A 144179-nucleotide genomic window follows, 5' to 3' on the forward strand; every position below is an offset into this window, starting at 1 on the left:
ATGGATGAAATTTGAGCACATTATGCTAAGTGAAACAAGTCAGAGGAGGACATGTACTTTATGATATCATTTATATGTTTTATCTGGAAAAGATGAACCTGTAAAAAACAGACAGTAAAATGGTGGTTATCAGAGGATAGGGGTAAGAGTGATAGTCAGAAAGGTACAAACTTGTAACAAGTAGAAAATAAGCCTTACAGATCTAATACACAGTGTAATGGATATAGACCATAATATGTACTAAATTATGTAATGTGATATATAAATACGTCAACATGCTATATACACTGTAAACTTACACAATTCTATGCATCAAATCTATTCAGGAAAAAAAAATTAACTTGAAAGATCACAGACGTAACTTTAAGAACTAAGACCATAACACATCTAGAAGAGAAACAAATCTTATTGATCCCAGATTTAAATTTTTGATTGGATCCTTGAAATGTAGATGAAAACTTTCAGAAATGTAAGAAATGGTTTAAAAAGGAAGGTCATTGGAATATATTAGGTAAGCAAAAAGTTACTGAATTTTGTTGAATGAAATATTTATAAAGGGAAATAAAGCGAAGAGTCAGTGATTAAGTACAATGTACATTTTAATTTGGCCTCCACATCATATCAGCAGAATAATCCACTCCTAGAAAGATACAGTTTTTCAGCTTGACTGAAACTTCTTGTGGTAAATCAAAAGCACAGAAAGAGAAGCTTCAGAAAATTTCAGGCTATAACATTTGACCTTTTAATGGATGATCCAATACCCCAGTTCCACCCTAAAGGAAAAAAACAAACCGCTAATGAGGTGAAGTTTCAAATGCTTACTCCAGAATCTGACTTTAAAGAATTTCCCGTAGCCTCCCTATACTGAGATCCTAATTTGGGGAAATGTAGCCTGCACCTTAAACAAGTAATTAAATCTAGGAAGACTGATAATTATTCTTTACATTAAAGGAGTCAAGAATGGGATGCAAATTTGTGAACGCTTCCATAATTTTAAGTAAGAGAATGGATTTGGAGTTAGGTCTGGTTTTAAATTTCAACATTGCCAGTAGCAGTGACTTTTTGGAAGTTGCATAATCTTTCAAGTTTTTGTTTCCTTTTTTTAAAAAAAATTTTTTAATGTTTATTTTGAGAGAGAGAGAGAGAGAGAGAGAGAGAGAGAGAGAGAGAGAAACCGTGAGTGGGGGGAGGGGCAGAGAGTGAGGGAGAAAGAATCCAAAGCAGGCTCCAGGCTGTCAGCACAGAGCCCAACACAGGCTCTAACTCAGATCATGACCTGAGCAAAGACGGAGTCTTAACCGACTGAGCCACCCAGGCACCCCTCAAGTTTCTGTTTCCTTAACTGTATCAATATCAGTCTAAAACTGTTGTGAGGATTAAGAAGATAAACAGTGAAATGTCTGATACATAGTAATATCCTAATAAATATGGAGTAGTGTTACAATAATGAGTAGTAAGCAGTTAGTTTCCTGTTTCAAGGACTAGGACATTTAGTGGAATGCCAGGATTCAGAGGCTACTACATTTCATTTACATGATCACCATTTATTTATAGCGACTTAATTCAGTAAGGTTAGCAGTCCAAAGAAAATTCCTCAAAAGACTGAAGACTCCACTGGGGGCTCCTGACTGGCTTAGTTGCTCAGTCGGTACAGCATGTGACTCTTGATCTTGGAGTCATGAGTGCAAGCCCCACCTTGGGCCTAGGGCTTACTTAAAAAATAATAATAATGAGGACTCCTTTAAAATTTATTTATTTATTTTTCAAGAGGGTCGGTGGAGAGGGGCAGAGAGAAGAATCCCAAGCAGGCCCCACACTGCCAGTGCAGAGCCCAATGTGGGGCTCAATCTCATGAACCATGAGACGATGACCTGAGCTAAGATCGAGAGTCAGACGCTTAACTGAGCCACCCAGGCGCCCCAAATGAAGACTCCTTTAAAGGTGACATGTCAGCCTTTGCCTGAGTTGACTAAAGGGTAACAGAATATGCCAACCCAAAATATGCCTTTTTGACATAAATATTATTTTGAGCTGATTATTTTGAGAAACAGCAGAGACAAGAGCTCTGAAAACAGAAGCTACCCTTTTATAATGGAAATTTAAATTTATGAAGGTAATCTTCCTTTCTCAGAAAGAATATGACTAAATCACAAAAAAATTTTGTCAATGTGAAAAGACACCAATTTAAAGGTTAATATGCATAACAAACCTTGCTTTTGTTTACTATACTTTTCCTGGTTACTTACCCAGACCTGGTCTCCTCCACACTCTTCTTTTGTCTTTATCTGAAATGATATTTAAGCCTGAATACGAAGCCACCTCTGATAGGGGCGCCTGGGTGGCTCAGCCGGTTAAGCATCTGACTTTGGCTCAGGTCATGATCTCGCGGGTTCATGAGTTAGAGCCCTCTTGGGCCCTGTGCTGACAGCTCAGAGCCTGGAGCCTGCTTCAGATTCTCTCTCCCATCTCTCTCTGTCCCTCCCGCTCTCACGCTCTCTCTCGCTCTCTCTCTCTCTCTCTCTCTCCAATATAATAAACATAAAAAAAATTAAGCCTCTGAGAGTTAATTCATCTTTCTGAAGCTCCCAACTATACATGAAATATACATGTTAATATTTTTCTTATTAATCTGTCTTGTGTTACAGTGGCCTCAAGCCAAGAACTAAGAGGGGTTGAAGGAAAATATTTTTTCTTCCCTTACACAAACCTTTGCTGAAAGTGCTGACTTTGGCTGACTCTTTGTCCTATGCTCCTGATTTATTGCACTTAATTATTTTTTATTTTAATTTTTTTAATGTTTATTTTTGAGGGAGAAAGGGAGAGAGGGACAGAGAGGATCCTAAGCAGGCTCTGAGCTGTCAGCACAGACCCTGATGCGGGGCTTGAACTCACCGACTGTGAGATCAGGACCTGAGCCGAAGTCAGACGCTTAACTGACTGAGCCACCCCAGGCCCCCTTAAATTTTTTTATAGAGAGAGAGCGTGAGCAGGGGAGAGGGGCAGAGGGAGAGAGAGAAAATCTTAAGCAGGCTCCATACTCAGCATAGGGGATTCAGGGCTCAATCCCACTACCCTGGGATTGAGCAAAATCAACAATCAGATGCATAGGGGCACCTGGGTGGCTCAGTTTGTTAAGTGTCTGACTTTGGCTCAGGTTATGATCTCACAGTTCGTGAGTTCCAGCCCCACATAAGGCTCTTTGCTGTCAGGGCAGAGTCTGCTTCAGAGCCTCTGTTCCCCCCCTCTCTGCCCCTCCCCTGCTCTCTTGCATGCTCTGTCTGAAATAAACTTGAAAAAAAAAGTCTTTAAAAAAAAAAAAAAAGAGGTAGACAGTCAATCGATTGAGCCACCCAGGCACCCCTGTCCTTGTAAAATACAATGTTATAGCTTTAGTCCAAATATGACCCTTCCTATAAAGTCTAGGTTCCTGGGTCTCCTGCTATATTTTATTCTTGACAAATGAGTAATCCAATAGTCTTCTAGGACAGCATGCCACAATTTCCAGTTTTATCTGGTATTCATTATTATATTATTCTATGCATTCTAAAGTTTTGTTTGTTCCATGCTTTTCACTCTGGGTCATTCTGATTCCAGGTTAATCTCAGCCCTCATGGTAGGGTCAGCATTATATCTGGAGATAACAGAAAAATGTCTGCTTTTATAGGCTTAAGTAGCTTTCTTAATCTCCTTAATCAGTCTTTCTTAAAGTTCTTGGCTTGTTAAAACAAAAAGTTTTCCCTAGTCTATTAGTACTAATCTGTTACAATTTATTTTGTTATGTATATCACATTTTATATGCATTATTTTTAAACTTTATAACAAGGTATAAATTATGACATTTTAGTGTAGAAAACAGGCTGTGTAGTATTAATTTGCTCTAAGATTAGTGGGTACTTTTAAAAAAGACCAATAGGCCTGATTTTGCAAATTTCTGCAGGCTTGAGACAGATATGACTTAAAAAGTCCAGGGTCAGAATTTGAACACAGATCTAGCCTAGACCTATATGTCCCCTTCCAGATACATTTGTGAGCACAGCCTCTGGAGTCAAACTGCTTGGTTTCAAATCTCAGCTCCAAAAATTAATAGGTGCGTACTTCATCGGATAATATAAAGTGAAAAAGAGACCCTGCAAGGAAAGATATGAGACAGAAAAGGACAATGCTGCTTACTCTAGTTTTGTTGGAAGTGTTCTTTCATCAACTCTGGGAGGATACAGGATGATGCCCAAGGAAAATCAGAGGCAGGAATAAAGGAATAGGAATTTTAGTTCCCTCTATCTACATAACTTTTATTTTTTTAATGTTTATTTATTTATTTATTTATTTATTTTAAGAGAGAGAGAGAGAGGGAGAACAAGTTGGAGAGGGGCAGAGAGAGAGGGACAGACAGATACCAAGCAGGCTCTGCGCTGTCACTGCAAAGCCTGACACGGTGTTCAATCTCACAAAATGTGAGATCATGACCTGAGCCAAAACCAAGAATCAGATGGTTAACCAACTGAGCCACCCAGGCACCCCCATAATTTTTTTTAAGTTTATTTATTTATTTTGAGAAAGAGAGCAGGAGAGGGACAGACAGAGGGAGAGAAAGAATCCCAAACAGACTCTATTTTCTCAGCGTGGAGCTGACATGGGGTTCAATCTCACAAACTGTGAAATTTTGACCTGACCTGAAAACAAGAGTCAGATGCTTAACTGAGTGAGCTACCCAGGCACGCTGCACTTTTATGCTATAGGAGAAAATGGATTCAATAACCCAACTTACTTATTTCACTTATTTAAAGGACAGGGAAACAATAACTATTAAAGGAATTAAAAAATTCCTCTAAATAGATATTCAAATTCATTTAAAGTGCCAAGAAAATCAAGATGAGTAAGACATGCTTCCTGTTCTTTTTTTTATTTTTTTATTTTTTTTATTTTTTATTTTTTCAATGTTTATTTATTTTTTGGGACAGAGAGAGACAGAGCATGAACGGGGGTGGGGCAGAGAGAGAGGAAGACACAGAATCAGAAACAGGCTCCAGGCTCCGAGCCATCAGCCCAGAGCCCGACGCGGGGCTCGAACTCACAGACCGCGAGATCGTGACCTGGCTGAAGTCGGACGCTTAACCGACTGCGCCACCCAGGCGCCCCATGCTTCCTGTTCTTAAAAGCCTCACAATCTAGCTTAATTGCTATAATGAGGGGAGGTCAAGAAAACACTGTGTGTAATGATTAATTCTGTTTAAAGGGCTATGGTGTCTGAGAAAACTTTCACAGAAATGGCAGACATTAGCTGATTTGGACAAAAATTTCATATTAAGTTTGGCTTGGTATAAAGATAAAGTGATCCCTTCTCAGCTCTTTCTAACTTAGTCTTCCAAAAGGATAAGAGTATCAGATATAATGAATCTACCGTTGGGATCCAGTAGTTGACTACAGTTTAGAGTTGACTGGTTTTTCGTTCATTGCCTCTTGGGTTAAAATCCATCTTTATCAAGTGTTGGTCCATTAAGCATCTGACATCTGCTCAGGTCATGATCTCACAGCTTGTGGGTTCGAGCCCCGTGTCAGACTCTGTGCTGACAGCTCGGGGCCTGGAGCCTGCATTAGATTCTGTGTCTCCCCCTCTCTCTGCCCCTCCCTTGCTTATGCTCTCTCTCCTTCAAAAATAAATAAACATTAAAAAAAAATGGGGCGTCTGGGTGGCTCAGTCGGTTAAGCATCTGACTTTGGCTCAAGTCATGATCTCAGAGCTCATGGGTTCGAGCCCCATGTCTGGCTCTGTGCTGACAGCTTATAGCCTGGGGCCTGCTTCAGATTCTGTGTCTCCCTCTCTCTCTGCCCCTCCCCAACTTGTGCTCTCTCTCCCCTTCAAAAATAAACAAACATTAAAAACAAAGAGTTGGTCCAATTCTAAGAGTTAATCCTAGAGTTCACAATTCTAAATATGAATCAATGTCACTTCTCCATCTCTCCATTTCCCCACTTTGTAAGAAGTACCTTAATGAGATGAATATACATAACAGAAAGATTGTTTGGTCTAAATATCAAAGTTTATTGAAATAAAATATAATCTATAATAAAAAATACTAAGGGTGTTATCACTGGTTACAATTTTAAGTATATTAACAAAAGGTCCAACATTTTAATCCAAGAATGACACTATCCTTGTGGTACAACAACAAACATGAAATTAAATGTTGAATAATACTGAATAATTCTATCAGAAATATTTTACACTTTCCCATCTATGTTCAATATGCCTTTTTAAAGGAATAGCCTCCAAAAGTGAAACTTTTGGAATATGTTTAAGACATAGTTTTTAGAATTAAATAGTTTTAACATAATTAGCATTTAAAACAATAACTTTCTTTCATAGAAATTCAGTTCAATTCTAAGCTGGGTAGATGCTTTTAGGTATCATTTGAAAAATGTATTTCAATGCTGTTTTGTATCAATTTCTAGGAGTGCTATTATTCTCAAACTGGAATTAAACCTGGTCATGAAGCAAAATGGATGAATTGTTTCAGAAGTAGAAAGGGCATTAAGATAGTAAAGAAAAGGATAAAATAGGTGCTCATACACAATCTATATATTCAAACTCTTTGAGAACTCTATTTCAGTTGGCCAATCTTGGCCTAGCACAAAGAGATCTGTATGTCATAGCAACTTCCTGACCCAAATAGTCAGACAGTGAAGTGGAGGAAGAAAACTTGTTTCTTCTTGCGACATTTCAAAATCACTCGCTCTGCAGTCATTATACCATTTCACTTCCTATTCCCCAAAATGTGTGCCACATCCAATTATTCTGCACAATTCAAGGAAAAAGACTCACATGCACTAACTTTAGGAAATGACTTTCAGGTACCTCTGAAGTTTCACAAGTGAAGATTATCCAATTATCCCTTTTGCTGACTGCTGTGGAGCAATCATACATCATTCTTCTATGATATTGTCCTACTTGTGATGTGTGGATCTGTGAAAACAATAGTTGTCATTTTATTGAGGAAAATCGCCTTTTAACAAAAACCTTTGGAAGTTTTTCAAATCCTCATCTTTAAAAATCTGTAGAACTATGATATCCACTGTACTCTGGAAAATAATGATTATATCATACAACTAAGATGTGAAAAGGAGTAAAAACTGACAAAATTGAGACACATCAGACAGATCTTCAAAGATTAAATGCCAATCTTAGTCTATAAACATATTCTACTAGTCAGAATCACTCTATAGGATATTTTACTTATAATGCCCATTTGGACAGGTCACTGATATGGGAATTAGGATGGGAATTTGTGTTTTCTGACTTCCTATTTAAAGTTGTAACTACCAGACCCAAAGAAGCCAGCATCACCATCAGAAGAATTCTGCTTTGTATATCCTCTTAGTAGGAGGCATCTCTGCCTCTCTGTAGTGTAGTTAAGATGGATATAAAATTTTTAAAATTCATGACAAATTATTAAGTTATTTGAAAAAATTCTTAAATTCTTAAAGTTAAAATATTAGGTAAAGAACAGGCACTGCAGAATAACAATAGAACTCTTTTTGTCTTTTAAATCTACTGTGATTTAAAGTTTAGGTTTTGTATTTCTGCTATGGTATTTCAATACCTTATATGGGATAGTACCATGTTCTAAAAAAGACTGTTATAGGGAGAGAAGTCTAAATCTCAGGACAAAAGGACAAACCCGAACTTGAAGCAACAGTTGGAAGACTTTTACCCAGTTTTTAAAAATTTAATGTTTTTAGATCAGAAAAGTGAAACTAGAAATTAGAATACTTTATGTAAAAATACATATGCATATCACAATGTATTAAACTCTAATTTCTAACAGCAGAGACCCTGGGATTAAGTAAGAGACATGCATGAATTAAAAAATTAAGATAAATCTTCAAAAGAAGTTAAAATTATCAGGGTCCTGCAATCTGTCCCTCAGACTCCATTATCTCTCTTTCGTAAATTTTTTTGGCTAACAAGCCTTCGATTTTAAACTTTGTTTTAAAGTGTCACCTGAGAAAAGTAACGTTGATTCTTCATAAGATTTTCTCAGTAGCTATAATATCAGTAAAATAAAATAAAATAAAATAAAACAAAAAGCCATTATATTCCTAGAGAACCTAGGAACTCTCATCCATGCGCAAAAGTTTTACATGTATGTATTAGTGACCTGATACCAATGTGCTTTGTTACATGGAGAAAAAGGCAATCTAAATACTTAGATATATGAAAGATACTGGAAAAAATAGACTTTTAATGCTTTTTATACTCCCCAAATTCTCTTGATTTTGATCATATAGTCCAAAAGCAACTGCAAAATACATTTTAGGAAGAGATAATGCCATACTCAAAGACAAGGTAATTTTACAAATTTAACAGCATTAAAAAAACTGACTTTAAGAAATATTGTGATTGGGGAAAAGATCTGCACACTCAAGAACAAAAACTATATATATGATTATTTAAGTAATACTCTGAGCTTATACTTTGTCCTTTACTCAGGAGTGTTAACGCTCTGAAAAAATGAACATCCTTTACATATTTAGAGTAAACTGAGGCATAGAAAGTTTGTCCATGGAAAGATAAAAGCCAGATTTTTAGACATAAAACAGTTAAGAATGCCTATTTCTAGTTCCTTAAAATACAAATTACATACTATCTTTAATGCCTCCATGTATTTTATCAAACATTAGTAAGTTTACAATTACAGTTTAAGTTGTATGCCCAAATATTGTACGACAGGCAAAGCCTGTAGGTTTTCTATCGTATTTTAAAATAACTGGAATATTTAATAGGAAATTAAGTGAAATGTAATCATTTTGCTTTAAAGCAATTTTTTTTTAAATAAATGAAGTTTGAGGACAGTTCTGGAAATTTTTGCCTTGAATGTATTTCTCCAGCAGGACTTTATAAATATCAGCTTCATATGCCAACATTAATATGAGGACTATAATTCTTTCCTTAGATATCTATTTGCCTTCTAGTCCTCTTTTCTATCAAGATCTCTCTTAATGACCTGAGCTGGTGATTCAGTAAAAACAAAGTGTTAAGGTTTTGTGCCAGTACAAAATGGTTAATGTTGGATTCAGTCAATTAATCTCTAATACTAACTTGCTTAATTAAGCTAAGATCAAGAAGTATGAGGAAGAATTTGAAACATAATATGGGATAAGTAGTCAAATACTAGAAATATGAGAGACTAAAACAAAATATATTATACAACTTAATCCTGAACTCTAGTCTATGCCTCACTCAACTGTTAAGCCAACAGATACCCTGAAACATGGAAGAAGTTACTTCACCTAAGCACACTGGACCAGCATATTATAAGAAACAGCCAATGCCAATTTTAGCTGCCCAAATGGCTTAGGTTATTTATGTGTGTGTGTATTCTTAAATGGTAAAATTTGAGGGAAGGTTCCCAGATTCCTTTGACAATAGAAGTCATGGATCCTTGCTTCAAACACACACACTCACATGCGCGTGCGCGCGCGCGCACACACACACACACACACACACACACACATTCTCTCTCACTCTTTCTCTCACACGTACTTCTAAGTGTTGATAACCTATTGTAAATCACAGCATTGTTGATTCACTGGGGTTACACATGAGGACACTTTTCATATTGCTAACAAAGACTGGTCACTAAACTTATGAAATAGCCTTTGAAAGTACAAGAAAGTGCAGTGACCATATCCATTCATTCATGTCTCTTTTGCTAGCTGTAATAGTGATTGGTTGATACAAATGTGTCCCTAATCTAGCCTACAAATATTAAAAACAAAAATGTTTAAGTTCTAACTTCTGCTAGCAGTTCATGTAACAGTTTTCAAGTACTACAAAATATTGCGAAGGAAAGCCTGTAATACACCACTATCAAATTCCAATATCCCCAAACCAGCAATGAAATGTCTGAATATGTAATTTGTTGCCTTGAGCAAAATTTAAGAATATAAAGACACAATAGCTCTAACCTTCAAGGTTGGGAAACCAGTATCTCCCAAGAAGTTTGTTTTAATAGAATTGAACATTTAGTTTTTTCCTCACAGTAATCAAAGCAAACATTTTATCAGTATTACTCTTGGTATATCAAACTGAATTCCAGGAATGTAAGAAAGTCTGAGTTGGAAATATTATGTAGAAAAAAGGTTGAATTAACAAACACATTACATTTTTTAGTTATTTTTTATAAGTATACATTGACATCTACTTATCTGATAGCAGCACTGCTGGTTTTGAGTTGTTTTTTTTTTGTTTTTTTGTTTTTTTTCCTTCCAGAGGGAATGCAGAATGGCAGTATTATCTTTGGAACAAATTAAGAAGATAGTAACAAATAACAGAAGAATAACTTTTACACATATATTTTTCAAGGGTAATAAATAGATAAGTATATAATTATGGAAAAATACGCCTCAAATATGCTTTTTAAAATTTCTCAGGATTTACTGTTTTGTTTTTCTTATTAAAATATAATGCACTGTCACTACTATCTCTTCTAGGAAAAACAAACCCTAAGGTTTCATTTTCCTCCTCCAACCAATAGAGTGGTATCAAGAGTAAACTTGAACTAAGGTCAACTTGCTTGAGCCAACAGAGAATTCTGTAGTAATTTGATTATTTCACAATGTACACATATTCTAGGTTATTAACAAGAGACTCACCAGATATTTTGTATCAAAGTGTTATACCCCAAACAGGTTCTCTGATGATTTATCATGCTAGTATAGGAAATCTGAAGGAGTAACAAATGGTATAACATAACCAGACATGCAATACAGAAGGACATGACATAAAAGATACAGCTTGACCCTGGATTTTTCCCTTAGAATAATTCCTTCCATAAATAAGACTTTACTTTTTATTTTTACATACAGACTCATCCTATAAATAGTCTTGGATCACGGAGAATGTTAAAGACATAGCTTAAGAACTCTACACCACATTTTTTTTTTTGTAGTCTACTGTCACCCCAGACCACAAAAAACATTCTCCAAGTGGATGCTCAGGTTAGATAAAGATGCTCCTAAACAAATTTACTGAGGCTTAGAATGTAAATCACATAACTACCTGCAGCAGCAATAGTCTTTTCAAAAATGACTAAATCAAACTTTTAAATATAAAGCATATATAAAAAGGACTATTAAGGATAGTAGAAATACAGGAAAATATGTGTTGCCTCATAATAAAGTTCAATAAATATTCTTTCTGAATCCTATAAACACTACAAGATGTTATAGGTCTATTTGGTTCCCATAAGTTAAAAAAGTCTGATTGCTTTTACATAAATTCCTCCCAATTCTTATCTATTTTCAAACAGATTTTTATTAATGCGTTTCACTAGACTCAGAGATTATATCTCTAACTTCCTTTCAGAAATGTGCTTTTTTGTTGGCTTTACTAAGTATACGTAATTTTCTAGCAAATAAACATGATTTAAATTTTAAGGTTCAAGGTAATTCTAGAAAAAGGTAGACATCTGAACTATCTGCTTTTCTATATTCCTGTATTTACAAGGACTAGCATCCACTGTGGTTTCCTTCTTATCAGTTATCGCACTTTCAATAAATAGTAACTGTAGTACAAGTTACGTATATTAAAGATTTCAAAATTCCTCAAAATTTCACAACACTACAAAGTCATTAATATCTGATTTTACAGAATATGAGTATTAGTGTTATGTAATTTTTTTTGCTATTGGAAAAGAAATACAACTTATTTTTTCTATCTAAATTAAACCCAAGCTCCATTATCAGTTCTCAAGATAGTATCTAAAATGTACATTCCTAAAGAAAGGTAAAGCTGTTCAAGGGCTGAACTAGTCCAATACAGGATTAAAGGTTATTTATTTGTTATTTTTTGTCTTGGTTTGTTTCTTGTGTTTTGTGTGTGTGTGAGATTGTGTGTGTCTGTGTGTGTGTGTGTGTTTTCCTTTTATATCCCTATATTAACCCCCTGGTTTCTCTTGGATTAGATAATAATTTAACATTGTAAAAATTAATTTCAGAAACTATTGTGCTAATATTTAGATTTCAGGAAGGAATCAGACAAAATCAGTTACCTCCATTCATTGTTAGAACAAAAGATAAAATAGCTTACTAACTGATATGAGTTATGAATGTCACTATGACACAAAATTTGCTGTGATTTGCTTATTTGGCTACAAGTGCAGTATTTTTCATGTATGATACCACACAGCATTTCCAACTTGTAACGCGAAACTCCAGCTCACGAAGAGTGTACTGTGTGACTTGAAAAAGTCTGATTGTAACTAAGTAACAACCTTTCCCCTGAAAAACATGAACAAAATCCATTGGGAAATCAGGCACAGACGGTATTTATCGGTTTTTCTTCCTTTCCTCCTGTGGTTTTGTTTCTCAAGACATACAGACGCATCCAACAGAACCCACCACTGTTACAAAATGACACAGCTATTTTTGTCCTTTTCTTTTTCTTTATCTTTTTCTCGAGGTTCCTTTCGTTTACGTTCACTATTCCCAGATTGTCTTCCACTTGATGGAGAGGCTTGTGCTGGCTGGCTTTGCTTTAAGAAAAATAAACAGGAAGAAATTACCTCAACTTTCTAAGGTGCTTAATCATAGTTATCTAGAAAGAAAAACCATAAGAGTGAAAGGAATCATTAATAAAAAAAAGTTATTTGGTCACAGACTTGTTATATGGTATCTGAGTAACTGCCTCTATCATTTTAGATAGATCTAATTAATGTATTAATTATTGTAAGTAAAAGAAATTTCAAACAATAAATAATGTGGAGGATTATATTCCCTGAAGCCTCAAATTCAAGAAATATTTGTTAAAGTTTATGTTAAAGAAATTGACAACTTTTGGTAAACTAAGTTCCCTAAGACCTCATCAAATACTATAATAAACAGATTTTCAAGGAGAAAAAAAAAATCCTGAGAACTTTGAGTGTGAAATAAGTGTATTCTGTGAAATAAGAAAATGTTTTTAGTGAAGAGCTAGTAAAAATATACCAGGTTTTAAATTTTAACCTTGGAGTAATCAATATTTGAACTAGAAATATAAATACTTAGTTTAAGGGAGACCTCTATGTTTAAAATTTCATCAGACCTTAAAGAGCATCTTATCTTCTTTGTATCCTAAGTCAGAGGAACAGTTCTGGCATGGTACAGTTAAACATAACAAAAGGAGAATTTCTTTCATTTTCTCATTTTTCATACATCTCAATTAAATGAGATTTAACACAAAGGAACCCACTTATAGTCACATTTGCAGTGCTTAAAACGTTTAACTGGGAAAAGTGAAAAGTGGAAATGTGCTAATCTTTGTTGAATACTTAGTACATGTCATACATTGGCTTAAGTACTAACCTTATTTGTCCTTAAACAGAAATCTAAGAGTTAAGCATTATCTTTTATTTTCAAGATAGGGAAAATGAGGCTGAGAGAGGTAGGGGACTTTGATCCCCCGTAAGGGGATACAGAAGCAGGAAATGCAATCCATGTCTATCTGGCTCTGAAGTGTACCCTGTTACCAGTAGTACTTCATACTGCCCTGGAATTTTTACAGAAGACTTTGTTCCAATTGGTTCATATTCTTTGGAGCTATTAACAACTTAAATTTGATTCAATTGCAGCAAAAATAATAAAATGCCTAGGAATAAACTTAACCAAAGAGATGAAAGACCTATACTCCTAAAACTATAAAACACTGATGAAAGACATTGAAGATGACACAAAGAAACAAAGACATTCCATGCTCACCAATTGGAAGAATAAATATTGTTAAAATGTCTATACTACCCAAAGCAATCTACAGATTTAATGAATTCCTATCACATACCAACACCATTTTTCACAGAACTAGAACAATCCTAAAATTTGTATGGAACCACAAAAGACATCAAATAGCCAAAGCAATCTTGAAAAAGAAAAACAAAACTGGAAGCTTCACAATTCTAGACTTCAAATTATATTACAAAGCTGTAACAATCAAAACAGTATGATACTGGCACAAAAACAGACACATACCTCAATGGAACAGAACAGAAAATCCAGGAAGAAACCCACAGTTAATATGGTCAACTAATCTTTGACAAAGGAAGAAAGAATATATAACAGGAAAAAGTCTCTTCAACAAATGGTGTTGGGAAAATTGGACAGCTACATGTAAAAGAATGAAACTGGACCACTTTCTTACACCATACATAAAATAAACTCAAAACGGATTAAGGACCTTAATGTGAAACCTGAAACCATAAAAATACTAGAAGAGAGCACAGAAGTAATTTGTCTGCCATAACAACATCTTTCTAGATATGTCTCCTGAGGCAAGGAAAACAAAAGCAAAAATAAACTATTGGAACTACATCAAAATAGAAAGCTTCTGCAAAGCAAAGGAAGCAATCAAACTAAAAGACCACCTACTGAACGGGAAAAGACATTTATAAGTGATTTATCTGATAAAGGGTTAGTATCCAAAATATATAAAGAACTTACAAAACTCAACACCAAAAAATCCAAATGATCCTATTAAAAACCGGGCAGAAGACATGAACAGAGATCTCTCTGAAGAGGACAAACAGATGGTCAACAGACACATGAAAAGATGATGACAATGACTCATCAGGTAATGCAAATCAAAACCACAATGAGGTATCACCTCACACCTGTCAGAAAGGCTAAATTAAAAAAACATAAGAAACAACAAGTGTTTTCAAGGATTTGGAGAAAAAGAAACCCTTGTGCACTGTTGGTGGGAATGAAAATTGGTGCAGCCACCGTGAAAAACAGTATGGAGGTACCTCAAAAAATTAAAAATAGAAGTAACCTATCTATGATCCAGTAATACACTACGGGGTATTGACCCAATGAGTACAAAACACTAATTCAAATGTATACATGCATGCCTATGTTTACTGCAGCATTATTTAAAATAGCCAAATTATGGAAGCAACCTAAGGGTCTATCAGTAGATGAATGGACAAAGAAAATGTGCCATAGGAGCGCATGGGTGGCTCAGTGGGCTAAGCATCTGACTTCGGCTCAGGTCATGATCTCATGGCTCATGAGTTCGAGCCCCATGTTGGGCTCTGAACTAGCAGCTCAGAACCTGGAGCCCGCTTCCAATTCTGTGTCTCCCTCTCTCTCTGCCCCTCCCCCACTCACACACTGTCTTTCTCAAAAATAAACATTTTAAAAATGTGGTAGATAAATACAATGGAATATTACCCATTAAAAAAATGGGAGTACCTGGGTGGCTCAGTTGATTGAGTGTCCAACTTCAGCCCAGGTCATGAACTCACGGTTCACGAGTTTGAGCCCCGCATCAGGCACTGTACTGACAGCTCAGAGCCTGGAGTCTGCTTCAGATTCTGTGCCTCCCTATCTCTCTCTGCCCCTCCCCAGCTCATGCTCTATCTCTCAAAAATAAATAAAAACATTTTAAAAATGAAATCTTGGGGGGGCGCCTGGTTGGCGCAGTTGGTTGAGCGTCCGACTTCAGCCAGGTCACGATCTCGCGGTCCGGGAGTTTGAGCCCCGCATCAGGCTCTGGGCTGATGGCTCGGAGCCTGGAGCCTGTTTCCGATTCTGTGTCTCCCTCTCTCTCTGCCCCTCCCCCGTTCATGCTCTGTCTCTCTCTGTCCCAAAAATAAATAAAAAACATTGAAAAAAAATTTAAATTTAAAAATGAAATCTTGGGTTGCCTGGGTGGCTCAGTCGGTTAAGTGTCCAACTTTGCCTTAGGTCATGATCTTGCAGTTCATGAATTCAAGCCCCAAAATGGGCTCTGTGCTGACAGCTCAGAGCCTGGAGCCTGCTTTGGATTCTTTGTTTCTCCCTCTCTGTCCCTTCCCTGCTCATGCTCTCTCTCAAAAATAAACATTTTTTAAAAATTAAAAAAAAAAATGAAATCTTACCATTTGCAATAACATGGATGGAGGTAGAGAGTACAATACTAAGTGAAGTAAGTCAGAGAAAGACAAATACCATATGTTTCACTCATACATGGAATTTAAGAAACAAAACAAATGAACAAAGAAAAACAAAGACAAAACAAAATACTCTTAACTATAGAGAACAGAGATGCTTCCCAGAGGAGAGGGGGATGGGGGAAATAGGTGAAGGGGATTAAAAGAACACTTAGCTTGATGAGCACTGAGTAATGCATAGAATTGTTAAATCACCAAATTGTACACCTAGAACTAATAGAACACTATGTTAACTCTACTGGAATTAAATTTTTTAACTGAAAAATCTTGCCCTCAGAATCTCAGGAAAAATAATTTTACTAAATAAAAAGTATATTAAGATAAACACAAACTTAGGACAATGCCATAAAATCCACAGGTGCTAACATGCTAATGTAATTGAAGAATCAATACCTAATTTAAAATACTTATCTTGGCATGAATCCTAGCTTTTACCTGGGCCTGTGGAGAAGCAGAAGCAGCAGCTGCTGCTGCTTGTTCCTGTTCCTGGTAATATTGAGAAGCCCGTCTATCCTCCTCTTCTTGGAGTTTCTTTGCTAGTTCCAAATCACTGATTCCTTCGGGTATTTGTTCCCAGTTGATCTCTTGGCTCTGCTGTTCTTGTTGTAGAGATAATGCCATAAGATAGTCCTAAGAAATTAAATTATAAACCTCTTTAGCCATGAGATTTCACTCAAGAACTGATAAGTGTAAATGCAGAAGTTGTACCTACAAAACTATGAGAATGGCTTTTAAAAAACATACCAGAGCTTAAATATAAAAATTAAAGCTATCTAAGTGTTTGAGAGCTACAATTTCAGGGATGCTGCCATTGTTCTAAATATTCTTGGAATTCATTTAAAATTATTTCTAGAAGCAGTATATAAAGCATTCAAGAAAGCTTTAAAAACAACTCCCCTAGGGGTGCCTGGGTGGCTCAGTGGGTTAAGCATCCAACTCTTGATTTTGGCCAACTCTTGATCTCGGGTCTTGAGTTCAAGCCCTGCACTGGGCTCTGCAATGGGCATGAAACCTACCTAAATGAAAGCAAAACAAACAAAAAAAAACAAAAAAAAAACAATTCCCTAAAAACCAAAACCAAAAAAAAAAAAAACAAACCCTCACCAAACTCCCCCTATGGGTGCCTGGGCTCTGTCTAGAGCATGCACCTCTTGATTTTGGGGTTGTGAGTTCAAGCCCCATGTTGGGCATAGAGCCTACAAACAAAAATAAAATAAACCTTGCCCGGTTTATGAAAGAAACACATCTGCAGAAAATTGAAACAAAATAAAAAAGCATAAATAAGTTAAAATTGCCATATCATTATGCAAAGATAACTTTTATTAACAATTGATATATATCCACCTAGCTTTTTCTACATTAACACACAAACTCAAACACATCTTCCAACCCCATTTAATGTCAAAAAACTTTTTTTTTTAAATAAGAATTTCCCCAAATCATTTATTAAATGGTCTTCCAAAACATGATTTTTAAAGGCAACAGTTTTCCAACATACAGGCATATTCAATTACTTAAACACCTTTTCCTCCCATCTCCCACACACCCAAATTATTTCCTCTGAGAAAAAGTGATGCATCTTCGGCTGAAAGTTGTATAATCTGGGGCGCCTGGGTGGCTTAGTTGGTCAAGCACCCAACCAGCTCAAGTCATGATCTCACGGTTTTTGAGTTCAAGCCCCATCTTCGACTCTGCTGATAGTTCAGAGCCTGGAGCCTGCTTCGGATTCTGTGTTTCCCTCTCTCTTTCTCTGCCCCTCCCCGCTTGAGCACGTGCACATACACACACTCTCTTTCCTTCAGAAATAATAAATGAGTAAACTTAAAAATACTTAACACCCACATTCATTAAGAATTAGTACTGAATGAAACTTGACTACGCTGTTTATCTCTCCCAGTCTATCCTCAAAATAAGAGAATATTAACCACCCACAGAAGATATCTAAAAGGTGGTTATCTGTGAAGACCTTGGACTATCTAGCATGAATATCTTACTAATATGAAGAATTTGTCCTTCAAATTTTTCTCACTTCTTCAAACTGCTCTTTGCCAAGTCCCTAGGTCTTAAATCCACTCTTTCCTTGCTATTTCTACAGACAGTATCACGTATCTTTTTTCTCACATCTTACATCTTTACTACTGTAGCAATCTATTGCCTTACCTTCATTCCCTCTGCTCTGATATTTTTTATATATAGTGTTAGAAAAATCTTGCACATTTCTCAAGTAATATATATATTTTAAATAGCCCCATAAAGCTTCTGAAGGAAAATGCGTACGTTGATTATTATAGCTGTTTGGATAGTTAACTTCCAAAAGTCCAAGAAAGATTAGCATCTTTGAATCAAGTATTCTTCTGTGCAACTGCCATTATAGAGGATGACATATAATAGTTAATTGGTCAAATATCGGCCTCTGTTAGACTATAGAATTGTGAGGATTGTACTATATGATTTATCTGTGAGTCCCCAGGAGCTTGTTAATAGTACCAGGAATACAAGAGCTCAGTGAATATTGGCAAAAAGAACAGTCTATCTTATCTACTTAAATTGTTATCAGCATCTGATGTTATCAGCATTAGACTCATGTGCCAACTGTTCAACATGACCAATTTTCTGCCTCAGTCAGGGAAGAAGTCATATCACTGTTATACTTCCAATAGTAAACACTCCTATGGCTCCAAGCCTGCCAACCTATAGCAGGCAAAGATCTCATCTGTCTCACTTCTTAATGAGAATTCTACTCACTTGAGCAGCACTTGTTGTAAATGTCTGCTTACCTTGGACTCTAAGACTTCATACGTTTTACTTTTTACCCACTGCATGCTATCTTCAAGACTCTTTTTTCTACTTTTTCTGACTACCCAAATATATCTTAAATCTGTACTCATCTCATCTCTAACGCCAGTGCTCAGCCATCATCACCTCTCGCTTGAATTGCTAGTCTCCACTTATACCTGTGTAATTCCTATGCATTCTTCACATAGCAGCCTTTAAAAAAGGTAGATCATCTTACTTCCATGTTTAACACTTGCCGTATCTTCCCTACAATTAAAATAAAATTCAAACTCTGTACCATGACCTTCACAATTCAATATACACTGGCCTTCTGAACCAAAGTGTAGAGTCAATGTACAACACGTAAAATGATCATTTACCGATTTAGAAAATGTCAGGAAAATTTCACAAGCATATAAATGAATAAATCTTTAGTTCAAAAGTTTTGGATAACTGAATTCACATTTGAAAGGAGAATTTTAATTTTTTTTAAGTTTATTTATTTACTTTTGAGAGAGAGAGACAGCACGAGTGGGGGAGGGGCAGAGAGAGGAGAGAGAGAATCCCCAGCAGGCTCTGCGCTATCAGCGCAGAGCCTTATGCAGGGCTCGAACTCATGAAGCTGGGAGATCATGACCTGAGCCAAAACCAAGAGTCGGAATGCTTAAATGACTGAGCTACCGAGGTGCCCCAAAAGGAATGAGCATTTTAAATGATATGAAAAGAAAGCAAATCTACCTGATCTATCTGATCCTGTTGTCCTCTGTATACGGTTTCAGGATCTGAAGGAGGCCGCAGATGAAATTCTGAGTCACAGAAATTTCCATCACCATCCACATTGTGTAGGCTTTCCCAAACAACTTTTTCTTCTGTAAGAAACCCCTGGTCTGTTACCAGCAAATACAGTAGACCCTTAATAAGAAAGAAAAAAGACTGTTAAATGGATCAAAACTGGTTAATATTTATGGGAAATTTCATCATCTGTATGTTTATAGCATATTAATGATTCCTAGTAGTTAGATATAATTAATGGCAGACAAAGTAGATATCTTATTTGTTCACTGAATTAAGTCAACCTGGGTTTGAATATAGTTCATAATTGGTATACTATAGTATAATGACATTTGGGAAGCTGCTGGCAAACTCAACTACCACATGACTTATAAATAGCCTTTGGGGGTATATAATCTCATTTTATATAACAGAAATAGAATCTACAAGTTCCTTAAAAACATATCAGGTAACAAATGTTACAAAGTCACAACAAAATGATATCACATTGCCTGCTTATTAAAAAAATTAAGCTTATGACTAACCTAATTCATACTAATTTTTTCTTTTTCTGCACCATTAGCTGTTCTTCTTTTGTATACCAACAGTACTTGGTACTTATTTCTATTATAGCACTGAATCACACTGTGCGACGATTGTGTTTCCCTGCGTCATTCCCAGACTACATTTTTAAATGTCTGTATCTCTGGGCCTAGAGTGGGGTGATCATAAAGTTGAAACCTAAATTTACTGAATTAATTAATGAATTCATTTGTATTTATAGTCACTACCACAGAATTTAGTACCGACTTCTAATTTTTCATATGGATTAGCTCTAAGTCCAATCATATGTAAAGTGTCCCTAGTATTCCATGTAAGGCTTAGAAGCCATTTTTCCTTCATATATGCCAAGGATATGGCTTTCATTTTACTTGCTCAGGGTTCCCACTGGTTAATACAGTACTTATTACTGCACAAGATTCATGCTTTTCATGTTATTTCATCACAATTAATCTTAGTAATTAAGAAACTCCTTTAAAGAGTTTGGTGGTAGGGTTAGAGAAATCATTGAATAGATCCACAACTATACGGTCAACTCATCTTCCACAAAGCAGGAAAGAATATCCAATGGAAAAAAGACAGTCTCTTCAACAAATGGTGTTGGGAAAACTGAATAGCAACATGCAAAAGAACGAAACTGGCCTCTCTCTTACACCACACACAAAAATAAATTCAAGATGGATGAAAGACAAATGTGAGACAAGAAACCATCAAAATCCTAGAGAACACAGGCAGTAACTTCTTTGACATCAGGCTGTAGAACTTCTTACTAGATATGTCTCCTAAGGCAAGGGGAAAAAAAAGGAAAAACAAGTAACTGGGACTTCATCAAGATAAAAATCTTCTATAAAGTGAAGGAAACAACAAAACTAAAAGGCAACCTTCAGAATGGGAGAAGATATTTGCAAATGACGTATCAGGTAAAGGGTTAGTATCCCAAATATATATAGAACTTATACAACTCAACACCCCCCCCCCAATAATCTGGTTAAAAAATGAGAAGACATGAATAGACATTTCTCCAAAGACATCCAGATGGCTAACAGACACATGAGAGAAGATGCTCAACATCACTCATCAGGGAAATACAAATCAAAACCACAATAAGGTATCACCTCACACCTGTCAGAATGGCTAAAATTAACACAGGAAACAACAGGTGTTGGTGAGGATGTAGAGAAAGAGGAACCCTCTTACACTGTCCATGGGAATGCAAACTGGTGTAGCCACTCTGGAAAAAAGTATGGAGGTTCCTCAAAAATTTAAAAACAGAACTATCCTACAATCCAGCAATTGTACCTCTAGGTATTTATTCAAAGGATACAAATATATACATATATATATACATATATATATGTGGAATATTACTGAGCCATAAAAAAGAATGAGATCTTTTCATTTGCAATGACAAGAAATCACTGAATAAAGTCTGAAATTTTATTTATTTAAAAAAATTTAACGTTTATTCATTTTTTTAAAATTTTTTTTTAACATTTATTTATTTTTGAGACAGAGAGAGACAGAGCATGAACAGGGGAGGGGCAGAGAGAGAGGGAGACACAGAATCTGAAACAGGCTCCAGGCTCTGAGCGGTCAGCACAGAGCCCGAGGCAGGGCTCGAACTCACAGACCGTGAGATCATGACCTGAGCTGAGGTCAGATGCTTAACCAACCGAGCCACCCAGGCGCCCCATAACGTTTATTCATTCTTGAGAGACAGAGCATGAGTGGGGATGGGGCAGAGAGAGAGAGGAAGACACAGAGTTCAAAGCAGGCTCCAGGCTCTGAGCTGTCAGCACAGAGCCTGATGTGGGGCTCAAACTACAAACCGTGAGATCATGACCTGAGCCGAAGTTGGACGCTCGATTGAGCCACCCAGGTGCCCCATAAACTCTGAAGTTTTTTAAAAAAACTAAATAATTAGTGTTGAACATTTACTATGTGTCCAGCTCTGTGCAGCACAGCTGTTTCTAAAATATGAAATCCATCCTGTTGTCTACTACTAGTTACATCCAAGAGTTAGCTCTACATAGCTCTGATTAATTTATATCGTCATTGAAATTACTCAATCAACATGAAAGTATTCATAAAGAAAAACATTTTGGCATAAATAGTTTAAAGACTTCACTTTAAGGAAAAATTAAGTCCAGGCTCTTTTTTTTTTTTAAATCAAGTAGGTTCCAATTAATCAAATATTTGAAGACCACCATATGCTCAGTATTATGCTAAGTGCTTGAGGATTCATATCATGGAAAGTAATGATCTCTCCTTACTTTGTATTGGGTACCCTTTTTTGTGATTCCATAGAATGCTGCATTTACCACTATCATAGCACTTTACACATTGAACTGTAGTAGTGTGTCTATTTACTTCTCTGTCTTAATGTATTTCAAGCTCCTTGAGGACCAGAGGCATGTTTTATTCATCCATGCATCCTCATTACTTAACATATTTTTAATGCCCAGTCAGGGTCTACTTTGTCCTAAAATAATTTGATAAAATAATTTAAGAGAAAACCTCAAAGTTCTTTCTAGCCAATATTCCACTGTTGAATAAATCTGACCCTTCTATACCTATACTTGTCACCGTACACTTTAACATATCATTATATTATACAATATTGAGATTTTACAATTTGTTTTATGTACATCATATATTAGAATGGCTACTAACTAGGAAAAGAAACCACAGTCTTACTCTCCAAGGACACTTTAAGATAGGTAAATTCTGGGGGTGCCTGGGTGGCTCAGGTGATTAAGCATCCAACTCTTGATTTTGGCTCAGGTCATGATCTCATGGTACATGAGCCCTGCACTGGGCTCTGTGCTGACAGCACGGAGCCCGCTTGGGATTGGCTCTCTCCCCCTATCTCTGCCCCTCCTGCACTCATGCTCACTCGCTCGCTCTCTCTCTCTCTCTCTCTCTCTCTCAAAATAAATAAGTAATCTTAAAAAAAGTTGGTTAAGTGTCTGACTTCAGCTCAGGTCATATTCTCACAGTTCTTGAGTTCGAGCCCCACATCGGGTTCTCTACTGTCAGCACAAAGCCTGCTTCAGATCCTCTATCCTCCTCTCTCTGCCCCTCCCACACTCTCTCTGTCTCTCTCAAAAATAAACATTAACAACAACAAAAAAGATGAGTAAATTCTGGGAGGGTTTGTTGAAAGCCATTACCACCCATAGCATATGAATATTTGTAAGCTTAACTAAAATGGTGTCTCTTTCTTGAAATAGATGTCCTGTCTTCTCATGGACCATCAGCCTCAATTTCTTCCTCTTTTAGATCTTGACATGTATCAAAAAAGTCTGTTACTAGTCCCCTGTCAACAATGCTGGTTATTACTCAACAGTTCCTTTATATAATTGCACTGTAGAATAGCAAAGTATGTATTAATTAGTACTGAATAGTTTAGGCCCATTTGTTCCTGAGAGTCTACAATTAAATCACCATCAAGAGTATTTCTTGCTTATATATCCTAGCACTTTTCTTCATTATCTAGTCAAAGCATTCTTTTCTAAACCTTGACTCTTTCTCCCAATCTTACTCACTAGTCTCTAAACACTAATTTTTAAAAAAACAACAAATACAGGGGCACCTGGGTGACTCAGTCAGTTAAGCATCTGACTCTTGTTTCGGCTCAGGTCATGATCTCACAGTTCATGAGTTCGAGCCCCACATCTGGCTCTGTGCTGACAGTGCAGAGTTTCCTTGGGATTCTCTCTCTCCTTGCTTTCTGCTCTTTCCCTGCTTGTGTTCTCTCTCTCTTTCTAAAAAAAATAAACAAACATTTAAAGGGCTCATGTCTATCATGGGAATACTGCTCAATATCATCATCATTATTAAAAGAAAGAAAATAATGCATACAAGATGCATATATTAAATTCTTAAATTAGGTATTAATGTATACAATGTATAAGTCTTTTGTTATATGAAAATAATAAATAAATGACATTAGATAATTTTCATAATTTTTTTACCAACTAGGCAATTGGAGTCTGGAAAACAGTATGGAGGTTCCTCAAAAAGTTAAAAATAGAACTTCCCTACAATCCAGCAATTACAGTACTAGGTACTTATCCAAGGGAAACAGGTGTGCTGTTTCAAAGGGGCACATGCACCCCAATGTTTATAGCAGCTCTATCGACAATAGCCAAAGTATGGAAAGAGCCCAAATGTCCACTGACAGATGAATGGAAAATGAAGATGTGGTATATATATATATATACAATGGAGTTATTACTCAACAACCAAAAAAAATGAAATCTTGCCATTTGCAATAATGTGGATGGAACTAGAGTGTAATATGCTAAGTGAAATTAGTCAGAGAAAGACAAATATCATATGACTTCACTCGTATGTGGAATTTAAGATATCAAACAGATGAACAAAAGGGAAAGGAAGCAAAAATAATAGAAAAACAGGGAGGGGAACAAAACATAAGAGAGTCATAAATCTAGAGAACAAATTGAGGGTTGCTGGAGGGGTTGTGGGTGAGGGAATGGGCTAAATGGGCAAGGGGCATTAAGGAAGACACTTGTTGGGATGAGCACTGGGTGTTATATGTAGGGGATGAATCACTGGATTCTACTACTAAAATAATTTTTGCACCGTATGCTAACTAACTGGGATGTAAACTTGAAAAAAAAAATTAAAACAAACAAAGAAAACTAGGCAATTGGATCACCAAAGACAGAATGAAAAACTATTTTATCTCAAATACCCTGATAGGGGTGCCTGGGTGGCTCAGTCGGTTAAGCGTCTGACTTTGGCTCAGGGTCATAATCTCACAGTTTGTGGGTTCAGGCCCCAAGTCAGGCTCTGGGCTCTGTGCTGACAGCTCAGAGCCTGAAGCCTGTTTTAGAGTTTGTGTTTCCCTCTCTCTCTCTCTGCCCCTCCCGTTTGTTCTCTCTCTCTCTCTCTCTCAAAAATAAACATTTAAAATAGCCTGATAAATTAGTTCTATACAGACTATGATTTATTTGTATTAACAACATACATGACAATGTCATCATAATTTGTAAATTGATAAAATAGAAGAAAACTTGTCAAATGTATAAACAAATTATGTAATTCCAGCCTTTAAATATGGTGGAAAGCACTGCCAAATATATTTTAATTTTTTTTAATGTTTTTATTTATTTTTGAGACAGAGAGAGAGACAGAGCATGAGCAGGGGAGGGGCAGAGAGAGAGGGAGACACAGAATATGAAGCAGGCTCCAGGCTCTGAGCTGTCAGCACAGAGCCCGACGGGGGCAGACTGTGAGATTATGACCTGAGCTGAAGTCGGACACTTAACCAACAAGCCACCCAGGCGCCCCAACACTGCCTAATATTTTTGGTTGACAAGCTTGGATTCAAATTACTTAATGTCTTTGGGCTCTTCTTTTCTTTATTATGAAGTGATACAGAGTAGGTTTAACCAGAAAATTTCTAAGATATTTTATAAATTGAAAGATGAACTTTACTTCTACTTAACAAGCATCTCTCTTATCTACAAATAGCTTTCTTATCCATCCAGAGAGGCAGAGCTGTTGAGTGTGGGCTTGAAAGTCAGACTGGAGGTGCTTACACTCTGAATGGTCTCGGGCAAGTTACTTAGTGCCTTTAAGCTTATTCATTCAGTTGTAAAGTGGGAGTAATAACATCCACTCCTCAGAAGCTGTGAAAATTAAATGAGATAATACATTAAAGTGTAGCACAATGCAAGGCACATAATGCTAGTTGAATATAAGATTCAATTCATGAATACCACCTAAATCTATCTCAAAATTTCTGTAGCTATCACCTTTTCCTGTCTCCCATTTAGGAGAAAATCTCTCTGCCTACACTGTAAAATCTATCACCTATCTTAGTCTGTTTCTACATTCCTCACCCCCATCCCCCTTAAAAAATTTTTTTAATGTGACAATTTTTGATGTATCAGCCACCTTAAAAAAAAAAAACTAGGGGCGCCTGGGTGGCTCAGTCAGTTAAGCGTCCGACTGCGGCTCAGGTCATGATCTCGTGGTCCGTGAGTTCGAGCCCCACGTTGGGCTCTGTGCTGACTGCTCAGAGCCTGGAGCCTGTTTCAGATTCTGTGTCTCCCTCTCTCTCTGACCCTCCCCCGTTCATGCTCTGTCTCTCTCTGTCTCAAAAATAAATAAACGTTAAAAAAAAATTAAAAAAAAAACAAACTAAATTTTGGGGCATGTGGTTGGCTCAGTTGGTTAAGCGTCCAACTTTGGCTCAGGTCATGATCTTGCAGTTCATGAGTTCTGTCCCACATCAGGCTCTGTGCTGACAGCTCAGAGCTTGGAGCCTACTTCAGATTCTGCGTCTCCCTCTCTCTGCTCCTTCCCCTGCTCATGCTCACACTCAGTTTCTCTCTCTCTCTCTCAAAAATAAACATTAAAAAAATTTTTTTTTAAATTTTTTTTTAACATTTATTTATTTTTGAGACAGAGAGAGACAGAGCATGAACGGGGGAGGGGCAGAGAGAGAGGGAGACACAGAATCTGAAACAGGCTCCAGGCTCTGAGCCATCAGCCCAGAGCCTGACGCGGGGCTTGAACTCACAGCCCACGAGATCGTGACCTGAGCTGAAGTCGGACTCTTAACCAACTAAGCCACCTAGGCGCCCCTAAAAATTTTTTTAAATAACTAAATTTAAAAAATTCTAAATTAATTGAATTTTTACTTCAACATAGCCTTCTATGGAAAAAGACAAACCCCAGTATAGTCTTAGTCAAAAAGAACAGAGAATAGATTTATTTAATATGGCCTTAGCACTTATTTAGAACTGTATCTCCTCCTAAACCACTTTTTGCTTCTTATCCCTAAATGTAAAGTAAAAATGCAAACAAAAGCCAACCCCAAAAATCCTGGTTTTGATATACTCCACAGAGATATCAGTAATTAAAACCAAGAGGTACAATAAACAGTTATGAGGGGCGCCTGGGTGGCTCAGTCGGTTGGGCGTCTGACTTCGGCTCAGGTCATGATCTCACGGTCCATGAGTTCGAGCCCCGCGTTGGGCTCTGTGCTGACAGCTCAGAGCCTGGAGCCTGCTTCCAACTCTGTGTCTCCCTCTCTCTCTGACCCTCCCCCGTTCATGCTCTGTCTGTCTCTGTCTCAAAAATAAATAAACATTAAAAAATAAATAAATAAATAAATACATAAATAAATAAACAGTTATGAATATAAAAGACATGGATATGAAGGCTGACATGGATAAGGGATGATTAAGAGGACGTCACGAAAAAAAAAAAAAAAGAGGGTGTCATGATGGGGAAAGAACTACACAGATGTCATTATATAAACCAAAGATCTAGAAGCCAAGTGATCTATAAACAGCCAAGGAATTAGTAGTTTACCTTACTCAAGAGCAAGCAGAATGGAGAAGGATCATAAGAATAAAATGGAATAATTAAATCTTACGTATATAATTATATATATAAGAATCTAAAAGTCATGATTATATAGACAATATGAAAAGCAAAACAGACCTACAAAGGTCTGTTTCTACTAAAGAGGTAGTTTATTTACAACTCATTTTTATACTTTCAAATTTCTTGCCTGGATAAAAAAGTCATCTTACTACCTGGAACCACAGGAATGGCACTGAAAGCATCTGCTCTCTCACTAGGGTGGGTCTCTTCCTGCTGCTTTTAGATCCTAATCTAGTTATGCTGATGAAAAGCAAAGATCTTCATAGGATCACATACTCAAAATACGGATTTGCCAAGATGATCTGCCCAGTTTAGTTGTACAAGATTAAGTGGTAGTACATGGAGCAAAGTAACATAAGAGATAGCAGAAATTGGGGGGGTATATGTTACTTGTTCCTGATGGACAGATGAGGGATGAAGAGTTTAATGAAGGAATCACGGAGAGTGTTATTACAACAAATAACTAACAAGAGCTGTACTTGATTACTTTGCTAGCAATAGGAATAAACAGCAAAGGTACTTGTCCAGGATTTAGTAATGGTAAATCACAAAACTAGGAATGATAAGAGGACTTTCCAGTAACAGGAAGTCAATTAATATCTATGGTTAGGGAAAATGTCATGAGAAGCTATGCAATAAAAACCACAGATCATGTTATGTTAGATAGTTGGGAAGTATAAGGTCGATTGGTAGACAGTATTCAGGAAAAAAAAAAAACAATATCAATTTGACTAACCCATCTATTGTGACTGTGCAATGGCAGAAGGCCTAATAAATAGTCTATGAATATGGAATCATAAAGTTAGTAAAGAGAATACTTTGTCGAGGTACAGGTTTTAGAAATATCTATAGTCTTCAATGCTTTACATAGAGTCATCAAAAAGTTTAACCTAACAGAGAATTTGTCCCTGCCTCTATTCAGTGCCTAAAAAGAGGAGTCAGAACAAGGATGAATACTAGAGACATTAAAATACTAGAGACATATACCTTCCCTGTGGTCAAATAAAAGTCCTAGCTCATATGTCTCTAGAGTTTGAAAGACTTTAAATGAAAAAAGATTTTTACACATCAATTAGAGTTTAGTAAATTCCTAAAGAAATAGTACAATCAATAAAACAATTGTAGATGACAACCTTTCCTAGGTAATCCTTTGCCCTATGGACTTCCTCCTTGTAGAGCTTGGTCCGGGGATGATACGACATGGGTATCAGAAAGCATAAAGATCCTTTCTGCAAATCACAGTAAAAAAATAAGCCCCACAAATAACAGAGTTACAGACATGTATGACATTACCAATTTATTATTGGCATTTATATAGTTTAATACTCCAGAATTTATTATTATAGGCTCCTAGTTATAGACACCATTTATCTGTAGTAGAAAGTATTCTATCCCTATGTTAAATTTATTTTTTGTTGAAAGTATATCTGGAATTCTGTGGGATCAACTGTATTTATATTATAGGTATTCCAAAGAGTTCACAGGGGTAGGAAGATGAGAAATGATCATTAAATATGAATGCATAAAATGGCCCTAAAATCTGAGCGTCTTCAAAAGTGAAATGTCATGAAGACCTAATGTAGTATTAAAAGCAGCCATATCTTATTTGAAAAAGCAGCTTTATAATTTTTCCTTGCTTATATCCTTATTAGATCAGACTCCCTGGGGCTCAAATTTATAAAGAACTACAGAAATTCTAACAACCCAGGAATTAGTGGTAGAGAATAATAGTTTCAATGCTGAACACGTTTAATAGAACAAGGTCACAATCTTATATCCTATTTCCTTCTCAAGCTAATGGATGCCATGATGGAGGAATGCCTTTCCTAAACTTTATATTAAGTATTCTATTTTAGGGCTTTTAGCTCTACACCAACAGCCAAAGAAATGTTATAGATTTTGTTGTAAATCAGTTGATCAGCCATTGGGTCAATGAGGAGGGAAAATGTCTCAGACTCTTACGAAGAATGTATTCATTAGGTACTCTGCCAGACGTAAAGCAGTGTCTTATTTATAGACACTCATGATTGGAAAGATAGTTTAATGGGAATACAGGAAATAGGACTGAGAGGAGTATAATGAGACATAAATAAATATGTTCACAGGCCCGTAAGATTCCTAGAAAACACAAAATTGGCATGATATTAAAATAGACTTACTTCACCAAATGTATGTTCCTTGATTAGACCCTGGTTTGAACAAACCATCTATAAAGCCATTTGAAAGATAAATGGGAGACTTGAATACGGCTTGGGTATTAGATAATACTAAAAATAATAGTTAATTTTGTTAGATGCAGTAATGGTACTGTGATTTGAAAGAAAAAATGTCCTTGTTTAGACATGTATATTGAAATATAAGCAAAAATACAAAAATAGATGAAAACAGTAAATGTCAAACTTGTTGAAACTGATCAGTATAATAGGCACACATTAAATTAGTCTCATTTTTCTCTAAGTTTGCAGTTTTTCATAATAAAAAGCAAAAAAACCAGTGTTACGGTTTCAGTTTGGTGGTCACTATAGTAAAAAAGGGAAAGTAAGTATTTCCCTTAGTGACTGGCCACCAAGATTGTTGTTCCAATTTATTTCTTCTGTAAAAACAGGATTACCTTAGTAGAGAATGATGTTCCTCAATTCCTTTGCTTGTCTATTCTTTATTGTACCCACTTAAAGTCCCAAATGTAGAATAGTAAACTAGCTACCTTTGCTTTGCCTATACTCTGATGAATACGTCTACAGAAAAATCATCCAGGAGGCATATTCACGTAATAATTACCATCCTCAATTTCTCCGGTTAGAATTTCCCCCCAGGTGCTATAAAGACTATTTCAAACTACCTCCTTCAAATCTGGAACCAAAATTACCTTCTCAGTCTTAGTAAAGGATCTTGCCTTCCAAACAACACAGAAACTAGAAGCATTCAAACAGTAGCTTTCTCTAGTTCCTGCCACCAAATCTATAAATTTACCCGTAGCTGTACTCATAATCTATTCCTTCCCTCCTTTACAATGAACAGATCTCTTTTTCAATCACAGGTTAATCCCCTTCACCTGTGAAAACTTCTATCCTATCTCACCTTCTTAGGGGCCTTCTAACATCAATTATCTCCTCTCCTGAATCTTCAAGCTTTCTCACTCTATTGAGTCCAAACATGACCAAGTCTCTCACATGAAAAAAACAAAAACAGGGGCGCCTGGGTGCCTTAGTCGATGAAGTGTCCGACATCGTTTCAGGTGAAGATCTCATGGTTTATGAGTTCGAGCCCTGCATTGGGCTCTGTTCTGACAGCTCAGAGCCTAGAGCCTGCTTTGGATTCTGTGTCTCCCTCTTGCTCTTTGCCCCTCCCCTGCTTGCACTCTGTCTCTCTCTCTCAAAAATAAACATTAAAAAGATTTTTTAAAAACACAAAAAACAAAACAAAAAAACCCTCTGGATTCCATATGCCACTACAGCTATGAGCCATTATGTCTATGCTCCCACACAGTTTCAAATAGTTTCCTATAATCTGTTTCTAGTTCCTGACATTCCAATCACTTAGCCAATTCAAATTGAGTTTTTCCTGCTGCCATTCTGTAAAAGATATCAATGAAATCCATCACCAATGGACAGGTTCCCCCCAGTGTTCTCATGTTTCTCATCCTCTCAACAGCATTTAACAAGTGAGATCTCTGTTCTTCTTGAAATACTCTCTCCCCATTGGCTTACATGATACCATACTCTTCAGATTTTCCTTTTCTTTTTTTCTTTCTCAGTCTCCGTTGCTAGTTCATATTCCTTTAGTTGATCCTTAAATGTTGGCACTCCTTAAATCTCTGTCCTAAGCCTTCTCTTTTCTTCTCTTCTATATTTACCTTGTGAATCTCATCCTTTCCCCAAATTACCATTTATACCCCAAAATTATTCCAGTCTTGAACCATTTACCCAACATTTCCACTTGGAGGAATGCCTTGGAAGCAGCTCTAACAGTTCCAAGGCTGATTTCATGATGTTTCTCTTCTCCTCATCCAGTGTTCTCTGGAACACCACCATTTATCCAGTTCTTCACGCTCAGAATCCAGAAAACATTCTTATTTTTTATATCCTAATCACCAAATCTGGTTGATTATATCTCCTAAATGTCTATGGAATCTTTCTACTCTCCATTTCTTTACCATCCTAGTCCAAGTCAGTATAACATCTTACTTGGCCCTGCACAATAGACTCCTAACTGAATCCACATCCACACTTGCCTCGAAGTCCAAAGCACCTTGATGTTGTACAAGGGAGGGGGGCGGGCAGGAAGATAACACATCATCTTTGAAACACTGTTTAGCCACAAAATAAGGTTCCCTGAGAAAAATGTGGAAGCAGAGAAACAGAATGTACACGTTCTATGAGTTATCATTATCTCACAGAAATGTATACTTAGTCCAGAAATAGACACATGGTAGAAAGTCTTGAGGGGAGGCATCCCTCCCCCAACCACATAGGAACAGTGGGAATACCTAGCTTGACTAGTAAAGGACTTCTGGTCAGGGACATGGCCTTGATAGAAAAGAGAAAAACATCTACAGTTCCGTCTGGAGAGGCTGCATAACCACCACCAATAACAGCCAGAGATCTTATTTTCCCATTGAACTATCTCACTCCTGCTAAGCCAAAAAAAAAAAAAAAAGAAAAGAAAACACAAAGAACCACTAGACCATCAGGAGACCAAGATGTGTTTCTCTTCTTAACTCAGGACTCTATACAAGATCTGGTACTTACCTATCTCTTTACCCTTATACCATGCCTCTTATTTTCTATGCTTCATACAGGCCTTCTTAAAATTCCTTAAAGAGTTCTTTCCTTTCTCAGGGCCTTTGCACACAGGTTTTATATGCTTAGTTAATCTTTTTTTTTTTTTTTTTTTTTTTTTTTTTTTTTTTTTTTTTTGCTAACTGGTTAAACTAAAAGATTCATTTTTCAGTTTAAATGTTACCTTCTCAAGGAAGTTTTTCTTGACATCCCAACTCGGTTCTAAGTCCTGATAAAGGCACCCACAGCATGTTTATGTACCCTTTACATAGTATACCTCAATGGAAATAATAACTATTTGTACAATTATTTAACATATGTTTCTTGACAAACTAGGAGGTGCTTAAATGGTAGGATCCAAAGCTGCCCTGCTCAGGCTGTAGTCCTAGTACCGGCTGAGCACCCAGACATAATCATGTTTAATAAATATTTGACATAATCAGGCTTGATAGATATTTGTAAATGAATGAAGTGTGGACTTGAAGACATCAGATAAAGCAAGACAACTAAGCACTATATACTACCTAGCAAAAATTCTGATTCTGAGGTTTTGGGGCCTTAAATTTCTGAAAAGCATGGATGATTCTGGGCTTGTACCTAGCACACATACGCCTCAAATGTGGGAGCAATACAAATGAATGCCTGCTATAACTAATAAAACAGGAAGCTAGGGCTTTAGAGTATTTTTTTAATTAAAAATTTTAATTCCAGTATAGTTAACACACAGTGTTACATTAATTTCAGGTATACAATATAGTGATTCAACAGTTCCATTTATTACTCACTGCTTAGAGCATTCTTATATAAGCAAACAGAACATTATTTTACACCACTTTGTGCAATTCATTGATTAAAGTGTTGAAGGAAATATGAAGACTTGATTTCTGACTTCAAATCAGCTTACTTTCATTTAGAGAAAGAGGGCACATTTGCAGGAAAAGAAAACTGCACATTTAAATCACCTGGGGAGCATTTAAAAAATACAGATGCTTAGGCCCTACCTCCAGACAGTCTGACTTAATTGAATTGGTGATGGGCTCTTGGGCATTGGTTATTTTTTAAAAAGCTTCCAGGGGCGCCTGGATGGCGCAGTCGGTTAAGCGTCCGACTTCAGCCAGGTCATGATCTCGCGGTCTGTGAGTTCGAGCCCCGCGTCAGGCTCTGGGCTGATGGCTCGGAGCCTGGAGCCTGTTTCCGATTCTGTGTCTCCCTCTCTCTCTGCCCCTCCCCCGTTCATACTCTGTCTCTCTCTGTCCCAAAAATAAATAAACGTTGAAAAAAAAAAAAAATTAAAAAAAAAAAAAAAAAAAAGTTTCCAGGTAGTTCTAGCATACAATCTGGTTGAGAACCACTGGTTTAAGGAGTAAATTTGAAATGCTGCTTTTTTTTAATTTAAAAAATTTTATTTTAATGTTTATTTATTTTTGAGAGAGAGCACAAGTGGGGTTGGGGCCGAGAGATGAAGACATAGAATCTTTTTTTTTTTTTTTTTAATGTTTATTTTTGAGAGACAGAGACAGAGCATGAGCGGGAGAGCAGCATAGAGAGGAGACACAGAATTGAAGCAGGCTCCAGGTTGTGAGCTGTCAGCACAGAGCCTGAAGTGGGACTCAAATTCACAAACCATGAGATCATGACCTGAGCTGAAGTCATACACTTAACCAACTGAGCCACCCAGAGGCCCTGGGAGACACAGAATCTTAAGCAGGCTCCAGGCTTCGAGCTGTCAGCCAGAGGGCTGGCTGACACAGGGCTCAAACCCATGAACCGTGAGATCATGACTTGGGCTGAAGCTGGACACTTAACCGACTGAGCTACCCAGGCGCCCCTGAAATGTTTCTTTTATAAACATCTTTTTTAATGTTTGAGATAGAGAGATAGAGAGATAGAGATAGATCGAGCAGGGGAGGGGCAGAGAGAGAGGGAGACACAGAATCCAAACTAGGCCCCAGGCTCTGATGCACAGGGCCCAATGCAGGGCTTGAACTCATGGACCGTGAGATCATGAACTGAGCTGAAGTCAGTTAAGTGTCCCACTCTTGATTTTGGCTCAGGTCATACATGATCTCATGGTTTGTGAGATCAAGCCCCACATAGGGCTCCATGCTGACAGTGCTTGAGATTCTCTCTCTCCCTCTCTCTCTGCCCCCTCCCCTGATCTCTCTCTCTCTCAAAATAAATTAAAAATAAACTTAAAGGAAAAGGATAGGTGAAATACGGATAGGCTAAAAGGAATGAGATCTCTTCAAATAGGAATTAAGAAGAAATGATAGCAAAAGTGCAGAAATGGGAAAGTATAAAGTGTGTACGAAGATAGAGGAATTAAAAAAAATTTTTTTAATGTTTATTCGTCTTTGAAAGAGAAAGACAGGGTGTGAATGGGGGAGGGGCAAAGAGAGAGGGAGACACAGAATCTGAAGCAGGCTCCAAGCTGTCAGCACAGAGCCCAACATGGGCCTCAAACTCACAGACCTCGAGATCATGACCCAAGCTGAAGTCAGATGCTTAACCAAATGAGCCACCCAGGCACCCCAAAGATACAGGATTATTAATGAGCAGACACACTATATGGCTGAAGCTAAGTGTTGGCAAAAGAGGATAGTAGAAAATACCTTGCATTTTTATCCTCTAGGCACTGAATGCTACTGAACATTTTTGGTATATTACAGACATGATCAGGGCAGTATCCTACCACAGAAGCCTCCCTATAAGTTGATAAACTCCTCATTGGTAGCAGCTGTAAAAATGGAAGAGATGGATGAAGAGATAACAAAAAGGATAAACCAGTAAGATTTTTGGCAGAGCCATAAATGGCATAAGAAGAATTTAAAGTCACACTGATAACTCTAATAATAGTAAACACCATCATAAAGACAAATCCTATTCTTCTAACCTCCTTTAACCCTCAAATATACACATCCATCATTATCAGCAATCCTAGTTCTATTTCTAAGGTTTATGTTTATTTTTTTTCCTAGGAAATAATACTTTTTTAATGCAGTAATCTGTGAAAAAGGGATTGAGACTTAAAACAAAAGCTGATTTGAAGTAACACTTAGATTGTGAATCCATTGCATCCTAAAGGAGTATTTAATAATTACCTTCATAATCTGATGAATAAAAGAATATTATGCTGAATTTGTTTTTATTTTGAAGTAGATCATAAGACATCTCTAAATCCAGCTTCTTTAATTTAGAATAACAATTAAATAGCTATTTCTATATCATACCTTGTATTTGGTCATGGTGCTAAAATGATTATTCCGAAAGAACACACAAAGTTCTCCTTCCTGAACCGTTGAAGTTAGTTCACATAATCCATGGTATGTCAGTTGAGTGGCTGTGTTATTTAGAAACTGCTCAGCTACAAAGCCTATGGAACCAATGCATAGTATTAGATGGAAGAATAATTTCAAAATTAATAAGTTTTTTCTATTTACATTGTGTTCCAAGTATGAAGAATGGCCAATCAAAGTAAGATTTTCCCTAGTATAACATGATTGACTCCAAATTGAAGATTCTTCTTTCTAATTTTGGTATGGAAGATGTGTCTATAGACATTCTCCATCGTAAAGAAACAGTTATGTGAAATTCTTTTTAACAATAAGTGTATTTACTAATACTTCACCTACTTCCAAAAAGGATTTCAGGCACTATTAATAAAAGATAGAGACACAATAAAACTAAAAATCATTCAAACAAATAAGAAGGCAAGAATTATCAACTTAAAAAGTAGGTAGGAATGAAAGATGTATATCAGTAGCTACTTTCCCAATGGAAAGGTGTTGAGAAATTAAAAGTAGCCTTAACAAATTGAGTTGGTTTTAAGATGCTAACAAAGATCCCAGATAATTCTCAGTTCACAAACTGTTCAGTTTTTGTCTTAAAAAACTAAAAGTAGGTGTGAGACCAAACAGAAAACACTGAGATAACTGATGCCAGTTTTATCCTAATAGCCTCCAAACTTACACCACTCATTATGTAGCTATATCAAGTTCAAAGACAGACATGATCATTATTGTTTTCAAAACACAATGAAATATAAAGTTTCTGGGGTTTAGCTGATCTTCATTATTTGTGCACTTTCATATTTGCAAACTCACCTACTAACTAAAATTTATTTATAAATACAAAATCAGTACTTGCTATGCTTTCAGGGTCAATCTTGGATATGTGCAAAGTGGCAAAAAATTTGAGTCACTCAAGGCACACATTCTCCACTGAGATCAAAAAAGGCAGCATTCTGCTTCTTATTTCAGCTTTCTTACCAAAACAGACTCCTCACCATCTAGTAGGTGTGCTTTCTTGGGGTGATTTTTACTGTGTGAAATGGCCCCCAAGCATACTGCTGAACGTGCTGGGTAGTGTTCCTAAGCGCACAAAGGCTGTGACGTATCTTACAGAGAAAACACATATTTTTGCAGATTCATTCAGGCATGAGGTATAGTGCTGTTGGCCATGAATGTAATGTTAATGAATCAACAATATGTATTAAATAAGGTGTCTCTAAACAGAAACACAAGTAAAACAAGGTATGTATTTATTGATTAGTTGATGAAAATCATGTGACCAGAGGCTCACAGGAACCTAATCTTCTGTTTCCCCTAGGAGCAGTGGTTCAGTATTCACTAATTCAATGTTCATAGACACTTTATAGAACATAACTACCAGGACTAATGAGAATCTGTATAAATATTTTAAAAGGGTTCTTTCCTTCTTTCTCTTTCTTCATCCTTTTGCTCCCTTCTTTCAATAAGGAATGTCTCAGAAGCAATGAGGGTACGGGTGCGGTGGAAGAGAATGCCCTAAACAGTTTTGTAAGTGGGCAGGGAGGTACAGATATAGGAAGGAAAGATGAAGTTATGTTAAGAAACTGACACGTCAACAAGAAATTGAAAATAAACTTGGGTAGGGCCAGAGGCAGCTGGATAACATAGGTTTATTCCACTCCCTCTCCATCCCTCACCCTTATTGCCCAGCTATAGCATTTCAAGCTGCAAAGTGAGTGTAAAAAGCTACCATTATATCAAACTATTCCAAGGAATTGGTTAAGGTCGGAGGGGAAGTGCAAAAAGTTATACAGGAGGCCCCGGCCAAAGGAAATTTATAGCCCATTAGTAACTTCTTGGGTTTATACATTTAGAAGAGCTCCCCTCTTCCATTATTATCATTACTTTGCCCAGTACTAAGTTATTGGGTAGAATGCATTAGTTATATACTAAAGCACTTGCTATATAATAGTTTTAGTTTTAAGCACTATACCTATGCTGAGAAGTACCACTGTTCTATATAATACATATTATTATATATGTATATATATATAATATACATATATACATATGCATATATGTATACATATATGCATATACATATATATATATATATAATATGTGTAATGCTTCCTTCAGAAAGATATTTATGAATGCTCCTCCCACAACTCCCACAACGTCCTCTCTACAAATCCCTTTCAAAAGGATACAAAAATTCAGTGGAGATTACTGAACTCACAACATTATTTATGTGTGTGAAATTAAATAATGCAACATTAGAAAGGTCTTTCTCAGCTACTTTATTCTACAGAATAGGACATCAGCTCAGAAAGAATACATGACTTGCTCAAGGACATAAAACTAGTTATAGCAATAGTCTATAGTCTATAGTCATAGACTAGAACCCAGGAGCATTATTGGTATTAAGTTTAAAAATTTAGTGCTGATTACCATAAATACAGATTGCATTCTATTTCTCCCAAGCCATAAAGCATATCCTGATTTAGACTTATAGAGAACAATGTTTCCTAATTCCTTTACCAACTCTTAAAATGACCCCTGTGATTTTCATGGAATATTCGAAAGCCTAATCTAGTTTCAAATCTTCATAACTAATTAAACAAATTTTGGTAAACAATTCTAAGTGTTACACAGCACTTTACTTATCTGTATTGCTTTTAAAATGAAAGTTTATTTGCAACATTTAGCTTAAATTTCAATTTTAATGTTCTTGATACTATTATTAATGATACCAAAGGTAAAAATTAATATAATGGTAATAAGAAAAATATATTACTAAAAGTAAATTTAAGTTAAAAATTGTTTTCTTGACACTAGTTTTGAAAATACTTCTTCATTCCAGAAACTCGATACTAAATTTACCAAATTACTTTCCTCTATTACTGAAGAGTTTAGAGAACATAAAAGTACTAAGTATCTTAAAGGAACTGAAATTAGAGAGACACTAAAATTAGGCAAAAAGGAACAAAAAGAGGATATAGGAGAAAAGGAAACTTGGCTTATTTTTAAATATTGACTAGCTTTGGCACTAAGATTTGTGCTCAAATTTAAACTCAATCAGAACTTTGTCACAGTGATAGCTTTAAACAATGACTGCCTTTTTGGTTCATCTACTGTTGATTTTCAAAAATCAAATACATTACATCAATATTTTTTCTCAAGAGGATGGGGCAAAACAATCCCTTTTACTATGACAAATGCCCAGATTTCCGTTGAAAATATAAGGGCTCATGTGATTTGATGCCAGGGATGTAGTAGGGAGCCCAGAACATTCTATTGTGCCATAAAATAAGGAAGTACTCAAGAAATGAAGAGACATTATTTAAAAATATGGGGGGCTCTGGGGGGCTCAGTCGGTTAAGTGTCTGACTTCGGCTCAGGTCATGATCTCACCTTCTTGACTTCAAGCTCCACATTGGGCTCTGTGCTGACAGCTCAGAGCCTGGAGCTGGCTTCAGATTCTGTATCTCCCCGTCTCTCTGTCCCTCTCCCACTTGCACTCTGTCTCTCTCAAAAATAAACATTAAAAAAAAAAAAGGAAAAAAAAAAGAACATGGGATCCAGGTTGAGAGGACTCCATTGGATATATTTGAGATAATTTTAAGCATCAAAAAGAGTAATGATAATAATGGATTAGAACACAATAAAAAAGAATCCATGAGTCTACATTGATAAAAAAAATTTTTAATGGGGTAAGAGAAAACATTTATTTTTATAGAAGAATGCCAACTAATAAATGTAGAAGGAATAATAGAAATACCATAACCACTACAGTAATAGTTTATTCAGACAAGAATCAATGAATGCCAATTTTACTGGGTGAAAGATTACTAGGGAACAGGATAATAAAAGTTTCAAAGCACAACATCAGAGACTACTTATTAATTACAAAAGATAAAGGACATCTTTACAACAAAAAGGTCTAGCAGATACCACCTTAATCATACTTCAACATCACCAATAACGGAAGGAGCAGACACCTTGTGCCACCTGATTTGATGCACTGGGAAAGACACAGTATCACCTATATAGTATTCCCACCAAAAATATATAACTACGGGGCGCCTGGGTGGCTCAGTCGGTTGAATGTCCGACTTTGGCTCAGGTCATATCTCGCGGTGTGTGAGCTCAAGCCCCGCATCGGGCTCTGTGCTGACAGCTCGGAGCCTGAAGCCTGCTTCAGATTCTGTGTCTCCCTCTCTCTCTGCCTCTCCCCAGCTCATGCTCTGTCTCTATCTCAAAAATAAAACATTAAAAAAAATTTTTTTTAATATATAACTATTCTACTCATAAGTAGACAATCAAATAAATCCATAATGAGGACGATTCTACAGAAAATTGGCCTGGACTATTAACAAAAGTCAGTATCAGAGAAGACCAAAAGGAAAAAAAGAAAAAAGATTAGGGATCTGTTCTAGATTACAGGAAACTAAGTTGATTTGATAAACGATTCTTGATTAGAGCCCACAATGAAAAAACTTAAGAGCTATACAGGGCATTATTGGGACAACAGGAAAATTAAGAATATGAACAGTATATTAGATAAAAGTACTGTATCGATCAAAAAAAAAGTATTGAATCGATGCTAAATTTCCTGTGGTAATTTATTGTGACTACATAGAATTCTTTGTTTTTAGGAGACAAATGTTGAAGGACTAATGGGCAAAGTGCTGTGATATTTGTAATTAACACCCACATGGTTTAGGAAATTGTGTGTATGTATGTATGTGAACAGAGAAAAAAAGCAAACCTTCAATATGTTAATAATTGGTGAATTTGGGCAAAGTGCATACATATAATCATTGTACTATTCCAACTTTTTTATGGGTTTGAGAGTTTTCAAAATAAAGATAAACAGGAAAAAATCAGTATTTACTCAGAAATAACGTGAATTCAAACTATAATCTTTAGTGTTTACGGCACATGATAAAGACTTGATAAGTATTTGAATAAATAAATATCATGGAATTATTTAAGCATTGTTTTAAACTTAGGAATAATTGTCAAAGGAAAAATTATACCTGAGAAAGCATCCGGAATTAAGTGATGAGCTCTGGTGAAGTCTAGCAGCTGCTACTGTGCTATTTTTTTCCTTATTGATTTTTGCTGCCATGCCACACCTATCATTATACCAAGGATAATATATAATGGCAAAAAAGTACTGCCATCCAGAAGAGGTAACAAATAATATATACTCTATGTACATGTGAAAGTTCTGTACTTTTGCTTACAAGGTACTGTCATCAAAAGAAAAAAATGTTACCTGAAAGAAGGTGAAAGAATATCTAATTCTATTTAACTAACATTGCTTTTTCATCAAAAAAGAATGAGAGTAAAAATATTTCTGGTGCCTGGGTGGCTCAGTCGGTTAAGCGCCCAACTTCGGCCCAGGTCATGATCTCACGGTTCGTGGGTTCGAGCCCTGCATCGGGCTCTGTGCTGACAGCTCAGAGCCTGGAGCTGGCTTATGATTCTGTATCTCCCTCTCTCTCTGCCCCTCCCCTGCTCACGCTGTCTGTCCCTGTCTCTCAAAAATAAATAAATATTAAAAAAAATATATATATATATTTCTTTCTTGTATTCTGTACCTTATGGTGATGAAATATTTGAATTAAAAAATAAGGAGATCACCTGAGATTAAAGCTTAATACCTTTTAATAAAGAAGGATTAGACATAAACTACCTCTTAGATATTTTATTGATTCAGAAGGAAAGTTACAGGTGTGGGTCAAACAGAAAAAGCAGACTCCTTCAGCTGAACACTATACCTAAGAAAATATGAAGAAGAAAACAATGGAGGAAAGCGAATTGCTACATTAAAAGTAAAAATATCCATTGTGGTCTTTTCTTTCCTATACTATTTCCTACTGCCTATACAAGTAACCACTCGAACTGAGTAATTACTGCAGACTACACATTTGTAGTTTCTTATAAACAAAAAACTAGTTTAGCTTTTTAATTGTACTGAATTCCAAGTATAATTATTCCTTGATATAAAAATCTGATATGCAGAATTCTACCATTACAAAATTCATATATCAAGGAATCCATCAATTCTGGTACATATTACCCAAAAATTCTATAGCACTAAAGAGGATGATTCCTTCCTTGATTTTATCAAGGAGTTCTTCTCAAGTTATAACTATATAAATTAGTTATAATGGGGCACATGGGTGGCTCAGTCGGTTAAGCATCCAACTTTGGCTCAGGTCATGATCTGGTGGTTCGTGAGTCCGAGCCCCACATCAGGCTCTGTGCTGACAGCTCAGAGTCTGAAGCCTGCTTCAGACTCTGGGTCTCCCTCTCTCTCTGCCCCTCCCCTGCTCACACTTTGTCTCTCTCAGGAAATGAACACACATAAAAAAAAATTTTTTTAAATAGTTATAGTTTTTTGTAATCCTGGGGAATCAATGTTAGAGAAATAGGAACATTAGTTATAACAGCAGGTCGAGAAAAAGAAGAAGTGATAAAGGGACTAGATTTGTGTTGTTGGGGGTGCTAATGTTCACTTTGTTAATTAGTGTACTGCCTAAGTCCTACCCTAGTGACATTATAGCCTGCCTTGGGAAAATTGCTGTCAACAAGCATTCCCTACAGCTTCATACCCTCTAAGCCTATTCACCAAAATATCACTTCTCTAGCTATCAATCCATCTGTTAACACTTTCTGAATCCTATTGTTCCCTAAGGTACTACAGAATAGCATATTGTAAGTTACTGAGATAGCTGGAATCTATCTACACATGGCAATTTTCTTTATAGTCTATTTAATATTTTTAGGAATATATAGTAATGAGAGTTTGGATCAAGAATGGAAAGTTCTAGGGGCACCTGGGTGGTTCAGTTGGTTAAGTGTCCGACTTCGGCTCAGGTCATGTTCTCACAGTTTGTGGGTTCGAGCCCCGTGTCAGGCTCTGTGCTGACTCTCAGAGCCTGGAGTCTGTTTTGGATTCTGTGTCTCCCTCTGCCCCTCCCCTGCTCATTCTCAGTCTCTCTCTGTCTCTCAAAAATAAATAAACGTTAAAAAAAATTTTTTTGTTAAAGAATGGAAAGTTCTAGTGAGTAGAATTTTATTAATTGGAAGTTTTTTTTTTTTTTTAACGGCTTTGGTTGCTCCCCTCGCCCCTATAATTAAACTTTGTTTCATTGGGTTGCAGTGAAAGAGTTGTCATACAAATCAGTGACTGATATTCCTGTATACTTACGTGTTTATTCCATGTAAAAATCCAACATAAGTCTCCACTAAAATACTCTGTATTTTCTAGCTACTTACTTCTTGAATAAATGTGTTAAACTTACGGATCTATTGAGTAATATAATTAGTTGGGTTCTGATTAATCAATATAGTATGTAATTCATGTACCTATTTTCTTTTACATGTTCTATCTCTTATAGTCACTTAATTTTTAACGTGGTGATTATAATAAACTTTTAATATACCCCATGTAAAAGAACTGTGTCTGAGAGACACAGTTTCTCCTATTTCTCGTGATTTCTCTTTCTTTTGCTTACCCTTTAAACAGAGGAGAATAGCAGCCTGAGTATTTGTGCATATTATGAGAAAGTGAAGTAGGTGGTAGGAAAGGTATATCCAAATACTATGGCTCCTTACAGCATTCTGGTTTCAAATACGCTCTTCCCTTCACTGATCAGAACACAGCTAAAAAAACATGAAACTATTTCTATACTGACAAATTTAGCAATTTTAATTAGTTAGGGACTAGGAAAACTGATGATCAGAGTATACTTTGATTTAAAATCGTGTTTTAATATAGTATATACTAAAATGAACACTTAAGCATATAATACTCATTTCAGTCAACTAGGGGATGAATTAAAAATTCACTCAGTACTCCCAAATAATAATCCTAACCCTTTTTTCAAAAAAGAGTAATTATCAATAACTCCTGGGTAATTGACCTTATTAAAGCTAACAAGTGATTCCAAAGATTTTTAGTAGAATCCAGGCCTGATTCTAGAAGTCAAGTGAAAAGTGTTCTAGAAAAACCTTTCACTGGTATCTTTATGAATAATTACTTCTTTGAATTCCCACAGGTAGCATCACTTGTATTTTTTAGAAGTCTTATTTATGACACTTAAAAGATATTAAATTATAAGACAAGTTACTTTGCCAAGAATATGTCAGGTAATAGCAGCACTCACCCACCTTCACTAACCAGCTCACTATTGTCTGACTGCTTACAAGAGATGATCTTCTCCACTAGCTGGTTGTAGCTGCAGTTACCAACAGCTTTTACAATGTCATCAATCTAGAAAACAAATGACTGTCTCACTAATCACAATAAGATTAAAAACAACAAGAAACCCATATCATTCTTTAGGGTTTTATTCTAATATTATATTAAGTATAAAAGTAATACTTATTAAAAAGAAAATCAACACCCAACAGTTTATAATTTTGTTTACATCTCACTATAACATATTATGAAAAGTATTGCTTAGCTATATTTCAATTATGCAAAAAATAATGAAATGGGATTATTACATGCAACTTTATTTAAGTTGTAAAGATGCATTTAAGTGATTAAAACAAAAAGCAAACTATTTCAGGAGGAAAAATAAGAAAATTTCAGGTTTTTTTCCTAAAAAATTAATATTTTGCATTTAAAACAAGGCAAATCTCAAGATATTAATTTATGGGATTCACAAAATTTTCCCATTTTATTTATTATTTAGTTCATAGCAAAGTATAGTGGAGATATGAGTAGATATAACTATGTCATTTTCCTGAAGAAAAGTTAATATTATATTAATCAGGGACAGCATTTGCCTCATGAGTCTTACTTATTAAACTCTTTGTCTTTGGCAGTCTAGTAGAAAAGTAAATGTAAAGTTTAAGCTATAGGAGAATAAAACTGGGCATCTCTACTCTCCTTCCATTATACTTTGCTTTGACTACTGAAGAAAATTAGGTTTCTGGTGGCTAAACAACTTGTTTCGATTGCCATCCCATCTGTAAAATATACTTACTTATAAACAATTTACATGTACTACTGTATTGATATATATATATATATATATATATATACATAATAAAACAAATATAAATATGTTGACATAAAATAAGAGGGCCAATGTTTTCTTTCTATATCCAAATGATCCTTCTTAAATACTTACTCTTTGAACACCACAAGTCTTCACATATAAGTGTACAAGTAATGCTCTGGACAATGGTTCTCAAACTGGGGAGCTGGTTAAAAAGATCTAAAAGAATTCCAGACTCAAGTTGCTTCTCTTCTCAGTTGTCTAAGTTTTCATTCAATTTCTGCATAGCAAAGTTTAGGAACAACTGCTCTAGGCTATGATTTCTTTGTTCCTGCAAAATTCTAGGGTGGAAAAAGCCTCTGAACCATTGTGGGATAACTGTTGAGAAGAGCAGTTAATTGAAAAAAGTCAAAGCAGGAAATTGTGAAAAATTGTTATATATACATATCTTAGACATTTTATGTTAAAATACGCAAAGTATTCACTTGTTAATCTTTTAATGCAGAGCCAAATAAAGCCTTTTCTTTGAAAGCAGATCTTTTGGTTATGATTCTATGTAAACAACACAAAAGAGTGAGACATTCAGTTTTGATTTAAAGTGAAAACTTAGACCCTTAAGAAGCAATTTGAGGGCACAATTCCTTTAGATTTTCATTATTTTTCTTAACACTTTTACTGTTTACAGCAATTTTTTTTAGTGACTCAACTTCATTTAGTCTTTCCAAAGAATCTGAATTTCTGATCCTAAAGAATCTACAAAAATACATCTATAATAAATACAAAATCAATATACAAAAATCAATTATATTGCTATAGACCAGCAATAAACAATACAAAGATTTCAAGTTTTCATAGGCAGAATCTCTACATTTTTTTTTTTTTAATGTTTATATACTTTTGAGAGAGAGAAAGAAAGAGAGCACGCATGAGGGCCAGGGGCAGAGAGGAGACAAAGAATCCGAAAGTGGTCAGCACAGAGCCTGACATGGGGCTGGAACTCACGAACTGCAAGATCATGACCTGAGCCAAAGTAGGACGCTTTATTGACTGAGCCACCGAAGCGCCCCTCTATGTTAGTATTTTATTTGCTTTTTTTTTTTTAATTGGATCAAAAGTCATGTGCTCTACTGAATGAGCCAGCCATACACCCCCTTCTGTTTGTCATCTTAAAATTCTTTTTGAAGAAAGTTTATCTGAAGAATTTTAGCTTTGTTAATCTTCTTTATTACATATTTACTTTGTATTTTAATATTTTCCGCTCTTAGAGTGGATATATAGCTTATAAATACCTTAAAAAATATTTACTTGTAGGAGCTCTTTATACATTCTGCATGTTAGCCCTTTATTTATTTTATAAGTTATAATCATCTTCTACTCAATGGCTTGCTTTTACATTTTCTTTAGGATTTCTTTAAATAATCACAAGTTCTCAATTTTAATGTAGTCATGTTTACCAATGTTCTTCATGATTAATGTATTTGTTTTAGAAATCTTTTTGTATTAAGGTCAGAAACATACTCTCAAATTTGCAGTTTTAGCTTTGACAGTTAAACATCAATGCATATGGAACAGAATTTTATTCCCTGAGTTGGGAGAAACAATTTCATTCTTTTCTAATTGGCTATCTAATTAGAATCTGAATTGGCTACCTAACTGGCTAATTAGGCTATCTAATCTAATGGCTATCTAATTGCCTTAGCACCTTTTATTGTAAGGGCTGCCTTTCCCCTGTTGCTCTACAGTGCTTATTTATCTATATATGTATAGTTTTTTGGCTTCTCTATTCTCTGTCATTGGTCCAATTCTTAATTACAATATTTAAAATATTTCCTATCTGGGAGACCAAGTCCTCCCTGCATGTTCTGCTTCAAGAATATCACATTTTCTATTCCTGGCCCTTTGCATTTCCATATAAATTGTAGACTCCACTTGTCTCCTTCCACAACTACTCCCATAAATCTGATGGGATTTTGTTCGGGGTTATACTGAAACTAAACTACTTTAGACAAAAAGGACATCTGTATAAATTGCCTTAAAATCTAAAATCCAAGAATAAAAACCTACATTCACATAGGTCTCTAATTTCTCTCAAATTTAAAAGTGTCCATACAGAGGTCTTGCACATCTTTTTGTAAGATTTATTCTTAGGAACTTATGCTATTTAAATGACGTATTTTTAAAATTTCATTTTCTGTTTGTTACTTTATGTATTTGTTTTTAAAGACTTTATTTTTAAGTAATTTCCACACCCAACATGGGGCTTGAACTCACAACCCCAAGATCAAAAGTCACGTGCTCTCCCAACTGAGCCAGGCAGGCACCAACTTCTGTTTGTCATCTTAAAATTATTTTTGAAGAATATTTATTTGAAGAATTTTAGCTTTGTTAATCTTCTTCATTATATATTTACCCTCTATTTTAATACTTTCTGCTCTTAAAGTGGATATACAGCTTATTAAGTTAATAAGCTTTTGGGGCGTCTGGGTGGCTCAGTCGGTTGACTGGCCTGCTTGGGCTCAGGTCATGATCTCACAGTCCGTGAGTTCGAGCCCCGCGTCGGGCTCTGTGCTGACCGCTCAGAGCCTGGAGCCTGTTTCAGATTCTGTGTCTCCCTCTCTCTGACCCTCCCCCGTTCATGCTCTCTCTCTGTCTCAAAAATAAATAAAGGTTAAAAAAAAAAAAAAAGAATATTTCTGATGAGGGACACCTGGGTGGCTCGGTCGGTTGAGCGTCCAACTTCGGCTCAGGTCATGATCTCGCGGTCGGTGAGTTCGAGCCCCGCGTCGGGCTCTGTGCTGACAGCTCAGAGCCTGGAGCCTGTTTCAGATTCTGTGTCTCCCTCTCTCTGCCCCTCCCCCGTTCATGCTCTGTCTCTCTCTGTCTCAAAAATAAATAAACGTCAAAAAAAATAATAATAAAAGAAAATAAGCTTTTAATCTTTTCTTATTCATTAATATATTAATTTAGGGCTTTAAAAATATGGATTTAGCTATTATACAGTTTAAAACATACTCTAAGTTCCATTATGATTCTTTGAACCCAAACAATTTCTATTGTTTTTCTACTGATTTCTAGCTTAACTGCACTGTGATTAGAGGATATTTTATACTCTATATGATTTCAATCCTTAAAAATTTGTGGAAACTTGCTTTATAGCCCTGTAGTAGGTCAGTTTTTGTAAATTTCATGAATGTATAAAAGTAATGTATAATCAGGTTCAAGAAAAAAACAGGAGAAAATATCATGGACAAGAGGAGACTAGGAAGATATGATGATTAAATGCAATGTAATATCCTATATAATGGAACATCAACAACACAAATTAGGAGAAAAATGGGTGAAGTGTGTGAGACCTGAAACCATAAAAATCCTAGGGGAGAACAAAGGCAGTAACCTCTTGAACATCAGCCGTAGCCATAGCCACTTCTTTCTAGATAGGTCTCCTGAGGCAAGGGAAGGGTAAGCAAAACCAAACTCTTCCTTCCACAGTGAAGGAAACACTCAACAAAACTAAAAGGCAACCTACAGAATGGGAGAAGATATTTGTAAATAACATATCTGATAAAGGGTTCGTATCCAAAATATATAAAGAAGTTATAAAACTCAATACCCCAAAAATGCAAATAAAAAATGGGCAGAAGACATGAAGAGACATTCTTCCAAAGACATACATATGGCCAACAGACACATGAAAACATGCTCACCATCACTCGTTATCAGGGAAATGCAAATCAAAACTACAATGAGTTATCACCTCACGCCTGTCCCAATAGCTAAACTCAACTACACAAGAAACAACAGGTGTTGGCAAGGATGTGGAGAGAGGGGAACCCTCTTGTACTATTTGCATTCCTGATGCAGCCACTCTGGAAAACAGTATGGGGGTTCCTCAAAAAGTTAAAAATAGAGAACTACCCTACAAGCCACCAACTGCACTACTAGGTGTTTATCCAAAGAATACAAAAATGTTAATTCAAAGGGATACATGCACCCTGATGTTTATAGCAGCATTATCTACACAATAGCCAAAATAGGGAAACAGCCCAAGTGTCCATCAATTGATGAACAGATAAAGAAGATGTGGTAAATATATACAATAGAATATTACTCAGCCATAAAAAAAGAAATCTTGCCATTTGCAATGACATGGATAGAGCTACACAGTATAATGCTAAGTGAAATAAGCCAGTTAGGGAAAGACAAATACCATATTATTTCACGCATATGTGGAATTTAAGAAACAAATCAAATGAGCATAGGGGGAAACAAAAAAGAAGTGAGAGCCAAACTAAGAAACAGACTCCTAATTATAGAAAACACACTGATGGTAACCAGAGGGGATGTTGGTGGGGGGACAGGTTAACTAGTTGATGGGGATTAAGGAATGCATGCATTGTGAGGAGCACTGGGTGATACATGGACATGATAAATCGTTATACTGCACACCAGAAACTAATATTACACTGTATGCTAACCGGAATTTAAATAAAAATTTTAAAAAACAATAAAATAAATTGGTGAAGTGTAAATGAAGACTATAATATAGTTAATAGTAATGTACCAAAATTAAGTTTTGACACATGTACCAAGGTCACATAAGATTAGGAAAAATGGGTGAAAATCATTTTTGCAAATTTCCTATATATCTGACATTATTCAAAAATAAAAAAGTTATTAATTCTTTTTAAAAATATGCATTAATTAGGTTTTCTTTTCTGCTTCTATCAATTACAGAGAAAGATATATTAACATTTTCCAGTATGGTGATCTATTGCTATTTACAATTCTGTTAAATTTTGCTTTATGTACTTTGAGATTATATGATTAGGTGCATACAATTTTTTCTTTTTTTCTTTTTTTTGGTCAAAAACTGACCTTTATCCTTTTCTGACAGTTCCCATGGGTCCAAGGAATGAACAATCAATTAGGTATTTACTTTCTAGGTGTCTCCAGATACATATAAATCTAATTTCCCCCCCCCTCTTTTTACTTACAATCTGTTTTTTATGTCTCTTGTAAATAACAAACTACACAGAATCACTTTTAACTAGAGGATTTAGTCCTATTTATACTTACTTAATCTATTTATATATTTGAATTTATTAAATCTATTCTCTCTGTTCCATCAGTTCAACATTCCTTTACCTTTTCTTTCCTCCTTCTTTTTAGATTAAATTTTCTCTCTTCTACTAATCTAGAAGTTACCCACTATGTTTTCTATTCTTTTCATAGTTATGCTAAAAGAGCATTATCGAATAGCACATTCTGTAATAATGGAAATATTCCAAATCTGTGTTGCTCAATAAGATATCCACTAGCCACAGGTTACTACTGAGCGGCTGAAATGTAACTAGTGCAACTCAGAAAATAAATTTTTAATTAAATTTAAATAGTCACACTTGGCTACTACATTGGACAAAAAAGTTACAGAAACTGTAACATCTAATCCTACAAAGCCAAAGTTAATATTCTCTTCTTGAACAATTAATTCTAGGCCCTTAGAATACTTTACCTAACTTCCTCCCAACTTATGTTACTATGTTTACATATGCTAATGCTGTTTTTTAAAATCCCAAAAGATAATGTTATATTTGATACAGCCCACATTTATATTTATCCACATGTTTATCATTTTATTTTCTCTTCATTCACTTTTCCCTCTATCTGAGATCACTTTCCCTCTTTATAAAATCCGTGTTTAGACTTTCTACTAATGATGGTCTATTGCCAAGAAGCTTTTTTTTTTTTTTTTTAAATGATTTTAAAAAAAATTTAAGTAATCTGTACACCCAGTGTGGGACTTGAACTTACAACCCTGAGACCAGAAGTCACATGCTCTACTGACTGAGCCAGCCAGGGGCCCCCAACAAGCTCTTAATTTAATTAATCTACAAAATGATTCTTCAAACATAATTTTTCTGGGAACAGGATTACGGATTAGCATTTGTCTTCTTTCAGCACACTCAGTATATCATTTCCACTATCATCTGGCTTCCAAATGTTGCTCTTCAAGAGTTAGTTATCAATTAATAATGGAGACATACCCTCTCAGTAGGTGACTCTGGTGCCTACCATCCAGAGAACTGCTAATATTTATTTGTGAGATAATTATTTGCATAATGCATAATCAGAATACAAAGAACCAACCAATTCTGAGAGAGATTTCATACAGACCTAGAGGTTTCAAACTGTTGCCTTGTTCTTTTTTCTTTCTCAGTAGCAGAATCACTCTGTCACAATTAAGTAAAACAGATAAAAATCACAGTCCTCAGGCCCTTCCAAGAGTTTGAAAACCACTGTTTATACCAGAAAAGTCTGATGAACAATTTCAGTCCTACATTTGAGTATATGCTTTTCTTTAAGCATATGAATTCAACAGTCTACCAGGCAATATATAGCTACAAATATAGTCAGAGAGATGATCTGAGTACAATTTTTAAGAATTCAGGCTTAAGTTTCTCAGGCTGTCAGCTCATTTTCCTCAAGAACCTAGGCAATCTGGCACTATCATCTGCCAGGATCCAGTATGGCTCACCTTGAAAATGTAAAATGTTGCACAAGGTTAGACTTTCCAGTGATGTTCTCAGAGACAGAATGCCATAAAGATACAGACACCCTGTTTATAATAAGGCATACTTTCCTTGCCTAGACTACCAGTTGCTTTTACCAATGGACAGAGATGAAGAAACTTGCTACTGTGATCTCTCCATCATTGTGGTTAGTGTGTGCAGATATGTATGCATGCTTCATACTATCAACCAATATTTACTAAGAACCTACTATGTGCCAAGCACTGTTCTATCCAATGGGATATAAGATCCCAGCCCTCATAAAACATTCTAGTAGGAGATGAGAGTCAATCAAGTAAAGAAATAAATAGGGGCGTCTGTGTGGCTCAGTTGGTTAAGCATCTGACCCTTGATCTCAGTTCATGTTTTGATCTCACAGTGGTAAGTTCAAGCCCTGCAATGGGCTGGCTCCACATTGGGCGTGAAGCCTACTTAAAAAAAGAAGAAAGAAAAATAAATAAATAAAATTCCAGATAATATTAAGTGGTAAAGAAAATCAAATCAAAGAGGCTCATGGGAGAGTAAATGACAGGAAAAGAAGGGTGACTAATTTCAATAAGTTGTCAGAAAGGGCCTCTTTTTTAGTACTTACTTTTAATTAAAAATTTTTTTTAAGTTTTATTTATTCATTTTGAGAGAATGAGAGAGAGCATGAACAGGGTGGAGGAAGAGAGAGGGAGAGAGAGAATCCCAAGCAGGCTCCATGCTCTCAGTGTGGAGCCCATTGTGGGACCTGAACTCATGAACTGTGAGATCATGACCTGCGCCAAAATCAAGAGTTGATGCTTAACAGACTGAGGCGCCCCCCAGGAAAGGCCTCTTTAACAAGGTGATACTTCACCTAAGATCTGACTAATGAAGTACCAGAAACATGAAGATCTGGGAGAACAATGTGTTAGAGTAGTAGAACAATGTTCCACAGTAGGCAATCAGCTAGCACACAAACCTGAAATAGAAATGAGCTTGATATGTCTGAAGAACAGAAAGGCAGTTAGTGTTACTGAAAGACTAGTAAAAAAAATAAACAAAAATTTAAAAAATGGGAGTATTATATGAGGGAAGGTTGGACAGATAGGCAGAACCTAGGTCATGCAGCATATCATAAAAACTCTAGTAAGGATTTTATATTTTATTTCAGTTACACTGAAGGCCTTTAGGAAAGGAGGGGGACACAGAAATCAAGGGGAGGGTTATTTTACAAAGATCACTCTGAGTACCAAGACAATTCAATGGGGGAAAGAATAATCTTTTACAAAGAGTACAACAAATAGTACTAGGACAACTGAATAGCCACATGCAAAAGAATAAAATTGGATTCTTCCTACAGCTATATATAAAAATTACTCTGGGGCGCCTGGGTGGCTCAGTCGGTTAAGCGTCTGACTTCAGCTCAGGTCACGATCTCGCGGTCCGCGAGTTCGAGCCCCGCGTCGGGCTCTGGGCTGATGGCTCGGAGCCTGGAGCCTGCTTCCAATTCTGTGTCTCCCTCTCTCTCTGCCCCTCCCCCGTTCATGCTCTGTGTCTCTCTGTCTCAAAAATAAATACACGTTAAAAAAAAAAATTAAAAAAAAAATTACTCAAAATTGATCATATTCCTAAATATAAGCACTGAAACTATAAAACTCTTAGAAGAAGTTACAGGAGTAAATCTTTGTGACTTTGGGTTAGGCAAAACCTTCTTAGGACACCGAAAGCATAAGCAACAAAACAAAAAAAATAAATTGGCCTTTATCAAAATTAAAAACTTTTGTGCTTCAAGAACACCATCAAGAAAGTAAAAAGACAGAAGCACCTAGATGGCTCTTGATTTCGGCTCAGGTCATGATCTCATGGTTGGTAGGTTTGAACCCCATATTGGGCTCTGCACTGACAGCATGGACCCTCCTTGGAATTCTCTCTCTGCTCCTCCCTTGCTCTATCTCTCCCTAAATAAATAAATAAATAAACAAACTACAGAATGGGAGAAAATACACAAACCATGTATCTAATAAGAGACTTATACCTAAAATACATAAAGAACTCTTGCAGCTCAGTAACAAAAAGACAAATAGCCCAATTAAAAATGGGCGGGGGGGGGGCACCTGGGTGGCTCAGTTGGTTAACTGCCCAACTCTTGATTTTGGCTTAGGTCACGATATCATGGTTTGTGAGTTCAAGCCCCACATCAGGCTCTACGTTGAATGTGCAGAGCCTGCTTGGGATTCTCTGTCTCCCTTCTTCTCTCTCTCCCAAAATAAGTAAATAACGTAACATAACATAACATAACATAACATAACATAACATAACATAACATAACATAACATAAATAAAAATAGGCAAGGGATCTGCAGCTATTTCTCCTAAGAAGATATACAAATGGCCAGTAAGCACATGAAAAGATACTCAACATCATTAGCCATTAAAATACAAACAAATCCACAATGAGATATAACTTTACACCTATCAGTATGACTATAATCCAAAAGACAGAAAATAAGAACTGCTAGTGAGAATATAGACTCAACTTTGTAGTTGACTCCTAACTCCTTGAAGTTATAGTCAGTAGTCTTGGGACAATTTGGCTAATTTCAGGTAAAATCACAAAAATATAATAATTAGAACATATAAATCTGATTAATTTTTCAAATCAATAAATTTTTACTACATTTGTGTTTATATATTTAACATTTTTCTACTTACCTGTGGGTCCACTAACCACCCATGGTACAAAGGAATATCAAGAAGATCAAATACTATGCATTCTGGTGTATATTCAAACACTCGAACACCAGTGAATTTTACATTTACATCCAAGCCTGTCTGTAGTTTGTGCAAGATTGCCATAGCATCACTCATATTCTGAAAATAGAAAGGAGAAGGTAAAGATGAGAAAAATCAAACCACAATGACAATGACAACAACAATAGCAAAGATATCTAAATGCAGGCACATTTACTTCTAATTTTCCATTTTATCCAATTTATTCATCCCTTCAACCAATTTTTATTATTAAGTACCTATGATGTACCAGGCACTAACCTAAGTTCTAAAGAGATAACAGCGAATAAAACAAAGTTCCTGATTTCATATAACTAATATTCTACTTTGAGAGACAGACATACATATATAATGTCAAGTATTTAATAAAAATTGAGCAGGGAAAGGACACACAGACTGACAGGGATGAAGGGCCTATTTTAGACCAGGAAGACTAAAGACAAAGTTGCTAGTCAAAGGTCTCCCACTTTTGGGTATACATCCAAACCCCAGCCATCTACCCCTTTTGTTTTCTTTTCCAAAAGAGAAAAAGCATATTCTTCAAATATGATGTCAGTGTGATCTATTTTTTTAAGTGATAAGAGCAGAAAAAGGATACATAAGGAGTGGATACTTCATTAAAAAAGTAGGGAAGGGAGTAATAAATAGTGTGTCTCTTTCCTCTCCAACGAAGAAATACTTGCACCCCCCAGGTTCATTATAGCATTATTTACAATAGTCAAGAGGTAGAAACAGTCCAAATGTCCACTGGCAGATAAATGGATGGAGACATTGTGGTATACACATACAATAGAATATTATTCAGCCTTAAAAATAAAAAAAGAAGGAAATCCTATCACATGCTACAATATGGATGAAACTTGAGGACATTATGCAGACTGAAAAAAGCCATCACAAAAGGACAAATACTATGTGATTCCACTTATAGGAAATATCTATAGTAGTCAAAATTCTGGAAACAGAAAGTAGAATGGTGGTTGTCAGGGGACGGACAAATGGAGAGCTGGGGAGTTGTTCAATGGGTTTAGAGTTTCATAGTTTTACAGGATGAAATGTTCTAGAGATCTGATATCAATGTGAATATAGTTAACACTGCTAAATTATACACTTAAAAATGTTAAGGGATTAAATTTTATATTTTTTTAATCACAATTAAAAATGAGCTATCAAGCCATGAAAAGACATAGAGGAAATTTAAATGTACATTACTAAGTGAAAGAGACCAATCTAAAATGGCTACATACATGAATCCAAATGATATTGTGAGAAAGGCAAAACAATGGAGACAGTAGGAAAGATCAGTGATTGCCAGGGGTTAGGAAGAGGGAGAGATGTATAGGCAGAGCACAGAAGATTTTTAGGGCAATAAAAACTACTCTATATGATACTATAATGGTGGACACATGTCATATTATACATTTGTCAAAACACACAGAATGTTTAACCAGAATGAACCCTAATGTGAACTATGGACTTTGTGTGATATTTTGAGTCAGTATAGGTTCATCAATTATAACAATGCATCAATGAATGGATGTTGATAGTGGGGGAAGGTTGTGTACGTGTAGAGGGGGGAGGGAAGGAGGGACAAGAGGTATATGGCAACTGTGTTCTTTCCACTCAATTTTGCTGCAAACTACTTTAAAAAGGCAGGGGAGCTCTTTAAAAATGACACTTAAATATGGGTGCCTGGGTGGCTCAGGTTGAGCATCCAACTTTGGCTCAGGTCATGATCTCACTGTTTGTGGACTTGAGCACCACGTGGGGCTCTGTACTGACAGCTCGTAGCCTGAAGCCTGCTTTGGATTCTGTGTCTCCCTCTCTCTCTCTCTGCTCCTCTCCCGCTCATGCTCTGTCCCCCTCTCTCTCAAAAATGAGTGAGTCTTGGGAAGCTCTGGGGGGGGGGGGGGGGGAAGCATTCCAGACAAAATAAGACACTAGTGCAAAAAGTGATGCAAGGAATGAGTTCGATATTTGTGTCCATGGAATAGCAAGGAGTCTTGAATGGCTAGAACAAAAATAATTAAGTAGAAAGTCGTGAGAGATGAAGTCAGAGAAAGACATAAAAAGACAGATTACAAATATTGCTGACCAAATTAAGAAGTCATTCTGTCCACATCTGTTTTTTCTGTAAATATAATCATATTATCTATATTGAATATTTTAAAACATGTTTTTCTAAACAATTTTAATACATTAAATATAATTGTACTTACAGAGGATATATTTGATGCAACAAAAAACTTCTCCAACATATACAATTTACTATAATTTTACTGAACCCCTACTGTTAATCAGACACTGTGCTATATATGGAAGATAGAAAATAGAACACTATGGCCTACTGGGGGCCTTAAAGTAGAAAAGGTGAACTTGAAATAAAACCTTTTATAGGGGTGCCTGGGTGGCTCAGTTGGTTCAACATCTGACTTCGGCTCTGGTCATGGTCTCACAGTTTGTGGATTCAGCCCCCCCGCAGGGTTCTGTTGTCAGCAAAGGGCCCACCTCAGATCCTCTGTCCCCCTCTCCCTCATCCCCCTCACTTTCTCTCTTTCAAAAATAAACAAACATTAAAAAGAATCCTTTTATGTTAAAACTAGGGACTCTCTCTGAAATCCGAAAAAGATAAATTAGGTCATAAGAACAGAATTCTGTTTTACCAAATAACATAAAATTCCATTCAAAGAGACTGTACGGAATGAATACAAAAATTACTCAAATGTTTCAAACTTATCAATGAAGAATTTATAACAGAATAACACTGTTATATAGTCTGGCTTTTTCACCTTTTCCTAATAACTATGTTCTTCCAAAACAATATATTTTTTCAACTTTCCCCAAAGTTGAAACCTTGAAAATAATCAGCTCACATTTTCTCCCTTCAGTGTTGTAAAACTTTCATCATAGCAATGATGAATCTAAAAAAATAGTAATAACAGTGAGCAATTATAGGATTATAGTTCTACTACTACTGATTTTTCATCTATATTTGTTAAATTCTTGATTGCCAGTCACCCAATTTCCTTTAGTTACTGGGCTCATGCCTACACTTTTATACACCTTCTATATTTCTTTATAAATTATGTAGTATTAAAATAACTAAATAGACACCATTTGATAATCTCCATAAAGATTAGTAACACTGATAAAAAATGAACATTCGTAAACACAGAACTAAAAAGGGTAAGTATTTTGCCATTTTGTTCCTAAATCCGAATTATGGTAATAATATAAATCCTTGGGATGGTTGCTTACATCACAAGGAAGGATTACTATTGGTTTCTTTAAGCCAGTGGTTAAAGTGTTGTTCTGATTTTTGTTTTGTTTTTTTTAGAATTTTTCACAAAGGTACTTCTGACATGGTGAAATATTTTAAATTTAACACGTATTTTAAAAATATACTTGCAGTCATTTAAAAACCTGTCATACACACATACACACACACACACACACACACACACACACACACACACACACAGAGTGCTTTCTTGTGTTGTCAGTGTATCTATCATTAAGCAAAACTGGAAAAAGTATGCTTTTTATTTATGTTACTACTTGTGATAAAGAAGTTTTAATTAGGAAGATTTCAGCCTTACATTGGTGTCTCTCAAATATAGGCTTAAACATTTTTGCTCACATAAAATTATACAAAAAAGAAGATTATTCAATCACACCTGTGGAACATTAAACAGGAGCTCAGACTCAGCCTTGTCAGCTTCGTACATGCTGTTCTCAAAACTAATGGTAATATAATCATAATATAAATAGTTTAAGAGTTTATCTTAAATGCAGGGTATTTTTCATCTAATATGTAGTTCTCACAAGAAATGTATGTGGTTGTTAGATATTGTTTCAGCTTTGAAACAAAACTTTAATTCCAATCATTTTCCAAGAATCTAGATCACCTTAATGGAAGTGTCTCCTGAGACTGCAAGATGGACTTGAAAAAACAAAATGCTGATACCACTGGCAAACACACGTTAATCAAAATTTTCTCAAGACTATGCAAGAGAAAAAAAAAAAAATTTTTAAATAAAACTGGGGCGCCTGGGTGGCGCAGTCGGCTAAGCGTCCGACTTCAGCCAGGTCACGATCTCGCGGTCCATGGGTTCGAGCCCCGCGTCAGGCTCTGAGCTGATGGCTCAGAGCCTGGAGCCTGTTTCCGATTCTGTGTCTCCCTCTCTCTCTGCCCCTCCCCCGTTCATGCTCTGTCTCTCTCTGTCCCAAAAATAAATAAATGTTGAAAAAAAAAAATTAAAAAAAAAAAAAAGACTATGCAAGAGAAGCAAAATGAATTTTGAGGATGATATATAACTACAATTGTAATTCCTAATTTCAAGTTTTGAATTAATCAAAATAGCTTCACTGACTTAATAAGAAATTCTATACATTTGATAAATAATATAAATTGAACCTTATCACTTTATACTTATAAAATGTCATTTACCGCTTTTATATATTGGAGGTTAGCATGAAATTTCATTTGAAAAGAGGTTTCTACCACGAAAACTGCTTGGAAACCATTTCTTTAAACTACAAACTCCAAAAGAATTTAAATGACTTAGCATACCAATTTGGCTTTAGCTATAGATTTCCTACCTTACAGGGTGAAGTAATGCAATATGTAGGCTCTTCAATTCTATTAGGACTAGATGATCTCACCATTCAAATTCAAGTTTTGCAATACTGCAATGAATTTTGCTTCCTTTTTGTCAATTTGATACCAGTGAAAGTATGTTAGAAAGGTTGCTTTGAAAGTAAACATAAAGGTTCCAATGATGTCTATTTCTTCCTTGGCTGATCCTTCCTTCCTCTAGAAGAACCTGATTCTTTCTTGCCTTCTATTGTCAAACAGAAGAGGAATACTGAAGAAAATGAAGTTCTGCTTGCTTTCTTCCAGCTCCAATAGTTTTGAGCTTCTCCTATTTTATAAAACAGAATCTCTAAAGAACATGCAAGAAATGTGGACACACTGAAACTACAGAATTGCAGATTTTGTCCTAATGACACACCAATAACATCATTTACTCAAATTCCTCCCAAATATAACTAAATTATAAAATACAGATAAAATGAGGAAAGATGAATCAAAGACAAATTCACTTGAAGGTGAATTTTTCAAGAAAAATACCAAGTTATCATTCTACATAGGTCTGTAGAATAATATCTATGTTTCATTCCATATGGCATATATGTTCATATAAAACAGATAGCAGCAAAGTAGGCCTATGGGGCAACACTGGCTGTCAGCTAACAATGGTTTTTACATTTTTAAAGGATTGTAAAAAACAAAAAACAAAAAACAAACAAAAAAACACTGACAGAGACCAATGAATACAACCATAAGTTAAAAATTGCACATCTGAATATAACAAAACTTATGTCTATTACCTGCTCATAGTTTAAACGTTGAATTTCTGAAATTTCTTTTGGCTTTGCATCAAGCATGTAATCTCCTGTAAAAAGAAAATGTGAAGTTGCCTGTTGAAAATATTACTTTTTCATTACAAAGCTAAAAGATTTTAATAATAATTGTAGAAATAAGTGACGTAAAATTGACCCCCAGTTCTCCACAGAGAAAATCAAAGTTAACTATTTGCTATAGTCTCAAATGTTTTTTTCAATGCACATACTATAATACTTTTGAAAATTTTCCTTCCACTTTACAATATATTTGAGCATTTTTCTGTGTCTCTATAATAAAGCTCTAAAAGGTTGTGCCAAGTTTCACTGTTATCAACACTATAAACTATTACCTCATTACTTTTTTAAGAATGGGTGTTATCAGTCTTTTAAATGTTTGCCATTCTAAGAAGTACACAAAATATTTTTTGCACTTGAAAAATTGACATATTTTTAAATATGTATTTTTGTTACCGCCTTCTTCCCCTTCCCTGGTTTCACCTTTTTAATATATGTATGACTTTTAGTATATGTGGCACCTTTTAATTTATGTTACACCATTTTAATATATGCATTACTTTTTTTTATATAAAATGTTTAAAGTTTATTTATTTTTTGAGAGAGAGCTCATACGTAAACAGAGGGAGTGGCAGAGAGAGAAGAGAGCTGACAGCTCAGAGACTGGAGCCTGCTTCAGATTCTGTGTCTCCCTCTCTTTGCTACTCCCCTGCTCACACTCAATGTCTCTCTCTCTCTCTAAAAAATAAATAAAACATTGGGGGTCCTGGGTGGCTCAGTCAGTTAAGTGTCTGACTTCAGCTCAGATCATGATCTCTTGGTCTATAAGTTCAAGCCCCACATCGGGCTCTGTGCTGACAGCTCAGAGCCTGAAGCCTGCTTTGGATTCTGTGTCTCCCTCTCTCTGCCTCTCCCCCACTCACACTCTGTCTCTTTCTCTCAAAAATAAATAAAAAAAAAAAACAAAAATAAAAATAAACAAAACATTAAAAACAATAAATAAATAAATACATAAATAAATAAATAAATAAATAAATAAATAAAACTTTAGTGGAGTCAGGATGCAGAACATTCTAGAATTCAATATTAAATGATCCTGAATATGCTATCATAGATTAAAAAAAAAAAGTAGGTGCTAAGAGTAGAATAATTATTGTGAAAGACTCAGAGACACAATTCCTCTTTTCCTGAGGCCAGGAAAGGTTTCTGCAGAAGAGAAGAATAGCCTAGGTAAGGTAGGCAGCTTCTTAGATGGACCTCAATAATTCCTGTCTTGTAGTATTCACACCTTTGTATAATCCCCTTACCTTGAGTATGGATCTTCTGAAATTAGAATACTCAGTATTGTGGTTTTGTCATGATGCTGTCCCACTTGCTCACTCTGATGAAAGCCAGATGCTGTGTTCTGAATTGCCTTATGGAGAGGCCCGCATGGCATAGAACAAAAGGAGGCCTCTGGCTACAGTTAGTGAGGAACTGAGGACCTCAGTCCAACCATCTGTGACCAACTCAGTCCTACCATCAACAATGTGAGTAATCTTGAAAACAGATCCTCCTGAGTTAGGCCTAAGAATGAGACTACAGCCCCAGCTGACACCTTGACTGTAACCTCATGAGCAACCTTGAGTCAGTCACTCGCTACGCATGCCCAGATTCCTGACCAAAAGACACTGTTAATATATATTCATTATTAAACCAGTAAATTTAGGGATGATGTGTTATGCAGCAATAGATATATTTTCAGGTAATTTGTAATAAAAGAATCAGATATTTTTAAAAGGCTGAGTTGGAGTTTCTAAGGGAGATTTATCTAAATAAATAATCTCTTAAGAATGCTCTTTTGGGGTGCCTGGGTGGCTCAGTCGGTTAAGTGTCTGACTCTTGGTTTGGCTTAGATCATGATCTCATGGTTTTGGGAGTTTGAGCCCCACATCAGGCTTTGCACTGGCAGCATGGAGACTGCTTGGGATTCTCTCATCCATTCTCTGCCCCTTGCCCACTCGTGCTGTCTCTGTCTCTCTCAAATAACTAAATAAACCTAAAAAAAAAAAAAAAAAAAAGTGGTGTTTTGGGGCACCCGGCTGGCTCAGTCAGTGGAGCATGCAACTCTTGATCTGCTGTTGTGGGTTTGAGCCCCAAACTGGATGTAGAGATTATTTAAAAATAAAATCTTTAAAGAAAAAAAAAAAGTGCTGTTTTGTCTACCTTATCTAACCTTTATATCTAAAATTGGTCAGCAATACTATTTTAATCAAAAAGTATTTACTGAGTCTATTTTGAGTATTTAGTAATAGGCTAAAACAAATATTAGGAAATAAATGTTTCTCTTAAAAAACTCATAATGCGGTTGGGCAAAGAACATACAAGAAACAGAATGAGATGACGTAAAGTATAATATAATATAACATGTAATAAATGCCTTAGGTACCAACTGATTTTGAAAAGAGATACTGATAAAGCTTATAGCATCTAGAAATAGCCTTTGGAGGGGGTCTTATCTAAACTGGATTTAGAAAAAGGGGCAGAACTTGGCAAGGCAGTTAAGGAAAAAGCATTTTTTTGAGGGAGAATGACAGAAAAGCACATATAAAAAACATCAGGCCATAGGGTGCCTGGCTGGCTCAGTCAGTAGTGTGTGCAACTCTTGATCTTGGGGTTGTGAGTTCAAGCACCACGCTGGGTGTAGATATTACTGAAAAACAAAATCTCAAAAAAAAAAAAAAAAGAAAAAGAAAAAAGAAAAGAGAAAAGAGGGGCACCTGGATGGCTCAGTCAGTTAAGTGTCTGACTCTTGATTTCGGTTCAGGTCATGATCTTGCAGTTCGTGAGATCGAGCCCTGCATCAGGCTCTGCAGTGACAGTGTGGAGCCTGCTTGGGATTCCCTCTCTCCTTCTCTCTCTGCCCTGCCCCAGCTCTCACCCAAGCTCTCTCAAAAGAAATAAACTTTAAGAAAAAGAAAAGAAACATCATGCCATACGGACAGGTTATAACCTGTTTATAACAGGTTTATACATGGGCTACCTGGGTGGCTTAGTCAGTTGAGTGTCTGACTTCAGCTCAGGACATGATCTCATGGTTCATGGGTTCAACCCTGAGTCAGGTTCTGTGCTGAGAGCTCAGAGCCTGGAGCCTGCTTCAGATTCTGTGCCTCCTTGTCTCTGCCCCTCCCCTGTCCTCCTGCTGTCTGTCCCTCTCTCAAAAAAATTTTTTTAAAAAGTAAATACATATGAATTTATATATAAATACATATGAATAAATGCATATGATTTATGTTATAAAGTGGTGGGAAATATGGCTGGACCAGATTACAGAAAATCATAAATAGGGGTGCCTGGATGGCTCAGACAGTTAAGCATCTGACTTTGTCTCAGGTCATGATCTCACAGTATCTGAGTTTGAGCCCCAGAGTGAGCTCTGAGCTGACAGCACAGAACCCGGCTTCAGATCCTCTGTCCCTTTCTGTCCCTGCCCCTCCCCCGCTCGTGGTGTCTAAATAAATAAACTTAAAAAAACAACCATCGTATATGGTAAGTTTGGCTGCTTGTGAAAAATCATAAGGGATCTATCCTTCTTTATATTTTAAGAAGTGAAATATGAAATTGGTGCTTTACGAAGATAACATTGGTATGTAGGCTAATTTGGAGGGGAGAGGAAAACAATAGAGTTTGCAATAAATCACATTATGAAGTACCAGTATACAGAGAGAAGAAAGAATTTCAAAAAAAGAACCCAAGACTTTGGGTCTGTTTCCCACCCCCCGCCCCAAAAAAAAGAACTCTAAGACTTTGTTACTAATGGGACATTCCAGACAAATAGAAATCAAGAAATAAAAACCTGGGGCGCCTGGGTGGCTCAGTCGGTTAAGCCGCCGACTTCGGCTCAGGTCACAATCTCGCGGTATGTGAGTTCGAGCCCCACGTCGGGCTCTGTGCTGACTGCTCAGAGCCTGGAGCCTGTTTCAGATTCTGTGTCTCCCTCTCTCTCTGACCCTCCCCTGTTCATGCTCTGTCTCTCTCTGTCTCAAAAATAAATAAACGTTAAAAAAAAAAATTAAAAAAAAAAAAAAAAAAGAAATAAAAACCTGACAGCTACATTAGGCCAAAAACTCGAAGAGAGATTTTGGCAATAGCTTATCTCAAATGAGCATTGGGAACAGAGAAGAGAGGTCAACTCTGGGCAAAATTAAAATACTTCAACAGTAGTATTTATATGTAAAGATAAAATAAATTATCTTTTTTTTTTTTAATTTTTTTTTTTTTTTTTTGAGAGATAGTACATGCAAACCCGAGTGAGTGGGGAGGAACAGTTAGAGAGGGGACAGAGGATTCGAACTATGCTCTGTGCTGACAGGAGCGAGCCGGATACGGGGCTCAAACCCATGAACTATGAGATCATGACCTGAGCTGAAGTCAGACGCTTAACCAACTGAGCCACGCAGGCACCCAATAAAGTATCTTTTAGAAAGTCAGACAGGGGCGCCTGGGTGGCTCAGTCAGTTGAGCATCAGACTTCAGCTTGGGTCATGATCTCACTGTTTGTGAGTTTGAGCCCTGCGTGGGGCTCTATGCTGACACCTCGGAGCTTGGAGCCTGCTTTGGATTCTGTGTCTCCCTCTCTCTCTGTCCTTCCCCCACTCACACTGTCTCTGTCTCTCAAAAAAGGAGTAAATGTTAAAAAAAAAAAATCAGACAATACCACCATCCCAACAACTGTCTTCCTTACTCATCATCATAGTCTCATCATCATGTGAGCTATTCTGGATAAAATCATAGTATATATTCCTGCTTGTCTTCTGCTTCTTTACATTATCTTTCTACCCATGTTCTGCCTTCTACCTACACTTCTTCCCTACCTTATTTTATTAAACTTCCTAGCACTTCCTAGGTATCCTGGCTTGTCATGTTCCTTTCTCAACGCCAAAGCCCTCCAACAGGCTGTGTCCATGTTTGGCCCTGCTCTAATACTCTAGTAACAGAAATTTTCAAATTAAAATGTTCTCCTCTAACCTTTGCCAATCAAAATTCTCATTCCCTTGTAGTCTCTAAGCTGGGTGCTACGAAAGCAATTAATGGTTTATTTTACAATCTTTCTACTAGTGTTTGCTTACTAACTCAAAAGTTTCTCCAGTTCCTCCAGAGAACTGAAGTAATCTCAAGAGGAGAAAATCCAAATAGCTTAGAAAATTAAACAATTTGTTCTGGCAGGGTTGGCCCTGAATGAAGTTTACTTTTGGCAAGGCAGCGTCTTCAGTACCTCTTTTCTTACATCACTCTTGCTTACTTCTCCCCCACCTCTCATTAGGATCATATTACTTTCATGCTGCCCCTAGGACTTCCAAACCACTTTAGGTACCCCAGATGTAGATATTTCTTCGCTTTTCTTTTTTCCCTATTAAAATTCTCTACCCTACATCCTGCTTCCTCATGGCTTTGCTAGCTAACAATTTAATATACAAAGACATCCTAATTATTTTCTAAGAAAAATACCATGTTAACATTTTCATAGTAGAATACACTTATGCAACCACATTCACTGCACTGTTGATACCTCCAAATAACTTGCCCACAGTATGTGCTCAGTCAGTATTTGCTGGACAAGAAAAATAAAAGAAAGAAAAAGACTAGTGGGAATTTCAAATACTGTATCAAAAACACTGTTGAGGGGTGAAGGGGGAGGAGGGACATACTTTTGAGTATATGAGCGTTTCAGCATTCTTTAAATCACCTAAGAGGGTGCCCAGATGGAGACAGCACATCATTTAACCTCTTTGAGCTTTGGTTTCTTCATCTGTAAAATGAAAAAGCACTACAATTTCTGATGCTTTTAGTTCCATTCCAATCTTATCCTTTTGTACTATTAGTACCTCCACACTTAATATCTTTTGGCTCTGCTCATGGGTCTCGGCACTACAATTGTATTCTTCATTTATGGGAAGTAACAGCAAAAGAGCTCATTTAGTGTCAGAAGGTATGCAGACAAAGGCAAGAAGAGTGGTGGTAATAACCAGTAGGGAGAAGGTAGGTAAATGGCATCAACCTATGACAGTACAGAAAGCAGAGCCAGAATGAAGCTAGAAACTGTAGAGTAGCAGTATAGTTTAGGTTAACACTGACCAAGAGAAATATAATGCAAGCCACAAATACAAGCCCACATGTAACTTTAAATTTTCTAGTAACTACATTAAAAAAAAAGTAAAAATAGATGAAATTAATTTTAATAATTTATTTAGCCCAGCATATTAAAAATATCATTTCAACAGTATAAGAATTAATGATACTTAATTTTTTTTATTAAGTCTGAAATCCAATGTATATTTTATACTTATAGAACATTTCAATTCACATTGGCAAAATTTTAAGTGCTCAATAGCCACATGTGGCTAGTGGGTACTATACTGGACAGTGCAGGTTTAGGTGATTCTGGTCATGATCTGAGAACAAAGGAAGCAGAGAAGATAGTGATTAGATATGGAAGAGATGGGTAGGAAATTGGGTTCACAAATATATGTTCTCATTATTTAAATTATATATTTTAAACATTCAAATATCTATTGATATTTGACCATATCTGAGCTACTGCTCCTACTTCCTAATTGGTCTCAAACAGACCATCTTAAAAACTACACTTAACATGTTATTTATCCCACTTAAGAAACTAAAATAGATTAAATGCCCTATTATAGTAAACCCTAACTCCTCTACCTGGCTCCCAAGAGTCTGTAACCCATCTAATCCAATCTCCTTTCCTGTAACTATACAAAATGCAGACTTACCAACTACAGTCAAATTGTACTCATTCGCCACCCCTCCAAATATGTCTTACATATTTTCACGTCTAGCTTGAACTTAAAATATTTCCACCTACCCCTAGCCTTGTAATATTCTTTTTACTTCTTTACAAGGGTTTAGGGTCTAACTGTAGTATTCTGTACTCCTCCTTCCTTCTAATACTCCTCATGACTTCACTCTCCTGGCTCTTCTCTTACCTTCCTGGTTACTTCTTCCTTTACTTCTCTATCCTCTACCCCATGCATTTCAGCAGGGGCAATGTTGTCCAGGGGGGTGGGGGGGGTAGCAGGAGGGGGACAAAAACTGATTCCCTGGGGGAGAGGCCAAAAATATCTTAGCTATTATAATAGTTTGTGGCCTTCAAAGGGCACAGTACATGAAGAAATATACAGTGTGTCTGTGGTATTAAAACCTCCTGGAGGGGCGCCTGGGTGGCTCAGCAGGTTATGCGTCAGACTCTTGATTTTTTGGCTCAGATCACAATCTCATGGTTCACGAGACTGAGCTCGGCATCAGGCTCTGTGCTGGACATGGAGCCTGCTTAAGATTCTCTCTCTCCCTTTCCCTCTGCCCCTCCTTTGCTGGTGTGTGCATGTGCTCTCTCCTCTCTCTCAAAAAATAAATAAATAAATAAATTTCCTAGAGTAGATGACTAGGGCAAAAAAAGTCTACAAGGCTCCTTAGGGGGGGCAATAATTAAAAGACTGAGAAACACTGCTCTATCTTATGTCTGTACGCTGGGGAACTTCAGGGAACAATCCTGACCCTCTTCTCTCTTTATGCTGTCTCTAGTAATGATCTCACCAATTTCCACAGATTTTAAATACCATTTTTATTCTGACGATTCCTAAATTCTTATCTTGAATTTCAATGTCCTCTGGAACTCATGGACTCTCCTTAGCAAAATCTTCTAGGTATTTTCTTCTCTTAATGTTTCCTTCACCTTCTCGCCTAAATGACATCTGGCTCTGGCTTGATAACACTGCAGCCTTCTCAAGTGATAGTTCTCAGGGCATCTGGATGGCTCAGTTGGTTAAGCATCCGACTCTCGATTTTGGCCCAGTCATGATCTCACAGTTTGCTGTACGGAGACCCTGCATCAGGCTCTGCACTGAAAGCACAGAAGCCTGCCTGGGATTCTCTCTCCCCCTTTCTCTGCCCCTCCCCCATTCACATGCATTCTCTGTTTCTCTCTCAAAATAAATAAACTTAAAAGTGGCAGTTCTTCTCTCTCATACTTCTTTACCAGTGAGCCTGAAGGTGGAGCAAATATCTGTTTGCTCCTTGTCATTCTCTCTCCCACTCCTCCCTAAAACTTCTCAATTTTAAAACTCATGTCATCAAATACTACCCATCATCCATCCACCTGGTTGCAGTCCTCTACCAACTTCAGATTAATCCCTCTCATTCCTAGCTCATTATCTCTCTCCAACACAAATCCTGCCATAATTTTTGGTAATTTCAATATTCATAGAGCTGATCCATCCAATAACTTAGCCTTTCTGTTCCTTGACCTCTTCTTCAACAAAAATCTTATATTCTACCTTACCTCAGAAACTCATTCCCCATGGTCATACAGCTTTGTCATTATCAGGTTCCAAAAATTCTCAGGCTCCATTAGGACCTAAAATCCACTAATTCCACAACTTTTGCCTTCAACATATTTATATCTTTATTTCCTCTTTATACAACTTCAATTCTATGGTCCATCATTATACGCTCTCTCTACACATATCTTCAATTCCCTAGACTCTTTCTTCAACAAATTCACTTGGCAAAACTCCAGCTCTGGTTAAATCCTGCTCCCACACTATGTAAGTCTATAGTAATGCAGCTAAATGTGACTGGAGAAATCATACCACCATGTGGCCTGGTTTCACTAACTTCAGGAATCATACCACATCTCCCGTTCACTATGCTACTCTTCTACAGACAACTATTTTATACCTTCCCTCTCATCTTTAACAACTCCTTCTTCATCCTCACTCACAGCTCATGACCTGGTTCCCTATTTCACTGAGAAAATAAAAGCACTCAAGAGACCTAAAAGCTACCACAACCACATCTACCCACCTACCTGCATCTATTTTTAATATGTCTCACCTCTTACTGCTACAGATGAACTATCTGTACTATCTAAGTCTAATTCTTCTATTTGTCAAAAGTACTCTTGGGGCACCTGGGTGGCTCAGTCAGTTAAGTGTCTGACTTCGGTTTGAGTCATGATCTCACAGTTTGTGGGTTCAAGCCCTGTGATGGACTTTGTGCTGACAGCTCAGAGCTTGGAGCCTGTTTTCAGATTCTGTGTCTCCCTCTCTCTCTGTCCCTCCTCCATGAGCGCTCTGTATCTCTGTCTCTCAAAAATGAATAAAAACATTAAAAAAACTTTTTTTAAGTTCTTTTCCTTTTCTCCAGTTGTTTTTTTAAATAGCTTTGAGATATAATTTACAGACCATACAATAAACCCATTTAAAGTATACAACTCAATAGGTTGCAAGTATGTTAAAGGAAATCATCATGATCTAATTTTAGAACGTTTTTGTACCCACCTAAAGAAATTCTGTACCCATTAACAGTCAATCCCTATATGCCCTTTTACTCCTCCACCAATCCCAAGCAACCACTAATCTACTATCTCTATAAATTTGTTTATCGTGGACATTTCATATAAGTAGAATCATGTATGTGGTCTTTCATGACTTGGCTTCTTTGACTTTAGCATAATGTCTTTAAGTTTTGTGTTTTGTTTTTTTTTTTTTTACAAGAGAGAGCATGAACAGGGCAGAGGGAAAGAGATTTTTTTTAATGTCTATTTATTTATTTATTTTTGAGAGAGACAGAGGGAGAGAGTGCATGTGCATGCAGGAGAGGGAGAACACCAAGCAGGCTCCACACTCAGCATGGAGCCTGACACAGGGCTCCATCCCATGATGCTAGGATCACGACCTCAGCTGAAGTCAAAAGTCAGATGCTCAACCAACTGAGCCTCCCAGGCGCCCCCTACGTTTTGTTTATCTACTCATCAGCTGATGGACATTTGAGTTGTATCCATTTTTTTGGTTATTTGAAAAATGCTGTTATGAACATTTTTGTACAGGTTTTTGTATGGGCATATGTTTTTACTTCTTCTGGGTGAAATTATAGGGTCATGCGGTAATTCTATGTTTAACTTTTTAAGGAAGTGACAAATGTATTTATACCTTCATTTCCTCTTTAAGCAACTTAGATTCTATGACCTGTCATTATAATCTCTCTCTACACACATCTGACAAACTGTTTTCCAAAGTAGCTATGTTATGTTACATTGCTATTGGCTATGTATCAAGGTTTCCAATTTTCTCTTATACCCACCCTGTCTGGTTTCCTCCCATGCACATGTCAAGGTTACCAATGACCTCTATGGCTCAATCAATAGTCAAATTTTAGTCTTCATCCAGCTTGACCTATAAGCAGCATTTGGTTCAGCTAATCTTACTCTTCACTGAAACTTCATTTGGATTCTAGGAAATCAGTCTCCTGTTTTTCTTCTACCTGGCTTGAACATGCCTGTTATTCCTTATTCCACAACCTCTCATCATTGGCATGTTCCACACTCAGTCCATTAACCTTTCCCTTTCTCTTTCTACATTCATTCTTGTGATTTCATGCAGCCTACCATTTATGTATGTTGTCTGTTGCCAAATGTACATTTACAGGCTAGATCTGTACTGCCTAATACATTAGCCAGTAGCAACATATGGCTACATAATTTTAATTAAAATTAAATTTAATGCTTAGGTCCTCAGGCACATATGCTGCAGTTAAGAGCTCAAGAGCCACATGTGGCTAGTAGCTACCAAAACTAGAAGCAGAGATACGGAACATTTCTATCATCACAGAAATTTCTACTGTATAGCACAGATCTAGACTTTTCCTCTGAACTCTAGATTTATATATGCAACTGCCTTACTGAAATCTCCACTTGGATGTCAATAAACACCCTAAAACCAAAATCCTGTTATTCCTCCCTAAACATGTTCCTTCCATATTTTACCTGTTTCAGCTGATGTTAACTCAATCCTTCCAGTTTTTCAAGCCAAAAACTATGGGGTGAACCATTCTCACTCTACATTCAACTGACCACAGAATCTGACCACATTTTACAAATTTCCACTTCTACTACCTTGTTTAAAGCCACCACCATCTTTTGCCAGTTCTAATAGCATCTATCGTTATAATAGCTTCCTGATATCCCTCCTTCTGTCCTTTCCCTCTTAAATTCTATTTTCACATAACAGCCGGAGAATTCTTGTTGAACTCAAAGTCAGATCACATCAGTCCTCTGCTGAAAATCCTCTAATGGTTTCCAAGCTCACTCACAGCAAACATCAAAAGTTGCTGTATTAGCCTATAGAGCCGTATATGACCTGACCCCAATTGCTTTTGGAATGTCATCCCCTTTCCACACTCCTTGGAAGTCATACTGGCTATTCATCAAAGCACCAAGCATATTTCAGCCTTCTCCATGAAATATAATTTAGAAATTACAAAGTTTAGGGGTGCCTGGGTGCCTCAGTCAGTTAAGCATCCAACTCATGAGTCATGATCTCATGGTTTGTGAGTTCGAGCCTCGCGTTAGGCTCTGCACAGACAGTGCAGAACCTGCTTGGGATTCTCTCTCTCTCACTCTCTCTCAAAATAAATAAAATAAAAACTTAAAAGAAATCACAAAGTTTAAGAATCACTAAGCTACACTAAAAGAGGTATAAATAGAAATTCTATTTCCAGATATCTGGGTATTCAAAAGTAATCTAACCTTAACTATAAGGTTTCCCTAACCAGTGAGTAGGATTAAATTATATTAATTACATAAAGAAAAGCATCTTCCAAAAGCCGCAATCTCCATTACTTCACTAAGCCTGTATTTCACAAAAAACCAGTTAGCTAGTTGTCAAAATAATCAGCTGACAAATTTTTTTACAAAATTTTCCTTACACATTTAATTACTAAAAGAACTAAGAATATGGATTAAGATTTCATATTTAACAGTATAAACATATAAATTCTTATTCATTAAATTGTAAGACTTCACTGTGATATACAGCTACCCGCTCTGTAAACAAGTTCTACTGAAAGCAGCTGGTCTGCAAACTGTGTATCACCAGTCTGTTTTGAAATAAGAAACTTGCCTAAGTATGCAACTTAATACACTGCTTCCTTCATCAAGAAAATTTGCTCTGAAACATTTCAGATCAACTAAACAGTGTATTTATGTACTTGTTTTACATTTTGGCACAAGCCCCTATCTCACTGTGGCTTGGTAACTAATATTTCATAGACTGGCAAAGGTCCATGAATCACACTTTGGATAGCACTGCTCTAAATTATCTCCTGGATCTTTAAGTCTACTCAATATATTTTTTAACACTTTCTACACGCAATGTCAGAATTTCTGTACCATTTCCCATTCTAAAATTTATTAGGAATTATTATGTATCTTGTTCTTTTCTGGAAGTTACTCAGTCTCATTTATATTACAGAATTTTAATGCTGGTTAGAAAAGCCTTCAGAAAGGTTTAACATCCAAAAACAATAACATACGGGTAGAAATTTTTAATTAAGAGCTTCAAAATTATAATTTTAAAGTAGATTATATAACAGCACTTCAGAAAGATGTAATTTGGTAATATATTAGTTTTAGAAATGTTTATTTTGAAAGAGATATAAAGTCATCCACTTTTCAACACTAACCTAAATATTCCATCAGCTGTTCAGCAGTTATGATTTCCATCATCGGTGGAAGTTTCACCTGAAAAACAAAGTATTTTTTCTATAAAATCAAGTGTTTTAGGTGATTAAAGTGTTTCTTCAGTAGGAAACATATGCATGTATGTGTACATATGTTTCTACTATATGTATACATTAATAACTCATGTTACCAAAATCTTTATAACTAATCTTTATAAAATATAACGCAGTCAATCCTATCACCATAAAATTTCCAGGGTGGTATAAGATCTCATAGAGCCATTGAGAAATCTGTTTTCAAAGCCAAGTGCTATGCCTTTCACCACCCACTATGATTGTCACTAGGTTCCTACAAAATGCAGTTAAAGGGCAGGAAGAGGCACCAAACATGTGACAGGTCACCCATGGAGCAGTTTTACTGAAGACAGGCTTGAACACAGCTCAATATGCCATTACTTCAGTTTACCTTGGCCATTTTTATTGCTGAATGACTATAATAAATACAGTATTAAGATATTAGTCACATACTGAATAATTTGTACTGTACGATTCCACTTACAAAGTTTAAAAGCAGGCAAAATTAAACTATATTGTTTACAACTGCATACTTGGTGATAAAATTATAAAGAAAAGTAAGGAAATGGATACTATAAAAATCAGAATTATGGTTAGCCCTAAGGTAAGGGAAGGAGTTATAGTTGGAGATGACATATAAGAGCCTTCTGGGATGCTGGCAATGCTGTATTTCTTGACTTGCATGGTAGTTCCAGTGACATTTGCTTTATAATAACTTGTTAAACTGTACATCTCTGTTTTATGTATTCTACATGAGTTATAGTTCACAAGAAAAAGGTTAAAAGTAGATATATACATTACAATTATATTTACGTTTCTAAATTCAGCTGCAACACATTTGTGTCAAGGTTTTAACAGAATTGTCAGATGGGTTACAGAGATATTACAACCAATGGATTTACAACCGTAAATATTTTAACGGACTTATTCAAAAGCATACTCTTGTGGTACATTCATGGAATAGGAGAAAAATAAATACAGTAGGATGGAAACTCAAAGCAAGTATCAATGATAGGAGAACAGTAATGTAATTAAACATTCTTCAGGGATTATTTTTTGGGAATTTTCTGTTCAACCAAGGAAATCATTTAAATCATCAATTTCTTCAACAATTCCCCCAAGTATTAAAGAAGGTGCTCTTGGTATTTATGCTAGCAAATGTGGTAATAGCATGTCACAATTTTTTGTTTGTTTTAATCAATGAGTAAGTTTTAAAACAGATCCCTGTAAAATAGAACAGTTTGACACCCTATGAGAGCATACATGACAATTGACGCTTATGATTTTTTTCATCCAGGGGATTTATCAGTGATTGAAAACCAAGAGATGCCATGCAGGTTTTAATCATTACTTGATTCTAAATCATTTTTATTTTCTATGACATGTTTTTCAAAAAACTATAATGACTTTTTTTTTTTTTTAAGCAGTTTTAGTCTTACAGGATATTGACCAGAAAGTGCAGAGTTCCCAAATACGGTATATTTTTAAACTGAAATTCATTGACAAATTATGGTCCCCTGCCTGTTTGTCTAAATAAAGTTTTATTGGAACAGTCACTCTCATTGTTTATGGATAGTCTTTGGCTGTTTCTGCACAACAATAACAGAGTTGAAACTTTACAAGAGGGATTATAGAGCCCACAAAGCCTCAAATATTTACGTACTATCTAGTCCTTTATAGGAAAAGTTTGCTGATCCCTGCTTTAGATGATTTTAACTGTTACTAGAATATTTTATCAGGCTATTTTGGTACCACTATTGAAGGTCTGATATTTAAACCAGTAGTTTACATTCACTGTGAATGCTTACATTCTGACCAACTGTCAGAACTTGAAAGTCTCATTTACACCTAACAATGTTTCTTACATAAAATAAGACCTATACATTCTTTTACTCCAGACAGGTTCAGTCAGAATATATTCACCAGAAAATTCCACAGACAGAGCTTATTCTCTGCTTTGGTTGATGTAGTAATCCTACTATAAAATTGTCAAAATAAGAATTAACAGAAGTTTTAATTGTGGCATTTCTGTCAAAATATGAAACCAAGGCACTAACAAGTGTATTTATTTGGGAAATACATACTATAATCCTAGATTTCTACAAATATGATTTCAGGGTTTAGCCTTGAAATTTCCAAATAATAACAACTGCCTACCATAACAACTGCCTACCATGTGTTTGCCGCAAACAAGAAAATGACAACCTCTATACTGATTTTAGAAGTGGGACAACAAACATGCAAATATTTTAACTGACTTATTCACAAGCATACTCAGTGAAATATTCATTTCCTGAATCTTAGCCAACAAAATATTCGTGATATTCATAAAAACTAAGGACAAATAAACATAATTGTGAAGGAACGCCTGCCTCTCACTAACACTGTTGAGCCATCAACAGATTTTTTTTCTTTAAACCGCAAAATGATCTTCCTGAAAGCTTGCTTCTCTTTTTGCTTTCCTCCACCACCATCACCTCAAAAACAAGTGGCAGGGACAGCACCTTGGTGGTTCAGTTGGTTAAGCATCCAATTCTTGATTTCAGATCAGGTCATGATCTCACAGTTTGTGGGATCAGGCCCAGCTTCAGGGTCTGTGCTGATGGCGCAGAGCCTGTTTGAGATTCGCTCTCTGAAAATAAAAAAATACTTAAGGGGTGCCTGGGTGGCTCAGTCAGTTAAGCGTCTGACTTCGGCTCAGGTCATGATCTCACAGTTCATGTGTTAGAGCCCCGGATTGGGCTCTGCGTGGACAGCATGGAGCCTGGTACCTTCTTAGGATTCTGTGTCTCCCTATCTCTCTGCTCCTCCTCCTTCACGCTGTCTGTCTCTCTCTCTCACTCAAAACTAAACATAAAAAAATTTAAAAAGAAAAAGAAAAAAATACTTTAAAAAATGCTAAAGGTTTTGTTAATGATCCTAAGACTTTCACTCCTTTGTCTCTTTAGATTTTACTGAAGAAGAAACAGGTTGGGGAACAGCTAGCTAAGAATACAGAATATAATAACTGTGGTGTTTTGTCCAAATCTCTAAATTTTAAATTTTACAATGAAAAAACGAATTCAAACGAAGTAAGACCTAGATTCAAGGTGGTCTTTTAGTAGTAATCTATAACATATTTTTTTAAAGATTTTATTTTGAAGTAATCTCTACGCCCAACATGGGGCTCAAACTCATAACCCTGAGATCAAGGGTCAGTCACACGCTCTACTGACTGAGCCAGCCAGGCACCCCATAACATATTGTTTTTAAGTAAATGAATACTTTCATGTATATAAGGGTAGTTGGAAGGTACTCTCAAATAGTTTATTCTTCCTAAAATATGAGCAAAGCTTCTCAGCATATAGTAACATATAGCTCCAAATTAAGAGTTCAAACAGAGTCTAGGAAAATAAATGATGTCCTAACCTATAAGTAAGATTTTATTGGATTAAATGGATTTCCTGAGCAAATTAATAACATAAGCAAAGAAAGAATACTGAACAAAAGGAAATAGCTACTCCAACTCCAATTATTCAACTATACAGTAAAACCTCATTAATTCAGCCCAATTATTGCCTGAGTGGCTTAGTCGGTTAAGTGTCCAACTTTGGCTCAGGTCATGATCTTGAGGTTCGTGAGTTTGAGCTCCACTTTGGTGTCTATGTTAACAGCTCAGAACTTGGAGCCTGCTTCAGATTCTGTGTCTCCCCTCTGCCCCTCCCCTTCTTGTACTCTGTCTCTCTGTCTCTCAAAAGTATATAAACATTAAAAAAATTTTTTTTTAATTTTTTAAATGTTTATTTTTGGAGAGAGAGACAGACAGACAGACAGACAGAGTGTGATCAGGGGAAGGGTCAGAGAGACAGGGAGACACAGAATCCGAAGCAGGTTCCAGGCTCTGAGCTGTCAGCACAGAGCCCGACATGGGGCTCAAAACCACGAACCATGAGATCACGACCTGAACCGAAGTCAGACACTCAACCAACTGAGCCACCCAAGCGCCGCAACATTAATTTTTTTTTAAATAAGCATTAAAAATTTAATTCAGCCCAATTATTCTGTAATTCTTAGTCATTTAAAGAGTGAAGTATATTTGACCAACTAATCTTTGACAAAGCAGGAAAGAATATCCAATGGAATAAAGACAGTCTTTTCAGCAAGTGATGCTGGGAAAACTGGACAGCGACATGCAGAAGAATAAACCTGGACCATTTTCTTACACCATACACAAAAATAAACTCAAAATGGATGAAAGACCTCAATGTAAGACAGGAAGCCACCAAAATCCTCGAGGAGAAAGCAGGCAAAAACCTCTTTGATCTTACCCACAGCAGCTTCTTACTTAACACATCTCCAAAGGCAAGGGAAACAAAAGGAAAAATGAACTACTGGGACCTCATCAAAATAAAAAGCTTCTGCACAGGGAAGGAAACAATCAGCAAAACTAAAAGGCAACTTACAGAATGGGAGAAGATATCTGCAAATGATATTATCAGATAAAGGGTTAGTGTCCAAAATCTATAAAGAACTTATCAAACTCAACACCCAAAAAACAAATAATCCAGTGAAGAAATGGGCAAAAGACATGAATAGACACCTCTCCAAGGAAGACACCACATGTCCAACTGACACATGAAAAAATGTTCAACATCACTCATCATCAGGAAAATACAAATCAAAACCACAAAAGATACCACCTCACACCTGTCAGAATGGCTAACATTAACAACTCAGGCAACAACAGATGTTGGTGAGGATGCGGAGAAAGAGGATCTCTTTCTCATTGTTGGTGGCAATGCAAGCTGGTGCAGCCACTCTGGAAAACAGTATGGAGGTTCCTCAAAAAACTAAAAATATAACTACCCTACGACCCAGCAATTGCACTACTATTTATCCACAGGAAACAGGTGTGCTGTTACAAAGGGACACATGCACCCCGATGTTTATAGCAGCCCTACTGACAACAGCCAAAGTATGGAAAGACCCCAAATGTCCATCAATGGACGAATGGATAAAGAAAATGTGGTGTATACACATACACACACAATGGAGTATTACTCGGCAATCAAAAAAAATGAAATCTTGCCATTTGCAACTACATGGATAGAACTGGAGGGTATTATGTTAAGTGAAATTAGTCAGAGAAAGACAAAAATCATATGACTTCACTCATATGAGGACTTTAAGAGACAAAAGAGATGAACATAAGGGAAGGGAAACAAAAATAATATAAAAACAGGGAGGGGGACAAAACAGAAGAGACTCAAATATAGAGAACAAACTGAGGGTTGCTGGAGGAGTTGTGGGAGGGGGGATGGGCTAAATGGGTAAGGGGCATTAAGGAATCCACTCCTGAAATCATTGTTTCACTATATGCTAATTAATTTGGGTGTAAATTTTAAAAAATAAAAAATAAAATAAAAAAAAGAGTGAAGTATATTTGAGAACAGACTCAAGTAAGATCAAAAAACTTTAAAAAATTTTTTAACTAAAATTTAAAAAATAAAAACAAATCTTCCATGTCAAGTGTTAATAAAATCTTAAACAAGAATGTAAAACATCCCAAAAGTGATATGCCGAGATTCTGACACCTATGACTTTGGTATTCTGTGGGGGGTAGAGAAATGCAGGAGACCCAATAATAACTAAGAAATAAGCAGTTTATACAGGTGGATGGTAAGTACAAAAACGACCAAATAATATAAATTTTTAAATATTTAATTAGAATACCAATAAATAGGAAATACACAGTTTGATTTATAACACCTTCACAAATTGAGGAGTTACTTGAGAAGATAAAAAGTTGAGTATTTGCCAATTTCTGCTCTTTAGGAAAGTCAGAAAAAAATTTAAGATATTCAACTTCTACTAATTGTCATATAATATGCATGTTACCCTTAATCCACAACAATCCTATGAAGCAGATTTCATTACCTTCATTCTAAGAATAAATTAATGGGCTGAAAAGTTAATTTGTCCAAAGCAGCAAAGCTGTGATGTGAATTGAGATCTGACTCCAAAAACAATTACCCTTTCCATTATACCAACATTTACAGACTTAATAGCAAAACACTTTGTTTAAGCAAAATCTTAAGTAAAACATCATCCAAAATATATCTTAAATGAAAAGTTGACAGAACTTGGTGTATAATGAAACGTGGACAAAGGGGAAATAATAACTGAGGTTGACTCTAAGACTCAGGGGACTGGAAAAATTAAGATCCCTATAATCAGTAAAAATAAGAAATTTGGTAAGGGTAGATAAGTTTATAGAAGGAAATGATATCTGCTTCAGAATTGTGAGGTTTAGTTTAACATTCAAATAGAAAGTTGAGTTGGAACTCAGGAAACAACCATTTTTAATTTGTACATGAATTATTTGATTTTTGTGCTGCAGTCCATTTTTGCATTACGTATGGTAAAACGGACCAACTAAACAATACAATTCCTTCTTAGTTCAAATTTCATTTATTAAAAAAAATACTTTTAAGTAATCTCTACACCGAACATGGGGGGGCTCAAACTCACAACCCCAAGATCAAGAGTTGCATGCTCTATGTAATTGAGTCAGCCAGGTGCCCCTACTGATTTTGAATATACAGTAAATCATACAGCACTCATGATTTTTTAGATGAAATTGTAAAGAAATTATTTTTAAAAATATTAGAAATACTAATGGGAATCAAAAGGAAGAAATGTAGCTTCTTTCAAAATAAAGACTAAAAAAGTTAAGAATCCTTTCAATATACCTTTAATTCTGGCTCCAGCAAATAAACGTACATATTATAAGCTATTATAGAGGGGCACCTGGGTGGCTCAATCGGTTGAGCGTCCGACTTCGGCTTGGGTCATGATCTCATGGTTTGTGATTTTGAGCCCCGCACTAGGCTCTGTGCTGACAGCTCAAAGCCTGGAGCCTGTGTCGAATTCTGTGTCTTGTCTTCCCCTCTCTCTGCCCCTCCCATGCTCATGCTCTGTCTCTCTCTGTTTCTCAACAATAAATAAACGTTAAAAAAAAAAATGATTGTTAAAAAATTGAACGTTAAAAAAAAAAAGGATATCATATATCATCTTCCTATTCTAATTTCTTATATGTATCATTAATTTATTATTTATCATTTATTATCAATTAAGAATGGTTCATTTATTATTAATTAAGAATAATTATTATACTTAAAAATACTAAAATTCAGGCTTTATAGTAAATCTATTTATCATCAGTATTTCCTCTCAGGAAAAATTTATGAGACAACCTTCAACTTAGAAAAGCCAATTTCAGGGGTAGCTCAGTCAGTTAAGTGTCCAACTCTTGGTTTTGGCTCAGGTCATGATCTCATGGTTTCTAGGTTCAAGCCCTGCATCAAACTCTGTGCTTACAGCATGGAGCCTGCTTGGGATTTTCTCTCTCCCTCTTTCTCTGCCCTTCCCCTGCTTGCTCTCTCTCTGAAAAATAAGTAAATTAAAAAAAAAAAAAGAAGAAAAACAATTTGAAACATGTTCGCCATCAATTTCTATCACAATAAGACCCCATCCTCAGAGTAACACCAAGGCCTATTTAAAACTAGTTAAAACCATCAGAAACTGCAGATACATTCATACATATTAGATTTTTAAAAATATCCTATTTTATATGCAATCAAAGAGTTTCAGAGCAATGAAGAATGGTACAGTGGATATCTATTTAAGAAGCTCACAAAGCCTGGGGCGCCTGGGTGGTTCAGTCGGTTAAACATCTGATTTTGGCTCAGGTCCTGATCTCATGGTTGGTGGGTTTGAGCCCTGCATCAGGCTCGGCACTGACAGTGCACAGCCTGCCTGGGATTCTCTGTCCCTCTCTCTCTGCCCCTCCCCTGCACACGCTTGCGCACTCTCTCTGTCTCTCTCAAAATAAACAGACTTTTAAAAGCCTAGGTGCTGAAAAATCTACCCAAAGAATAAGCGACAATGAAAGTTTGCATTAGTTGCTTGAAAAATAGATGGGAATAGCTACTGAAGTAGTCCAGATAAGATGAAGGTGGCCTGAACTAGGGTAGTTGTAGTAGAGATAGAAGTTACTAATTAATGAAAATATCAAAGAATGCATTTCATAAACTTTGAAGGGAAAAACAAGCTCATTCACCACAGAAGCTAAGAAAGTCTCTGATGCTGGAAGTGCCAGATAATTCAGAGAACAGGGGGTGAAGCAGAGGGGGCTAAAAATGGAAGGAGTCTGTATAAAGAGCAACTGGTACCAGATCCCCAGGATCTGTTCTAAGGAATCATGAAGGCTATTTCTGCTCCTCTGACTTTATCACTGGTTCTTCCAGACTGATTTGTCCCAGACTTATTGTCCACTATTTAACTTCCAAACCACATATCCCAAGTAACATCTCAAGTTCTGAAGTAGGTGATAATCTTAGCTTGGGCAAGTGATTTAAAATTTATGTACCTCAGTTTTGCATATATGTAAAATAGGAACATTGTCTACCTAAGGATTTCATGATATAATTGAAAAAATTAAGAGGAAATGCATATAATTCATGTAAAATATTTAGCAGTGTATCTGGACATAAAAATAACCAAGTACTGGGGTGCCTGGGTGGCCCAGTTGAGCACCCAACTCTTGATTCCAGCTCAGGTCATGATCTCACAGTAGTGAGATTGAGCTTCAGGTCTGGCTCTGCTCTGTCAGCATGGAGCCTCCTTTGGATTTTCTCTCTCCCCTCCTCTCTGCCCCTCCCCTTCTCTCACGTGCATGCACAAGTGAAAGCATGTGCACTCTCTCTCTCTCTAAATAAACATTAAAAAAAATAATGGAGTACTACTATTTTTCAAAGCCATGATTGCTGGTACCATCTATGCTCAAATGTTCTTCACCTGGCACTCAATATAGATAAGGTGGATGGGGAACAGGAAAGTTATCCACTGAAGGACTACTGGGAGCAAGGAGAGAGGAGAAAATGAACCCATCATTAATAGGGCAACCAGCCAATGGAGTAGTCATACTATCATCAGTCCTCACCCATTTTATCTCACAAATGAAGAAATACAATACCAATCCTAATTCTTAAAAGAGATTGGAAATGAAAGTCTCATAAATGTTACTTGCATCTACTGTGTAAACAAACTCCACCGTGTGAAGTTATTAATCTCTTCTTACAGGATCTATATTTAAAAAAAAAAAGGGTGGGCAGAGTCTAAAATGGAATCTTTTTTTCCACTTTTATAAGTAATAAATACACTTGGAAAGACTCAAAAGAGCTTTGTGCCTACTTTGGGAAAAGGAAAATGTGAGAAAATTTATATGATTGCAACGTTCTTATAAGTCAGGAAGTTTGAAAAAAAATAAAAGTAAAAACCAGTCTGAAGCAAGGTATATGAAAACAGTACAAGAAAAGTTTTCAAGCAGGGAAGGAGAGGTAGAGTCATACTCATTGCTGACAAGAGGCTCACCCTCATGATGCCTCATGTGCAAGTGCTAATAAGAGAGAGGACATCCATTTGAACATCTTTGAATTTTCCGGTAATGGCCTTTTGTTCATTTTGCTGTTGGGTTGCTCATCTCTTTCTAATTTATAAGGGCTCTTTGTAAATGAAGAAATTAACCATTAGACACATAATCTGGCAAACTGTTCCCTCAGTTTGTGGTGTGTGTTTTGGTTTAGTTTCAGGTAGCGTTTTTTGGGGGAAGAAGGGGGTTGCGGTGAGAAAGCGACTTTTTTTTTTTTTTTAAACCTTCAGCTTTTTCAGTTTTTATAGAATCAAATATATCAACCTTATTTTACAGATTCTAGGTGTAATGTCTGGAGAAACCAGTTTTAATATAAAAAAAAAAAAATCTTGTTTCAGAATCCTGGCATTCCTCTCTTGACTTGGAGGAGGAGATGGTCTCAGTTCCTACCAAGCAAAGAGAGGGGGGAAAAAAGAATTTCCTACCTAAAAGGGCTGGGGAGGAAATGAGATGTACTTTCAGCATCTTAATTTTTAGAACAGTGTATTCATTCTTCTACTAAAATGCTACATAATCATTAGATATTACAAAACTATCATAACGCACAGAATAAGTTTATATGTTTTTTTCAGTGTTTGATTCCCAGAACCTATAACATTCTTTCTATAAGAAAACAAATGTATGACAAAGCAAGGATTCCCTCTATTAAAGTAATACTTTCATAAACATGATGATATTAATGGAGAAACTTTAAAAAATGTTCATAGTATAAAATTTAAGTTACACAAAGTAGAAAAATAATAGCATAATGAATTTCCCAAGTACCCATCACTTGGCTTCAACATTTATAACATAACTATCATGTTATCAGTATCATCAGAAACTAAATTTTATATCTTTGACTTGTTAATTTTTACAAACACATCCATTTTTTTTTAGTTTTAAGTAATTTCTATACCCTAAGTGGGGTTCAAGCTCACAATTCTGAAATCAAGAGTCACATGCTCTACCAACTGAGCTAGCCAGGCACCCTGAAACACATCTAAATAAGTGGGTCATAGCCTTCAAATACACCTATAAATAGCACTGTGGGTTTTTTTTTAATGTTTATTTATTTATTTTGAGAGAGCGCGTGCATGTGCACACACACGTGGGAGAGGAGCAGAAAAAGGGGGGAGAGAGAGAATCCTAAGCAGGCTTCCTGCTGTCAGCTCAAACCATGAGATCATGACCTGAGCAGAGAGACCTGAGGTGATCAAGAGTCAGATGCTTAACTGCTTAACTGACTGAGCCACCCAGGTGCCCCTAGCATTGTTTTTGATAGATAAGATGAAAGATTAAAGAAAAACTGTAAAAAAAAACCCACTAAGTTTAGTCTAAAGTAAAGAAGCAAAATGAATACATATTCCAAAGCATAAATTTACCTGGTGTCAGTTAAAGAGAAATAGAAATTTGAGCCTGAATTAAATTTAATGAATAGGTTTCCTTTTTTGATTTGCTGGATTATCACAGCTCAACTATTTCAGAGATTATGAACGATCACCTACTCTTCATCAGTCCTAAGGCAACCTATCTATAACTAAAACTCCAATATTTCCAACACAGTACTGTTTGATAATTTTAACTATCATTTCTCATCCAGAACTATGGCACTTACTTTCTTTGAATCACTCAAATCCTCCCAACATGTTTAGTTTATTGATTTTTCTCATTACTCCACCTTCCTTCAAAGACATAATCACCTGTTTCATTTTCAACTCTAATTCCATTGACTCTCCACAAATCAGCCGTTGGAAAGCTCAGTCCCTGATATAACCCTAACCAGCCATTCTTTCTGTTCCTATTTCCAGGTATTAGAAAACTACTGGGGAAACAAACAGAAACAAAGCAAAATGTATATACTACAAGTTTTTAAAGCATAACCCCAACTTATCCATTGCTACTTACTACTTTTTATTTATGTCTCAAATTCCAAGACATAACCTCTATGAGATTAGAATTTCTTTAAAATACAATGTGCCTTTCTCATACAATCCTCCCCTCCAAACTTTAAAACCTCTCCTTGCTAATTACTGACAGGTTCAATAGTGATTGCTGATAAGGTCAATTGTTATTGTGCCAAAATGGGAGAATGAGGCCTCAATTGCCATCTGCCTCTCTATCTTAACACATCCTTGTCTCTGTATCTTCCTTGTCCCATTCCTTCCATTACTTCAGAAAATGAGATTGTTGCTCCTTTCCTCTGAAGAGAACTTTACCACCTATTCTGAGGAGTCCATATTATTCGGACTTTTCAGCATCTTCGTCCTCACACCCATTCTTTTTCAGTAAAATCTTTTGTACTCCAATAGCTCCTTGATGCTGTTGCACTTGACAATTGATAACTGACCGCTTTATCACAGTTTCTCTCCAAGACTACTATCATGACACTGTCCTATTTCCAGTTCTCAGTCATATGTCACATTATGCCTATACTGGTTTCTTTTACACGCTCTCACTCTTAATGCTTATTGCCTTTCCCCCACCAAGTTTAATCGTTGTTCTCTGTTTTCGCTATTGTCTACTGGAGAATGGGATGGAAGAGGGAGTGGAGAATTACAGGGAGGAATTAAGCTGGCAATTTGTAGTTTCCCACATATTCTCAATGATAAAAAAAAAAAATTGAGAACTATGGCTCACCACTCTCAATGAAGTATTCATTTATTCTCATACTTATGGTAAGTAAACTACCATACTTAGGTCTATGCAATAACTCCCCCAGTTTTTCTCTATAATTTGACCTCTTCCCTGACACTCGACGCTTCTAGAGGCATGATGAATATTTATATTTTCATGTCCCACTATCAGACATTTCCAACCTGACACAACTAAACTTTGACATCTCCCAGCTGAAAACACTTTATCTTTTGAATGACGCAATCTCTATTACCCAGATTAGAAAAGGTGGGGTCATCTTCATTTCCTTTGTCCAGTTAGCAATCATTTAGGCTCCAACATTGTCTTCATCAAAGAGAAGGGGCAGAGAATTCCCCATCCAAAAGGGCCATCCTCATCAATTCTTCATGTTACACTACACTTCTTGCTACACTACAATCTTACCCCTAGTCTAATCTCAAACAAACAAGACCACTTCCAACATATTATTCTCAGTCGAGTTCCCTATGATTAGCTAAATATAAAGTGTAAGCACCACTTGTGTTTACAGTGAAATCTGACAGCTACTTTTTGTACCCTATTCACTATTTTTCTCTACCTCAGCCTTTCTCAAACCTTCTGGTGTCTAAACTATTACAGTCCTAAAAATTATTGAGGACCCCAAAGAGCTTTGGTCTATGTAGGTTATATCTACCCATACTTACCATACTAGAAATGAAAATTGAGAAAAAATTTAAAAAGAATAAATAAGCACATATTCCATTAACTCTCAGAGCAATGATATTATCACATATCATATAGCCTGGAAAACTCCACTGACACTTGTGAAAGAATGAGAATGAAAAGGCAAATAATAGCTTAGTATTATTATGAAAATAGTTCTGACCTCTAGCACCCCTGGCTCTCTTTGAGAAAACTGCTTTATCAGACCCTGCTTCTCTTAATCTGCCTCCCTATCAATCACTGATTACTGATGAGTAACGTTTGTGTGTAGCCATAGCCTGGAGGCAGACAGGAGGCTTAAAAACCACAGATTTATAAAATAGCCTCCAAATTAATAAGCACGCCTGCTCATTAACAGTCTAACACAACTATCAATTTTATTTCCTGCTAATGCTATTTCCTTCCCTCTGACTCTGCACTTCCAACCAAGGTTTGAATCATGAAAAAGAACAAATCTTTTTCTGCTTCACCAGCTTTGAATACACTATTCCCTCTGGCTGGAAGGCCTTCTATCAACTCATCCTTCAGATCCAGTTCATAGATTACCTCTTTTATAAAGCTGTCCCTGACACAACGCATCCCCAATTACCCTTTTCTAATTCCAAAGCACATTTAGAACTTACCACATTGCACTGTAATTATCTATATGTGTCTCCCCACTAAATGGGAGCTACATGAGGGCAGACTTGCATCTTGCTTGTTTTTGTACTTCTAGTACCTCACACGTAGTAGGAACTCAAATGTTTGATCATTTCATTGAAGCCATGTCTGAAAGAGTCAATTCAAAGCTCATCTATCTCCAAATATTTCAGATCATAGCACTTGCTCCTTCCTCTGAACTTTGGTAGTACTATCTGGTAACTAAGAGAAAAGAAAATTTAAAGAACTGTTATCCCTTCCTACAAAAAGACTAGGGTCTTTGGCCTGTATATCAAGTCTGACTCTGACATTTAAGGGCTTTCATCAAGTGGTTCTTCACCTTTCAGTCTTACTTTTTATTATTCACCAGTATGAACTTACCATTTCTGTCGGCTAATAAACACACATGCACACGCACACGCGCACGCACACACACAATCCATTCTATTTTCATCCCTTTTGTTTATATCCTTCCCGCTCCCACAATTCCATTTCCTTATTATTTCAAATTTACTTTTCCTTAAAAGCTTGGTATAAGACCCATCAATTCCATGAAGCTCTCTGGGCCTATGACAGACTAAAGAAAAATTTCCCCTTTTGGAATATCTAACACATTTCAATCTGTTGTTTACAACTGAAAAATTTACATTTATATAAACAGATGTATACATATATAGATGTATTTATAATGTATTGCCTTGCATTGTCCTTTAATAAGTCAATGATGCAACCCCAAATAGCTCCCCAGCTAAAGCAGACACAGTCTTCATCAAACATTTGAGTGCCATTATGTACCAGATACTGCTAAGGTTTCTAATCTTATTTCTTTTGCATCAGCCCTTGCTAGTAACAGGAAGATGAAGGCACGTAATATATGCTATTTACTTAATTTTTTTCCTAACCGGTCAGAATAATCCAGGTTATTTTTTTCTAGGAAACAGTTTATCAATGGATATACTTATCAATTAGAAAATAAGAGGTGTGCTATAAGATCCTGCATCTCAGCACCCTCAAACTGCAAGCTTGAGTAAGACACTTCAGTTATACACAACACACTGAGTCCCCTCAATACACTTTAACTTTTGAAGGGCCCTTACCTTTCTTGTTCCTTTACCTTGAATATATCTTTTCTTATTTGAGTCATTACAATTTTAATTCCCTTAACCTTGACAAGTTCTGATGCAAGTAGTATGCAACAATGTAGTAACAGTCATAATGCCAAACTGTTTAAGCAGAAACAAATAAACAAGGCAAATAAAAATCATGCATAAAATGAAAACAATCTTTGAAAACCAAGAAGTTATGGTAACTGGGCTCAGACCAATGCTTTCCCTTAAATGGAATTTGTCTAACGGGCCACATCTTCCCTATCACCATTTCCTTAAGTATCTACACCCAAATGGAGCAAGTATTAGTTGGAAAATCGGCTAAACATAACCATCAAAACTTGTTCCCTGCTATCATGGATTGATGGTAAGTAACTTCTAAAGATCATTTTCCCCAGTTCTTCACTCTTGCATATGTGACAGTCAGTAAGAAGGAAACACAGAAAAATACAGTTAAAAAAATAATCCTAGGGTTTAGGGTGCTCTAAATCCTTGTTTTTAAGAACATCAACTGAATGTTGAACTCGTAAACACTAGAGAGACCTGAGGTTGCCGGCAATTCTTTTACAAAATACATATAAGAATATTCTTTGGACAAGAGTCCCAGAATGAATTTCATGGGAGAACGAGGAAAGAAAAGAGGAAACCGTCAGCTGACATGCAGCAGCTCCTTCACCCCGTTTTCCCCCTCCCCAAAAGCTGTAGGAAATAGCTGCAGAAATGTACCTTCCAGGCCAGAAGCAAAACATTGAGGATGGCCAGCAAAGGGCAGGGTCCATTCTCATTCTGAGTGATGATGGGTGTGTTCTCTTCCTTCCACTGGATCCACTTGATGTGATAGACAGATTGTCCCGGGAAGCGTTCCTTGGAGGCCGCCAGTACCTGAGCTTCCTCCCCCTCCTCCTCCTCCTCCTCTTCTCGGCAAAGAGGCACAGCCCGGGGCAACACCGCCGCGCCCTCGCCCTCCTCCTCCTCCCCGGGGACCCGGTTCTCTGCTCCCTCCTCACTATTAAACTCAGAGCTACTGGGGAAAGAATGCAGGTTAGAGAACGACTCCAGGGAGTCCAGGCTTGGCGATTCCCCAGGAGGGCTCGGGTCGCTGCAACTGCTACTGAGGCCGCCGGCGCTGCTAGGCTCCTCGGAGCCGGCGGCCGCCAACTCTGCCCGGCAGGTGCCGGCGGAATCCGCGCGGCAGCCGGCGTCTCCGGCCGGACCCGATCCATGGTCCGCTCCGGCCTCCGCGGTCTCCGGCGAGGCGGTCACCTTGCGTTGCCCTCTCAGAGGCGCCTTCTGGGCAGCAGTGTTCTCCAAATCGCTCTCCTTCAAGTCCAAGCCCGGAAAGGAGCTGCAGGGTCTGGGAACCTGAGGAGAGCCGGCGGGAGAAACGGAGTCCAAGAGGCTCCTCCCGGCGGCCGCCGCCCCCTGCCCATTCCCGCCTCTGCTCTCCGCCGCCCATACTCCAGGACCATCTCCGGCGGCGAGCCTGGTCTCCGGTGGCCCTTCCTGCGGAGAACCTGTCCCTGGCGTTGGCCCGATGGCCACCCCGTGTTCTAGTGGCTGCAGGCTCTCGGGGCCGCTCTCCATGCCCAGCCGCCAGCCCCTCGCTCTAAGGAGACCGCGGCGGGTTCTCTTCAGCCAGCGCCTCGGACGCCATGACAGCGGCACTGGCAGCTACAGCGCCCTTGCGCGGCCTCGGCCAGGCACGTCACGGGGAGGGCACCGGGAGCGCGCGCGCGCGCCGCCGCGCTATCCGCCTGCTTGGGGAGTGACTGAGCGCCGCCGAGGGAGGGCGACCCCTACCCGGACCCGCCCCTCCTACGCGCCCGCCCGCTGGAGCTAGCTCCCGGAAGGCGGGGCGTGGCGGGCGTGGCTAGGAGGGTGTGGCCAGAAGGAAAACATCCTCTCACTATGTAGCCGGAAGTTGAACTCTAGGGCAGCCCAACCGCGCGCGGCTTCTTTAAAGGAGAGGCGGGCAGAGACTGTTTCGGTTGTGACCCTTAAGAGCTGGGGTGTGTGTGGCCCGGCCTAGGGCTCAGGATGATGAGTTGCCTGTGGTTGTGTTATTTGGAAAAGAGCTCGTCCCCGAAGAGCTGAGGAGATTTGTTTCCTCCGCTTGTAAGATGGAAAATTGAAGGAATTTCTTACGAGATGCGGATTTTTAAAGGCTGTGCACTTACTCGAGGTGTTTGGATTACTACACCGCATAAATTCCAGTCTCCCAGGGTTTTGGCTGAGAAACACCGGGCTCCTCACCAGCTACTGGTGAAAACGTTCGCCCTACTTGAGGCGTCAGTGCGGTTGTGGATACTGGCCTGCACAGAAAAAAAAAAAAAAAAGTGGGTAATTTTGGGCCAATAATAATAAATTAGCTTCTGCCTGAATTAGCCAAGTCTTTGCGGTTTTGTCAACTTGGCCTCACTTTGATGGAGTGGGAAGTGCCTGTTCCTGAAAGAGTTTTCTAATTGCAATTGATTCGTCTTAAGGCCGTGCAATTTTCAGAGAGGACAGAGTAGGCTGCAAATTTTGTTGGTGACAAAATGGGATTTGGGTCCTATTCTGACCTGTTCCCCACAAGGACGCCCCTCTCTCCCCTCCTCCCGTTTTTGTTTGTTTGTTTTTTGTTTTCTGGGTTTTTTTTTGTTTTTTGTCTTTCAACATTTTTTAAGCTCCGGGGATACAAAAGATGACAGGGCAGGTCATCTTTCGTGGTTAGCCATAGAAATAACTGACGTCTAATGGAACGGTATCTTTCTGTATCTCTTTTCATTCGAGAAGGTAGACAAAATTACAAATTGGTATTTCATTCACTCATTTAACACCCCTCAAGTCCAAGTACATTCTGGAAACTGTGGCACTGGTGAATAAGAGAAAGGGCTCATATCTTCTTTGGGTTTACTATCTAGTAGTTGTTTTGTTTTTTCTTGTTGCTACGTTTTTATTTATTTTCACATTTTTTTTTAATTTTTTAATTTATATTTTGAGAGACTGAGCAAGCAGAGGAAGGGCGGGGGTGGGGGGGTAGGGTGGGGGGGTGGGGGAGGGGTAGAGAGAGAATCCCAAGCAGATTCCACACTGCCAACACAGAGCCCAATGTGAGGTTCCAACTCATAAACTGTGAGATCATGACCTGAGCCAAAAACCAAGAGTCAGATGCTTAAGGGACTGAGCCACCCAGGGTAAGACACATACTGCTGAAGGCACCTGGGTGGCTCAGTCTGTAGAACATGATCTCAGGGTCGTAATTCGAGCCACACTTTGTATGTAGAGTTTACAAGGTATATGCTGCTGGATCAAGCTTTTTACAGTATTTAAGGCCATTAAGTGTAAATGAGAATATAAGAGGTTTCAGGAAATTCAGAATTTAGTATGCTGCCTTGATTATAAATAGATGTCTAAAGGTGTATTATATGGCTGCCTGGCTGGCTCAGTCCGTAGAGCATGCAACTCTTAATCTCAGGGTCGTGAGTTCAAGCCTCACATTGGGTGTGGAGCCACTTAAAAAAATAATACGCTAAAATAAATAAATAAATGAAGGTGTAGTGTATGAGTAAATTGAATGACTGGATCATTTACAGGCCAGAAACCACAGAGCCAAAAAGTATGGAACACATGTCTCACATAATAGTCTTTCACCAGTTTTTTTTTTAAGACTCTGCTTAGATAGGCCTGAACTTGCTCTGGTAGTTTTCATTGGTATATGTTTCAAATGCTCACATGCATAATTTGATAATTTATTTATAATAGAAACAGAACCAATTTTTCTTTTCTATATGTTGTCAGCAACTACATAATGAACAGTGGTAAAAAATGTATGCTTGTATGTAATTATTTAAGTTTGTGAAGATGTGCATAGTTATTTTTCTAAGGGAGGTGGGGAGTGGCATCTAGGGAGAAATGTCAGAAGACAATAAGCTGAAAAATGTCTCACTCATTTTTGCTTATATGTATCTTTGGTTTAAGTTCTTGTTTTTCCCAGAATTAACAATTACCTCATCATTTTGTTTATTTGCTTAACTCTTCACCTACTAGTAGCTCAGCCACAGACTTACCCGTACAGTCACACATATCAGGTTTCCTCCCAGATCCATTTTAATCTTGGGTATATCTCTCCTGAAACATTTCTCTTACTCTGATCTAAACTTACTGTTCTGTAGGACTGCTGCATGTGTCATCCTGGGATTTCTCTTCACTATTGTCTTACGAGTTCCCTCCTCCTCATTTCCATGTTGATTCCTTCCTTGAATCTCCTTCTTCCTCTTTCTTGGACCTGGTGGAACATATTCTTTTTTAGCTTCCTGAGAATGAGTGCATAGGAAGCACATTTTGAGGGACTGTCTATGTCTGAAAAAGAGATAGAACTCTACTCTACCTTTACCTTTATAGTTTAGCTAGACATACAATTAAAGGAAATACTTCTTCCTTTTGAAGTCATTGATTATTGTCTTTCAGCTTCCGAATGATTATAGAGTAGTCTGATGTTCCAGAACCTTTGTGTATTACCTATTTCTTCTCTCTGAAGTGTATTTGATTGTCTCTTTCTTCTTGGTGTTCTGACATTTCAGTATTTGATGTTGTTTTGTTTTGTTTTGTTTTGTGTTTGTTTTTAGGTAGGCTTAATGCCCAATGCAGGGCCTGAACTCAGGACCCTGAGATCAAGACCCTGAGTTGGAGAACTCTTCTGAGATCAAGAGTCAGATGCTTAATCAACTAAGCCACCCAGGTGCCCCAATATTTGATATAGTTTTGAATGGGTCTTGCTTTATTTATTGGGATGCATACTTGATGATCACACAGTGAATGTAGAAACTTATATTCTTCAGTTCTGGAAATTTTTCATTTCTTTTATAATTCTTATTTATTCTTTAATTTTATCTATTTGTTCTATTTTCTTTTTTTTTTTTAATTTTTTTTTCAACATTTATTTATTTTTGGGACAGAGAGACAGAGCATGAACGGGGGAGGGGCAGAGAAACAGGAAGACACAGAATCGGAAACAGGCTCCAGGCTCTGAGCCATCAGCCCAGAGCCTGACGCGGGGCTGGAACTCATGGACCGCAAGATCGTGACCTGGCTGAAGTCGGACGCTTAACCGACAGCACCACCCAGGCGCCCCTATTTGTTCTATTTTCTAAGAGATTTTCTCAACTTTATCTTTCAATTCTTTTTTTTTAAATGTTTATTTATTTTGAGAGAAAGAGTGCACACCCACATGCACACATGTATGCAAGACAGGGGAAGGGGCGGGGGGGAGGGGTAGAGAGAGAATCTCAAGTAGGTTCTGCGCTGTCAATGCATAGCTCAATGCAGGGCTCGATCCCATCAAGTGGGAGATCATGACCTGAGCCAAAACCCAAGACACCCATTCAATTATTTTTAATGCATTACTTACTGGTGCTGTTGTATATTTAACTTCCAAGAATTCTTTGTAGTTCCTTTTTATTGCTTAGAAACATCCTGATCATTCATCTCTTAGAATATTGATTACAGTTTTTATTGTATCCTTTATATTTTTTAAAGGATATCTGAACAATATGCTATAAAAAATATACTTAGTATGGAGTTATTGACAGTTCCAGAGAGAGTGAGATATGGGCGATACAAGTGTAAAACATTGGTTTTACTCTTTGGAAGGGCAAAATCTGTTTTGGGAAATAAGATATATTCACATGAAATACTGAGAATATAAGTCAGTTAATAATTCATACTAAATGAGTGGTACAAGCAATAACTTATAAAAATTCAGATGAGGAAAATCTTTTCATATGAGATAATTGAGGAATTAAGCTATATTAGCCTAATTGAAATCATAGGCTGATTGTTACCTCAAGCTTAAGAAATCCAAAAACTATATCTCTAACTCTCAAAATTATTATTCTTTAAATTTTTTTTAAATTGAATCATAGCTAGCTACCATAACAGCAAAGTTGGTACTATCTTTGACTTTTACCCAGATTTATTTACTATTACCTCATCTGTCAAGTCTTACTGATATTATACACTCCTTTTCTATTTCATTTATCTGTAGCCACCCCCTTGCTAAGTCTTTATCACCTTACTGCTAGTGTGTATCATCATTCGAATTATTCCTCAGCCTATGGGTTTTTTGTTCCCCTAAATCCTCATATTCCATAGAAATAAGTCAATAAACAATACCTACAACTTTTTAATGAAGATATAAGAGTGTAATCATGTTACTCAGAAAGAAATTTGGGGATAAGGAACTAAAGAATACCTAGGAGTATGGAACTGCTTCTAAAGAACAGGACTCAAAAGTGTGGAGGGATAGAGCAGAGAGAATTGCTCTGTTTTTATATAAACTATTTGACTTTTAAGCCTAGTCCATCTTGCTTTTATTTTGTTGATGGTGCTACTAAAAATAATTTGAAGGTTCTTTATTGTTAGCTGAACCAAAATTGGGTCAGAGCAGATTGCACAGGCTTGGCATATATACCTTTATTTCTTTTCTCTTAGCTTTCTACTCAAGATATGGTGGTGAAATTTTGAGTTAAAATCAAGGGTTTCCATGTAACTCAAATTGCGCTGGCTCTGGCCCTCATCTGCTTATGCAGAAATTCCAGCCTCCTGCAAAGTACATCCCCTATTTAATTATTTCTGAGAGCCCCCATGAGGAGTCCCACACCTGTTCAGAAACAAATCCAATCCTATGATATTCTACCAGGTGCTGCTTCTACTCCATGCTGCTTTACCAGATGCTAGTCTGTCCTGGTGGTATTAAAGATGTATGACGGTGAATGGAGGAAAATGACCTTGTTTTCCCTTTATTTTACCTCTACTATGCTAAGTATTGTTGAAACATTTCTTTTTTTAATTTTACTTATGTAATTTTTTTTAAATTTTTTAATGTTTGTTTACTTTTGAGAGAGACACACACAGAGCGTGAGTGGGGGCCGGGGGGAGCGGAGAGAGAGAGGAAGACACAGAAACCCAAGTAGGCTCCAGGCTCTGAGACAGCTCAGGCTCCACATAGAGCCTGACATGGGCTTGAACTCATGAACCATGAGATCATGACCTGAGCCGAAGTCAGATGCTTAACCAACTGAGCCATCCAGGTGCCCCACCTATGTAGTTATTTTTAAGAGTGGGACCTAAATTTGGGTACAAATAGAGTCTATCAGGAATGAATTCAAAGAATATATTCCATCACCTTCAACTCAAAATCCCTACTCTTCTGGTCTTAGGACAATGGTTAAGGTTTTGTTATTGCCTCACATATATAATGCCTTAGGACCTAGCTCTTCAAACACACTCCTACCAGTTTGCTAGATATCTCTCAACTTTAATACAGTTATTCTCCAAGTGTGGTTTTTGGATTAGTAGTATTAACATCACCTGGGAACTTGTTAAAAATGAAAATTCTTGGGGCACCTTTGCTGGCTCAGTTGGTGAAGCATGTGGCTCTTGATCTTAGAGTCATGAGTTTGAGCCCCACACTGGGCATAGAGCTTACTTAAAAAAGAAAAGAAAAGAAAAGAAAAGAAAAGAAAAGAAAAGAAAAGAAAAGAAAAGAAAAGAAAAGAAAGTTATCTAGTCCTACCCCAGATCTATAGAAGCAGAAACTCTGTGTGTAAAGTCCAGTGACACAAAGGACTGTGTTTTAACAAGACCTCTAGATGATTCTGATTCACAATGAAGTTTGAGAATTGCTATTCTAGCACTAAGGGAAGCATCTCTTCCCCACCTTTATGGCAAATAAATAAACCTTAGTGCAATCCCTATCAAAATAACACCAGCATTGTTTACAGAGCTAGAAAAAACAATCCTAAAATTTGTATGGAACCAGAAAAGACCCCAAATAGACAAAGCAATCCTGAAAAAGAAAACCAAAGACATTACAATTCCAGACTTCAAGCTGTATTACAAAGCTGTAATCATCAAGACAGTATGGTACTGGCACAAAAACAGACACATAGATCAAAGGAACAGAATAGAGAACACAGAAATGAACCCAGAAACATATGACCAACTAATCTTTGACAAAGCAGTAAAGAATATTCAATGGAAAAAAGAGAGTCTCTTCAGCAAATGGTGTTGGGAAAATGGGACAGCGACATACAGAAAAATGAACCTGGACCACTTTCTTACACCATGCAGAAAAATAAAATCAATATGGATGAAAGACCTCAATGTAAGACAGGAAGCCATCAAAATCCTTGAGGAGAAAGCAGACAAAAACCTCTTTCACCTTGGCCACAGCAACTTTTTACTCAACATGTATCCTGAGCCAAGGGAAACAAAAGCAAAAAGGAACTATTGAGACATCATCAAGATAAAAAACTTCTGCATGGCAAAGGAAACTATCAGCAAAACTAAAAGGCAACTGACAGAATCAGAGAAGATATTTGCAAATGACATCAGAGAAAGGGTTAGTATTCAAAATCTGTAAAGAACTTATCAAAATCAACACCCAAAAAAAACAAATAATCCAGTGAATAATTGGACAAAGGAGATGAATGGACACTTTTCCAGAGAAGACATTCCAAAACTGCTCAACATCACTCATCATCAGGGAAATGCAAATGAAAACCACAGTGAGATAGCACCTCACACCTGTCAGAATGGCTAACATTAACAACTCAGGCAACAACAGATATTGATGAGGATGTGGAGAAAGAGGATCTCTTTTGCACTGCTGGTGGGAATGCAAACTGGTGCAGCCAGTTTGGAAAACAGTATGGAGGTTCCTCAAAAAGTTAAAAATAGAACTACCCTATGACCCAGCAATTGCACTACTAGGTATTTATCCAAGGGATACAGGTGTGCTGTTTCGAAGGGGCACATGCACCCCAATGTTTATAACAGCATTATTGACAATAGCCAAAGTATGGAAAGAGCCCAAAAGTCCACCGACTGACAAATGGATATATATATGTATGTATATATATATATATATATATATATATATATATATATATATATAAAATATTATATTCCACTAATATATTAATATTCCATACACATACGCACACACACACACACACACACACACACACACACACAGTAGAATATTACTCTGTAATCAAAAAGAATGAAATCTTGCCATTTGCAACAATGTGGATGGAACTAGAGTGTATTATGCTAAGCAAAATAAGCCAGTCAGAGAAAGGAAAATATATGATTTCACTCATATGTGGAATTTAAAAAACAAAACAGATGACCGTAAGGAAAAGGAAGCAAAAAAGATAAAAACGGAGAGGGAGGCAAACCATAAGAGATTCTTAAATACAGAGAAGAAACTGAGGGTTGCTGGCAGGGTGTTGGGTGGGGGATAGGCTAAATGGGCATTATAGAGGGCACTTGTTGGGGTGAGCACTGCATGTTATATGTAAGTGATGAATCAGTAAATTCTATTCCTGAAGTCATTATTATGCTGTATGTTAACTAACTTGGATTTAAATTTTAAAAAATTAAAAAGTAAAAGTTACTGTAGTATAAAAAAAATAAATAAACCTTAGCAAAAGTAAAAGGCTTCTAAATTCATCTTCTATAGCCAATTTTTAATTACTTTCCTAGAACTCCACAATGCTCCAAAGTTATTCTTTTGGCCATTTTTTCTATATATTCTCCTTTGAGGAGTGTGTGTGTGTGTGTGTGTGTGTGTGTGTGTGTGTGTGTGTGTGTATACCTTCAAAGTCATGTCGAAACCATATTTTGTTATCCTGATCTCAAAATGCTTCTTTGTTCTTGTCTTTCCCACATTTCTCCACCTTCATATCAGTCTCTGTTACTTAGGGTTAAAACACTCAAGTACTTCCATTTAGTTTCCTCATAGTCAACAAGTCCCCTTTTTAAATTTAAAATGTTTAATATAAGTAAATATTGTGCTTTTCTAGTTAAAAAGATTAGCAAACACGTATGAGCAAATAAAGAAAGGAAAAGCCACCTTTCATCATGCTGCGTGGAATGAAGTATTAGAGAGAACACTAGTGATACTTCACTGCATGTATATCCTCCTCAAACCTTTCTAGGCGTCTGAACACATACATATTTTTGTGAACAAAAATTGGACCATTCTGTGGGGTGCCTGGGTGGCTCAGTCAGTTAAGTGTTTGACTCTTGATTTTGGCTTAGGTCACGATCTCATGATTTGTAAGATCAAGCCCAGCATTGGGCTCTGCACTGATATCAATATATTGTGAACTGTTATCAATATATTTTGAACACTTGGAGTGCCTGGCTCGGTCAGATGGTAGAGCACATAACTCTTGATCTTGGGTTTGAGAGTTCAAGCTCCACGCTGGGTGTAGAGATTACTTTAAAAAATAAAATCTTTAAAGATACCTATCTTGTGAACATTTTTAGGTATTAATTTACATTCATCTACAACATTTCTAATGAATCAATAATATTCTGTTATATGGCTGAACCAATCCCTGCTTTTCAGACATTTAGATTGTTTAACTATTTTATGAACTTCACTGTAATCAATGTCCTTGTAACTGAATATTCCTTTTTTTTAAATTTTTAAAAAATTTTACTTACTTAGAGAGAGAGAAAGACCAGGGGAGGGGCAGTGAGAGAGGAAGAGAGAGAATCCCAAGAAGGCTCTCTGCTGCCAGCACAGAGCCTAATGCAAGACTCGAACTCAAGAACTGTGAGATCATGACCTGAGCTGAAATCAAGAGTCAGACACTTAACCAACTGAGCCACCCAGACGCCCCATCTGTATTCCTTTAATAGATTTCCACATGTTCAAGTCAAATCAGGATCTGACTTTTACTTCAGTATTTTATCCACTCCTTGCTTTCCATTCTCACTGGTGCTGTCCTAGGTCAGTGAGCGTGTTGGAGTAAACCTGCTAAATTGATTTCGCTACAGTTTATTTTCCTTCAAGTACATTGTGTATATTGCTAGATTAAACAGTGATTTTATTATTTCCATCTACCACTGAAAACCTTTAAAGGCACTTCCTTAACCACTAAATATCATGAGTTGCTCTAGCATTCAAAGCTTTTCTTAATCTATCCTCATTCTATGTAACTAGCCTTATCAATTACTAAAATGTAATAACCCTTTTTCTATACCATTTGAACTAATTATACCTATGCAAATGATTTGCTCATTTTGCTTCCTTAATTTAAAATATCTACTCTCTTTTTCTCTTAATTCCATATTAGCTTTCAAAGTCTACTCAGATTATGTCCAACTTTCTACCTCAAAATCCCCTGTTTTCAATACACCATTTAAAATACCATTATTGATAAGAAAAAAAAAAGATTACCCTGCACGTTTGCAAAGACATCTAGTCTCTAATTAATTTGATATGTTTGGCCCAATGTAACGATGAGCAACATATAATATTGTGAATCTGAATAATTTTGGAGCTTAATGCATCCTCAGACGTAATTTTTTTTTTTTTTTTTTTTTTTTGCAAATGAGGAAACTGGGGCTGAAAGAAGTCCTGTGACTTCCCCAAGGTCAGACAGTTCCATTATTACCACAGGTTGGTGCTAGAACAGAGTCCCTGAACTTTCAGTCCAGTGTTACTCTGTTACAATGTAGCACACACATTACAACAGAGGCCTTGGGAAAGAAAGATTGATTTCAAAATATAAAAATGTCTTGACTTGAAAAATTGTTAAAGATGAGCTGTTTAGCTAGTTAGCATTAGATTAAAATATGATCCATTTAACTAAGCAAAATTGTATTAGTAATTGTGATGACTCCTCAGCATTTGAATTGTTTATTATAAGTTAGCTTTGTTTTTTTTTAATTTTAAAATGTTTTTAATTTTATTTTTGAGAGAGAGAGAGACAGAGCATGAGTGGGGGAAGGACAGAGAGAGAGACACAGAATCTGAAGCAGGCTCCAGGCTCTGAGCTGTCAGCACAGAGCCCGATGCAGGGCTTGAACTCATGGATGGTGAGATCATAACCTTAGTCAAAGTTGGACGCTCAACTGACTGAGCCACCCAGGCGCCCCAAGATAGCTTTAAAAGAAACTAATTATATTTTAAACAATTTGGCCCCACATAAATGATTTGTTTGTTCATATAAAGTGTTTAATGCAAAGTGTTTAGTTTGTCTTATACCTTAAAATAAATGCTGACCAATATAGTGTTTATAATGGGTATGTCTTGTTATCTAGATTTCTAGTGCAAGTGTTTAAGTTTGGATAGACTTAAGAGAGATATGTGTTGGGGGCGCCTGGGTGGCTCAGTTGGTTATGCGTCCGACTTCGGCTCAGGTCATGATCTCACAGTCTGTGAGCTCGAGCCCCGCGTCAGGCTCTGTGCTGACAGCTCAGAGCCTGCAGACTGTTTCAGATTCTGTGTCTCCCTCTCTCTCTGCCCCTCCCCTGTTCACGCTCTGTCTCCTCTGTCTCAAAAATAAATAAACATTAAAAAAAAATTAAAAAAAAAAGAGAGACGTGTTGGTATGAGAAATTAAAGCAATAACAATAGAGCAATTTTTAAAAAATACAATTATTGAATTTTCTTATGTCTAATATTCACTTTCTTAATATTTAAAAAATTTCTAGATTCAGAATTAAATATTTTGTGAACAATTTGATGCTCTTTTCTTCAATAGCTATTGTTAAATCAATGGTGTATCTTACAATTGAGGGTATCTTAGAATCAAGGAAATATATCATCTTTTCTGTTTTTTGTATGTTGACATTGACTTACCAAGACAACCTGGTCTTTTACATTCACTCTATCCCTCATGTTTATTTAGGATGGTGATTGTCAAACTTCAGTGTGATTAATGCTCACATGAGGAGCCTGTTAAAATGCATGTTTCTGGGCTCCGAGCCCAAGAACTCAGATTCTCTCATTCAGAATTGGAGAAAAGCCCAGGAATCTGCAGTTTTGACATGCATCCTAAGTGATTCTGATCCAGGTATTTCACTGGCCATACATTGAGAAACACTCATCTAGAACAATATCAGATAATAACCACGTGTGCTATTGAGAAGTAAAGTGCAGTTGGTAATTGTTAATATGCATATAGTAAGAATTATGACTCATTTGGCTTCTAATTACAATAATGAACCTCTGTAATTATGTGTTGAGTATCTATGGTGTGGTGCTTTGGGGCACCGAAGGGAATATCAAGCATGGTCACACAGAAGCAGCCTAAATAGTAGGAATTGTGATGAATGGAAACCGCAAGACCTGGGACCAAAAGCTGGTCCTGCATTGACTAATTTTACAAGCTTCGGTAAATCAATTTACTTCTCTCAACACGAGATTTCACCTTTTGTAAAAGAAAAAAAGGCGGGGGGAAAAGCGTGAATGTTATTGCTATGTTGCTTTGCAAATGACATGGGAACATATAGGAGAGCTCTTCTAATATAGTATTATTATTGTCATTGCCCTGAATTGGTTACAATCTTGTTAAGAAGACAAGACATAAGCATCTACAAGTGAAATAAAAGTATGACACTTGAGGCTGTATATAAGGCCTACTTATGAAGTGCTTCCCAGAACAATAAGAATTAAATAACCATATCAATATAAAATGAATCAGATTAGGTATTTGTTATAGTTCCCTTACAAGACAGGATTCATTCCAGGTCTAAAAGAAGCAAAAGTGAGACTTAGAAATCTAATCACAATCTGAATAAATGTAAAAAGGTTGTGGCCTAATCAATTATATTATTCCTGAAGAAAATAATAAGAGAAAGAGAGATATTGGTCTACGTGGGGTCTAAAGAAAATCCCAAAATATAAGGGTTTGTCATAGTGCTTCCATAACCATCTAGGGTGGAGGTCACCTGAGCAGGTGGATGGCCTGGTTCCTGTCTAGTCCCTTGTCAGATTCTAATGTGGCATAGTAAGTTGGATAGTTGGATAAACAAGACAGTAAAATCATTTAATTAATTTCTTTTGCAATGATGCCTTGCTTACTAAGCTGCTTTTAATTATGATTTAGCCACTCAAGTGTTAAAAGATAAAAAAGGGAATGCAGTGACTTGCTAACACGACTATGTAACTTGTAGAAAAATAAGGTGATGTTTCGGTCAAAACATGTCTCTTGAGAGTTTAACTCCTATGAATTAATCCTTGTCGGCTGATCAACTCAGGTTGCACTATGCAAAGTCAAGCTTCTGGATCTTCCAAACAGAGTAGTAGATCCTGGACCATGGCAGTGATAATATAAATGGATTCACCTAGTAATTTAAAAAACTGGACTGTAAGATTTAGAGGCAGACAAATGCAGGCTAGAAGCCCGGTCTGCCTCTGTGTTCTCATTTGTGAAATGAGATATGTCTACTTCGTAGCATCATTGTGAAGACTAAAGGGGATCATGTATGCAAAGTGCCTATGGTGCACTATGGCACTATGGCAGGAATGTTGTCTTGGTAGTGTGCAAATCTCCAAATCAGGAGCAGAACAAATATTTCTTGAATGAATGATCAGTAATTACCATTAGCACCCTGTAAGGTTTTTCTGGGTGCTCTCCGCTTTGCCTCAAAGCCTTTCTATCTCTGTCCTCTGTAATATCAGAATAATAATAATGAGAGTTTCCCTAAAGTAACAAAGGATTAACTGGAGATGAGTGGTATAAATGATAAGTGTTTTGTTCTAAAATGTGATTGAGATTTGTGGGGCCCTTGGGATCTAGGAAAACACTTCAGGACTATTTGGAACTTGGTCTAGTTCTCAACAGAGGTCACAAACTAAAATTCTGACAGGAATAACACAGGCTGGGGTGACATTAGACCAGCCCATCCAAGGAGGGCAGCCTCTACCCAGTTTCAGCCAACTGAGGTTTTGCAAGAACTTAAGTCTGCTTAACCTCTCAGTTTTCACAAAAAATCCGGTATCTACGTTTTAACACAAAAGCTCCTAATTGTTGAATATTGATGTATAATTACGAAAAATGTTTTTTATTGTTATTTTATTAATTTTTATTTAAAAAATTTTTTTTAGAGAGAGAGAGCACACGTGAGCAGGGGAGAGGGGTAGAGAGAAAGAGAGAGAGAATGTTTTTTTTTTTTAAGTTTATTTTATTTATTTTGAGAGAGAGCATGAGCAAGGTAGGGGCAGAGGGAGATAGAGAGAATCCCAAGCAAGCTGGGCTCTGTCAGTGCAGAGCCAAACACAGGGCTCAAGCACGAGATCATGACCTGAGGCGAAACCAAGAGCTGGACACTTTATTGTCTAAGTCACCCTGGCACCCCTAAGAAAAAACTTTTAACTACAAGTCAAACCAAACATGCCTCTGAGTCTAATTTGGTTTATGAACTACCAGGTTGTGACCAGAGCTTTAAAGGCTAAGTGTTAGAAAAACCCCAGGCAACAATTAGATAAACCGAGGCATATTTAAAAATTTTAAAGACTATTTGAACAAAAATCAATACAAATCAGGCAACAGATAATAATAATCTAGCAGATAGATGAGGGCTCAGAGGAACTCCATAAAATGAAAGACTTTTAGGGGCAAAAGGGAGTGGGAATAGGGAAAGTTCTACTAGGCAAAAAAGTGGGTTGGTTATTGCAAAATTAATTCCCTTAGGAGATGGTAGGAGCCTATCTGGCAGATTACCTAACTAGTGCTGATCAGGCATTTTCTGACTGTCTGGTTTAAGATTCCATTTCTGAGTAGCAACTGTAATTAAGTTTCAGGTTGGTGATGTGGGGCTTAGCATAGATGGCTCCATTTTGAGCCTGCTGTTTTGTTTTTTAACACACTGTATAAAAGGGAGATAAAGGGAACAAAAAACATAGGGAGGGGATAGTTTATGATGCTTTTCTTTTAAGAAAAGAACTAGGGAAGATATTAAATAAACAAATACAATACAGTTTAATAAAGCTACATTAGAAATAAATGGTATATATTAAATTTTGTCTAATGACAAAGTTAGGGGAGATTTAACAGAAAAGAAGCCTGAGCCATATCTTTAGAATAATATCTATTTCTTAATTTTTGAAAGGAAATTGACATTTATCACATGTCTTCTAGTTGCATGCTCTACCAACTTGGGGCGCCTGTGTGGCCCAGTCAGTTGAGCATCCAAGTTCAGCTCAGGTCATGATCTCAGGGTTTGTGAGTTTGAGCCCCACATCAAGCTTGCTGCTGTCAGTGCAGAGCCTGCTTTAGATTCTCTGTCTCCCTTTCTCTCTGCCCCTCCCACACTCGTGCTCATTCACTTTCTCTCTCTCAAAAACAAATAAATATTAAAAGAAATAAATGCTTTAAGTTTTAAAAGCTATTTATTTATTCATTTATTTATTGTTTTAGAGAGAGAATATGCATGAGCAGGGGGGAGGAGCAGAAGGGGAGGGAGAGAGAGAGAGAGTGAGAGAGAGAGAGAGAGGGAGAGAGAGAATCTTAAGCAGGCTCCATGCTCAGCTTGGAGCCTGATGTGGGGCTCGATCCCATAACCCTGAGATATGACCTGAGCTGAAATCAAGAGTTGGATGCTCAACCAACTGAGCCATCCAGGTGCCCCTAAATGCCTTAAGTTTCAAATATCATTTTTCAATGTTCTCTTTCCCCAAAAGTGGATTTTCTAAGTCCTTTTCTTCTCTGATTCTTACACAGAAAGCAAAATCCTAACAAAAAAAGTGTCTTGGATATTTTGAGCCTAGTTTTATAGAATATATAGGATAAATGGGAGAGGCATTCCTCATGGAGGGAATAAAATGTGCAAAGATGTCAAAGAGGGAAGTGACACTTGCGTTTGGGAAGACAATTGCAGGTGAACAACAGCATATTGTAGTGATTAAGCACAAACTTTGGAGGCAGATTTAACTTTGGACATTGGCTCTGCTACAGAATAATCTTGATACCCAATGCAGGGCTTGAACTTACAACCCCAAGATCAAGAGTTACATTCTCTACCAAGTAAGCCAGCCAGGTGCCCCATTTTTTTTTTCTAGATGGCAATTTATTTAAGTTCTTTAAGCTTTCATTTCCTTACTAACTGCCAGCTGTTACTGTTATTCTGGTTTTTGTCCTTGCAGCTTTTAGAAGATAAAGTAAGAAAAGAGAGCCATGAAAGATGAATCTGGCAAGGAAGGTAAAGACCAGATCATGAAGGCCTTGCATTTTATCCTGGAAATAAAAGGATATATATATGTATATTTTTTAAAAGATCACTCTTGTAGCAACGGGGGCAAAAGGACAATGAGCGGGTAATGTGAGACAGAGAGACCAGAACTTGGGCTGTGGCCATAGAGGTGAGTGGGGGTGGTTGACAGGATGGAGATTAAACATGTGACCCTACTGGAATGGGAGAAGAGTTAGGTGATTGCTTGCACGGGGTTGTCACTAACCAAGACAAAAAAGTTAGGAGGAAAACGTGGTTTGAGTAGGTTGATATAGGGGTTTGTTCGTTTTGGGACATGTTATATTTGGTGTACTGGGAGGGTTTGGCTAGTAAATGTTAGATAGGCAATAATAACAACACCTAAAATTTTGTAATTACATCTGCCAGGTAATATTCTTAGTGTTTTACATCTAGCACTTTATGTAACTCTCACAGCAGCCCTCTGAGGTAGGTCTTAACTATTCTACCCATCATAAAAATGTCCAAAGTCGGGGCGCCTGGGTGGCTCAGTCAGTTAAGCGTCGGACTTCAGCTCAGGTCATGATCTCGCAGTCCTTGAGTTCGAGCCCCGCATCGGGCTCTGAGCTGATAGCTCAGAGCCTGGAGCCTGCTTCCGATTCTGTGTCTCCCTCTCTCTCTGCCCCTCCCCCGTTCATGCTCTGTCTCTCTCTCTCTCTCTCAAAAATAAGTAAAACGTTAAAAATTAAAAAAAAATGTCCAAAGTGTGGAACAGGTGCCTTAACTTACTCAAGTTTACAGCTGGTAAATGCCACAACTAGGATTTGGTCTGGAACTTGGGACACAAGTATAGGAAAAGTGCTATGTGCTAGGCACTGGGGTAGAATTCAGTATAAGAGAGAACCAGTGAGTCATAGACATTTGAGAGTAGTAAAAACTAATCATGCACGTGAAGAATGAGAAGACAAAAGAGCCAAGAATAAAGACCTGAGGACCACCAATATTTAAAGGACAAAGAGAAGAAAAAGCCCCGGGGAAGAGATGCAGAAGAAGGCACAGTTAAAAGTAGGAAGAAAAATCAGGAGTGAGCAGGGCCTTGGAAAACACTGGAGGAAGGAATTTTGACAAGAGATGTTAACTGATCAAGAGGTCTAGTTAGATAAGGAGTATGGGTGTCCAGTGACAGTGATAACAGATGTTTGATGGCCATGGCAAGATTAGCTTTCTAGGAATAGTAGGGGGTGGAAGCCAATTGCAGTGCACTGAGGTGACATGGGTTAGAAGTCCTGCCACGTGTAAGCAAGAGAAAACAACTGTGTGAATCGGAGTGACAGTCATGGGAATGGAAAGATTAAAAGCACAAGAAAGACATTTTTAGTGGAAGAATTAGCATGTGGTGACTGGTTCTGAGTAGATAAGGGAAGAGTCTGCGATGATTCTACCCTCCACCCCAGGTTACTGGGAGAGTGATGGTGCCATTATCAGAGATAGGAAGTTAGCATATTGAATTTGGCATCACAGTGAGACATCCAGAAGGCAGTTTATTAGGAGTTGGAAGTTTAAAGTGTAATTGTTGAAACATTTACCAGGATTGGCTTGAGTTGTGCAACAAGCATTTTCATGTAGTATTACTTGTGTAATATTCTGTATACAGACATATACTTGCCAAATTTCTCATTATTGCAGCTTGAGGATAACTTTTATTATACTGGTAGTATCAAAACTGTGTATTGCTGCTAAGGAAGTAATACTATTAATTGCTGCTTTTGAATGGATGTTTGAGTATTCATGGAAGGACTGTGATACTTACATATTCTAACTAAGCAAATGCTTACATACCAACTATTACCTTCCAGGCACTGTTATAATCACTTTACGGTGTTAACTAAATTTAATCATCAAAACAATTCCATGAGACAAATATTTTATCATTCTTATTTTATAAGGAAATATTGAGGTTAGAAAGGGTGAAATAATTTGGCCAAAGTCATACAGCTTATACATGGGACAGTGGGGAGCCAAACCCAGGCAGTCTATGATGGTAAATCATCAGTTTCCCATACATTTGCAAAATACCAAAAATGTGGTAAGTTAAAATTTCAAACAAAATAGCAGTTCAAACTTGTAACATTTTAATACCATTCATTATGAAGCTGGTCTGTTATGTATTTATGCTTTAAAATAAAAATGTGGGGTGCCTGACTGGCTCAGTGGGGAGAGTGTGTGATTCTTGATCTCAGGGTTATGGGTTCCAGCCCCACATTAGATACAGAGATTACTTAAAAAAAAATCTTAAGTGCTCCTGGGTGGCTCAGTCAGTCAAAGTCCGACTCTTGATTTTGGTGCAGGTCATGATCTCACTGTTTGTGGAATTGAGTCCCATGCTAGGATCTGCTTGGGATCCTCTCTCCCTCTGTCTCTGCCCCTCCCCACCTCTCAAAAATAAATAAATGAGGGGCACCTGGGTGGCTCAGTCGGTTAAGTGTCTGACTTTGGCTCAGGTCATGATCTCGTGGTTCGTGAGTTCAAGCCCAGGTCGGGCTCTGTGCTGACAGCTCAGAGCCTGGAGCCTGCTTTGGATTCTGTGTCTCCCTCTCTTTCTGCCTCTCCTCTCCTCATGTTTTGTGTCTCTCTGTCTCTCAAAAATAAACAAATGTTACAAAACAAAACAAACAAAAAAAACAAGTGAAGCCAAAAGGTACCTTAAAAAAAAAAGATTGTATTCCTTTTTTTTTTTAAAGCAATTTCCCTTTGTGTCTTTTTTTTTTTAATTTTTTAACGTTTTATTTATTTTTGAGACAGAGAGAGACAGAGCATGAACGGGGAAGGGGCAGAGAGAGAGGGAGACACAGAATCGGAAGCAGGCTCCAGGCTCTGAGCCATCAGCCCAGAGCCCGCCGTGGGGCTTGAACTCACGGACTGCGAGATCATGACCTGAGCTGAAGTCGGACGCTTAACGGACTGAGCCACCCAGGCGCCCCTGTATTCCTTTTTTGTAAAGATTTTTAAAGTTCATTTATTTATTTTTCTAAGATTTTTTTTTAATGTTTCTTTATTTTTGAGAGAGAGATATAACATGAGCTGGGGAGGGGCAAAGAGAGAGGCAAACACAGAATCTGAAGCAGGCTCCAGGGTTTGAGCTGTCAGCACAAAGCTTGACTTGAGGCTCATGAATCTATTTTTTTTAATGTTTGTTTATTTTTGAGAGAAAGAGAGTGCATAAGCAGGGGATGGACAGAAAGAGGGAGACAGATGATCTGAAGCAGGCTCTGAGCCCAAGGTGGGGCTCTAACTCACAAACCAGGAGATCATGACTTGAGGTGAAGTCACATGCAATAGACTGAGCCACCCAGGTGCCCGAAAAGGGACACAACCTTAAGTGTAATATTCAGTGGTCATCTTGGTAATGCAAAATATGATTTTGGATTCTTTCCAGTTGAATTCAAAGAGAAAGTGTCATTTGCCTCTAACCATCATAAATCAATTATAAAAATTAATTTAAAATAATTATAATAAAACTAATTATATACTATGCAACATGAAACATGCTGCAAGATAGTCGAATAACTGGAAAATCAAAATACAATTGTTGACAGCACCACCAAAAGAGAATAGTAATAAGCAAAGGTGATAGACAATGTAATGTTTGCAGGTAACTGTGTCTTTTAAGAAATGGAAAAAAAGTTCATGAAACTCTGCCATCCTTTAAGGTTTTTGTTTTTTGTTTTGGTTTCTTGAGAGACAGAGAGAGAGAGAGAGTGCACAGGAGGGGTAGAGGGGGAGGGGAGAGAGAGAGAGAATCTCAAGCAGGCTCTGCATGGTCATTGAGGAGCCTGATGAGGGGCTTGAATTCACAAAAGGTGAGACCGTGACCTCAGCTAAAGTTTGACTCTTAACACACTGAGCCACCCAGGCCTCCCTGTCATTCTTTAATAATTCCATTTATTATTGTTGTTGTTATTTTTACTTTTAAGTAGGCTCCACACCCATCTTGGATCTTGAACCCAAGATCCTGAGATTGAGTCACATGATGTACTGACTGAGCCAGCCAGGTACCTCATTATAAATGGATGTGCTCTTTAAAAAAGATTTTTTTTTCATGTTGATTTATTGTTGAAGGAGAGAGACAGAGTGTGAGCAGGGGAGGGGCGGAGAGAGAGAATTCAAAGCTCACAAAATCCAAAGCAGGCTCCAGGCTCTGAGCTGTCATCACAGAATCCCACATGGGGCTTGAACTCATGAGCCATGAGATCATGACCTGAACTGAAGTCAGACACTAAAACAACTGAGCTATCCAAGCACCTTGATAAATGGAAGCTCTTAATGATGGTTTTGGAATTACTGACTGACTGTATTTATTAACGTTAGAGCAAAACTATAATAATGTATTTGTCAAACTGACAAAGAAGCATACTCTTGACTTAGGCAAAGGGTAACAAATTTAAAAAATATACAGCATAAAAAATATAGGAATACCATTTTATTATTAATAATGATACTACTAGTATTTATATTTCTGAATTCAGCCTATTGAAACAGGATGCCAAATAGATAAAAGAATATCTAGTTAAATGCCATCAAAAAGTTGTAGTTAAGGGGTGCCTGGGTGGCTCAGTTGGTTGAACATCCGACTTCGGCCCGGGTCATGATCTCCCAGTTCAAGAATTTAAGCCCCACGTCGGGCTCTGTGCTGACAGATCAGAGCTTGGAGCCTGCTTCAGATTCTGTGTGTGTGTGTGTGTGTCTCTCTCTGCCCCTCCCCAGTTCATGCTCTATCTCTCAAAAATAAATAAAAACATTAAAAAAAAAAAGTTCTAGTTAAGGGGCACCTACATGGCTCAGTCGGTTGGGTGTCCGACTTCCACTCAGGTCAGGATCTTGCAGTTTGCGAGTTTGAGCCCACATCTGTTTCGCTGCTGTCAGCGCAGAGCCTGCTTTGGATTCTCTGTCCCCCTCTTTCTGCCTCTGCCCCACTTGCATTCTCTCTCGCTTTCTCTCAAAAATAAATAAACATTTTTTAAAAAGTTCTAGTTAATGAAATAAAAGTGCCCTTTCTCCCTTATTTGCCATATGAATATGTTATGGAACTAGATAGTGGCGATGGTTGTACAGCAGTATGAATGTACTAAATGCCACTGAATCATGTACTTTTATTCAACTTTATTTTTTCCAGCTTTATCAAGATATATCTAACATACAACATTGTATAAGTTTAAGATGTATAATGTGCTGGTTTGATACATGATATTGCAAAATAATTATCACAGTGGGGTTAGTTAACACCTCTAACACCTCACATAATTACCATTTCTTTTTTGTGGTGAGAACATTTAAAGTCCACTCTCTTCACAACTTTCAAGTATGTAATACAGTATTAACTATAGTCACCATGCTGTTCATTAGAGCTCCAGATTGTACTCATAACTAGAAGTTTGTGCCTTTTAACCAACATTTCCCTCTCTCTATCCCCAGCCCCTGGTAATCATCAATCTACTCTTTGTTTCTGTGAGTTTGGCTTTTTTAGATTCTATATATAAGCATGATCACACAATATCAGATCTCTTATTTCATTTAGCATAATGCCCTCAGAGTTCACCCCTGATGTGGCAAATGGCAGGATTTCCTTCTTTCTCATGGCTGAATAATATGCTGTTGTATGTATATACTATATCTTCTTTATCCATTCATCTATGGAGGGACACTTAAGTTGTTTCCATGTTGTGACTATTGTGAATAATTGTACCATGAACACGGGAGTACACATTTCTCTTCAATGTTCTGATTTCATTTTCTGTGGATGTATACCCAGAAGTGGGGTTGCTGGATCATATGGTAGTTCTATTTTTAAATTTTTGGGGAACTATTTTCCAAAATGGCTGTACCAGTTTACCTTCCCATCAACAGTGCATATGGCTTCCCTTTTCTTCGCATTCTTGCTAACACTTATTATCTCCTGTCTTTTTGATGATAGCCATTCTAATAGTGAGGATTGTGGTTTGGATTTGTATTTTCTTGATGATCAGTGTTGTACTGTTGGCCATTTGGATATCTTCTTTGGAAAAGTGTCTATTCAGTTCCTCTGCCTATTTTAAAAATTTATTTTTTAGGATCCTGGCTGGCTCAGTTGGTGGAGCCTGTGACTGTTGATCTTGGGGTTTAATAAATTCAAGTCCCATATTGGATATAGAGATTACTTAAAAAAGTCTTTAATAAAAAAGTTATTTTTTATTCAAGTATAATTAACATACAGTGTTATATTAGTTTCAGGTGTACAACATGAGGATTCAACAATTCTATACATTTCTAGTGTAATTAGTGGATCCTATAATAATTCTATTTTTAACTTTTTTTAAGATAAACAATTTTTTTTTTTTTTTAAGAGAGAGAGCAAGTGAGCGAGTAGGGGAGAGGGCCAGAGGGAGAGAATCTTAATCTTAAGCAGGCCTGATGCAGGTCTGACCCTGGGATCATGATCCTGGGAGCATGGCATGAGCTGAAATCAAGAGTTGGATGCTCAACCCACTGAGCCACCCAGGCGCCCCAAGATTTTCAAAAATTTTAAGTAATCTCTACACCCAACATGGGGCTTAAACCTACAACCCTGAGATGAAAAGTTGCATGCTCTGCTAAGTTAGACAGGTGCCCCTATTTTTAACTTTTTGGGGAATCTCCATACTGTTTTCCACAGTGGCTGCACCTATTTTGCATTCCCACCAACAGTGCACAAGGAATCCCTTTTCTCCACATTCTCACCAACACTTATTTCTTGTGCTTTTGATTTTAGCCATTCTGACATAAAGTAATACCTCATTGTGGTTTTGTGTTTCTCTGATAATTAGTGATGATGAGCATATTTTCATGTGTTTGTGGCCATCTGTATGTTTTCTTTAGAAAAATGTCTATTTGGGTCCTCTGCCTATTTTTAAATTGGATAATTTGTTTCTTTGCTGTTGTGTTAATTCTTTATATATTTTTTATTTGCAAATATCTCCTCTCATTCTATAGGTTGCCTTTTCATTCTGATTGTTCATTACCCCGTGTAGTTTGATGTAGTCCCACTTATTTGGCTTTTGTTGCTTGTGACCAATGTCAAGGAGCTTTTCCCTTGTTTTCTTCTAGGAGTTTCACGATTTCATGTTCTATGTTTAAGTCTTTAATCCATGGAACAGAAGTTTAAAGAACCAAAGTGAGTTACTGAGAAACCACACATGAGCTTCAAAGAAGTTGGGGTGAGGACGAGAGTTTTCCTCAGAGATATGAAAAAGAGAGTGGTAAAGAGGACATGCTTTGGGCAGGAGATTTAGGACCATGTGATTTAAGCTGCACGCATTTAGAATGGCCAAAGCCTTATCTGCGACAAATTTTTAAACAATTCAGAAAAAATGCCATAGGCTACGTCTTTCCTTTCTGGGCTTGAAGGTTTTACATCTGTTTTGATCACTGGTGGCTGTCGCTTGTTGGGACTTTGCTTTCGTTTACTTGGGTGATGTCGTGCACCACCCAAGGCAGAAAAAAAAAAGAAATACAAATCTCCCTTTCATGCGAAGTTAAGACAAAAGCGGCCTCTTAACATCCTTCACTGTCCCGTTTTAGCCCTGGGGACGGTCATTAGCAGCGATAAGAACTAGGGAGCCCGGTTAGCTCTGCGGAGCTGCTCTCTCGTTGGAGGGGCGGGACGAGGAGAAACCCCGCCTCCCAAACCCAATCCCAGCTCTCCGCCGGCGGACAGGAAGCGGCGGCAGGCCTAGCAGCCCGGGAACCGGGCCCCGTGCGCATGCGCCCGCCCCTGGGGTGCCTGGGGGAGGGGGAGGGTCGGGAGGAAGGGGTGCGGCTGGGCATGCTGGTTGGGCCCCGGTGCGTCACGTGGTGAGGAAGGAGGCGGAGGCCCCAGGCTCGGGGGAGGGAGGTAGAGAAGAGGGAAGGAACGCGGGGAAGGAACGCGGGGAAGGGAGGAAGGAAACGAACGAGGGGGAGGGAGGTCCCTGTTTTGGAGGAGCTGGGAGCTTTGCCGGCCCCTGAAGTGGAGCGAGAGGGAGGTGCTTCGCCGTTTCTCTTGCCAGGGGAGGTCCCGGCTTCCCGTGGAGACTCCGGACCAAGCCCCTTCAGCTTCTCCCTCCGGATCGATGTGCTGCTGTTAACCCGTGAGGAGGCGGCGGCCGCGGAAGATGGTGTTGCTGAGAGTGTTAATTCTGCTCCTCTCCTGGGCGGCGGGGCTGGGAGGTGAGGCACGACCCCGAACGCCGGGGACGCCTTGACCACCGCGGACCGCGCGGCGGCAGCGGCGGCCGGGTCGAGCGGAGCCCAGTCGCGCCGCGCGGCGGGCGCGTCAGTCAGCCCGGCCGGCCGGCGGCGCCACTCCGGCGCGCAGCACTCCCGGCTCCCTATTGTCCCCCGCGCCCCGACCGCGTTCCCTTCCGTGGCGGGCCGTGGAGGCTCCGAGCCTCCGCCGAGGCCTTCCCTACCCCCACTGCCCCGGCGCCACGGGAGGCGGGGGTCGCCTCCCAGAGAAATAGTCTGGAGATCCGAGTCGCCGGGCGTGAGCCGTGGAGCCCAGGCCGGGGGCTCCATACCTCCAGCCTGCTCGCCGGGTTGCCGGGACGGGCAGTCGCCGCGGGGCCGGCAGTCTTTGCCTCCCTCCTTCCGTCCCCAGCCTCTGCCCGGTGGGGGATTCTGGAGTCCGCTCCACCGCGGGGAACCGCCGCGCAGGCTCGTGGGAAGTTGCGATGTGTGCGGCGGGGCTGATGTATTGTTCTTTACCCCGCGCGGCGATCCAGACTGACCCGGTTCTGCAGAGGGGCAGCCCGTGGAGGGGTAACAGTGGTCCCCTGCTTGTCTGAGACGAGTCGCTTCCGCTGTCGATAGTGCCCTGCCTCTGCCCGAGTGTTTGGAGACAGCTCTCAGGAGGGTGTGTTTATGCTCAGTGAAAACATTCTGTTGCCCAGGGGAAAGGGTTTGGTGGGGAGAAAGGTAAGCCGTTTCGGGATGTTCTTTGATCTGCAGGTTGGATTGTGTCTGTTAGAGGGACACTCCCTGGGTGACCCACAACTTGAGTTTTCTTAAACTCTGAGGTGGAGTAGACGAACAGTGTAGTTAGTGGGTTGTCAGACTGTAGCAACTATCCCACCCCGCAAATTGGAGTTAAATTTACCGTAAGCGGATACTTTATTGATAACTCGGGTTTTGAAGACGATTTTTATTTCCAGCGTATCCTAGGACCGGCTGCATTGTTTTGTTGTTGTGTAAAGGGCTTTATTTCAGGTAAAGTTTTTGACTTTGCCCAAAGTATACTTAAAACACCTCAAAGTGTGTTTAAAAGCACTGAATTAAAAAAATTCCCGGAATGCTTTGGATGAGTATAGCCTAATGTGATCACTTAGAAAATGCTGTATATTTTAAGTAGTGCGTTGTTTCTGTTCTTTGTCACTTTAACTTGGCGATTGCAGAGCCAAGTGTATTTTCGACTTGAGTTCTACTTAGTCAGAGAATGATACTTTGTAGGTACACATTTGTTGTAGTTTGTGGTGTTCTTTTGTTAGATACATATTTTAGATTAAGAGCTTCTAGTAGACGTTTAGTTTTAAGAAGTATCATGTGCTACAAACTCTTATAAGGGCCTTTTCACTTAACATTTGTATTTACGTTCTGTATGTGGCTTCCAACGAATCATTTTTCTGTCTGTTCTATTTGTGATTATAGTCAGGTGTTGGAGTCTTGATTTCTAGAAGGTGGTAAAAAGTAAGACAAACACATGAGGTACTTTAAACTACTGAGGAGTGGTAATATATAAAATGACTTTTGTTTTTAAGGAATGAAACAGTAAGAATAGAAACTGGTGTAGCCTGATGGTTGAAGAAAAAGTGAATTAACGGCATAATCTTTGTGGGTTAAGACCCTTCTTACACAAAAATTCAAAACTCTCGAGTCATTCAGAAAGTATCATTGCATTAAACATTAAAAGGTTACTTACTTTTTGATTTTTTTATGTTTATTTTAAGCAGAACTTAAAGACACTAATAAGAAACTTCCATTTTAAAATTAGCATCAAGACTGTAGACTTTGGGCATATGGAGATATTTGTGATTTTATTGTGATAGGAACTACCTTTAAATATGAATTTGAGCTGTTTATATTTATGGTCAAGTTTGTAAGAAGTTTGTATGATGATGATATGCAAAATAGAATACATTCGAATTGAATGTACTTGTTTTTGCGTATGAAAGAAATGAATATGTTTATGTATATTAGAAGTTGGATTTAACTTTAAAGTATAGATTTAACTTTAAAGTATAGATCACTTTTACGTTCTTAATAAATGGTTTTAGTTGCTTCCCCCATTTTGATTTGCCAATCATTGTTTTGTATTAATTTTTTCTTTTAATATGACAAATGGAACGTTGGAAGAGAGAATGAAAGTGTTTAGAATCCTAAAACTTCAGCTTTCCTAAGGCTGTTCATTTCTAACATATGTCTCAGTCCATTGTATTTGTAGGAAGATCCCGTAAAGTTTCCAGAGTTAGTGTCTTAACAGACATGTATTCAAATGTATACATAAAAATCTTGTCTTTATTATTCGTAACGGTAGTAGAAATTTATTGAAACTATTCTGAGTAAATATAGTGCAAGGAATTTTTATGTACGTGTGAATATTACTTTTTAACACAAATATTTTGGAGAGTTGTTGTCTTTTCTCTTTTTAAAAATTAGTGTGTTTGAGAGGAGCAAAGATATTTTAGCCCTAGCAGTATTCAGTCCAATAGTACTTGATGAAATTATATATGAAATGAAGTTTAGAGTGTGGCATGTTTTTTTATATTTAAAAATCCAGTGTAAATGATTTGCTTTGTACCATGCATTCTCTAGAAATAAGTTTTCTGGAAGTTTGGCCAACAGTATTAAAAGTATCAAAGCTTAAGCTTAAGCAATTTCTCTCACTTCTATAAGGGTCTATGAAATTAATGAGAGACAGATTTTTTTTTTTTTTTTTTTTTTTGGTCTCTGTCTTTAAAAAGAGTTCTGACTGTTCATCTTTTTAACTTGAGATTGATAATCCAGTTAGCTGTATCATCTTGAGGCCCATTCAAGTCATGCCCTACATTAACTATGTCTTCTCTGTACGGGAGCTCTCTGAGTAGCAGGGGTTGAGGGAAAATGGGCATAGCAGGCACCTTTGTTTTCTGATGTTCTTTTTATAACTTGTTTAAGATCTTCTGGGGTGTTTCTTATCTGATCTCTTTTACATTTTACAAAGAACTTGCAGGGTTAAGGAGGGGGAGGAAGGGACATTTCTCTGATGTCTTTTGTGTGTCTGATACTGTGTTAGGAGTTTCACTTGTCAGCATTTATGAGAGAGTGGTGATATTTTACAGTTGAAGGAATAGGCTTGATGAAATAATTTCTTGAGCATCATCCACCTGCTGAGTGGTGAATTAGATCTTCAAACCCAAGCCAGCTTAACCTCAAAGCCTGAACTTTTTACCCATTGCCCCCTCATAGCCTTTTTGAAAGCAGTTTTCACATATTAGCTCAAAGGTGGCCCCTGGACTAAAACACCTTAGAGATGTGTTTTGTTTGATTTGCGGTGTCTTTAGATTTCAACTAGTTCTCAACATTGAAAAATTGGGAAATTTCTCAATCAAATTTGTGAATTTCTGGAATTTGGGGGGAAGAATTGGAAACCCCAGGCTCTTCTGGGCCGCATTCCCATTGTCTGTAGCAGAGTGGTAGAGAGCAGTAGCTGTTCTTTTTAGACTGGGCATGTGCTACCAGTCAGTGCAGTTACTATCAGTGCAGTTACTGGTAATACACTTGGCCTGCTTCACTCATTTTTGTTACTGGTGTGGATCCTGTGAGTATGCTATTTGCATCTCTGCCTTGGCTTCAGCTTGCATAGATGAACCCAATCTTTTAAAAATATTTTTTTGACTGTAACCTCTTATCCAACTTTTATTATATTTTTTTGTAATTATTTATTTCTTCAGTAGTCTTAAAAATTTGTTAAAAGCTTTGGCATACACAGTGCTTTTTTTTTTTTATGTACCATTAGATTATTTGGTATTAAAAAAAATTCCTGTTTCCATGATAACAATTTGAAGGTCTTTTTTTTTTTTTTTTTTGTAATTTGTTTTTTAATGTTTGTTTATTTTGGAGAGAGAGAGCACGAACAGGGAGCGGAGGGATCCAGAGAGAGACACATAATCTGAAGCAGGCTTCAGGCTCTAAGCTGTCAGCACAGAGCCCGATGTGGGGCTTGAACTCACGAACCATGAAATCCTGACCTGGGCTGAAGTGGGACGCTTAACTGACTGAGCCACCCAGGCACCCCAACAATTTGAAGGTCTTAAAGAATGATGGTTATAATTTTTCTGAATCACTTTATTTCAGTGAGCAAATAAGAAACCATTTCTTTTTCTACTTGGATGAGACTCAGAAAAAAGTGGTTGAGGGTCATGTAAGTAAAAACTTAGGCTTCCTTTCTTTTAAGGACAGGTTATAAACATAAACTCTGCCTTTGAATTCATAAAATGAAATGGAGTAATACATTCAGCAATAAGCTACATGTTCCAACATTGTTGGGAGATGACAGTGACAGGTTCACATATGGGAAGATTCCCAAATAACAAGTCTCTGGGACTTAGACTTGTAAAATTTTGGCAATTTTTGATGGAAGTTTTTCTAAGATGTATTACACATTTACTGTGTCCTTAAAATGGTCTGACTTTAATCTTTTTTTAAAGGATTGAGGATTAGTATAAAGAACAATTGTTCTTGTTCTTGGTCTGTGTTGTCATTTCTGGTTTTTTGTTTTTGTTTTTAATTTTCCCAGAAGCAATTAAAATGGGTATTCTAAGTGATTGTGCTTTTTATTTTTGTACCTAGTTTCAATAGTATTTCCAACTTTTTCGTTAGATTTCCTGACTTTGTTGCAAACTTTTAGGATATCACCTTCTAATTAGTTGTTCCTAATACATTTTCTGTGGGGAAACTAAATAACTATACTCGATACATTTACACACAAGGTGGAATGAATAAGTTCTGCATCTTCTATGGAATACATGTACATGAGCTTTGTATATATACATATATATGTGTGTGCGTCTGTGTGTATATATGTATATATGAAAAATACATATCTATATCTATCTATCTATCTATTTTAACATATGTGTTTGGTTTGGGGAGTTTAGTGTTGGGGTTGTCTTGTTCTGAACAATTAGGATGATGTTGTACCAATGTATTTTGCTAGTTAAAGAGAGGCAGGGTAGAATGAAGAGAGAAAAATGATGAATAAAGAAAGACACAATAATAAAATGCACACTCATATGGCTACAGGTAGATCATTTCCTAGATCTGAATCATGAGTACTGTGGTTCAAAACTAATATGCTAGATTGTTGATATTAACCACATCTTAATATAGGCAATTGCAATAGTCTCTTCAGGAATGTAAACTGCAAGTTAAGACAACTGTTCTCTGTATTTAAAGAAGCAGTTAGGTAAAAGGTAGGTGACAGAGGCTCCCCATACTATCAGAATGTGTTTTATTGTTTGCAGTAAGTAACTGTTGTGTGTTACATATGGTTTCAGTGACTTTGTGATTTGCATAAAGTTAAATTTGTCTGCCTTTGAATTAATATCACATTCTAATGGTTAGAAAACTTTTGCCAAAGTTGGAGGTATATTTTTGGAATGGCCTAGCATAAAATATATATGTAGAGTAACAAAAATGGAATTTGTGTGTGTGGAGAAGTTGGGGGACAGGGCTAGCATAGTCGTTGGTTAAAGCTGCCAACACAAGTTTCAGTGAGAGGCCTGTGTGGCCACTAATGGGGAGATAAATTGTATATGTGAAAGAGTGTGGACAGAAAAACACAGTGTTTTCAAATCTGAGCCCCAAGTCACAGGGCAGACATTCCAAATTCTAGGAATTGATTTGCATTTGGACTGTTTGCACATGGGCAACTCTCTGTGATACGCTTGGGTAAAGAGCCCCAGATTTTTTTTTAAGGAGGAATTGATTTATTTAAATGATTGTTAGTGATTCTTCCAAGCAACTCTAAAATGGCTGCTTTTTGTGAATAAAAATCCAGTAATTCTAACTAGTTTAGTTGTCAATTTTTATACTAGGTAAAGAAAGCAATGTTATAATAAGAATAAAAGGCAAAACTGATAATCCTACCAGTTTGATTCCCGTGAGGGCAGTAACATTGCTATCCTGCTGTGTGAAGGCTTTGCCTTGGTACCAGTAGGGACAGTCCTGTCTCACTAGGTTGCAGGAAATAGCAGTACTGAGAATAGTTCTTAGAGAATGTAGACTCCTTTTGATACTGGGTGAATTCATTCTGAAGCTATTACAATTCCAAGTAAACAGTGTGAGAACGTGTACAGTGAGAACATTGCTGTTTAGTCACCAGTTTATTGTAGTCTGTGGTTAGTAGGAGTCGTGAAGCTACAGTCTTGAGTGAGGAGTAAAAAGCACTGAGTTTGTCAGCGTAGACAGAAATGCCAAGATATAAAAATACAGTTCCAATTATGTATTGTAGTTGCAGTTGAAATGAGGATTTATTAAGCTAAAGGAACATTAGCCAGTTGGGGAAAGCTTTTTGAGAAAAGGGAATGACATAACAGTCTAGTAAGGTTCTTGTAGGCTTACTTGCCTGGAACGGAGAGTCCATGGCAGGAAATGAGAAGTGCTAACTGGGCCATGATAACCGGGACTCCAATTATTCATATTCTAGGCCATGATAACTGCAAGGTAGAGTATTGTGGAATGTTGGTTGGAATCCATGTTGAGGAGGTGGGATATGATACAGTAGGGGATACGTTAGCTGCTTGATGAATTATGTGTTTGAGTCCTTGATTAGGGTAGTAATTGTAGAAATAAATAAGGATAGAACAAGAAATGTCACAGAAGAAAAACTGGTAAAACTTGGCGGAAGTTTAAAGTGAAGCTAACAAAGTTTATTGAGGGCTCACTGTTGAATGCACATCTCAGAGGCTGTTGCACTGGAGAGAGTATAGTTTTATAAAACTTAGAGGACCTCAGTGTTTGAAGTTGAAAATAAGACATCGTAAGATTTTGAATCTAGATAGGTTCTAGTGTGAGATGTATGTCAGAGTCTGGGATTTTATCTTACTTGCAAACTAATAATTTTGTTGGATGTTGGTTAAAAGTTTGCACAGTCTTTCAGAAATATGTGGCTCATCATATGGGAAGCACTGCTCCAGATAGTTGCAAGGTAGAAATTTGGTGAATTTGGAGTGGAGGGGAGGGTTAAATTTAAAGATACATTAGCAAGTATATTTTTACTTTGCAAGTATATGTTTACTCTCAAGTTAGAATTAGCCTCTCTGGTTCAAGAATATGCTCGATACTCTTGATTTTATGTGAATTATGAACTTCCTATTTCAGAGATAAAGTAGGGAAAAGAATGTGATCTTTGCATTTGAGTCAAATGTACATATATGATTTTTCGAGCAGAATTGTCTTTCCATTTGCCTTTGCATTGATGATGGCAAGGCATACTCATACACGTTTTGAACTTTGGATTTAGTTTTCATAAGACTATAGATAGAATCCTGTACTTACGAATTGAGTGCGATATTAATTTGCTACCTCTTTTCTTAAGAATTAATTGGGTGACTTAGTTGGTTACGCGTCCAACTTCGGCTCAGGTCATGATCTCATGGTTCATGAGTTCGAGCCAGGCATCGGGCTCTGTGCTGACAGTTCAGAGCATGGAGCCTGGTTTGGATTCTGTGTCTCCCTCTCTCTCTCTGTACCCCCTCCCTCCACTCGCTCTCTGTCTCAAAAATAAATAAACATTTAAAAAGTTTAAAAAATAGTTTTAAAAGAATTAATTGGTATAAGTTTGTAAAAATGCTGGAGACTATGTTATACAAATATTATTAAAATTATGTTGTTTCCAGGCCTACTTTCATTTGGAATCTATTAGTTTCAAAATACAGATAGATAAGATGTATTTCTGGAAATTGAAATCCTAGAAAGTTGATACCAAGCATTAGAAAATAGAATTTAAGAAAAGACCTAATTCCTTCTCCCGTGCGGTTTTATAACTTTTTAATATTAATCATTCAATCTTTTAAAATGCTTATTATTATGAATTTGCATTGTAGTATTTATGCAGTTTTGTAGCCTTTAAAAAATTAACGTGTAAAGTGTATATGCAGAGCAGACACTGAAATATTTATCAGTGGTCCTGAGACAGTTTTGATTGTCACAGCTGGAGGGATGCTACTGGCATCTAGTGGGTAGAGGCCAGAGATGCTGCTAAACATTTTACAATGCACGGGACAGCCCCCCACAACAAAGAATTACTGGCCAAAATAGTAGTGCTGAGGGTGAGAAACCTAACTCTAGAGGAAACTTGAGTCTTTTTACCTTTTTTTTTTTCTTTAAATTTCTGATCGCTTGCTGTCTTAATTGATTACTCAAGTTTCATAAGCTTCCATATTTCTATTCTGTTTAAACCTTTTTCTCCTAGTGTTCTATGCACTGTAGCTCTGAAAATTTTACTTTATCATTTATCTTCTAGCATTTCCCATTCTTCATTTTCCAGTTTGTGGTTGGGAAGTAAATCTGATTCTGTTAATTTATAATAGTGGTTGAATGACTGGTAAGTCATGAAGATTATTTAAAAACCAAACCAGACAAGTTGCTTGTTAACCCAGAAGAGCCATAGATAGTAGGATTTTAGTTTCTGTGGGATAGTTTTGAGGGACTCATCCAGTAACTTCTGCAATCAGAATTAACTTTTACAAAATATTTTCTTTGAAATTTGAACTCCTCAGTTCTTAAAAACTTTCATCTTTTTTTTTTATAACTTCATTCCCCCTTCCTCTTATTATCATCATTAACACCTTTGGCAGAATTGCACGTCCAAATATCCTGGAAGGAGGCAGAGGCAGGTGCTTTGGGGTGTAATATGGGAGAAGGGTGAAGTAATGAGAATGGGTTTGGGATTAAGTGAGGGTGTGGGGTAGATCTATACCAACAGCACAGTTGTAGCTGAACCCAGTGTGTGTGTGTGTGTGTGTGTGTGTGTGTGTGTGTGTGTGTGTGTGTTTAGGTAGATTGAAAGTCAGTCTCTTATATGGGTTATTCTCTGTACTTGTGTCTGCTCTTATTTGAAATGATATAAAAGCATTTCATTCAGTATAGAAATCTAAATTATATACATGTTTCCACTTTTGGATTTTTAAGCTGTATTTCATAAGTTAGTGGTTGAAATTTAATATATTAAGTACGTTTTAACCATTGATGTTTTGTGCCCTTTGTAATTAATTTAGCTTATAATTGACAAAAGAGCTACTTATTTTAACTTCTGAGCCAGCTAGCTTTATTATTTTAATTTTTAGAAACCACTTCATCTCAAAAAGTGGGTGTGTTGAAATATGCTTATAATTGTAGAACACACCCTACAGTCGTGAACTTTTACTTACAACTGTTAGGTGTAGATAGATGTTTCCTTGTAGAAAATGGTCTGACTCCTTTCTAGTGAAGAAATTGATAATGTGGCTTAAGTTTGAAGTCACATTGTTGAAGTAACTTTTCTGAGAATACAGTAAAGATACTTAAGTATATTGCTGAAATAAAGGACAGGATAGTTCCTGAAAGTTTAACTTTGTCATACAAGAGAACAATTTTGTTAATGGTATTTAGTGCTTCAAGATCAAATACAAGAAGCATTGGTCAATATAGTATGATGTCTAAGACACAGTTGATGACTCAAGTTTCTCAGGAAGCAAATACACTTTTCTGTTGGGGAAAAATGCTCTTCGTACCTAATTTTAGAATTATACAAGTGAAAAGTCTGTTGAAAACAACTTGATTACAAGTAATTTTTCTGAGGAATGGAAATGTGCCAGCCTTAGCTTCTTCTCACACATCCTCCCATTTATTGTAATTGAGTTTTTCTGTAAATAGGGAGATCTGTAATGTCAAAACATGTTTGCAGAGTTTTCTTGTCCCGTTCTTAAAATTGTAGAATAACTTTCTTTGATATAGATAGAAAAAAAAGTTTGTTGTATAATAATTGCTGTTCCATACAAAGATAATGATATTGACCCACCATCAACAAGATATATTCTGATTATTTTTTAATCTTGATGTTGGTGAAATTTTCATCCTATGTGTTTTGCCCTATTCTTATATTTAATTTAGATTTAAACAGAAGATTGTAGGATTTGGATTCAGAAGTTGGAAAGGAAGCTTTTGTTTGTAGCCTCATTGTGGAAAGTAAGCAGAATATGGAAAATACTCATGGAATATAGAAAATAATAATATTCAGTATTCATTTATGGAACCCTTATTATATGCCAGGCAATGTTCTTAGGGCCCAGTCTTTACAACATCTCTGAAAGATAGGTTCTGTTATTTTCATTTTACAAATAGGGAGTAGGACCAGGGAGGGTAACTTTTTCAGTGTCAGGATTTGAACATGGTCATTCTGGCTCCAGAATTCATACTGAATTCATTAAATACTATACTGCCTCTAAGAAACATGTCTCATGCCTTAAAAGGCATTATAGGGGCACCTGGGTGGCTCAGTCAGTTAAGTGTCAGACTCCTGATTTTGGCTCAGGTCATGGTTTCATGGTTCGTGGGTTCGAGCCTTGCGTTGGGCTCTTTGCTGACAGTTCAGAGCCTGGAGCCTGTTTCTGATTCTGTGTCTCCTTCTCTCTCTGCACCTCCCCTGCTCACGCTCTCTCTCTCTCAAAAATAAATAAATGTAAAAACAAAAAAATTACTATTCTCAAATTTTAAAAAGGGAGAGACTTTCCAAGCTTTCCAGGAGCAAGGGAGACCAAGTTATGTTTTTTCTTCTACTTCTTAGAACTTGCTGGCCATTTTTTTTTTTTCCACTCTTGCAAGTAGGTGATTTTCTGGTATTACTTTACTTTTCCTCCCATTTTTTCTTTTAATTTAAAAATTTTGAAAATTAGTTATGTTTTCTCCATTTAATAGATCCAGTCCAGTTATTCTTTACCAATTTGACACATAGGCATTTACTTGATATATATACTCTATTTTTTTTCCTAACTTTGTATCTTTTTTTTTCAACGTTTATTTATTTTTTTGGGACAGAGAGAGACAGAGCATGAATGGGGGAGGGGCAGAGAGAGAGGGAGACACAGAATCGGAAACAGGCTCCAGGCTCTGAGCCATCAGCCTAGAGCCTGACACGGGGCTCGAACTCACGGACTGCGAGATTGTGACCTGGCTGAAGTCGGCGCTTAACCGACTGCGCCACCCAGGTGCCCCTCCTAACTTTGTATCTTAAAAGCTTCTATACTTTCTGAGAGGTTGGAAGTATATGTAGTCCAATTAATATTTGTATACCTTTCATCTAAATTTATTTTATTTTTTTAAAGTTTACTTACTTTTATAGAGAGAGGGAGGGAGAAAGAGAATCCCAAGCAGCCTCTACACCATCAGCTTGGAGCCCAAGGAGGGGCTCAAACTCACAAACTGTGAGATCATGACCTGAGCCGAAATCTAGAGTCGGATGCTTAATCCACTGAGCCACCCAGGTGCCCCTGACCTAAATTTATTAATGGTTATCTTTTGCCTTGCTTGCTTTATTGCTCATATATAAATAGATGTAAAAAAACCATACATACATATATATATATATATTTTTTTTTTTTCCCTCTGAACCATTTTAAAGTAAGTTGTAACAATAAATACTTCGTTAATGCATCTCATAAGATTAAGGACATTGTCTTACATAACCAAGAAGATTACTTTCTCTTTTTAAGTGTGGGATGTTTAAATTTCTCATGAAGCTTGCAAGTACTAGGTACCATGTGAATTTATTACATGATTTCTGAAGGCTAGATTTCTGGCAACTACAACTGAGGACCAGAAAGTAAAATGTTGTTCGTATGCTTTTATATATGAGTAAAATAAAGTATCAGTAGAGAAAGGAGGAGACATAGAATGCTGCAGGATGGAGTTATTTTATGTAGTACTCTGTATGCAGTCCGTCAGCAAATCTTGTCAGCTCCTCCTTCAAAGTATGTGCAGACTTTGAATATTTCTCACTAGTTGCACCACTGCTTTTTGGATTGATACAAACCAACATCTTCTCACTTTAATCACTGTAAACCCTGTTAACTGTTCTCCCTGTTCTCTTGTTCTCCCAATCTTTTTTCAACATAGTAGTCTGGAATCCTGTTCAAAAGGAACTTCTTTAGTCAGAGACCATCTACTGGCAAATTGTATACTTTAAAATGTATAAAATGATGAGTTTTGTGTTACATGAATTGCACCTCAAAAAAAGCAAAAGCAAGCTAAAAAAAAAAACAAAACGATTCACTGGCCCACTATTTTAAGTAAAAGCCAGAGTCCTTATAAGTGGCTTATAAGGCCCTATGTGACGTACATTGTATGCTTTTCTCCCCCACAGTACCTCTACAGTTCTTCCCTTGTTTGATTCCACTCCAGCTACACAGAGCTCTTTAAAAAGTGCCAGTCTTGCTTCTGTCTCTGGGACTTTGCCTTTGCTGGTCCTTTTTACATGAAACACTTCCCTTTTAGATTGCGGTTTTATCTACCATCTTTGTTTTTTATTTTTAAAATCAAAATTATTTTACAAATAATGGTGAAATACAAATAACATAAAACTTAACATCATGACCATTTTGTGCAGTTCACTAGTGGTAAGTATAGTAATTTCCTCTTATCCATGGTTTTAGTTTCCATGGTTTCAGTTACGCAAGGTCAACCCCAGTCCAGAAGTAGATGGTACTCCCAACTTAGTGTCAGAAGGTCAGTATTAGCCCAACTCTTATGTCACAGTGCCTTTGTCATTCACTTCATCTATCGCTGAGACGTTTTATCGTCTCGTATCATCACATATAGAAGGGTGAGTACTGTACATTAAGATACTTTTGAGAGTGAGACCACATTCGCATAACTTAAAAAAATTTTTTTAATGTTTATTTATTTTTGAGAGAGACAGAGACAGCATGAGCAGGGGAGGGGCAGAGAGAGAGGGAAACACAGAATCCGAAGCAGGCTCCAGGCTCTGAACTGTCAGCACAGAGCCCGATGTGGGGCTCAAACCCACAAACCGCATGATCATGACCAAAGGTGAGGTTGGACACTTAACCGACTGAGCCACCCAGATGCCCCACATTCACATAACTTTTATTACAGCATTCTAATTATTCGATTTTATTATTAGTTATTAATCTCTTGTGGTGCCTAATTTATAAGTTAAACTTTATCATAGGTATATATGTATAGGAAAACTCGTATGTCGAGGGTTGGTGCCTCCCCTGGGGGTCTGGAATGTATCCCTTGCAGATACAAGGAAGGGAAGGACTACTGTACACATATTGTTGTGCTTGGCCCTCTTAAAAGAGTTTGTGCTCACGTGTTAGTGAGGTCTTCTGATTACTTCAAGACTAACCCTTTTCTTGCCATTCTATTTGCTTACCCTGTGATTACACTCTTATAACCATCTAAAGTTACTTACTTGCTTATTTTATTGTCTGTCTTCCTTCTCTGGAATAAAGCTTCATGGGGTCAGTAACTGTTTTGTCCACTGCTGTATTCCCAGCATCTGAAACAATGTCTAGCATATTAATAAGTGCCCATTACATATGTGTCAAGTGAACAGATGAATGATCATTGAACTGAATAATTTTAGTTTTTGTTAATTATATAAGAATCCTAAGTTTCTAAGTATGTCTGGAAAAAAAGCCTTGAACGCTTCCAATTAGTCTTTTTATGTAAATTTACTTTAGAGTGGAATGAAACTACCATTTTTGTTAGTGTATTGGTCTTGTTCATTGAGTATTTTTATATGCTAATTAAACTAGGTAAGTTGAATGAGTTAGAATTTTCTCTATAAAAACTAAGTTGCTTTTTTTCAACTATTCCATCTATTTTTTAAAATGTTATATATATTTTTAAGTTTACTTGTTAATTTAAGTAATCTCTACACTCAACATGGGGCTTGAACTCATGAGCCCGAGATTAAGAGTCACATGTTCTTCTGAGCGAGCCAGCCAGGCACTCCTAAAAAGATGTTATTTTTAAAGTATTTAGCAGTTGTCATTCACTGCAGAAATTAGATTCCAAGGGGAAATGTAGAATGTCTTCATGGTTATCTGATTATACTCAAAACTTGTAGACTTTATTGTTAACTTGTTAACTTTATGTTAAGATGAAAGTTTTTAAAAAATTGATTATTTTTTTATTTTTGAGAGAGGAAGAGAGAGAGAGTGAGTTGAGGAGGGGCTGAGAGAGAGGGAGAGAGCAAGAATCTCACGCAGAGGCTGCACTGTCATCTGTCTGCTCAGAGCTGGACTCGGGCTCAACCCCATGAATCGTGAGATGATGAACCAAGCCGAGAGCAAGAGTTGGACGCTTAACTGACTGAGAAACCCAGGCGTCCCAATATGAAACTTTTAACGTTTTATTCATTTTTGAGACAGACAGAGACAGAGCATGAACGGGGGAGGGGCAGAGAGAGAGGGAGACACAGAATTGGAAGCAGGCTCCAGGCTCTGAGCCATCAGCCCAGAGCCCAACACGGGGCTCTAACTCGCGGACCGCGAGATCGTGACCTGAGCCGAAGTCGGCCGCCCAACCGACTGAGCCACCCAGGCGCCCCACCAATATGAAACTTTTAAAAACTCATTTTCATTTTGGGGTAAATTTAGAATTGGAATGTTAGAGTTAGAGGGAAGTTTTGTAGTCTTAGGTGGGTCACTTAACCTCTCTGTGCCTCATTTTAAGATTAATTATACTTGTTCTGTGCAGTTGTACAAGAGTTAAATTAGATAGTAATTTAGACATAATTTCCTAAATTTTTATCTATTATGTACTGTACACTCTCCTAAGCCCTTTCTGTATATTAATTCATTTAATCCATATAACAACACTTTAGGTACAGACTATTTCACCTGCTTTACAGATGAGGAAATTGAGGCACAGAGATGTTCAGTAACTTGTGCAAGATCCCTCAGCTAAATAAGTGGCAAAGCTGGGATCCTAACTCATGAAATTTAGTTCTACTTATAAGTAAAGATAATGCTTGCTAGGGGCGCCTGGGTGGCGCAGTCGGTTAAGCGTCCGACTTCAGCCAGGTCACGATCTCGCGGTCCGTGAGTTCGAGCCCCGCGTCGGGCTCTGGGCTGATGGCTCAGAGCCTGGAGCCTGTTTCCGATTCTGTGTCTCCCTCTCTCTCTGCCCCTCCCCCATTCATGCTCTGTCTCTCTCTGTCCCAAAAATAAATAAACGTTGAAAAAAAAAATTAAAAAAAAAAAGATAATGCTTGCTAAACTCTTAGAACATCAAGTAGGATATGTTGACTTGCCATGGTAATTGAAAAACTTAGTTGCAGTAGGAATATGAGAGTTATAATTGTCCATAAAGTCATGCAAAATGGTGATAAAAAATCTGCATGGGTAATTGCAGAGACAAGTACCTGAAATGCAGTTGTGGCATCAATAGAAAATTAAAAAAAAAAAATTACATGGTGGGGTGCCTGGGTGGCATAGTAGGTTGAGGGTCCTGCTCTTGATTTCCGCTCAGGTCATGATCCCCAGGGTCGTGGGATTGAGCCCTGCATCAGGCTCTGCACTGAGTGTGGAGCCTGCTTAAGATTCTCTCTCTTACTGCTTCTGCCTCTCTCCCTTGCTTGCGCGCGCGCGCTCTCTCTCTTTCTCTCTCTCTCTCTCTGTCTCTCTCAAAAAGAAGGTGAGACACCTGGGTGCCTCTGTACGTTGAGGGTCCGACTCTTGATCTCTGCTCAGATTATGATCTCACAGTCTGTGAGATTGAGCCCTTGTTGGGCTCCACGCTCAGTGTGGAGCCTGCTTGGGATTCTATTTCTCCCTCTCTCTGTCCCTCCCTGACTCTGTGTGTGTGTGTGTGTGTGTGTGTGTGTGTGTGTGTGTGTGTGTGTGTGCGCGCGCGCGCGCGCGCGCATGTATGCGTGTGTGCATGCACTCTCTCTTTCTCTCTTGCTCTCAGAATAATCTTAAAAGAAGTTACCTGGTGAATAGACCTATAATTTTATTTTATTTTTTTATTAAAAAAAATTTTTTTTTAATGTTTATTTTTGAGACAGAGAGAGACAGAGCATGAACAGGGGAGGGTCAGAGAGAGAGGGAGACACAGAATCCGAAACAGGCTCCGGGCTCCGAGCTGTCAGCACAGAGCCCGACGCGGTGCTCGAACCCACGGACCTCGAGATCATGACCTGGGCCGAAGTCGGACGCTCAACCGACTGAGCCACCCAGGTGCCCCAATTTTATTTTTAACACGTTGCATTTTGCAAATGCCAGGCATGTTAGAAATTCTGATACTTCTTGAATAAGTATCACAAGACCATGTATTTTCTGGTTGATTTATACCTTATCAGCAAGGACTAGGCTCCTTTCTTTATAAATACAAATGAAAATGGAAATTTCCATTAAACATTGAATGGATTCATTAATTCTTAAAGCAAATATTTATTGAGCACTTATTTTCTGTCTCACTTTGTTCTAGACACTAAGGGTATATAATGGAGGGATATATGTCAGTAAGAAACAATATGAAGAAAAAACTAAAGCAGCTTTTTAGACTAAGGGTGACTGGGATACATGGTTTTAGATAGGGTGACCAAAGAAAGCTTCGGCAGAGATTCAGTAGATACCTGAATAAAATGTGGTGCCCATGCTTTGGGAAAAGATGTTCTAGGCAGAGGGATGATAAGGAGACTAATGAGGCACACAGCATAAGGGGAGAGTGGTGAGACAGTTATGGGGGTAGAGTAGGGGAATGCAATCCCTTATAAGGCTCGTGGTTAGCCTTGTAAGCCATGCATGGTTAGGACTGAGCAGTTGGGAGAAATATTTGGAAGTTTTTCAGCAGAGGACAGACATGATATGGCTTTACTTGAACAATATCACTTGGTATGCTGTGTGAAAAATAAACTGTATAGTGGGGACAAGAGGCGAGTTATGGTTTTTGATTGCCTAGAAATTTTTGAACCTTGTTATTTTTGGCACTGATTTTCAGTCTCATGAGTTCTGTTTTCCTAATTCAAATTCCCAGCCTTCTTCATTTGCAGCTAGGACATAAGCATGCAAACTTGTCTTCTGAACTAGGCTCCTCTAATTAGAAGGCTCATTGGAGACCTGGATTCTGAATTGAGCAGACCTGTTTGCTCGCTGAAGTTTTGCCAATAGTGTACATCTTCCAAACTTCTTTTTTTTTAAGATTTTATTTTTTTTAAGTTATCTTTATACCCAGAGTGAGGCTCAAACTTACAATTCTGAGATCAAGAGTTGCATGTTGTACCAACTGAGCCAGCCAAGTGCAGATTTTCTCCTAGTTTTATTGTTGTGTCTCTGGTAGAAAAGTGGTGTTGGAGAGGCGGGGCAGTGTTGGTGTTTTTCATGTGATATTTTTGGGATCATTGTATATATTGCTGGCTTCTAGGATACCTAGATAGTCTTGAAGAAGATAAAGGTGGAGAGGGTTCCAGTATTATTGTCAAGTAATAGACTATTACTTCAAGTAAGAGAATATTGTATGGGAAGTATGGGAATTGAATAAGATCATAATAGAGAATGCTTTGGTATTTATGGAAAAATTTGTAGGTTCTAGGTCAAGTTTCTTAGGTAGGATTTGCAGTTTGGTTTGCAAAGAACACAAAATCTTGGATTCCTCTTTGTGTCTGGTATTATTTTGCCTGATCCATGATTTCTCTTGGTTCAAGCTTGAAACTACAGAAGCAATGGTATTGTTAGTACTAAGGCATATATATTTATGTATTGATGTAACCTGGGAGAATCTAGCAAGTAACAAGGGTCAGGAATAGAGTACTGTTGACTCTTGAGCAACATGAATTTGAATGGCACAGGTTTACTTATGGGCATATTTTATTTGATAAATACAATACAGTACTGTAGATGTATTTTTTCTTCCTTATGATTTTTTTCAGTAACCTTTTCTGTAGTATACTTTATTGTAAGAATACAGTATATAACACATATACAAAACTAACTGCTTATGTTATTGATAAAGCTTCTGGTTAACAGTAGGTTGTTAGTCAAGTTTTTGGGAATTGAAAGTTACATGTGTATTTTCAACGTGTGTGTGTGTGTGTGTGTGTGTGTGTGTGTGTGTTGGTGTCCCTGACCCCCACATCATTCAGTGGTCGCCTGTACTTGACAGGTTGGAGTAGACGAATAAGCAGCTTAGGAGAAGGGAATCAGGATGATACGCAGTAAGGGGAGAGCAGATACAAAGGTGAGTAGGTCAGAGGCCAAGCTCTGTTCAGATGGAGTTGAGGAGATGGGTGAATCTTTGCATCAGTGAGATTTGGTGATAGAACCACATTCTGCCCTTAATTTATGAGCTTTTGACTATTTGCTAAAGTATAGGAACATATCTCAGTTGAGTAGGTCCAGATACTCTATGTGGGAACAAGCAATTTTGTGGTGTCTGACTGAGATAAGTAATGCAGGGTTGGAGATTGGCATGGGCTCCTGTAGAGTAAACTGTGCCAATTTCGTTCACTAGCTGCGGAAATCAAGGGTATACATATATATTTTCTGGGTGTTTAAAAGGTATGTTCTTATTTGGTATTTTATTACATGTTTTTCCACATCTTAGAGGTAGATGTCAGTTTAGGTTTTGAAAGGTCCCTGCCATGTGCTGTAATTTGATACTTTTCTTCTCTCTTTTTTTTTTTAAGATTTTATTTTTAGGTAATCTCTGCACCCAGTGTGGGGCTCCAACCCACAACCCTGAGATCAAGAGTTGCATGCTCTACCAGCTGAGCCAGCGAGGCACCCCTCTTTCTTCAGTATTATTATTATTTTTTTAATGTTTACTTACTTTTGAGAGAGAGGGAGAGAAAATGCTAGCGAGTGCGGGGAGGGGCAGAGAGAGAGGGAGACACAGAATCCGAAGCAGGCTCCAGGCTCTGAGGTCTCACCACAGAGCCTGATGCAGGGCTTGAACTCATGAACTGTGAGATCATGACCTGGTTCCAAATTGGAGGCTTGTGAACTGCAAGATCATGACCTGGGCCGAAGTCACACGCTCAACCGACTGAGCCACCCAGGCGCCCCTCTCTTCAGTTTTTATAGTCCCATCAGAAATGTGAATGGTGGCTTGCCTTGTTTATGATGAGGGTAATGGAATTATTGTAGAAAATTATGAAGTCCTTGAAACCAAAATTATCTTCTTGGCACTGCCTCCTGTTTGCTGTGTGACTCTGGTCTTATTACATATCTCTCAAATCTCAGTTTTCTTTGAAGTGGGCTAATAGTTCTTACTTTTAGGTCTTTTGGGCGGGTTAAATGAAAAATAATGTAGAACACTACAGGGCCTGGCAGATTGTAAGTGCTCAATAAGTTTTAGTTATTAGATCTGATTTTAAACATGATTTAATTAAATACTTAAGGTTATCTAGTCAAGTTATTTTTTGTATGTGGTGAGCTATCAGTGCACATTTAAATCAATTAGAATACATTTAAAAAATAAAATAGGCATATGCAGTTTTAGATTTTTAACTTTTCTGTTTAAAGATGTGAAATGTGAAGCTTTTTTAAAAAACAAATGTCTTTTAGCCACACTTTGCGTGTGAATTTTAAAATACTAGATTTCTAAAATAGGAATGGGAAGAAACAACCTTAGCTTCGTTTATGAACATATTACATGATAAAAACTGAAGATACTCTTGTTAAAACCAGGAGCAAAGTAAAAATGCTCTCACTGTTATTCAGCATGGTTTGGTAGTTCTAGTTAGTGTAGTTAAAAAAAGTGTAGTTTAAAAAAAGATAGAATTATAAAGAGAGGAATAAAAGATTTAAATAAGAAAAGCAGAATCAACAAAGTGCCAGCTAAAAGGAGAGAGGGACAAAATAATATTCTTAGACTTTTGCTTGCCCAGGGGCTCATGAATCCCCTACCCTAACAGAGGTACATAGATCTCTCGTTAGAATTCCTCTTGTAGAGAGGAAAAAAAAGAGGGTTTATAATGAGTCAGTACTAATGAAACTAAGTGCTAAAGTGACTTTGTACAGATTTGATTCCTGTTTTGTAATACTCTGCCTATTCAACTCTGCTGCTATAGTATGAAAGCTGTGAGAGAAAATACATAAAAGAATGAGCATATAGCTGTATTGCAGAAACAAATGGTTGGCTGGAATTGGCTTTTGAGTTAATTTGCTTACATCTGTTGTGTATTATTTGGGAACTTTTCTGATCAGTATATTACCTGTGACATCAGGGCAAGGCATTTCTTGCTTAAATGATAGCACCTGTGGTAAACTAGCCCTATTAATATACTATTAAACACTTAGATTGAAGCAAGCATGTAGAAAAAGAAATACGCAGCAGCTGGTAGAAGTCGAGGGAATTCGTGTGTATACAGAAAAGTTGCGAGCTTCTGAAACTTGAAAATGCGTACAGATCACTGGGAATCACGTAGGGCTGGGTAGAGCCTGAGTTGCTTGGGAAATTCCAAAGGGGAGCCCAAGATTTTGCATTGCTAACAATTCCCCAGGAGACACCTATGCAGTCAGTCCCTGAAACACAATTTGAATAGCAAGATTCTGTGTGTGTCAAGATTCAACATCTACAAACACAAATTTCCAGTCTCTCTGGTAATAGTTAATGAATGGCCTTATTCGAACACGTGCTGAGTAGTAGGCTCCCAGATTTTCTTTTAGCTTTTTAGCTTAAGTGTTGAGTTTGGAACTTCAGTACTGCTAAGAAGTTCTTGAAAATGGTGTATGTTCTTACTTCTTAACTGATATTTTCCCTTGATGTTTGGTTTCCCCCAGTGTTCTTTTGGTACCTGTGATCACTGGTTGTCATTTAATATTTTTGTTTCCCCCATTTTTTACTACTTATGTCTTATTAACAAAAATGTAGTTAATTATGAATAATGAGTCATTGAAGGTTGCTTAGTAGTTTCTTGGAGGCGAGTAGAATGTTGATTTCATTAATTTTCCTTAAAGATGACAAGTTGTAATATTTGAGTTGTCTTTGTTTTTGATTCTGGACTAAAAAAAAAATTTTTTTTTTTTAATGTTTTATTTTTGGGAGAGCACAAGCAGGGGAAGGGCAATGTGAGAGAGGGGCAGAGGATCCAAAGCAGGCTCTGCACTGACAGTAGCAAGTCCGATGTGGGTCTCAAACTCAGAAACTGCAAGATCACAACCTGAGCCGAAGTCGGACGCTCAACCAACTGAACCACCCAGATGCCTCTGGATTTTTTTTTTTTTTTTTTTTTTGGAAAATTTTATGACTTAGGGAAAGGTAAAAGAAAGACCAAATACCCTATATACCTACCAGTTTGATTAAACATTTTTCTTAAAAAAATTTTAAGTAGCTTTATTGAGGTTTAATTTCCATACAATAAAATTCAACAGTTAATTTTGAGAAATGTACATAGCTGTATAACCACTTCCATAACATAGAACATTTACATCAGCCTATAAAATTCCCTTGAGCTCTTTGCAGTCAATTCAGAATACTTAAAAAAAATTTTTTTTTTAATCTTTATTTATTTTTGAGAGAGAAAGACAGAGCATGAGTGGAGCCTCCTCCATAGAGAGCCATATGAGCCTCTCTCATAGAGAGAGGGAAACCACAGAATCCAAAGCAGGATCCAGTCTCCAAGCTGTCAGCACAGAGCCTGACATGGGGCTCGAACTCACGAACCGTGAGATCATGACCAGAGCTGAAGTTGGGCGCTTAACTGACTGAGCCACCCAGGCACCCCCAGAATACTTTCTGATATCCCTTTTGATTTCTTCTTTGGCCAATGGGCTAATTAAATGTGTGTTAAGTTTCTAATATTTTGGGTTTTTGCCACACATCTGTTACTGATTTACTTGCAGTATAGTCAGAAAACATACTGTATGAGTTCAGCCTTTAAAAATTTATGGAAACATGGTTTATAGCCCAGAATTAAGGTCTGTCTTGGTGAATATTCCATGTGTCCTTGAAAATAATGTATTGTTTTTTGGTGGAATGTTTTGTGAATGTTGATTGGATCAAATTGTTTGATAGTGGTCAAGTTTTTTGTATTTTTATTTTTTTGTCTACTAGTTCAGTGTGGACTGTTAATGATTTCCAACTATAATTATAATTAATAATTACAACTTCTTTCAGTTCTGTCAACTTTTTCTTCATGTGCTTTGAAGCTCTGTTATGTGATACACATTTAAGATAGTTATGTCCTTTTGATGAATTGGGAAACATCTTTCTTTACTCGTAAGTTTTTTGTTTTGAAGTTTACTTTGATAATACCATAGCCATTTCAGCTTTCTTTGTATTGTTTGGATGATATAACTTTTCCCATCCTTTTTACTTTAACTCATCTTTATTTTTGTGTTAAAATGTCTTTGTACAGCCTGTAGTTATATTTTCTTTTTTTGTAAAAATAAGAAAATGACTGTCTCCTGTTTACTTATTGGTTTAGATCATTTACATTTAATGTATTTATTGATACGGTTGAGTTTAAAACCACTATTATAATATTTGTTTTCTGTTTTCTTTTCTTTCTTTTTTAATTAAATATGCTCCACACTCAGCAATGGAGCCCAGTGTGTGGCTTGAACTCACGACCCTGTGAGATCAAGAGTCAAATGTTTAACTGACTGAACCATCCAGGCACCCCATACTATTTGTTTTCTGTTAGTTTTTTACCCCCTTCTTTTCCTGCAGTTTTTTGGGACTAATTTATTTTAAAAAGATTCCATTTATCTTTGTTGGCTTATGTGTTAAGCCTGTTAGCTATTTTTTTTTAGAAGTTATTCCTAAGGTGTGCAATGTATATCAATAACTTATATACCTTTACATAATACACGCTTCCATTTCTCTTCTCCATTGGGCTATTATCATCTATTTTAATTCTATATCATAAATGCCACAGCACATTGTGGGTTTTTTTTTTAATAGTCATTTAACTTTTTTTTTTATGTGACAATCTTTAATTCATCATTATGACCTACACACATGGTTAACAATATGTAGTAATGACTCATCATATTGTGTTCTGTGTTTTTCAGTTAATTCAAAGACACTTTCTAGTTGAATCGAATCATCATAATTACTATTGCTGCATGAAAAATAGGACCTGACCAACATAATGGGCTTTTTAGCAACAATTTTGCTTCATATGCAGTTCCATATTAGTCATTTAACTTTTAAAGAGATTAAAAAAGGAGAAAATAATTATTTTTATTTTCTCATATATTCATTATTTCTGGCACTATTCTTTGTGTCAGTACATATTTACATCTGGTATCATTCCTTCTGCCTGAAAAACTTCCTTTAACATTTCTTGTAATGCAGGTATACTAGTGATAATTTGGCAGGTTTGATGTCTGAAAAAGTGGTCGTGTCACTTCACCTTCATTTGTGAGAGATATTTTCACTGGATATAGAATCTTAGGTTGAGAAGTTTTTTGTTCTTACAGTACTATAAACATGTTGCTGCATTATCTTCTGACTTATGTAGAATTATGCTGTCATTTATACTTTTGTTCCTCTGTGTATAATGTCTTTTTTTCTAGCTCCTTTGGGTTTTTTTATCCCTAGTTTTCAGCCATTTGCTTATGATTTGCCTCTGTGTGGTTTTCTTTTATATTTAATTCTGCTTAAGATTTGTTGAGTTTCTTGGTTTTGTAGATTTATAGTTAAATCTTTTACCTTTTCAACCCCCCCTTCATGTTTGTTTCCTTGTATGCTTTTTACATATAGAACATATTTATAATAGCTGTTTTAACCTCTTTGTATGCTAATTCCATCATCTCTATAATTTCTGTCTCTATTGTCTGATTTTTTCCCAGTTATGCAGAAAAATATATTTATATTTTCCTGATTTTTTTTTACATGCATGGTAGTTTTTGAAATCATTATGATTTTTACTTTTTTTGTGACTTAGATTTTGTCTCTCCTTTAGATACTGTCCGATTTTTTTGGTGTATAGTTCAACTATTTGGAATCAGTTTAATCCTTTGAAATATTGCCTTTAATCTTTGCTAGGGTAAGGTCCATAACACCTTTAGTGTATGGGTAATTTTACCCCATGAATAAGGTGATGTTTTTTGAGGGCTATACCTATGCTCCATATATTGCAGGTCTTTTTTCCCTGGATAGTGGAAATATGAACACTTCTCAGCCCTTTACTGGCTTTGAAGATTGTTCTTCTTTTGTGTGTGGTTCATTTTTCTGGGCTGGCATAGTTTATTCTCTCACGTGTTCAGATTAGTACTCAACCAGACACTTAAAGGGACAAGGTCTCAGAGCTCTCTCTGTTCAACTTTCCCTTGACCCTCTAACCCACAGATTCTGAACGCCCGGCCTCACTCAACTCAGTTATTTAGCCCCTCAGTTGAGTGAGAACACCAGGCTGTTTGTATTCTTCACCCCACACATTGGCCTGGACACTGCTTGTAGTTAGTAAGTTGGGCCAGTTGTAGATCTCATCTCATTTTGCTTATCTTCTTATGTGTTTTGTTTAGTTTTCTAATTGTTTACGGTGGGGTAGGTTAAGTTCAGTCCCTTTTTCTCCATTATAGCCAGAAGTGGAAACTGGTTTAATAATTTGAGTCCTTTTCCTTTTTTCCTGCATAGACTACAGTGAAAATTATGCATGTCACTTTACCCCTAAGCACTTTAAAATATATCTCCAAAAATTCAAAATATTCTACTATATAACCACAATGTTGTTGTACTGAAGAGAATTAACAAGATCTTCTAAATATTATCCAGGACTGGGGCGCCTGGGTGGCGCAGTCGGTTAAGCGTCCGACTTCAGCCAGGTCACGATCTCGCGGTCCGTGAGTTTGAGCCCCACGTCGGGCTCTGGGCTGATGGCTCAGAGCCTGGAGCCTGCTTCCGATTCTGTGTCTCCCTCTCTCTCTGCCCCTCCCCCGTTCATGCTCTGTCTCTCTGTCTCAAAAATAAACGTTAAAAAAAAAAAAATTTAAATATTATCCAGGACTGATTCTAGTTTGTCCAGGATTGTTTCCAAATGTTTTTTGTTTACTTCTTAATTGGATTATTACTTACTATTTTGCACTTTTTTTTGTTTTGTTTCTTTCATTGTTTTTGCTCTAGTATATTTGGACAATGTGATATTTATGGTTGTGTGGCTTTTCTCTGTCCTGTTGTTCTTTTTGCTGTGATATAATGTGGATAACTTGTCTCTGAGCCGTAGTTAGAAGGGCTGATTATTTGTGTTTTATCCGCTTTTCTCCAGTCATGGGGTCATGATTATATACAACCTCTTTGAGAATTCTAAGGCTCTGTTCTCTTTTGGAATTAAAAAAAAAGTGAATTGTATGACTTCTGAGTGTTAGGGACAGACAGCATCAGGAATCCTAGGAGTCATTGCTAGGAAGTGTCAAAATGCAAATCCAGTTCTGATTATGCTTTTCCACTTTCTCATTAGAATATTGTTTCCTTGGCTGCCTGTTTGAGAGATTATGCCATTAGATTATTCTCAGTGTTGTATTAGTGCACTGGGTCTCTTGAATACAAACAACAAAAAAATCCTCTGTTTGGTAGCCTTTTCTAATTTCAGTGCTGTAAATATCACCCCCCCCTCCCCCCATGGCTAATTTCAAGCTACCAACATAATGTCATTGGTTACAGATTTGGGAAGAGATCAGGTGCTTACGAGCCTGTATTAGGTCACTTCACACACTGGTTATATTCTTTTCTTACTTGGTTTCAGTTCTTGAGGAATTTGTTTTTAACTTTTTTTTGAGAGAGTGAGTAGTGAGTAGGGGAGTGGCTGAGGGAGAGGGAGAGAGAATTTGTTTTTAATGTTTATTTACTTTTGAGAGACATTGAGAGCAGGAGCAGGGGAGGTACAGAGAGGGAGGGAGACAGAGGATCCAAAGCAGGCTCTATGCTGACAGCAGAAAGCCCGGATGTGGGGCTCGAACAAACTCACGGCACTGTGAGATCATGACCTGAGCAGAAGTCTGACACTTAACCAATTGAGCTATCCAGGTGCCCTGAGGGAGAGAGAATCTCAAGCAGGCTCTACACCCAGTGCGGAGCCATCCATCTCAGGACTGAGAGATCATGACATGAGCCGAAACTGAGAGTCAGACACTTAACCAACTGAGGCACCCAGGTGCCCCAAGAATTTTTTTTTTTAATATGGGAGGGTGTGCTGTTTTTTGTAAGTTGTTTCTCCCCAACAGATCCCCCTTTGTTTTATTAAGTATTGGGGGGAGATAAATTACATAATACCGTTTCAATACATTATCTTCAGTGTTTTTTTTTTTTTCTTTTTTTATTACTGGGATCGTATCATAAATACTGGTGTTTAGGCATAGCTAACCCAAAAACATGGGTCTTGTGTAGAAGATGATAAGAAGATGGACTTGGTAACCATGTGTTCCTGGATAGCATTTTTTAAAATAATGTTTTTATTTATTTTTGAGAGAGAGAGAGAGAGACAGAGCATGAGCAGGGGAGGAGGGGCAGAGAGAGAGGGAGACACAGACTCTGAAGCAGCCTCCAGACTCTGAGCTGTCAGCTCAGAGCCCAATGCAGGGCCTAAACCCCTGAACTGTGAGATTATGTCCTGAGCTAAAGTCAGACGCTCAACCTACTGAGCCACCCAGGCGCCCTTCCTGGGTAGCAATTTTTAATTTGACCCATTAAAATCTGTGAATTGTGTTTTATCTCCGTTATAAAGATCCAGAAAAATCATTAGTCAGATCCTTTGCCAATGAAAGTAAACATTATCTTGCCTTAGAAAATTCCTTTGTGTGTGGGACAGAGAAAAGATGACTGTTTAATAACTCAGGAGTGTTCCATCCATGCAAATAATTGAGCTTTTATCACATGTCACTGAAATAGCCATGGTTATTGTTTTAAGTTATCAGAAATGGCAGAACACTTTATCTGAAATGTGACTTAAAAAGTTGACTTTTTTGGTGCTGAAAAAGGAGTGGAAGCAGTAACTTTGCAAAGCCAAGTTTGTGCTGTGGCTATTCAGTCCACTTAAATACAATTCAGTAATCCAGTGGAAATCCTACATTTGATTTTCAAAATGAAAGAAACCACCCAAAAGTTCTCATACTACAACTTTCTCATTCTTGATTTCTTCTTGATATTTTCTCTTGTGTGGGGTATTTTTTTAAACCTAAGTATAAACTTAAAATTTTTTTTAAAGGATATGGTAAATGTTTAATATAATATTTGATTCCATTATTTAGTCTTGATTTTTAAACATTTCATACGAGTAGGCTTTATCATCTCTTATACCCTAGCTTCACTGTGTTTTCTTTGTTAGTTGCAGAGATAGTTTTGGATTCTAGTTTTGGATTCCATTCTTGTCATTTCTCTTGAGAACACTGCATTCAATAGTACAGTGAAGTGATTCAATAATAGTTTAAATTAAGTGATCCTTTAATGCCAGCCTTTGTGCTAAGCAGTTTACATGCATTTAGGGTAGCCCTTATCTCTATTTTACAGATAAAAAACCTAAGATTTTTAAAAAGTTAAAAAAATTACCCAGCTCATGCAGTCATTGCTAGGAAGTGTCAGGATGCAAATCCAGTTCTGTGTTTATTCCTCAGTATGGCCTCAATTAGTGTATGTAGGTCTCAAAGGCAAGTGTGGGAGGAGGAAGTAGAGGAAGAGATGGGGGAGATGATGGTGATGATGATGATGAAGAACAAGAAGAAAAAGAAGGAGGAGGAGGAGGAGAATTATTTACTGTGCCTAGTGTATTGTAGGCACTTTCCTAATTGCCACCCATGGCTTAAATCATAATCCAAACAGCCTTGAGAGAGAGGTATTCTACTTCTTTCCAGTTAAAAAAAAAAACATTCTTTTTTAACATTTATTTATTTTTGAGAGACAGAGCATGAGCAGGTGACAGGCAGAGAGAGAGGGAGACACAGAATCCGAAGCAGGCTCCAGGCTCTGAGCTGTCAACACAGAGCCTGACGTGGGGGTCGAACTCACAAACTGCAAGATCATTAACTGAGTCAAGTCGGATGCTTAACCGACTGAGTCACCCAGGCACACCTACTTCTGTCTGGTTTTAAGGATGGGGCACTGAAGCTGAGTCTTGCATTTGCTCAGGGAAACAAGCTAATAAATAAAGGTAATGGGATTTAAACCAAATAGTTTTTTTATTCTAGTAAAAAAAATGCTTGCCATAAAATTTACTACCTTAACCATTTCTAAGTATACAGTTCAGTAGTATTAAATATATTTACCTTGTTTTGCAACCATTCTCCAGCATTTAAACCCAGATCATTTGACATAAGAATTTGTGTCCTTAGCTGTACAATGACCAGTCACAGACTTGTATGTACAGAAAATTCAGTGATGGACACTTAGGCTTCATGCAGTACATTAGAGAAACCATTATAGTTTCTTTTTTTTTAATAAATATTTTATTTTTATTTTTTTTTTCAACTTTTTTTTTATTTATTTTTGGGACAGAGAGAGACAGAGCATGAACGGGGGAGGGGCAGAGAGAGAGAGGGAGACACAGAATCGGAAACAGGCTCCAGGCTCCGAGCCATCAGCCCAGAGCCTGACGCGGGGCTCGAACTCACAGACCGCGAGATCGTGACCTGGCTGAAGTCGGACGCTTAACCGACTGCGCCACCCAGGCGCCCCTATAGTTTCTTTTTGAAAACATACTTGGTGTTTTGTTTTATAAAAGAGGGCAGTTTTCTTTAGGAAGACATTTTGGTTTGTTAAGGATTCACTCATGGTGAAGATGGAGAAACCAGGACCAGATTTATCCCCCTGCCTGGAAAAATCTAAGGAAACCAAGGAAAAAAAACAAAAAAAGCAGAGAAACCACAGTTTTTAAGACTGGTCACCAGATGGTAAATGACAGTGATCCCTGAGAGAGGGGAAATAAATGAGTCAAGACGTATGGTTGTTCCAACTTTCTATCTTGAGAAAATTTCCATCTGCAGTGATATGAGAGGAAACCTAGGTGGAGGCCAGCTAACTCTCTGAGTTGAGAAGATGAAACTGAGACTCAAGCAGGACCAAAGTAACTAGAATTCACAGACAGAATATCAGAGTGAAGAGCACTGCATAGAGAGAGAATCCCTGAGATTTGCGAAGGGTTCTCCTAGTGTTTGGCAGAGTATTGATCAGTGCATACATGTGAAGAAACTGTCTGAGTCCAGGGAAAGAAACAGTGCCTTGTGTTCACATAAGACAGGAAATAGTGCCTGTTCTCACTGGCCAGACTGGGAAAACTCTTAATTTGTGGAGCAATGGGGTAGACTACTCAGAAAAGTCTTCCTTCACTAGTTGGGAATAATTAGCCCTACAGTGAGCACTGCTCCAGAACCACCTAACAAATTAAAAATGCAAGACCCAAAAGGATCAAACTGTTTCCAAGTAACTGTACTTTCTCTTACAACAAAGCCTGAGAATATCTATAAAAATACAAAAATTCCTTACCACCCAATAAAGTGAAATTTGTAATGTCTGGGATCCATTTAGTGGAAGATTATAAGGCATACATTGAAGCAAGAAAACAATAATCCATAGTGAGAAGAATAAGCAACCAATTGGAACCAACCTGGAAGTGACACAGGTGTTAGAATTAACAGACAAGAGCATTAAAAGAGTTATTACTGTATTTCATGTAAGTAGAGACATAGAAAATATTAAACACAAATCTAACTTATAGAGATGAAAAGTATACTGTTTTCAATGGGAAGTACACTGGATGACATTAACAGCAGATTAGACATTGCAGAATATTAGTGAACTAGAAGACATAGCAGTAGAAACAATTCAAAATAAAAAGAGATAAAAGAATTTTTAATGAATATGAAAAACCACTAGTGGACTGTGGGAAGGGTTTGAATGACCTGATATACTTGTAATTGGAATCCTTCTGGAGAAGGATGGAGAGAGTTCAACAACAACACAACAACAACAAAACTGGAAGAAATAATGGTTGAAAAAGTGTCCAGACACAGATCCAAGAAGTTCACTGTTACAAAGCTCAAGAAATATGGAGAAACCAAAGCACATGATAATCAAATTATCCAAAGCCAGTGGTAAAGAGGAAAATCTTAAAAACAAACTAGGGAGGGTAAAGACACATTATATTCAGAGGCGAAGATGAGGATGACAGATTTCTTGTCAGAGGCATACAATTGAAAAGATGGTGGAGCAACATCTTAAAAGTATTTAAAGAAAAATATATGAACCTGTCAGCCTATAATTCTATGCTTCATGGAAATATCTTTCAAAAATGAAGACAAAATAAAGACTTCAGACATACAAAAGCTGGAAGAGTTTTTCACCAGCAGAATAAATATTAGAGGAAGTCATCCAGAAGGAAAATGATACTAGATGGAAATATGGATTCACATAAAAGAATAAAGAACCCTGAAAATGATGATTAAAGGAGATTTTTTTTCTTGTTATTTAAACCTCCTTAAAAGATAATTATTTCAGGACACCTGAATGGCACAGTCATTTAAGTATCTGACTTTGGCTCAGGTTATGATCTCATAGTTGATGAGTTTGAGCTCCCTGTTGGACTCTGTGCTGACAGCTTGGAGCTTGGAGCCTGCTTCATATTTTGTGTCTTCCTCTTTCTCTCCCCTTCCCCTGCTAGCACTCTGTCTCTCACTGTTTCCAAAAATTTAATAAAATAATTATTTCATCCCAAACAACAACAATATATTGTGGGGTTTATAATATATATATATATATAAGTAAAATATACAATGGCAGTAACCTAAAGGCCAGAAGGAGAGAAATGGAAGTATATTAATGTTAGGTTCTTACACCTGACATGTTATAATATCACTTGAAGGTAGGCAGGGATAAGTTAATGAGGTGTACTATAAACCTTAAAGCAACTACTGAAATAGCCAAAGAGTTTTGCTAATAAGCCAATGAAGAGATAATGAAATCATAAAAAATAGTACAAAAGAAAGAAAAAGGAACAAAGTGCAGATGAGTCAAATAGAAATAACATTGATAGACTTAAATCTACCCATATTAGTAACTTTTATTTTTAAAAAATTTAATGTTTTTATTTATATTTGAGAGAGAGGTACAGAGTACGAGTGGGAAAGGGGCAGAGAGGGAGGCACAGAATCAGAAGCAGGCTTCTGTTTCTGAGCTGTCAGCACAGAGCCTGACATGGGCCTTGAACTCAAGAACAGTGAGATCATGACCTGAGCTGAAGTCAGTGCTTAACCAGTTGAGCCACCCAGGTGCCCCATTAGTAACTACTTTAAATGTAAATGATCTAGACATCCTAATTAAAAGGCAGAGATTATCAGATTGGATAACAAGCAAGACCCAAGGGGCGCTTGGCCGGCTCACTTGGTAGAACATGTAACTCTTGGTTTCAGGGTTGTGAGTTCAAGCCCTATGTTGGGCATAGAGATCACTTAAAGAAAAAAAGCAAGACCCAATTATATGCTGCTTATGACAACTTCACTTTAAATATCAAGATACAGATAGGTTAAAAGTAAAGGATGGAAAAAGATACACTATGCTAGTCCAAAAAAAAAAAAAAGTGGCCATTTTAATATCAAAGTGGATTTTAGGACATAGACTATTGCAAAGAATAAAGAAGATCATTTGTTTTTGGTTTTGTTTTTAATTTTTATTGTTTATTTGTTTTTGAGAGAGCCAGAGAGACAGAGCATGAGCAGGGGGAGGGGCAGAGAGAGAGGGAGACACAGAATTTGAAACAGACTCCAGGCTCTGAGCTGTCAGCATAGAGCCGGATGCAGGGCTCAAACTCACAAACCGTGAGATGTGATCTGAACCGAAGTCAGACGCTTAACCGACTGAGCCACCCAGGTGCCCTGAAGATCATTTGTTAATGATAAAGGATGAATTGATCCAAAAGGCATGATAATCATGAACATTTATGCATGTAATAACAGAGCTTCAAAAATCAACAAAGCAAACAGTTGCAGGGGAAAAACAGAAGATCACAATCATAGACAGATTTCAGTACCCCTCTCTTGATAATAGAACAGGTAGGTAGAAAAATCAGTAAGGATATAAAAGACTTGAACAATCCCATCAACCAGTTTGACCTGGTTGAAATTTATAGAATACTCAAGAAGAGCAGAGATTGACATTCCTGGAACACTCACCATTAACAGCAGAATATACATTCTTTTCAAGTGCACATGAAATATTGTAAATATCATATTCTGGGTCATAAAATAACTGTATTTAAAAGTATTGATATACAAAGCATGTTTTCTGGCTGTAGTGGGGTAAATTAGAAGTCAATAGCAAAAAGATAATTGAGAAAATCCTTAGTATTCGAAAATAAGTAACAGACTTATAAATAGTACATGGATCAAAATGGAAATTAGAAAGTATACTGAATAGAATAAAATGGTAACAGCATAACAGAATCGGTGGGATGCTGCTAAAGCTGTATTAAGGGTACATTTATAGTACTAAACATCTGGATTAGAGAAGAAGCAAAGTCTTAAATCAGTGGCATTACTTTATGCAACAAAAAAGAAGAGTAGTTAAACTCAAAGTAAGCATTAAATAAATAATGAAGACCAAAGGGAAAATCAATAAATAGAAAACAAAGATAATTAGGGAAAATCAAAGGAAATAAAAGTTGTTTTTTTTTTAAATATAAATAAAATCAATAAATCTCTAGCTATCCTGATCAGGAATGAAAGAGACAAGATATAGATTACCAATATCAGGAATGAGAGAGGTAATATCACTACAGATTCAAAAAGAT

The 144179-nt window shown here is 37.3% G+C and overlaps 2 protein-coding genes across 9 annotated transcripts in view; one reads left to right on the top strand and one right to left on the bottom strand.

The window, feature by feature from the left end:
* Positions 1–6016: 6016 nt before the first annotated feature.
* Positions 6017–88222, bottom strand: MINDY2 (MINDY lysine 48 deubiquitinase 2). Of its 8 annotated transcripts, none has more exons than XR_006599187.1 (12): positions 87170–88222; positions 71837–71894; positions 59288–59352; positions 53819–53977; positions 43732–43834; positions 35506–35648; positions 28631–28726; positions 19476–19649; positions 16398–16592; positions 12400–12533; positions 10654–10724; positions 6017–6961 (listed from the first exon to the last, which is right to left on the bottom strand). XR_006599187.1 is itself a non-coding variant. In XM_019832350.3 (11 exons), exons 1-10 carry the CDS (start codon positions 88025–88027, stop codon positions 12405–12407), a joined length of 1980 nt encoding a protein of 659 aa, XP_019687909.2. In that variant the 5' UTR covers positions 88028–88222; the 3' UTR covers positions 6017–10724; positions 12400–12404. The 8 variants fall into 8 exon arrangements, 4 of the variants coding, with proteins under 4 accessions (XP_019687909.2, XP_019687908.2, XP_003987150.2 ...); XR_006599186.1 differs by having other exon boundaries at positions 6017–10295; XM_019832350.3 differs by having other exon boundaries at positions 6017–10724.
* A 23106-nt stretch (positions 88223–111328) lies between these two features.
* ADAM10 (ADAM metallopeptidase domain 10) overlaps positions 111329–144179 on the top strand; it is a 137715-nt gene continuing 104864 nt past the window's right edge. Inside the window, exon 1 of the mRNA XM_011282902.4 lies at positions 111329–111640. Coding sequence (XP_011281204.1) covers positions 111586–111640 — 55 coding nt within the window. The 5' untranslated portion in view covers positions 111329–111585. The remainder of the gene's footprint in view (positions 111641–144179) is intronic.

Source organism: Felis catus, chromosome B3 (genome assembly GCF_018350175.1).
Source record: "Felis catus isolate Fca126 chromosome B3, F.catus_Fca126_mat1.0, whole genome shotgun sequence".
Lineage (NCBI taxonomy): Eukaryota > Metazoa > Chordata > Mammalia > Carnivora > Felidae > Felis > Felis catus.

Excerpts from the sequence above, each read along its gene's own strand:
- MINDY2 (XM_019832350.3), bottom strand. The coding sequence starts at position 88,027 with ATGGAGAGCGGCCCCGAGAGCCTGCAGCCACTAGAACACGGGGTGGCC. Across the intron at positions 71,895-87,169 it reads TTTTGCTTCTGGCCTGGAAG|GTGAAACTTCCACCGATGAT; the intron begins GTACATTTCTGC and ends TTTGTTTTTCAG. Across the intron at positions 53,978-59,287 it reads AACGTTTAAACTATGAGCAG|AATATGAGTGATGCTATGGC; the intron begins GTAATAGACATA and ends TTCTATTTTCAG.